Below are 128,678 nucleotides of genomic sequence, written 5' to 3'. Positions count from 1 at the left end.
CTATGGTCATTATAGTACAGTAATCATGGGACAGTGCTTACCACAGCCATGCAGTGATTGTTCTCCTGCCTGCCCATTGCTATCTTGCCCACCCTACTGCCCACACCTTGCTTGTGCCCATGTCATAACAATCTCACTATGGCACCATCAGCTCAATGCCGCTTTACCCAGGTCTCACTCATCTCAGCCACATGGGGGACCATCTCACAATGACACCCTCACCACAGACCACAGCTTGCTTGGTTCCAGACTGTATGCTGAACGTTCTGGCACAGATGCACAGAGTGGAACTGTCAGAGACCAGATCGAGATGAAGGAGTCGTCTCCATGGCGGAGGGCTTCGGCCTCAGCGACTCAAGCCAGGAGCACTGTGCCAAGTTACATGTCCATGCCCTAATTTACTTACTGGCAATGAGAACTAAAGAGGGATCAACTCTAGTCGATTTTATCACTGAAGTGTAACCTATGTACAAGTTAAGTATATATAGTTACAGCAAGGGTGGGCCCATGAATGGTGGGGCCAAGCGGAGCGGAGCTAATGGAGTTAAACATTAGCCGATTGAATATTACCGACAAGTCAGGTTATGGGGTTAGCAGAATGGGAGGCGATAATCCAGAAACAGAAAGGAGGGATAGGCCTGAAGGTGGACTTGCAGGGCAAGCAAGTGAATTGCCCAGCGGAGGTGGGAGTGCACTAGCAGACGTCGGAGCTGTCCGGAAGCCTTCAGGGCTCCATACTTAGGGAGGCATAGGTAATATATTGAAAAGAGGGGGTGGTGACCATCGAGGGAAGTGGAGGTGATTGTGGAATATGGGAGCTCCAAGGTTAGTGAAGAAGGAGTGGAGGTAGTCTGGAAGGATCGGAGGTAGTGGAAGTTGATGGCCATGGATGGATATGACAGTATCCCCTTCTTAGGCCTGAAACCTTGAAGGCCCAGAATTAGTAAGGTGAGGGGAGCTGTACTTACAGAAAAAAAATGAAAATGGAAGTGAGGAGTGGAGAGGAAGGAGAGATGGGAGAGGAGTCAAGGTTCCTAAGGGGCTTCGGGACCAGGCTTGTCTGGGTACCAAGAGTGGAACGCTTCGACGAGGTTGGAGGCATGATCGAGTTCGCTGGCAAGGAGCCATTGTGTCTCCTTGTCAGTCCCTTCATAGCCTAGCCACTTGACCAGGTAGAGCAACTTGTTGCATCTATGTCGGTTGATCTTGGAGTCGAGTATCTCCTCAATCTTGAACTCCATTTTGCCTTCAATTTCTATGGGAGGCAGAGGCTGGTGGTGGTTCGGAATGATGGTCAGGACGGAGGGTTCAATCTGCGAGACATGGAATACTGGGTGAATGGCTCGCATGTTTTCCAGCAGGTGGAGGGTGAGGGAGTGGGTTCCAATGCGGGCAATGATCTTGAATGGGCCAAGGTTTTTCTCGGAGAGCTTCTTGGAAGGTTGGGTGGAATGGAAATACTTGGCCTTTACATAGACTGAAGTTCCTACCTCAAAAGCTGGGGCAGGACTCCGATGGGAGTCTGCTGGGCCCTGGTAACAGATCTGAGCAAGGTGCGTTTCCTCACGAGGAAGTGATGGAGGGAGTTGAGATCTACCGAGTACTCTTGAGCACATACTGATGTTAGGTCTCGCTCCAGGTGAACAGTGATGTTCGGATGGTAGCCTTTGTTGGTGAAGAATGGGGAGACACCCATGGTGGCATTCAGAGTGTTGTTGTATGCGAACTCCATGAGAGGTAGGAGTTTGGACCAATTGTCCTGCTGGTAGTTACTATAGATATGCAGGTACTGCTCGAGCGTCTGGTTCATCTGTTTGGTCTGTCTGTCTCCTTCCGGATGATAACCAGAGGTGAAATGGAGGCGGATGTCGAGGGCCTTACCAAGTGAATGGAAAAATGAGAAACAAACTCCGGACCCCTGTCGGAGGTGATGTGGGAAGGAACTCTGTGCTTGGAGAACACATGGAGGAGGAAGAGCTTGGCCAGTTCTGGAGAGGTGATGGTATCGTGGGTAGGAATGAAAATGCACTGCTTGGACAGGCAGTCCACAACAACCAAGATGGAAGTGAATCTGGAAGAGGAGGGTAGCTGTTCGATGAAATCCATGGAGATGGAGTTCCAAGGATGTTCAGGGATGGGGGGTTGTTTGAGTAAGCTGTAAGGCTTGTGACAGGGGACTTTGGCATGGGCACAAGAAGTACAGGAGGAGACGTAGCTCTTGACGAAGTTACAGATGCCCAGCCAGGTATACTCACGACGGACTAGATCCAGAGTCCGGTTTTGACCAAAATGTCCAGAGAGCTGGTGGTCGTGTTTGTCTTGCAAAATGCGGAGACAAAGATCATTGGAATCCGGAACGTAGATGCGGTTGTCCAGCCTTAACAGGCCTTCGGCATCAATGGACCAGCAGGAATTGGGGAGGTTGGGGGAAGCGAGATGAGAAGAGATTGTGGTATCGGAGGAGAGGGAGGCTAGAATGTCTCGATGGAGAGCCACTGTGTTGACGAGTATGGCTGCTTGGATTACTGTGGCAGCTAGGAATGTGGCTCATAAGGATGCAGTGAGCTGCTCTGAAGTGAAGACCAGTTGGAAGTTCTGCGGATTGACGCGAGCATAGTCCATATCCCCTTCTTTGGGATAGACATCCCAGCGTCTAGTCAATGCATCTGGTTTCACTCCGAGTCTTCCAGGATGGAATCGGACAGTCATGAGGAACTGGGAGAGGAACTCTGACCAGTGGGCTTGCCGCTGGGTCAAGAGTTTGGTGGTGGAGAAATACTCAAGGTTCTTGTGGTTGGTGACAACATTGATTGGAGTTCCTGAACCTTCAAGGTAGTGACGCCACAATCAGAATGCATCGTGAACAGTGAGCAGTTCCTTATCATGGGTGTCATAATTGAGCTCCGGCGCTGAGAGTGTTCTAGAGTGGAAAGTGACAGGGCAAATCTCTCCATCATCGCAACGGATGGACAGGATTCCAGAGATCACGTAATCGGAGGCGTTGGTTTCTACAATGAGGGGGGCATTGGGTACCCAATGCGTCAGGATGGGAGCAGAAGTGAAGGCTTCTTTCAAGGTGTTGAAAGCAGAGTGACAGTTGTCAGAGAATAACCAGGGGGGCTCCTTTACATGTAAGGCGTGTCAAGGGGACCACAATGTCAGAGTATTGGTGGATGAAATGCCAATAGAAGTTAGCGAAGCCAAGGAAGGACTGGACATCCTTGACTTTATGGGGCTCAGGCCAATCTTGGATGGATTTAACCTTCTTGATGGACATGGTGAGTCCGGAGGGAGAAAGGCAGTATCTGAGATATTCTGTAGTGTCCGTATGAAATTCGCATTTCTTTGGATTGGCGTATAGGCCATGTTTGCGGAGTCTCCTAAGAACTTCTCAGACATGCTCCTGATGTGAAGCCATGTCTTCTGAGTAGGTAAGGATGTCGTCTAGGTAGACTAGCACAGAAACATCCAAGAGGTTGGCAAAGATCATGTTGACGAATCGCTGGAAGGCCGCAGGTGCATTTGTGAGACCAAATGGCATGACAAGCCACTTGTAGGAACCATAGCGCATGTGGAAGGAAGTCTTCCATTCGTTGCCTGCTGCAATGCGAACCAGGTGGTAAGCATGCCGGAGGTCGAGTCTGGTATAGACTGTGGCACAGCTAGGTGCATCAAGGAGGTCTGAAATGCAGGGAAGTGGGTAGCGATCTTTTTTGGTGATCTTGTCCAGCCCTTGGAAGTCGACGCAAAGATGGAGGGATCCATCTTTTTTGCGGATGAAGAGGACCGGTGCTGCATGAGCGGAAGTAGTGGGACAAATGAACCTGGAGGCTAGGTGTTCATCTAAGAACGCCCAGAGAGCCTCGAGTTCCAAAGTAGAGAGGGAGTACATAGTACCCAAGGGTGGTGAAGTGCCTTCCTCAAGGTCGATCTTCAGGTCGTGCTCACGGTGTGGTGCTAGCATTGAGGCTTTGCTCTTACTGAACACATCTGTGAACTCGTGGTACTCCTTCAGAACGGCCGAGAGGTCAACGGAATCAGTGTGGGATGAGGCAGCCCTCAAGCGGCTGTCCTCGGAAGGGATGGTTAGGCTGAAGGATACTGATCCTTCAAGCTGACAAGCCTTCGCAAATGCGGAATGGCTGACGAACTCAATAGATGGTAATGGAGGAATGGGAGCCTGGGGCTGAGGTGCTGGCAGAATATCAGATGGTTGGATGTCAGACGACAGCAATGGTGCTGGAGATGACGGGGGAGAGCTTGGAGTAACTGTCTTGGTAGGTTCAGAAGTTTGGAACATAATACTGCTTGAGACCCAGTCAATCAACGGATTGTAGTGGGTAAGCCAGTTGTGTCCTAGGACTAGGGAACATGATCCATCCAGCGATGTGACAAAGAAAGTCGTGGGGGTGATGTTTCCGGAAGCAAAGCGGAGGGGAATATCAACGGCATGGGTTATGATTGAGTTAGTGCTACCGTCGAAAGGGCATAGTTGTAGAGGTTTAATCTGATATGTCTTCAGGGCCAACTTCTTCACGAATGTGTTGTTGATGAAGCAGTCTGAAGACCCAGAGTCTATGAGTGCAGGGACGTTCTCATAGGTGCGGAAGAGTTTATTGTTTGTCCTAACATCGGACAGAGAAGAAGAAGAAACAGGAGAAGAGAGAGAAGAGAAATGGAGAGAGGTGGAACGATCTATGGAAGTAGTCGGAGGGGGAGGAGGAGAGAGTGGTACATCAGCAACACTATCTACAACAGGTAAAACATCAACCAAAGGGTCAACATTGAGAGGAGAAAATAGACCATTGGAAAGAGAAAAAGAAACGGGAATATGGAGGGAGGATATGTTAGAACTGGGCGAGGGTGGACGATTCCAGAGGGGAACTGGAGACTTAGCAAGGAGGGACCTTGGCCTCGGCAACTCAAGCGGAGCGCTGTGCCATTGCTGTTTGTCCATTTGGTCCTTAATTTCATAGGAGGCAAGCAGGAAGTCTCTAGGGGGCATTTCAGGTCGATTTTAGACTAAGGCCTAAAACGAGTATGTACAAGCACCGATATATATAATGGAGAGGGCGAAAGCACAGGGAAACAAAGGGGGTCCGAATCAGAATGAAGGCATCTGAACGGGAACAAAGGGATGACAGAAGCGGAGCGGTACCGATGGTCATAGGGCAGAACCTGTGGTACATCCGAAAGGGGTAAGGAGGGAGAAGCCCAGAGGGGCAGGAGGATGAGGGGAAGTGGGGATGATGACTAACTGGCTAGAATGGGAAGAAGCAGCAGTCCAAATAGGGATGAGGGGAAAACGTGAAAGATACATTACAAGTGGCGAAAGTGCCGAAGATGATCCATGGAGCTCGGAGGTTGCGGAGCTTATGGAGGTTACGGAGGCAGGGTTGAAAGTCCGAGGAATATTGGCAATGGTGTTTACGAAGTATGAGGTCACCAATGCAATGGACTAAAGCCGAGGTGGAGTCAAAGTCTGAGGTAGGAACTATGATGGAGTCTCGGAGCAAAGGTACGAGCGGTGTCCAAGTATGAGGTATGGGAAGCAGTGGAAGGTCGTAACTTGGCAGACGGTCAGCGGAAGAGGGCCAGAGGGAAGAGAGGGGAAAGAGGAAAGAGGAAAGGAGTGGAGGAGAGGAAAGGTGCCAGGTCCGAAGGTGAGTATCGGAGCGGATGGGCGAAGGGTAGGAGAATGACGGAAGGGTGGAGGTGTTGTGAGGAGGAAGTGGAGGAGTGGGAGGAGTAGGAGGAGGGTGGTGAGAGGAGTGGTGTTCGGTCCAAGGTGAGTATCGGAGCGGACGGAGATAGGACAGGAGAAGGACGGAGGAGTGGAGGTGGCATGAGGGTGAGGGGTGGTGTGGTGTCAGGACCGAAGGTGGATATCGGAACGGACAGCGGTAGGGTAGGACTCCGGAGGTGGTGAAGGAGGAGGTCTGGGAGTCGGGTATGCACAGATATGACAGGATAAGTCAGAGATGGAAGACACGTTTAAGTGTACTTCTTTGAGTGCACGGAGGGAAGAATCGCAACCCCCAGTCCATGCAGAGTCCATGGGGGTGTGGACTAATTTTTTGCCTCTGCGGAAGTGGATCCTTGCTCCTCAGTCTGGGCCATACGGGCCTTAGACACACGAGAAGAAGACTTAGGACAGTCCTTGACCATGTGGCCAGACTGACCACAGAACATGCAAAGTTTCTCGTTGAGACAATGCTTACACTCTTGTGGCATGAGCTTGCCATTGTCTCCGAGTTTTGATGAGAGATCCAGCTTAGCGGAGCTGGCCTCAGACTTTTTGTTGTCCTTCAGAGGCTTGCTACTGGAAGTGGAGTTGAACGAGGAGGAGGAAGGAACAGGGTCAGAGCGAGAAGTGGCAGTGGACTTGTCGAAGATGTTGGAGGAGGGTTTTGCATGACATGTCACTTCGGATTTATGCTCCCAATAGCGTGCATCGAAGGTTTGTGACAAGGTGCGAAGTTCCGAAAGAGTAGAAGGTTTACCTACTCTGACAATATCATCCTTGATACGTTCCGGCAATCCGTTATAGAAAAAACGACGGAGCGTGGCTTTTCTGTACCCATGAAGTTGAGAAGCATGTCGATTGAACTTGATGACGTACTTATTGATGTGGTGCCTGTCCTTCATATCCAGGGTCATTAGTTGGACTTCGGTGTTGCCCACAGGATCGTGAGGACCGAAGTTCGTTTGAAGTTTGTTGACGAACTCTTGATAGTTATTCATCCATTGCAGACAAAGTGTAGAATTTTGATCGAATAATAGATCCGGCTTGAACCAATCAAGGGCCATTCCCTTGAGGTAGGACTGCACGAAGATGACCTTGGCATGGTTGCTAGCAAAAGCAAGGGGGCAGTCCTGGAAATTCAGTTCGCATTGGACCAGAAATACTCGGAGTTCTCGGGGATCTTTTCCGTCAAACTGTTCGGGCTCACGGACCTTGGTCTGGAGAGCAGAGGATGGTGGAGGAGGTGGATGTCCGGTGTGACGAGCGAAACTGGCGATGGCTTGGGCTAGCTGTGTAATAGCCACATTGGGGATGGGTTTGGCATCGTTGGCGGTTGGGACAGTGGGGATGGGAGGATCAGCAGGAGGAGGGTTGACGAAATCGGGGACCTCGGAACCAAGTCCAAAGAAGTGAACTGGGTCTATGGGCTGTTCCGTGGTGTCTCCAAAGTCAGAATCTGCAACTGGTGATCGATTTCTAATGGGATGCATGATCAGAGTCGACAGGAGAGGGGTTTCTAAATTAGAGAAGCTGCAAAACTCAACTGGGTTTCTCGCCAGATGACTAGGACCAGGCTGCAAGGGTTTGGGGGACAGTGAGGCAGAGTTGGGAACTAATGTGCATAGTTGGGAACGAGTGCGAGGGGCTTTGTGTTACAGGTATGGGTTCTGGGGAACCCAACCTGAGCTGTTCTGCTCACGGACGGAGGTGGCTGCATAGCCATTGAGGGGAGAGCAGGAGATCCGAGGCTAGGTGGGTTAACGGTAACTTGGCACTCTGAGGAGCGTACCGGCAGCGGGTGTGGTGGTCTGCTAACAGTGACTTGGCGCTCCGAGGAGCGTACCGGCAGTGAGTGTAATGGGGGCTCCTTGAGGGGCCACCTAACAGTCAGCTAGCGGTGACTTGGCGCTCATGTGAGCGTACCAGTAAGGTGGGTAGTTGGCACTCCTTGAGGGAGTAGCCCAGTGGTCAACTATCGGTTACTTGGCGCTCAGGGGAGCGTACCGGTAGCGGGATTTGTTGGGACAGGCAGGTTGGTTGACCAGCGCACGGTAGTGAGTGACCGTGGGAATTTGGGCCCGCGGGTACGTGGCCAGGCATCCTGGGGCTGCCTGAGTCACTTCTCCCTCCCAAGAAGGGAGGAAGGGTTGTAGGACCCAGTAGGGTACTACAGGAAGGGTAGGAATGGGAGCTCAACCACCCAGTGGGGGGGTGGGAGCAGGAAGGGTGAGGTCCGATGTCTGAGCACTCACCGGGCTGTTGAGGCTTTCTCACAGATTGAATATCGATGTAGACATTGATATGGACCAAGTCAGATGTTACAGAGTGTTAGAGCTGGGCGGAAACAGACGACTCCGGAGTGGAATCGGAGACTTAGCGTGGAGGGACCTTGGCCTCAGCGACTCAAGCGGAGCGCTGTGCCATTGCTGTTTGTCCATTTGGTCCTTAATTTCACAGTAGGTGAGCAGGAAGTCTCTTGGGGGCATTTCAGGTCGATTTCGGACTAAACCAAAACGAGTATGTACAAGCGCTGATATATATAATGGAAGGGGCAAAAGCACAAGGAGAACAAAGGGTAACCGAATCGGAACGAAGACGTCCGAACGGGAACAAAGGGTAGAAGAAGCGGAGCGGTACCGAAGGTCATAAGGCAGGACCTGTGATACATCTGAAAGGAGGTAGGGAGGGCGAGGCCCAGAGGGGCAGGAGGATGAGGGGAAGTGGGGATGATGACTAACTGGCTAGAATAGAAAGAAGCAGTAGTCCAAATAGGGGTGAGGGGAAAACGCGAGAAATACATTACAAGCGGCGAGAGGGCCGAAGGTGATCCGTGAAGCTCGGGGGTTGCGGAGCTTACGGAGGTTACGGAGGCAGGGTTGAAAGTCCGAGGGATATTGGCAATGGTGTTTACGTAGTATGAGGTCACCAATGCAATGGACTAAGACCGAGGTGGAATCAAAGTCCGAGGTAGGGACTATGACGGAGGCTCGGAGTAAGGTACGAGCGGTGTCCGAGTGCAAAGTACGGAACAGCGGTGGAAGGTCGTAACTTGGCGGAAGGGTGGCGGAGGAGTAGCAGAGGGAGGAGAGAGGGGAAAGGTAAGGGAGAAGGAGTGGCAGAAAGAAGAGTAGTCAGGTCCAAAGGTGAGTATCGGAGCGGACGGAGATAGGGGAGGAGAGGTAAGGAGGAGGTGTGTTGTGAAGGGGGAGCGGAGTAGTAGGAGGGTGGCGAGAGGGGCGGTGTTCGGTCCGAGATGAGTATCGGAGCAGACGGAGATAGGGTCGGAGAGGTAAGGAGGAGGTGTGTTGCCAGGACCGAGGGTGAGTATCGGAACGGCAGCAGTAGGTTATGACTCCGGAGGTGAAGAGGGTGGAGGTCCGGAAGTCGGGTCGGGGTCGGGTATGTACGGATATGACACAGAGGAGGCTTACAGTGGTGGCACAATGGTGTGGCAGTTACAATCGCGGTACAAGGTTTTGTGGGTTATCTATTAGATGAAGAAAGACATTTTTCGGCATCTGCCTTACACATCATATGACTTCTAACTATCTAATAAAGTCACAATGGTCAAGGGAAGTCCCTTGAAACTCAACGAATTCCCCAGCCAGCACCAAAACCCAGTGGGAAAGCTTGGCATGGGGTTTGACAGTGAAATAAAGGTGAAGGGACCAAAGGCTTGATTGTTCATAGTCACGGACCATAAGATTCTAGGTCCATTCCTATAACACTTTGGGTGCCATACAAGACATGTACTAGTCAGGGAGTGATAAAATACTGTCAGAGACCAGATCGAGATGAAGGAGTCGTCTCCATGGCAGAGGGCTTTGGCCTCAGCGACTCAAGCCAGGAGCGCTGTGCCAAGTTACATGTCCATGCCCTAATTTACTTACTGGCAACGAGAACTAAAGAGGGATCAACTCTAGTTGATTTTATCACTGAAGTGTAACCTATGTACAAGTTAAGTATATAGTTACAGCAAGGGCAGGCCCATGAATGGTGGGGCCAAGCAGAGTGGAGCTAATGGAGTTAAACATTAGCCGATTGAATATTACCGACAAGTCAGGTTACGGGGTTAGTGGAATGGCAGGTGATAACCCAGACATGGAAAGGAGGGATAGGCCCGAAGGTGGACTTGCAGGGAAAGCAAGTGAATTGCCCAGTGGAGGCGGGAGTGCGCTAGCGGACATCGGAGCTGTCTGGAAGCCTTTGGGGCTCCATACTTAGGGAGGTGTAGGTAATATATTGAAAAGAGGGGTGGTGACCATCGAGGGAAGTGGAGATGATTGCGGAATACGGGAGCTCTGAGGTTAGTGAAGAAGGAGCAGAGGTAGTCCGGAAGGATCGGAGGTAGTGGAAGACAATGGCCATGGATGGATATGACAGGAACAATCTCAGCTGTAGTATGGTCTGAAACCTAATATGCCAACAGGAACATCTGTGCACTTATAAAGGGTCTCTGACTGTAAGGTTGGTTGAGGGTCTGACCTGAGTGTTGACCCTTGCTATCCTCAAGCTGTCTGGAATCTAGGCAGTATAGAGCTTTGATTTAGACAGGGGAGGGGAAGAGTGAAAACCTGTTTCACCCTCCCCACATTTTATATACATTGTTTACATCAAGGAATAAAAAGTAATAATCAATGAATAAAGATAGTGTGCACAGCACACATCACCACCCTGAAATCCATCCCTTCCTCACATCCTCCCCCACTAGACTTTTGGGAGTTTGAAAATAAACCATGAAGGAAGGATGGTGTTAGAACTTGCGGATTCGGACGACTCCGGAGTGGAATCGGAGACTTAGCATGGAAGGACCTTGGCCTCAGTGACTCAGGTGGAGCGCTGTGCCATTGCTGGTTGTCCTGGGGGTCCCTAATTTCGGATCTAGCAGAGGGAAAGTCTCTTGGGGGAATTCAAGTCGATTTCGGGCTGAGGTTACAAGTTACTAGGTACATTGTATATAAGGAGGGGTCCGGAATCAAAAGGAACAAGGGTAGGACAAAGGGAGATGGAAAGAGGAACAACACTGAGGGTCAAGTGTTTGACTTAATGGTGTTTCCCAAAGGAGGAATGAAGGGCCAAGGCCCAAGGAGGAAGGAAGGAGGATGGGAGTTGGGAATGGCTAGCTGACTGAATAGAAGGAAGCAGCAGCCCAAATAGGAATGAGGGAGAATAGCGGAATTGAAATGGACAATGCAATAGTTGCAAGGTCCGGAGTAAGTCCGGAAAGTCCAAACTCGGAAGTTAAACTCCGGAATATTGGCAAACGTAATTAAATGGAATGAGCTAACCAATACAATGGGTATAAGCAGAGGTGGGGTCAAAGTCCGAGGTCGGAGCTAAGACCGGAGGTTCTGGAGACAGAGATGCAAACGGGATTCCGGAGCGGAGGTCCGGAGTCGGGAACATAGGTGTTGCATGCTCATCTGGAAGGTGTCGAGGATGAGGTCGGACCCGGAATGTTCCGGAGTCGGACCGAAGGTGGTGTTGGAGCCGGAGGTGGGATAACCTCTTGGAAGTCGGCAAGGAGGAGGTGGCAGAAGGGAAGCAGGACTCTGGAAGTCAGGTTCAGAGTTCCGGGAGCGCGGAACGGAGGTCGGGATTGTATGGATATGACAGTATCCCCTTCTTAGGCCTGAACCCTTGAAGGCCTTAGAATTGGGGGCTGAATATTCCGACTACAATAGCGACAGAGGGAGTGGGAGAACACAGGAGTGAGATGAAGGCTGCCAGGTGTTAGCAAGCTTTCGTCAATCAACTCAGAGAGGTTGGGGAGTGTGTTCAACCAACGAGAGATGGAGGAGAAGAGAGGTCCGGAAGGGTCCGGAGGCCGGTGGAGTCAAAGTCTGGAAGAACTTGACAAGGAACTGAAGGTGATGTTGAAGACTCGGAGAAGCGGAGTCGGATCCGGACATGGAGGAGACTCAATCGGAAGTAGGAATGGGGTTAGAGCAAGAGGGTAAGCTCAGAGAAGGAAGGGAAGCGGAGCCAAGTGGATGCGATTCATCCCTTGTCTAAGAAAGAAAACTTCAACCTTCCTAACCATAACTTCCTAAGAGTGGCAAGTCCGGAGGTCGTGGCAGAAAATCCGGAGCAAGGTCTGTTCCAAGACCAAGCTTTGGTGGGTTGGGAGGTCCTCAAGGAATGGAGGAACCCAGGGGTGACACAAGGAGGCCGGACGGGCGACTCACAAAGTGTGTTGGAGGGACCAAAGGTCCATGTGATGATACGAGGACCGAAGTTGGCTCCGAAGTATCCGAAGGAACGGAGTGAAGGAGTCCCCAATTGCGACAACAATCTCAAGGATGGGGTTGTGCTGCGCATGGTACAACTCAGTCACAGAAAGGAATGGTGGTGTGAGACGAGGTCCGTGGAGTTCCAAAGAACATGCGGGACTGGAGCTCGCTCAGAAGAAGGAGGGGAGGTGAGAGAACAAACTCGGGATCCCTTTCGGAGTTGACATGGGGAGGAACTCAAGATTGACAATACAAGGGGTGGAGTTCCACAGGCGTATAGGGATCAGAGTTGTTCAGGGGGCAAGCCGAAGGCTTGAGAAGGAGTACCTTGGCATGGTATGGAAGGTCCGGAGCAGAAACTCGGGGTACCAGCCAGGTAAGGTTTGTCGAAGGTGGGAGAGTGTGTATCATAAGATACAGAATCGGGGGTAGTCGATGTCAGGAGGAAGAGTATGGTTGCCCACCTGAATGGGTCTTATGCATCGATGGAGTCACGATTGTCGGAAATGGTGAAGGTCCGAGGGTGTGCGAGGCACAGGATGACGAAAAGGAAGTTGGGTATGATGTTGGGGTGCAGTGTTTTCGGCATCAGAGGTAGAGCTAGCTCAGGGAACTTGAGCAGCTAAGGTTGTCTGTAGGGACGATGCGAAAATACTCCTGGTGGAGACCGATGTATAGCGCTGAGGTAGATAGAAGCGGAGTCCATATCCCCTTCTTAGGATTAGACGTCCCAGCATCTAATTGACACAACAGGCTAAAGTCGGATCATCCAGAAGCGGGAGCGGAACATCATAGGGAAGGTGGAAGAGAGGAGTGTGGAGTAACCGGAGGGTTCCGGAATACTTCCAAGGAGATGTGGAAGGGCAAAGATCGTGCTAACGATCGTCCAGAGAAACTCTCGGAGGTGAGCCCGAAGGCAGAGAGAGTAGGTGGAGTAGAGATGTGTGCATACCATGTGCAAAGGTTAGATATTAACCGGTAGCAAGCTTTGGCGAAGCATACAAGGTTACCAATGGGGTAGGAGTCTTCCTCAGGGTAAGAGGTAGACAGAGAAAGAGTATCAACCATCGGAGCAAAGTCCGGAGGCGACAAGGAAAGGCAAGGGTGAAAGGACAGGAAGTGTTCTCATACCTAGACAACGTTTTACTCAGGTCCATTACTCAATGGAGTCTCAGGGTGAGCAGACATTAGCCAGATACTTGAGCACAAACTTATCCAATGGGGAGACGTGGAAACGTCAACAGATGGGATCCTAACTCAAGGAGAGAGGATGGAGGGAACGGGTCAACCAGCGGAACTAGGTCCGGAGGTGACAGAAAGAGTATGGGGAAGTTGCAGTAGGGTGTCCGGTGTTTCGGAAATACTGCTCATGATCTAGGCTCAACGGAGCACATAGGTGAGACAGTTATCCTAGTGGTGGAACACTGACCGAAGGCAACGAGGTGAGGTAGAGTCGGAGTTGGAGTGTGAGGTGGTCAAACTGGGGTGTCCGAAGTGTCCAGACGTAAGGTACTGCGGTACCAGTCACTCAACGGAGCAAGAGGTAGAGTACCAGTGTGTCCTAGACAATAGACAAGGTCCATTCGACAAAGGTGATGTAAGAACATCTTTGGGATTGATGAGGGAAGTGTGTGTCAACCAGCGGTGTGAGGTCCGAAGTTGTGGGTTCGGAGGTCCAGACAAGGTAAGCTCAACACTATCACTCAACGGAGCGCATAGGAGAGACAAGTTATGTCATGAGACATCAGAACCACAAGCCAAGTCAGCCAGGGTGGTGTAGAAACGTCATCGGAAGAGAGGAGGACGTAGTATCGACCAACGGGATGAGGTCCGAAGGAAGATGGGGCCAGATGGGATGGAAGCGGAGCATGGCTCGCTATCCTGGAGTAGAGTGCTTCAGCATTACTAATGGAATGCCAGGCAGTGGGGAGTGCAACGGGGAATCAGGTGGAAGCATCTACCATAGGACAAGGAGTCCAAGTGGAGACTGAGGGGTGATCACGGAAAGGCAGACTGGGTTGTTCCAAAGCACAGACTAGGTAACTGCTCTTAAACCCCTCGATCAACGGATCGAAATTGGGCGAGTCAGTAGGTGTCCCAGGACTTTAAGGGACAAGGACCATCTACGAACGACGAAGGTTCATCCAGGTTGATTCAGACCGAAGCGAAGCGGATGGGGTGAGTCGAAGGCCTGGGTACTGGTGTGCCAGCAGTGCCTAATCGACAGTTGGGTGATGACCAGCGAGGAGCCAGTGCATCGGAAGGTGATGGGTGTCAAGGACCGAAGGGTCCAAGACAGAAGAGGTGAAGTCCGGAAGGACCGAGAATTCTAGAAATAGACAGAAGACATATTAAAGGAGGAACAGAACGTTAGAACCAAAATGGAAATAACAAAGCAGAGGAAACAGATCTAAATATGAGTCAGAGAGTCGGAGTTATGGGTACAGAAGGCAGGAATTGATGATATGTGACAAGGAGGAAAGTGATAGTGGAGGAACGAGATGTTTTGTTTGGTTTTATACTTAGAGACGAGAAATATAGACCATTAAACAAAACAGAAAAGGGAACCAAAGAGAGGAACAAGAGAAAGAGAGAGCAGACTATTTGTGTGTCTCCGAAGAGACTTCCAGTTTGATTTCCGGAGTCGCAGACCTTGGTTGCTCAAGCCGAAGGTGCGGGAGAACAAGGACTTGAAGTAAATCAACAGCCGAAGGGGCCGGACTTAACTGCAGATCCAATTGGAGGTGTTACCGAAGGATGGGCCTCGATAATCAGGGATAGGGGTGTATCAGAGGTAGGTGGAGTTGAAGTCGGAGGTGCGAAAGATTGCAGGAGATGGTAGTAAGGGAGTTGGGTATGTTGCATCCATCAGGGGGTGTGGTCCGGAGGGTAACTCCAGGAACCGAGGGTAAGGAGAGTGGAATAGGTCAATGTGTGATGACCTAAGAGGGGTCCGAGTGCATCTCAGATGCCTCAGGGTGAAGAAGTGTGGAAGCGGAAGGTGAGGTTGGAGGTTCCGGGTAGGTGCAATCATCAGTTGGCAGATGTAGACATGGGTCAGATCGCCGATGGAAGTGATGGACTGCAAGGGAACCTAGGATGGGTGGATGGAGGGTGCTTCCAGGGACCTAAAGGGGGAAGGAGGACGCTGCAAGTGCCACCTAGAAGGAAAAGAGTAGTGGTGCCTAGTCAACCCACTTCCAGGACTTCGGAAGGGGTGCCCAAAGTGGCTGGGAGGTGCTGGTGGCTTACCCGAAGCCAGAGCAGAGGGTGCAGTCGACTGCGGAAGGTGGAATCGCAGTCGGATGCCAGGTGCTAGAAGTCAGAGCTGGACAACAGCAACGTGGAGTCCGAAATACTGTTAGAACTTGCGGATTCGGACGACTCCGGAGTGGAATCGGAGACTTAGCATGGAAGGACCTTGGCCTCAGCGACTCAGGTGGAGTGCTGTGCCATTGCTGGTTGTCCTGGGGGTCCCTAATTTCGGATCTAGCAGAGGGAAAGTCTCTTGGGGGAATTCAAGTCGATTTCGGACTGAGGTTACAAGTTACTAGGTACATTGTATATAAGGAGGGGTCCGGAATCAAAAGGAACAAGGGTAGGACAAAAGGAGACAAAGGGAGATGGAAAGAGGAACAACACCGAGGGTCAAGTGTTTGACTCAATGGTGTTTCCCAAAGGAGGAATGAAGGGCCAAGGCCCAAGGAGGAAGGAAGGAGGATGGGAGTCGGGAATGGCTAGCTGACTGAATAGAAGGAAGCAGCAGCCCAAATAGGAATGAGGGAGAATAGCGGAATTGAAATGGACAATGCAATAGTTGCAAGGTCCAGAGTAAGTCCGGAAAGTCCGAACTCGGAAGTTAAACTCCGGAATATTGGCAAACGTAATTAAATGGAATGAGCTAACCAATACAATGGGTATAAGCGGAGGTGGGGTCAAAGTCCGAGGTCAGAGCTAAGACCGGAGGTTCTGGAGACAGAGATGCAAACGGGATTCCAGAGCGGAGGTCTGGAGTCGGGAACATAGGTGTTGCATGCTCGTCTGGAAGGTGTCGAGGATGAGGTTGGACCCGGAATGTTCTGGAGTCGGACCGAAGGTGGTGTTGGAGCCGGAGGTGGGATAACCTCTTGGAAGTCGGCAAGGAGGAGGTGGCAGAAGGGAAGCAGGACTCTGGAAGTCAGGTTCGGAGTTCCGGGAGCCCGGAACGGAGGTTGGGATTGTATGGATATGACAAATGGTAGACCAGGAGTTAAGGGACAGGAGAGCTATGGAGGGTCCTTGGTCTGACATTGATGGACATTCCTGATTGGCCTTCGAGGTCATGTATCCAGGGTGGCAAGAATTGGGAATGAAATACATGGCTGCATTGCCTTGCCAGTGACTGCAGCATATGTAAGAATAGGGAATGGGATATGTTTAGGAGAATTAAAACATAATTTATTTGATGGAAAATGAGGAGTCAGAATAGGGAGAGGATGTCAGGGCACACCCACTCACCCGGCTCTACCTGGCTCCACCCGGTGCCCCTTCCCCTCTTCCCTCCTTCTCTTCTCTTCTTTCTTTTCTTTCTTTCTTCCCTTTCCTTTATTTCATTCTTCCCATCACTCTCTTCCTGTTTATTCCTTCTATTTACATGGACCACTTTCCCTTGTATCATTGTACTGTTAACCTGTCTGGCCCAGACACCCCAGACAGCTTCCTGCTGTGCCCAGCACATGCACCTGCAGCGGATGCTCTTGGGACCCCCCGCAGGGACACCTGGATGGCTGCAGCTGTCTCCGAGGATGACGTGGCACCCATCATGTGACCCAAGCCACATGTACATAAATGTACCTGAAGTGGGAACTGAAGAAGTAACCTTCTTCTCACCTTTTCTGTCATATCCATCCATGGCCATCATCTTCCACTACCTCTGATCCTTCCAGACTACCTCCGCTCCTTCTTCACTAACCTCAGAGCTCCCATATTCTGCAATCACCTCCACCTCCCTCAATGGTCACCACCCCCTCTTTTCAATATATTACCTATGCCTCCCTAAGTACAGAGCCCCGAAGGCTTCTGGACAGCTCCGACGTCCGCTAGTGCACTCCCACCTCTGCTGGGCAATTCACTTGCTTTCCCTGCAAGTCCACCTTCAGGCCTATCCCTCCTTTCCGTTTCTGGGTTATCGCCTGCCATTCCACTAACCCCATAACCCAACTTGTCAGTACTATTCAATCGGCTAATGTTTAACTCCATTAGCTCCGCTCCTGCCATTCACGGGCCTGCCCTTGCTGTAACTATATATATACTTAACTTGTACATAGGTTACACCTCAGTGATAAAATCGACTAGAGTTGATCCCCCTTTAGTTCTCGTTGCCAGTAAGTAAATTAGGGCATGGACGTGTAACTTGGCACAGTGCTCCTGGTCTGAGTCACTGAGGCCGAAGCCCTCCGCCACGGAGACAACTCCTTCATCTCGATCCAGTCTCTAACATTTTCCACTTCAGGTAAGTAGTGTAGTTTTCCCCTTTAATAACAATTCACCTTTTCCACTTCAGTCTAAGTGGCCAGGGACAGCTGTCCCACATCAGGCCCACCAGTATGCATGCCCGATCCACCCCCTGCAAGGTCCTCAGTGCCATGCGCTACACCCAGACCACCTCAACCCTGGATGTGTCCCTGACAGAGGAATGGGAGTGGGAGTGGTGGAGGTGGAAGAGGGAGAAGTTAGCTGCTGATCAGATCAGCGCTTCTTCTGGCCTCGATGACAATGACAACATTTGGACATCACCAACACATCAGAAGATGGTGTTAGAATGGGGTGAGGGCTGACAATTCCGGAGTGGAACCAGAGACTTAGCAAGGAGGGACCTTGGCCTCAGCAACTCAAGGGGAGCGCTGTGCCATTGCTGTTTGTCCATTTGGTCCTCAATTTCAGAAGCAATGAGTGAGAAGTCTCTAGGGGGCATTTCTAGTCAATTTTAGACTGAGGGTCTAATCGAGTATGTACAAGTGCCTGTATATAATGGGGGGATGAAAGCACAAGGAAATCAAAGGGGGTCCGAATTGGAACAAAGGCATCTGAATGGAGACAAAGGGAGTTATGGCAGTGGAGCAGTACTGAAGGTCATGAGTTAGACTCTATGGTACATTCGAAAGGAGGTAGGGAGGGTGAAGCCCAGAGGGGCAGGAGGATGAGGTGAAGTGGGGTTGATGACTAACTGGCTAAATGGAAGGAAGCAGTAGTCCAAATAGGGATGAGGGGAAAGTGCGAAAGATACAGTACAAGTGGTGAAAGTGCTGAGAATGTTCTGTGAAGCTTGGAGGCAGCGGAGCTTATGGAGGTTACGGAGATGGAGTTGGAAGTCCAAGGAATATTGGCAATGGAGTTTATGTGAAATGAGGTCACCAATGCAGTGGACTTAAGCCAAGGTGAAGTCAAAGTCCGAGGTCAGAACCATGACAGGACCTTGGAGCAAAGGTATGAGCAGTAGGGCTCCTAGCAGATCGGATGATCTGTGGATATCCACAACCACATCCAGAAATTCACGGATCCGGTTTTGGATTTTCAGAGGAAAATATCTGTGGTTTTTAATCAGATTTGCAGATTATCCACAGTTTTATCACATGATTTATTGCTTGCAGATATGCAGGAGATCTGAGGCAAATAGGGGTGAAATTCCCCATATTCTTACCCTATTGTGGCTTTTGAGAGGATAATATCCGTGGTTTCTAGTCCGCAGATAGGTGGATTATCTGTGGATTAAATATATCCCACTTTCCTAGATACCCCTCCTATGTTTCCATATTTTCTCCCAATTTTTTCAAGTCCTATCTAACCACCCAGGCCCATTATTTCCAAATTTGGCATCTGACACCCATCTTTTGTGCCATTTTCCCCATATCTCTGTCAGTTCTCCACCAATATAGACATATTTGGTGTTGTTAGAAAGCTCTCATCAGGGCCGTTCTAACGAAATATAATTTTGAAATGTATTATCTATAATCCGTGGTTGATCCGCATATCCACAGATTTCTAACTGCTGGATACAGTTTTTGTTTCAAACCTCTAAAAATCCGCAGATTCTGATCCAGATCCAGACCGATCTGATCCACTAGGAGCCCTAACGAGCAGTGTCTGAGTATGGGGTATGGGACTGTGGTGGAAGGTCATAACTTGGCAGAGGTTGGTGGAAGAGGGTCAGAGGGAGGGGAGTGATGAGAGGAGCGAGGAGAGGAGTGAGGTCCAGTTTGAAGGAGAGTAGGGGTGGTGTAGGACTCCGGAGGTGGTAGAGTGGAGGGTCTGGAAGTTGGATCAAGATTGGGTTTGTATGGATATGACAGATGGCATGGACATGCTGAAGGAGCAGAGCTGGATCACCTTATGTAACCAGTTTCCTATGTCCAATAACGATATTAGAGTTTGTGCTGATTTGCATACTGACCATGTTTTGGTTGCCAAATATATAATTGTTCACTGTCTAAACACCCCCCAACGATCTCACCTGATGTATAGATCATCTATGGATAAAATTTTATATTGACTTTACTATAATTTCTAGTCAATATTACACCTAGATATACCACTTTTCAGTAGGATGTGATTTTCCTGATAATTTACTGAAGAAAAACTACTAATAAAATAATTCCGTAATAAATGTTACTCAATACAGGAGTGACCAAACTGCTCTTTCTATTGCTTAGAGTGCATGCTAGTTATCTAGCAGGTTCAGGATTGCTCACTTTTCTCCTGTGGTGTGATAACCAAATATTTCTGAGAGATTATTCAATTAAGAAGTCCCTCCACCAAATTCTCACTAATTCTCACTATGACACTTTTGTTCAGCTGTGTCTAACTGACCTTAACTCGTGCTTAGAGTGATGTGTTAGTTTTATATTAGCTAACAACTAATATTTGCTTTTATCTTTTGGAGCAAACGAACCAACCACTGGTGAGGAGAATTAAACTTATATTTCTACCTGAGGTTTGAGAAGGGGCAGAAGCAGCAGCCTTTTATGCTTTTCAGAGGCCTCTCTACTCCCATGCCTTGCACTAGTTACATGTGCTACATTTGTATTATAGATAGTTCTAGAATGATATAGGGGCTTGGGCTGTGTAAGCTTAATAATGGACTTAGGACATGACTCAGCAATAAGTAATTCGGTTCTTTGTCTTTTGGGCCGATCTTAGCAGGGTCTTTCAGTGCTAAAGCTATGCTGTACACTGCCTTAATTACAAATGGTTATCTTTAGAAATGACTTGGCTATAAAGGATTCTAGACTGTTCTCTAATTCACCCCTTTTTGTGAAGCCACATCATTACTAATGTTCTAGAGCTTTTCCAATTAATTAGCTGATCTGCAGACTTCTGAATCACTTTATGCTTATAATCCAAGATCCAGATCATCAATCATTCCTTTGTTCCAATTTATTTGAGCTTAAAATCAAAAAGTTTTGATGAATCATGGGAAAATATACAAGATCTGGTTTTTTAGCATTTTCTCCTCTTCTGATGCGATCAAAAACTGTCCATCTGCACCAGGGGATACTCTGCCATATGGTATTCGGTCTGCCAGGCTTCCGGGCATCAATATATTTCCCTTGAGTCACATTACTTTTTGTAAGAATTAGCAAACAAATATATATGAATTATAAGGTGTTTCGCTGTTTGAGCGATATCTCTGTTAGTTTTGAAGCTTTTAGAATGAAACAAAACCGTGGATAAAGTTTAGAAACAGTCCTTTCAGATGGTAAAAAGATTACAGTCAAAAGTCTACTGGTTCCCGAGATATTCACATTTCTTTCCCAATGTTCCTTCTTATTCTGCCATCTATGTGCTATTTTCTTGTTGTAGGGATATATTCTTTGAATATTATATTTTCCTACACCTATGCCAGGTTCTAGGCATGCTTGTAGTAGCTTAAATCTCATGCTACATGGGTGTGGATAATTATAATGATATTCTAATGTCTGTCCAGTCTCATAAAGATCATGAGATCTGTTAAACATTTGAACTTGTCACCTGATTGTTGACTATTCTGATACATCATTGTTTTATTCTTCGAATATTATTTCTCCTACAGCACAATGGTGATGCATCAGTTAATGCTGGCACCAATGCATTGGATGGTGTTGATGACATGTGCATCGACTTGGGAGGAAGTGGAAGTTGGTGTGAATGATGAGACACAGCTGGCGATGCATCAGCATCAGCGCATGCAGCAGTGCAGCTCGAATCAGAGTTGGAGGCCACACAATCAACATGGTGTTGATGTGCTGAAGGCATCTCCATATTAAAATAACTTGACCAACACACAACTCAGTGGAAACCTCATCTTGCACCGTTCCGACATGGTGAATGGAGTGCGAGGTCACATAGTGGGAATATGGGCGATGTCTGTATGTGGGTTCGTTGTTATAGTGACCTTCACCTCAATTGCTGATTCCACCACACTTTGGAGTCCGCCTTGACGTCTGATTAAATAACAACATACTGGGTCAACGCGGTTATTGACCGCCTCTCCGCCCTTTCCAAACTTTACACAAGCCATCCATCCTCATGATTCTTCAACGAACGCTTAGCCGACCTCCTTCACCCGATACGCACTCTTCTCAGTTTTCCCTCTACTTATGTATGACGAGCGCACTCTTCCAAACGCTCTCCACCACTACTCTCAAATCCACCCCTTCGAAACTACACTTCTGTAAGTTTCACCCTCTTCATGTGAGTTAAAATATGTACATATTGCTTCCTCACTTTTCAGAATCGCGTCCTCCCTTGTGTACTAGTATGTCTTTGATGTCTGCGACTCAGCCGAAGGTGCCCTTCTCATTCTCTTGCGTTGCGTCAATGCTTCCATTCCCTACGGGTACCATATCATCCTTGTACCATATTATCCCCTCTCTTTCTCTGATTGTTGAGAGATTTTTTCGGGTCTCAAATCGATGCTGTGCAGGTTGCAGTGCGAGGCACGCCATCTAAAATCTTTGTGACGGTTTCTAATTGAAGACACTGGGTCGATAGCGAATCATGACGGCCGAATGAGATTTGGGAAGGCGAACGATGCGCGGTAGCGATTACATCAAGATTTCATCTGTATCAACATGATCGGATGATATTTGACGCAGTACGATATAGACTCGCCCCCAGGAGGTGTTGAATAGGCAAGCCGTGCTGCGACCTTCCTGCCCCCACCAAGCAAGGTAACTTGTCTAGGTCAGCCTCAGAAATAGTAATCGTGGGATTATCATATTGTCTATGGTGTGCTACAAAGTCCAAAGAATGCATGGATAGGATAGGGGAATTAAGTCCTGTGTATCATGGAAGTGTCATGAAGAGAGAATATTGTCAATAGAGATGTTCAAGAATTCTTTCTTGCTGCTCAAGTCAGCATTGGGGAATTGGCCAGCAACCGCTTCTCTAGCAGATCTAAGGCGAGCAAGGGTTAATTCCATATTATCAACTTATTACGTGAGACGCACTTCTTGGTGACAGCCATTAGATCCTGCGTGCTCAGGTAAGTTCTTAACACAGCAAGTAACTCTTCGTCAGAGGGGTTCATGCTCTGACTGGGTCCGTTGGGGAATGGGTTCGGATTCATTAAACTCGTAAGGGTCATGGATGTTGGTCGAGGGCCCCCAGGCGCGTTCACATCCGACCCTCCCCCCTGATTGCCCGAAAACATGTTCAGGTTTGTCATAACGCTGTTGCGCGGAGCTATCGGTGGCATGCCATACATGCTACCTGTGTAGCTGGGCATACCCATGCTCATGCTCATCCCTGTCTGCTGGGGTAATTGCACAGGAGCCTGGAAACCGACGGGTCCTCCATATTCGGAACCCACTTGAGACCCACCAAAACCTCCGAAACTGCCAGAGCCGATGGGTGGCATATTGAGCCGCGGTGGACCGCCCACTTGAGACATCGCACGAACGCTTTGGACATTACTGCGATTGGGGTTGAGAACATTGGTGTTACGATAGTAATCATCAGCAGCCTGAGATGGTGCAAAGCTGAGTGGTGACGCGGAGCGTGGAGGACGATCAGAACGAAGTTGAGAAGCTGCTTGGTTGGATGGACTGCGTGGACGAGGATGTTCAGTCATGTGGGAACGTGTCTCCCACGCCTCGGCTTCGTATTCTGTGAAGCCGGATAAGAAGTTCGTTCAATAGCCGCCTGCGTATACGTACCACTGAATCGCTTCAAGGGGATCATTGAATCGTCGTACGTTTCATCATCATCAATCACGATTTTTTTGTTGTTGCCTTCCCCAACAACAACGCGAGTGTTACCCCAACTGAAATCATCCATGCACCAGAATGAATACAGCGGAAGGAAGAAGCTGTATACCGGATAGCTGTGTTCACACTCAGCAGGCGTAGTCCAGACTGAAGCGAAGATACAACGCACGAGATAATGTAAATGATGAGCCAGCCGACGAGCATGAATTCTCGTTTAAGAATAAATATTACCGCCTGCGGCGGAAGGGAACCGATCAGCGGAGGTTGCCTAAATGAAGACTCGTCAGCTCACTTGAAGTCCATACACGACCCCGATGAGGACGAGAGCAATGATGGGAATTGCGGTCTTCTTAGTGGCCACCTCCACGATGAGGTAAACAAGCTAAAAAGAAATCTAGGTAACAGCAAACAGGAAGGCTAAAATGACTGCATACGTAAACAGCAGTGGCAGGGAGCATCTAAAACAGAAATCAGCGTCATTGGACCCCAAAAACCAGGAGGCATAACTCACTATCGTCCCAATAAGATCCAGAAAGACAAAGAAACGCATAGAGAACAAACAGAAACCGCAGAGTTCGGGAATGAACAACAGTTCAACGAGGTTGTGAATAGTTGAGTTAATCCAACGGCGACGCTGCGAAAGAAGGACGTCCCATCTGTCAGGTGCCACAGTATGTGCGATGGCGTCAGGAGTGAACTTCATTTTGAAAGTCGGAAAGTGCGTCATCATAATCGTAGTGAGATATCGATCCTCTCCGAGAGATAACAGGTTCTTCTTGTGAAGAGTGTCCACGATGTTTTCGGAGTAATCGTCGATGACTCGGTTGGATATAATGAGTGGCCGTCCCTTGTCGGAAGTACGGATTCGGTAAAGACTGAAACAACCTGGAAGACAAGTAACCGAGCCAAACAAACTTTCGAAAGATTTGGAAAGATGATGCGATATATAGTACTCATATACCTATGAAGAAGTAAGTACTGGGACCCTGTCAATGGGAGCCACACAACCTGGATCATGGTCCACCAAGAGCCTTCGGGGTTGTCGAGTTTAGTCTCCCCACAGATCGCGATGATCTGTGTATCGTCCGCAGTACAAGCAACTAGCCGATTAAGTGAATCAGGAGTAACGGTCTGAGTTTGTGTTAGCAAATAATAACGGTGACTCCATGGAGGCACTTACTGTATCCGCATCAACCATGAGGATGTATTCGTAGAAAGCTGGATCAATCCCAATAACGTTGCGCATCTGATGATAAATCTCCAGCTCAAGGGGATTCATCGGAGAATCAAAATGCACTCGATTGAGGTACTGCAATAATAGAATTTGTGAGTCCCGCTTGCCCCGATTCCCAGGCTTTGAGCGCTCAGTCGGTTTGCCAACTTTGATAACAACCATATACCTGTTCAGTAAGAGGTTGATTGAAATGTCAGAAGGTATGTTGCCAGCAGGGACGTCAACGTACGGAACGACATGCCCTTCAAACTCATATAATCCTGAATATACCTTGCCATAATTGAGCTGTCGGGAACCTTCGCCGATCGAGTGGAACAGGAGAGGTTCTGGGTCCAGAGAAGGATCCACTCCTAGTATATCAAGAGCGATCCGCGGGGTCGGCCGGTCGTTCCCGCTACCGATGATATTCCCATCACAGATGAGGAAAATCAACTTCCTCTTGTCATCATATTTGAGAGCAGCTAGCGAATCTATGGTACGGCGAAGCGACTCCTCGCCTTCCGTGTAGCAAGGCACCTGGCAAATAACAAACTTGTCAAGCAGCTCTGGAGTTCGCTTCGGCGACAGCTGCAAAGCAGCGAGGACTGCATGGAATTGGTCAGTGTTGCGGCACCTCGAGAAGGCGAACCAATGAATGGCCTACATTTTGCCCCAATCGTAGCACAAAGCACGCCAGAAGCAACAATTAAAAGGTAATTCTGAACCTTACAACGTGGGGAGTCCCGAAAGTCGACATTGCCGTAATAGAAATTGTTCTTCAAGCATGCGTATGTGGCTGCCTTTACATCATCGGAGTACGACGCCATCAGTCTATTCATAGAGTCCGAGACGTCTTGACCAGGTTGTTGTTTGAATATGCTGCTCAACGATGTATTGAGGAATTTGTATTGGGCGGCATTATTCTGGATCGTGAGGGTATTGAAATAATCAGAGAGGTCAAATATCTCATTATTCCAAATCGACCAGTATCTATCCAAGGCATGAGCAGGAGCAATTGATTGAGCATATTCGAGATGCCTACCTTCCGTCCTTGTTCGCTTGATTCGCGACCTCTCGCCTGGAATACACAAAAGGGCCTTTGTAATACTGTCTCATGGTTGGGAGGAACGTGCTAGTGTACCACTTGGAGTTTGACAAGTCCGTCCCGGTATACAGAGTCTGCGCGCCAGAATAATGAATGGCTTGAGGGACACCAGGTGTAAAGTTTGCCGGAGTCAAAGACAGAACGCCATCAGTGACGAATGCACTGCAGCCTTCGCTAAGAGGGACGGGGAAGTACTGAGTTAATTCCAGTCCTGCCAACGATAGCATGTCCTGTTGCGTGATGGAAACACTAGGATCATTGCTAGAGTGACCGCGCCAGAACTTAGTGATGTCATAAACACTCCCATGCAGAGCAACCCAGAAGTTATTGTCAGCGTCATGTCCGCCAAGTTCAGCCGTATTCCAGACTTTATTCTGTCCAGGACAAAGGAGCATGCCAAAGACGATAATGTAGAAAAGAATAAGACCGCAGAAGGCACCAATCATCATGCATATTGTCAACTTTTCTCTCCATGCCATGCGAACGTCAGGACGCTTCATTCGACCAACTCGGCTGTGAAGTGAATTTAAGTCCGTAAAGCACGGTATAAATATTGCTGAGCCACCTTAAACAAAAATTTGGGATCCAAAAAGTCGACAACCATACCCAACGAACCCACCATCTCCGGGCAGAACTCGTGGGAACCTCAAGAGTTGTTGCTTCCTTCGCTTTAGCTTTGGTATGGCCTATGTTGGAGTCATTTAATGGGGCTGCCTCTGAGCGAGGGGTTCCGATGGCCTTCTCGAATTCAGATCCCCATCCGATACTTGGTTCTGGATCGGCGAATGGCCCGGCACCACGGTCGTTCGTCGTACCATATGGCGTCAGTGCAGGAGAAAATTGAGTGCGAATGAGATTATCTGAGCTACTGTTGCGAGGTAGGGGAGATTTCCAATCATTTGGAACGTCCATGTCGCCAGCAGTACTAATGTCATCGCCATCAATGACGCTTTCTGTCTCCAAGTTCCCGGCTAGGCCACGGGCAAGTTTCCGACGCTCTTTTTCAGCGGCGCGGAGAGGATCCTCTAGCGACTTGAATGCAAGGAAAGAAAGCCAAACAGATTGATGCCCTAAAACGTACTCTGGGCCTTCTACCAGTCCATAGTCATTCAGAACAGCAAGAATCCGGTCGAGGGGGTCCTGTCCAACGGTGTCGCTATATGCATAGCGATCACAGAAAGCGTCAAAGCTGTAGTGCATGGAGTATTCCGTGGATCGGCGGGCGACGATATCGGATACAAGATATGATCGCAGCTGAGACTTCACTCGGCGTTTGTCAAATGAGTTGGGAGAACCTGAGTCATTCGGTCGAAGACAGATGACATTCCAACGGTGGGTTTGCTCAATGGATTGCATTATACCAACCATCACGGCATCAATTTGCATCGTGACTGGATAAATCGTCTGCGGGTCCAAGGAAAGTCCCACTGGCTCAGCAGTGGGAGTTGGTTGGCGTAACGGACGTGACGAAACTTGTGCCTGCACAATGATGTTGGGGTCATTACGGTGAGTCTCGACGGAAAGGGTCGGCCCCGAGAATAGCTTGGAGATGAACGAGTCCGAGGATGATCGAAGGAGGGGAAGGAAAGCAGCATCCAATAAATCCGAATTCCGGTCATAGAAGCCGCCAATATCATAGGTGCAGCTTCCAGAAAAGTGACTAATTGTAAATAGCTCAGCGGAGGAGAATGAACCAACATTGGGCCTCCCGAAAGCAGAATGAACGGAGAACTTTGAATTAAGATCCTTCAAGAGCTCCTCGTCTCGCCTTTCACCACTCTTGACATGGTGCGATGTGGACACCGCCTTTCCAATAATGCCCAATATACCACCCGGCACACTCCCCTTATTCGTGACACTGCCTCGAAGCAACTCAACGCACGCAGAATTATCCATGATGGGAATGGATGGAAGACTGATGCCGTCCGAGACCACGAGGGAATTGAGACCGGTGGTATCATCAAATATAGACTGGGTCACAAAGAATTGGACAATTTCGTTCTGGAAATTCGTGATGAACTCCTCATATTTATTGTGGCCGATGGCCGACAGGAGTGGTCCCGGGCCTCCAATAGATCCAATGGAGCCACGGGATCGGAACCCAGGTTGATCGAAAAGGATGATCTGCCCGAAGGGCGACCGTGCACCGGATAATGGAGGTGCCACACGGTGATTTGCGGTTTCGACGACGAAAGCAAAAAGGATTGCGTACAAATCTTGTACCAACCGGTCCCGTTGAGCAGCAGCAGGATCAGCGGTAAGAACAACCATTTGAACTTCTTTCCGTATGTACGTGGTTTTGTTGGTCAGAACCTCCTGCAATTCCTCCGCTTCGACACCAAGGAGGTGGCAAACTTTATCCAGGATAAGGGGGTTCGATACACGGGCAGGTTCATAATTAACCTCCTTCGTGTTATAATCGATGAATTGGAGATTCCCCAGCAGGAGCGCGACAACTAGAAGAGAGAAAATCGAGGATATGTGCTTTGGTTTAAAGCCCAGAGCCTTCATGCTGGCACGCAAATCCCCCATGTTGACGGCATCATCGCTGAAAGGCCCGCTGGGGAGGCGATAGCAACCCGAGGAAGACAGAAGTGCGTAATCCGAGGGATCCTCCAGTCCCCAGGCGTCCCTTTCATCCGGTGTGGCACCAGCGAGAAGCTGATAAAAGACATGGAACGTGCGTTCGTCATTGGACAATCGAAGAAGACGGCTTTTGTCTGGTGCGAAAGCGAGGACTTGGGCAGCCTCGATACGACCCTTGTCATTATAGTGAAATTCTGTGTAGCGCGTATACCGAGTTGCAGAAGGGTTAATGGAAGTCTTAGCATGCCCAAACGATTCTAAAACAGTTTCCAGAGCACGAATTTGTTCTGCCAGGCGAGCGTCCTTCTTTGAATGAGTCGACAATCGCAATAACTGCGCGGAGAGCAGGCGTGAATTGTGGGATTTACCAGAGGCGGTGATTCCGCTAGGAAGCGTATGAGAAACACTGTATAATAATATAGGCGAATACTCACCAGAAAATAACGCTCTGTGACTCCCGTCGTCGTCGCATTGTGAGGTATACGCGAACAGCCAATTCGTAAACATGGGGTTGTAAAACCGGGGCACTTTCGTCTGGTGCGACATCAGTGTAGAGCTGTTGGTATTGCTTCTTGCTCGCATCATTAACGTTCTCCAAGACCTTAAAGGGATTGATGGAAAGAAGGGTTGAGTCCCGAATCCAAGTCCACGGCATCTCTCGCCGAAAACGGGCCTGGAGAACGTCAACAACTGCATCCTCGGATGGATACACACGGTTGGAAGTCCCCGTCACGAGCTGTGTCAGATCTATGATTCCAGTGGGGTCGGTCGTGGACATTTTTGAACGGTACAAACGAGGGCGACGTTTACGTTGCCAGCCACTTGTTTACGTTCTCCGCGGGCACGTGCTCAGGCGTTCAGTGACATCACATGCACCGTGTCCCCAACTCAATTCCAACGCAAGAGCGCGCCCACTTCTTCAATGGTGTTCCGGTACAATGCTGGATTCCTGCGTCCGCCGCGCCCCAAGAACATCCGTTCCCATTTTTTTCGGCCCGCATCTACTCCATCTACCCTCCCGAGTCGCCTACAAACATCTGTTCGAGTGTTTGCATTTGTCGCCTCGGGAATTGTTCTCACTGCATACTACTTTGATTCACGCTCAATTATTCACCGCCATGTGTTTCCCCCACTTCTCAGGGCTTCACTAGACGCGGAGAAATGCCACAGACTTGCTGTCAAAGCACTCGCGGGTGGCTTCGTCCCAACAGATGATCTGCCTGACGATTCAATACTTGAGACAGAAATTTGGGGTCACAGGCTCCCGAGTCCTGTGAGCTTGGCCGCAGGATTCGATAAAGATGCTGAAGCGATTAAAGGTGAGCTTGATCTCAGGTCCATGTAGGGAACCCATCCCGAGCGTCTATTAGGGCTATTCGGTTTGGGTTTTAGCTGGGTCGAGATAGGAAGTGTAACACCGAAAGCTCAGTCCCCGAACCCAGCGCCTCGCGTGTTTCGTCTCGAAGAGGACTCCGCTATCATCAATCGCTACGGCTTTCCCTCAGTCGGTGCCGCGCTTGTCGCCTCCCGAATTCGGTCATTTCTTTCTCTACGCCATGATCTGTACTCATCCAGAATTCTCGCCATCAATCTCGGAAAAAACAAAACGAGTGCTCCTGACTCCGTGGATGATTACACTGTTGGTGTTCGGACCCTTGGTCCCTTCGCGGACGTACTTGTTATCAACGTCTCCTCGCCCAACACACCTGGTCTGCGCGGATTGCAATCCCCCGGTCTACTTATTGAACTTCTCAATGCCGTGATTAATGAACGTGATCAGCTACCCAGACGTCAAGTCGGTATGAATGGCACCAAATGGGAACGCCCCAAGCTTGTAGTCAAGATTGCCCCTGATTTGTCCGCAAACGATATTGAAGGGATCGCAGAAGCTGTACGACAGAGCGGGATCGATGGTGTGATCGTAAGCAATACAACTGTTCAGCGACCCTCATCATTACTCTCAGGTTAGCATTCCAAAGTGGCTCCAGTCTAGACTCAAACCCATCCCTACCAGCGCCGTCTAAGGAGGCAGGCGGTCTCTCTGGCCCACCCCTAATGCCCCTATCGCTTGCAGCTCTTCGAACTCTGCGGACACTTCTCCCAGGCTCAGTCCCTATCTTCGGATGCGGGGGTATATCGACCGCTGCTGATGCCATAACCTTCGCCGAATCAGGTGCCACCGCCATCCAACTCTGGACCTCCTTCGCCTACGAGGGAGCTGGCACACCAAGACGATTGAAGGACGAGTTGACATCTGAATTGAAAAAACGTGGCCTCACCTGGATGGACGTCGTACGCACAGGTCAGAGGAAGGCGGGATCTGCATTAAAGCAGCCCGTAGAAGACATCCCCCTTGAAGAGAGAGAGGCTGTATTCAAGGAGGAATCTGATACACTAATGACAGAGGCCTTCCGGCTCCAAGAGCTACTTCAGCAGGTTAACTCGGCGCTGGTGACGGACACCGCGCGGATCCCGAAGGATGGCCAGGGACTTAGAGCATTGGAGAATCGCGAAATAGCAAGGGCAGTGGAGAGCGACGCTGAGTCCACGACTGCGGTGCTATCAGCGAACATAACCGCAGATGAGTCCCTCACACCAAAGGAGGGCGAAGAGGTGAAAATGATGGCCAACTCAACTTCAGATGTTGTAAGAGGTCGGTTCTGAAAAGCATATGATACACTAGAAAGGTTGCTTCGCAACCATGACCTTGCTTGCACATGACATGGCGCTACTTTGCAACTAGTCGCAGCATCGCACTCTAGTACTGACTTTAAGCAATCATGTCTTTCACAGTCGTGTTCACACGCATAGCAAAATATAATGAGTTGAACCAGCGTTTCAGGGGACATTTGATCGATCTTGCACCCCCTACCAACAGGACTGACGCCATTCAACGCTTATGTTGCGTTATCTCGGAGCTCTGGACATGACACGGTACGACTTCTGCGAGAAGTATTCAGACAACCAGGAGAAAAAAACGTAGGACCCGCTGCGGGAATTTTGTTGAATTGCCAAATGAGTCATGTGATCACACCTGATTGCCATTTTGAACAATCACATGACTTTCATGATATTCATCCAAGTCGGGCGCGCCGTTTTTTTTTGCAGCTTGCTTACAGCTCAACACAATAAGCTCGGGTTTGAAACTAGCCAGTGAAAGTGTTTCGCAGGCGAGCTTCAACTTCAAGTACCATAACACCGTGTCAGACGCGTGCAACAATGACTGTTCAGACAATCAAGCAACTACTAATCGGGAAAATTCGTATTCATTTGCGTTAGCGTTCAAGAGACAAAAATTGTAATATAAGGATGCGATATAGTGGTGGCGGCGCTCACGATGAGAAGAGGTAAGGCGGGGCAGTGTACGATATGTGATAAAGAACGCGAACCATCGACACGATGAGAAGACTGATAGGAAGCCATCAAACAACAACAGCAAAAGAACTTAATTCTAAGCTTCCTCTGTTGGTGCCTCAGCTGCTTGCTCGTGGCCAGCCTCAGCCTTGTCGCCCGACTCCTGCATATCCGAAGTCCAGAGAGTAAGGTTATCACGCAACAATTGCATGATAAGCGTCGAATCCTTGTAGCTCTCTTCCGAGAGGGTGTCAAGCTCAGCAATGGCATCATCGAACGCCTGCTTCGCAAGGTGGCATGCACGGTCGGGTGAGTTTAAGATTTCGTAGTAGAAGACAGAGAAATTGAGGGCAAGTCCAAGGCGAATGGGGTGGGTCGGAGGGAGTTCAGTGACAGCAACGTCTGAAGCAGCCTTGTAGGCTTCCAACGACTTATCTGCCGAATCCTTGCGCTTGTCGCCAGTGGCGAACTCAGCCAGGTATCTGTGATAGTCACCCATCCTGTCGAGCCGAAAATATGTCAGAGAATGACTAAAGTTAGACATGGAGTTCGTGAAACTTACATCTTGTGGTAGAAGACCTTAGATTCACCAGAGGCAGCAGAAGGAATGAGGTGCTTGTCGAGGACGTCAAGGATATCCTCACAAATCTTGGCAAGCTCGGACTCAATTTTCTCTCTATAGCCCCGAATCATGGTGACCTGAGCCTCGTTGCCCTTGGATTCCTCTTTCTGCTCGATGGAGGAGACAATGCGCCATGAGGCGCGACGGGCACCAATGACGTTCTTGTAGGCAACCGAGAGTAAGTTACGCTCTTCGACTGTAAGCTCCTGGTCGGACGAAGCGACGCGCTTCATGTTCTCCACCATTTCTTCATTCACGCCATGAGCAACTGCACATAATTCAAATATTCAACAACCACCTTCGTAACGCTCAGCCTGTTCAGCAAGCTTTGCAAGGTAAACAGAGTCTTCACGAGACTCGGCCATCTATGTTGTACGTCAGGAAATGACACGAATAATCCAGCGAGCGAGTGCGATCTCACTTTGATAATCTAGAAATATGCACGCGATTATCATCAGGAATGACTTGGCCATATACGGGGCTTCGAAGCGACATCACTTACAGATCGTTGAAGAGGAATGAAGGGGGACACGAAGGATTTGGTAGCGTCAAGGTTTATATGCTCCTTGGCTGGGCAAAGGGTTACTTACCCTAAACCCTCTGCCACTCGGAGTTAGCGGGCTCAACCGCTAATCACCGGTGGTTAGGGGGTATCTCCGTTAATTCCCCATCCTCAGCATCGTCGTATTCGAAAACAATCCCACGACAATACCCCAGACATTACAGAACCCGAGGATCGCTGACACCCGAAGATACCAATCAGACACCATACCACAATGCTTAGATTATCCCCTCATGTACGCTACGGTGTCAAGACGGGATAGCCGCACTGCCACGTCATCACGAGGCCGCGGGGTAATAAGAGAGATTTATCATCATTCGAAAACCACCGGAACTGCGCCAGACATTCTATGCTGTTTCTTAACCCCCTTTAGGGTCATTGATGGTACCAAATTAGAATCGATCAAGCTGCAGGCTGTCTGAAATTATATAAAGGGTCATCGCACCCCTGCTACCCCACCATCCACCCACTAAGGGTAGACCGACTGTTTGCCAGCGGTCGTGTCACGTGTGTTCAGACACAGGAGGTACTGCAACAAAGAAAAAACAATGTCGATGAGGGCATTTTTCAGAATGAAGGGCCGGAGCGAGCCAGAACGACTCAAAATAAATACCAGCGGACGCGCAACCAGAAAGCTATTGGAGGTCCACCAGAGAAAAGAAAGCTATTCGACGGGAGCATGATATAGGCGAAAGTGTAGAGTGGGAAGAAGAGCATCGACTTGATGGAAACCATGATGAATGGTAGCAAACCTACCCAGCGAAAGCTACGGGCGGTTCCACCAAAAAAAAAGAAACCATAATGAATACGTACGATAACGATTTTTGCGGGGTATCGACTCAGAGCGGAATCCTCTGAACTTACCAAGGATGGAACAGTGTGTACGTAGAGTGTTCATATGCAACAAAGGAGGAGCGACGAAAATTAACTATGGAAAGCAAATGATGACAAAGAAAGCGAGTAAAAGCTTGGATGGATTCCCAACAGCTGAAAAGAAAGCGAGATGATTCTGCTGACCAATATTGAAAATTCGGTGCAGAAACTGAACCAGTCGATGTAACCATCATCTGCGCCTTGAATAAATGAAGGTACATCAAAAATTCTCCACCAAACTCATTGTTCAGGGAAACGAGAGGGAGATGCACAACTGCTTAGCGACGTCCTGAACGAGTACCAGGTTGCATCGGTCGATCGGATTGCTCTTCCAGAACCCGTTGTGGATCAAGGGAGATGTCATCATTAGAGTGAAGGGCAGAGGACCCGGGGCCATACCATACACCCATGTTCGACCCGGAGAACCCTGGCCCAATTTCAAAGGGATCGTGGAACGATTGCTGTCGCTGACGGTATCCTACCGCATCCCGGGATTGGGGAACATCATATTGATCCCGCAAGACGTGCTGCTGTGATTGAGCAACGCCTATCCCCACGTCCGGCAACACACCACCCGCGAACCCTGGAGCATTCATCTCAAACTCTGACACGTCGTTGTACACTCTTCTAGCACTAGGAGCAGGTATGGGAGGATGGTGTTCTGAGGAAATATACTCACCCCCCATTCGCGAGCGACTCGCTCCCAACTGGCCATCGAATATCCGAGACAGTTCGTCATGCCTGTCCACAAGATACGCCGCATCGTTCATGCCCCCCGGGTGCTGCTGCAAGAATGATGAGCTATGCTGCGCCATTGCCTCCGGGGAGACACGCGTCAGCATCTGTTCCAAATCCATTCCCTCGGCCGTTCTCATGCTTCGAAGGGGCGCAGAATTTGGGAACACTCTACCCATTCCTCTCATCGAACTAGAGTGAGGCGACGGAGTCCGTCGATGCTGGCCCGCACCTTGGTGTACTGACATCCCTGCAGGAATAGACATTGGAGACAAGAAACGGCTACCCGAATCGTGGGGGAGACAGGCAATACTGATATCGATTCCTCGCCCACTAGGGGTCCTGGATGACGATTGATTAGACGAAAGACGAAGAGGGATCTCCCTAGGATTACTAAACGAGGAAAGCTCCGTGGATACAGTAAGAGGGCGGGCGAAGGAAGTAGATGAGCGGTTGGTAGACTGAGGCGGCGCGCGTCTCTGACGAGATGGTTCTATTACAGTAGGGACAATTATCGGGGTCCCCGCCACGCTGGGAACCCGTCTAACGTGCTCATCTGAAGACAGCGGCAATCTGGAAGAACTTGCGTTTGGGCCCAGACTCAACTTCTCTGCGCTGTCAGCAAGTGCAGCGGCTTGTTTGACAGCTTTAGCCTGGCTTCTACCCCAACTCAACCGAATCGGTCTTCCACCGAGCTGAACACCTTGCATCTTCTGGATCGCCTGAGTAGCATCCGCCTTGCGTACATACTGAACAAAGCCGCATGCCTTCCCTGGAGGAACCTTGACCTATTGGTCATGTTACAGTTTGTGACCAAGCGATGGGGCCAGGCATCCAGGATAGAACTCACATAGTGAATCTCCCCGAAGACTCCAAAACACGAAAGGAGCTCCTCTTCCGTCACAGCGGAGGACAACCCACCAACAAAGACGGTCGTATTCCACTCAACCGAATTACCATCATCATTACCATCATCATCCATAAAGCTACCCGCATCACTCAAGGCAGGAGCGACTGAAAAGCCTGTAATGTCACTCGCACTATCTCTAAGTGGCGACGTATTCGCTGCGCTGGACAACGGTGATGCCCTATCGATTGGCATCCCTAAGTGACTCGTAGATATCTCTAAGGTCCGCGTTGGTGCTTGCGAAGTAGAAGTTGCAGACCGGACCTCATGTAGGCGCTCGTACGCCAGTGTCGAAACGGGAGCAGGGGAAGAACGCGGCGGGGAAGAAGAATGAGATGTGCTCGTTGAGCCCCTTGGGGCCAGGTTGTGCGGCCCGACTCCAACGCCGAACGCCTGCCGAAGCTGAGGGAGGGAAGAAAACATGCTGGCAATCTCTCCATCTTCCTCAGATGTGAATTGGTCATCGGCAACGAGGTGATCCAGAAGTCCACCCTTGGCAAGAGTCACGATCTGTCTCAGCAACGGCTTAGGCACATCATCTATCGTTGTTATTGGCCTGACACCACTTCCCGCACTGCTGCGGTGGGACAAGGCGCTTAAAGGCCTCGACCCTCCGGCGCCCGGACTTAAACTGTTGGATACCCCGGACCGATGCCCTCGTCCCTGAGCCTGACCAGCTGAACTCCCAGTGTTGCGATAATTTGGGGGACTCAAGCTTGCGTTCGAACCAGGATACAGAGGCGATGATGGGGAAAAAGAGGTGATAGGGGAGGGCTGCGGTGGCCCGCGACCGGAGGAACGCTGAGGAGAAGGCGGAATTGGGGGAAAGGAGGTGGAAAGTCGCGACGTCGGTCGGGAGTTACTCTCGGATGGTGGACCTTCACGCCAAGATGTGTCTATTGGGGGAAGGGGACGCGGTGGGGATGCCCGACTGGTAGTGGCAGACGCGATTGGCGGCTTCGATCTTGATGGTGCACTTGCTATACGCACTGGTATGGTAGCGACAAAATGGAAGGTGACGAAGGAGGCGGAGGAAAACGGTCAGTTCCCACGCTCGAATCTGGGGGGAGGAAAAGGAACACAATACGGAGGACCGCAATGAAAGGCGCCCTTGGGGCATATGGCTGGCATGTGAGGACGAGACAAATATCAGTCGACCTACTTGGCCTGCCGCAGCAGTAAACACCCTGCATCTCGACTAAAGCGCGCACCATCTCATCCCGGTTTGAAAACCTCACAAACCCATACCCCTTGCTCCCATTGGTCTCTGGTTCGGACATGACCTTTGCGCTGCTACAGCTCAAGAATGGCTTAATCAGTCGTCTTGGTTCATCTTCTGATTGAGGGGGGACCCCGATGGATGGGTTACGAAAGACATCGACAAGATCTTCCGCAGTCACGTCCAGAGCGAGATCACCCACGAAGATACTGTGCTCTGCATCACCGTGACCCCTACCGCCGCCGCCGGGCCGTCGATGGGCGCCCCCAGAAGAAGCACTAGCTGTTCCACTGGTCGTACGTGTAACATCCCTACGCGGGGAGAGGTCTCTTACAGGCGCCAACGTGCGGGGAGGGGCAGTGCCTTGGCCAGAAGAAGAGGCAGGTCTCTGCATCAGTATGCGAGCAAAGAGTATTTGAAGGGGAAAGGGGGGATGCAGGCGAAATATTGTGACCAAGTAAAGTAAGATGGCACGAGGGCAGTCACAAACGACCATCGATCAGGATTCGGATTGGCGGGTTATTGAAATTGAGCCATGCCCACCTTTTGAACCGGCCCTCGCGGAGATTTCGACCCCAAACCAATGGAATAATTTGCAAGAGGAACCTGTCCTGCTACCAACACCCCCTGCTCGTCCCCACGACCGCCACGGTCGGGAGCACTTATAATCAATACTGCACCTTCATTGCCTCTGCCGTTATCTTTGGCTTGACTTAATTCAGGATCGTTGTGGGTGGGCCAATCGCGAGAAACCGTATTGTTATCCGAATCTATATTCAAACCCGCGACCAAACTTTTATCAATGCTCCAGAGTCTAGAGAACGAAAGGGACGGAGTGTGCTCGAAAGGAGGAGCAGTGGCACGAAGGCACGAAGGCCCTGAAGAGACGTATCACCATATCAAAAAGACCGGAAATACGGACCTTGTCGATTCGAATAATCATGGATTCCCCACGTTCGGTGCATATCCGCGTCACGATGCGCGTCAATGGTTTGGGTGCCTCCTGAAGCACTCACTGACGGTCGATGATATGGTTCCAGTGTAGGCGCATCGCTGGGGAAGTACTGTCCTGCTAAAAGCGACGGAGGTCCTCCTTGCACAGGCGTGCGTAATTGTAACCTCAGTCCTTCAGTGAGATCGTCGTCTTTAGATGGAGTCGCCGCAGAAGAATGTTGATACATGAGATGCGATAGATTTAAGTGTATATAGCGTTTTTTTAGCTGATAAGAAAGGAAACGAAAGAAAGCAGCTGGATCAGAGTTGGAGGATAGCGATGATCTGTTTGATGTAGGCAAAAAGTGAGCTGATAGCAACAGTCAGAGCGATGTGAAGATATGATTTGTACTAGGATCTCATAGCCCTTGATTCGGGCGATATGGAAAGGAAAGAGAGCGATAGAGCGGGAATAAACAAAGTATGTGGTGGACGTGGAAGGTGGCGGAGGAAGCAGAATGATTGTGTGTGCTTGTGGTCGAGGGGAAGATTTCCCACAGTCCATGGCCAAATTCCTTTGATTTCAAATTCATTCAGTCATTTGTCATTCGATCGGCCGAGTATTAATTTGCGATCTAATTCAGCTTGAGATCGTAAATGTATGCATGTTCGTGAAAAGGGGACGACGTCCAAGATTCATCATGCTTACGGGGTGAGCCAGAATACTTTCAAAATTGCAGAGTGAGCTGCTCAATCGCTAACACGCCCGTATTTGCGTAACAATGAGCCATACTTTTGGGGCACTGGTTCATCCCGGTCCCGCTCATCGGAGATCGATATGAGCCCAGAACCGCAGATACGCCTACCACAAGTTACATAAAACATCATATGCCCTTCCCTTTGAATACAATCGGTAAACAGTTCAGATAATTGAGGCCAACTGCTGCACATCATGCTGTCTCGCAAAGAATCGCGTCTGGCCTGAGCTGAAGGCAAACGCCAGCGCAGCAACTATACAGTCACAGTCGATCACTACGGCACACACCAATCTACTTAGGCTCCGCCGCGTCCGCTTTCTCAACGGTAAATCTTCATCTTCGCCTTCATCTCCATCCCCTTTTGCAATTTCTTGCTCCCCTCCCACCTTTCTCTTGCTCCCCTTCCCAGCACTGATAGCGATGCTTTTCCAAGCACTACTTCCCGGGTCCTCCCACCCCCCCATGTTCCTCATCTTCACGATAGCCTCATACGCTTCCAGACTGACAGCCTGCACACTGAGTCGGCCCCGCTTTAGAAGAGTCATGTCTCGGATAGCTCTCACATCTTCAGCCGTCAGGCACTCGGGTATGCGGAACTGTGCGTGAAAAGTGGCAGATGCTTCATCTGCGTTCTCCTCGCCATGGTCACCAACTGGATGCATCGCCCTTCCACCGCAGAGCCGTGAACCGCTTGCGCAGGACTGGAATCCCTACCGGTCCTTCTACCCAACCCCTCAGCTAACAATCCGGCAATAGCTATTCCCCTGAGTGACCATAATGGAACAAAATTTGGTAATCGCCTGACGAACTTCACGTCCACCATGTACCATTTCGGTTTCCCTTTGGTCGAACGCTGAGCACCGCCGGTGAGTCAATAGGGGAAGAAGGTCAACGACTTTCCTAGTTAGGCGACAAAGAAACAGAAATCATTTTGAAAAATGATAAGTCTTGGGGTCGAAATGGATAAACTCGGCCCATTGCCAACCGGCTTCATGCGATAGTGGCTGCTGACCCCGCGGATCAAGTGTCCGTGGAGGGCTACGCCAGAAGGAAACTTGTTTGACTCACCTTGTCGTAGCAGTGATGTTTCCTAGGAAAGCGAACGCATTGCACAAGTCACGAGATAAGATCGGAATAATATTCGTCAAGTCGTCGTGAGAATCCACAATTCTGGAAATAAAAATACCGCTGCGCTCGAACCGACTGACTCATTGGTTGGGGCAGAGAGAATTGTGAATCCACTACGAGAGCAAACGACCCATGCTCAACAAGACACAGTGGGAATTGGAGTTGCGTAAAAAACCATTTAAAAGATGGTAAAATACTATCATTTTTACTACGATTTGAATAATATTTTACCATCAAATCCATGGTCCTTTACCAGGATTCCATTACCACGCTTTTGAGGGTAAATGACCTATATTTTCTTCGTTTTTGACCACGATAATGATGGTAAACGGTCAATTTACCATGGTGCAGTTGGTAATTTACCTGCTCCGACTTGGTCATTTACGACATTTTTGATTGGTAAAAAACACAGCTATTTGTGGTCATTTCCGACCATTTTCGTGGTAATATACAGTGAAATCGAGACTACTTCTATCAGGTCGAATTACGAGAGACATGAATGAGAAAAAGAACCGATGGGGATTGATTTGAACAGCGAGCTAGAAATAAAGTACGACCCGAGCTTTGACTCGATCAAGCATGGTCCACGTAACCTAATGAAAATGCAAGAAGTCATGAGTCTGAGAGTAAGATGACAGAGGAACAAGCTTATGAGTAGCAGATGCAAAGCTCAACTCTTGCATGCAACACCGTGACATACAGTACAGGGCCTTGGCCTGAGATGGGCCAGGTTCATTGATTCGGGCTTTCTTCTGTCGTGGGGCTGTCATAATGGTGACCACGTTCCACCACAAGTGTGGCCTTTGGGCAATGCCATAATGGAGGCTGGGAAACTCTTGTTTGCCGTTGGATAATGAATTTCTAGGAAAAGCTATTATATCTCATTCATCAATGAGTTAGAGACACATAAAATTGCGAAAATTCATGTGAAAATGCGCAAAGACGCGTAAAGATGCGTTGAAACATGCCCAGGTAGGAGGCCTTCATAGGATCGCTGTTGGTGGAGCAGTACACTGAGTGTCCATGACCTTGCAGATTTATGAGTACTTGCCTCGGAAGGATGTTTGGGGGGAGGTTGGCTAGTTGCGGAGGGAAGAGAAGGTTGAATTGGGAGAAAATGAGCAGATCTAGGTGACACGCAGGTAGAGTGAACGATGTGTGAAGTAGTACGGAAATTGCCGAGAACAACATCGCCCGATCTCAGTCTAAGCACCACGCAGGACTCCAGCCTCTATGACTTCGTAACAATAACAGTATCTGCCCATTGCCCCTACCATGGAGGACATGTCTGGGAGGGGTTCTTGCTGTGGCCTCCCAGACTGCATCATCAGGCGCCATCTTCAGCTTGCTGACCTCAGTGCGATCGATGCACTTAGAGTTTTTCCAGAGAGGGAGACAACTGGATCTGATGCCCATGAAAGCCCAGAGAACGGTTCACTCGGTTTTTCCTATGATTTACAACACCCCTTGCACACGATGAGACAGCCAGCGGCCCCGACCCAGTTGACTCGCTTAGAAGCAGTGTTGTACAGACCTGGTCACAAACGGTCACAAAGACCGAAGTCCGTGAGTCTGACTAGATGGTCACAAGTCTCTCCCACGGTCAGTGTAAGTCGGACTTTTCATCGGGGGATCCCGATATTCAGACCCGTCCGCAACCTTTCTTCATAGGATATGTTTTGTTTGTTATGGATTAGATGCTGTAATGACTATTTGCTAGCACACAAGAGATGCTGAGCATGATTCTACTACAGCTTGAGTTACACAACTGTGACTTTGCTGCCTGATTTGCCATGTTTCATGTTAGGATTTTTGAAAACTTCACACAATCCCACACAATCCCACCCCCCATCCTCCTCTAGTTCACCATGGGCATTTCTAGTCCTATGTGGGAATACTTCCACCAACTTGAAAGGCTTTATGGAAATAATAAAAGTCACTGCGTTGCCAAGTGCAAGGGATGCGTGGCTTGGCATACAAGGACACTGGAGGCAAAGGATTCCGAGGGCATCTCAACTGGAAGCATTACACAACGACGCTGTTGTGGGGACAACTCCGTGTACCGCAAAAAGTCGGGTTCTGCGGAATTTGGTCACTAACACACAGTACATATCCGCTGACGCTCCCGATACTCATTCTATCACTATCCAACACTCCATACACTCACTCCATATTTTTCCTTATTTTCCCCATCATTCCCGACAACCCCAAGCAAAATTCCCATGCCCAACCACGCCGCCAATTTCACCCCCTCTCCACATCTCAAGAACCACTGCACCAATTGGGACGAATAAGGGCTCGTTGGAAAGCTGGAGACGAGGAGGTTGCTGACGGGAGGATAGGCGGGTGTTGTGGCGAACCGTTGCGGAGTTAATCTTCACAATTCCCATTTCGGACCCGTTGTCGCATTTTCCCCATTCATTCATATTTCTTTTATTGTTTCTTTGTTCCCAATTGGACATTCTTTATTTACGGTTGCCTAACGGCCCGTTTACATTCCCCCAGCCCATTCATTTCATTTCCAACTCATATAAAATAGATAACAGCTTGTACATAACAAGTTAGTATTGAATAGACCCGTGAAGGGACAAGCAGAAGTTGCATCCAAGTGGCAAAGACGCCATCCACGACCCTAACGCCCCCTCTGAGCTAGTTGCTCACGTCTAAGACCCCTCACATCATAATACTCAGCCTTGACGTCCAAGAGAGACGTAGGTGAGTGTTTGTTTGAGGTTTTTGCAGACTCAGTAGCACCCACGGACCAAAACCTGGCCCAACGAACCACACCCGCGCACACTACCACCCTCCCCCTTCTCTCTGTCTTGAGTCTAGGCAATAGACCCGTTACAACGCTCAGCGGATGAACTACATGAAGCTGGTATGCATATATCTCATTAATTTGGTTTGAGAAATATTCATCAAATGGCAAACATAAGCTCTTGCACTCGCATCCGATATTCAAGGAACAGTAGAAAAGCTGGCTCATCATCTTGTGAAATGCACACACACTTCCGTAGAGGGGTGTGCTGAAGGACAAGCGTGGTTAGACCAGCGTTCAACAAGTCCGATGCCTCATGTCCATATAACACCTGTCAACAACCCGTCATCAACTCATAGCCAAGCATCTTCCTCTGCAATGCTGCTTGTCCCTCCAGCTCATATTCCCCGCTGTCGAAGCACCTCACCCACAACTCCCACACTGTTAAATGAAGAACAAGTAGCACTTGAAGAACAATTACTTCGTGCTATTGTGTCTGCAGGATGGTCCTTCCTTTGTGTTGAGGATCCAGAGGTTGTCAAATTATTTTCAATGTTGAACTCAGCCTTCAGAATTCCAAATCGGAACAAACTTTCGGGATGGATTCTAACCACAGAATTTGATCAACGACAAGAGGAGTTGACTCGGTTGATGAAGGGTGCATATGCTACTGGGCAATGTGATGGGTGGAAGGATACTTTGCGGAACCACCTAGTTGCATTTATGATCTCATCAAGAGGGATGGTAGGTTACTAGCGGAACTAGACTTCGCTGTCATATTCATCAATCAATCATTCAAAGGTGCAGGTGACAAATGTGTATGATAACACAGGGGAACGCAAGACAGCTGAGAACCTACTTACACGCATCAAGAAAGAAAAGGATTATATCGAAGACACTTTAGGTCTGAGGCTCATTGGATGGGTATCAGACGCATTGGGAGAATCCAGGGCCGCACGTCTCAGATTATTGGATCTTTTTCCATGGCTCATAGTAACAGATTGCTATGCCCATCAGGTATGTTCCTCTGATTGAAATCGCTCCCCACAGTAATCCATTTCTCATAGATGCAGCTAATTCTGGGTGATTATATTAAGCATAATGGTGAAATGTCATTGCGATTGGCACAGGCTAATGAGATAATCAATTGGTTCAATAACCATTGTCTGGCACTTCATTTGCTATATAGAGAGCAGCGCACTATCCGCGATACTGCACATCAAGCAAAAGCCCTCATTCGGCCTGTAATCACGCGATGGACATCACATGTATTGGCCATACAATGTCTTCTTCTCCTAGAGGCTTCCTTTCGAACTATAGTGTTGAAAAGCCGGAGTGAACTTGAGTCTTCTGCTGGTACTAGGCGTGATGTGGTGAATAAAGCCTGCCAAATCATCTCCATTATTGAAGATAATTGTTTTTGGAATGACTTAAAACAGTGAGCGCGCTAATACAATATTGCCAGCAATAATTCCACTTAGAATCTTAATTTCTAGGATAAAGAGCCATTTAGAGCCCCTTGCTGTTGCCGTTGAAGGAGAGAACAAAGGAAGGTCAGTTGGGAGGTTCAAACAAGACCACCACCAAGCTGTTCCCTGGTTCTTTAGTTAGGATGGGGAAGTGTACTAGTATTATTTATTGTAAATATAGTACCAATCCGAGTGTTTTGGCTAATTCTATTTTTATGGGTTAGTTTTAAAGTTCCTGGGAATTGACTTACAGATAAACCGAGCCCTGCGGTGAAGGAGCAGAGCTGGATCACCTTATGTAACCAGTTTCCTACGTCCAATAACGATATTAGAGTTTGTGCTGATTTGCGTACTGACCGTGTTTTGGTTGCCAAATATATGATTGTTTACTGTCTAAACAACAATAAACATCCCCCAACGATCTCACCTGACGTATAGATCGTCTACGGATAAAATTTTATATTGACTTTACTATGATTTCTAGTCAATATTACACCTAGATATACCACTTTTCAGTAGGACGTGATTTTCCTGATAATTTACTGAAGGGAAACTACTAATAAAATAATTCCGCAATAAATGTTACTCAATACAGGAGTGACCAAACTGCTCTTTCTATCGCTTAGAGTGCGTGCTAGTTATCTAGCAGGTTCAGGATCGCTCACTTTTCTCCTGTGGTGTGATAACCAAGTATTGCTGAGAGATTATTCAATTAAGAAGTCCCTCCACCAAATTCTCACTAATTCTCACTATGACACTTTTGTTCAGCTGTGTCTAACTGACCCTAACTCACGCTTAGAGTGACGTGTTAGTTTTATATTAGCTAACAACTAATATTTGCTTTTATCTTTTGGAGCAAATGAACCAACCACTGGTGAGGAGAATTAAACTTTTATTTCTACCTGAGGTTTGAGAGGGGGCAGAAGCGGCGGCCTTTTATGCTTTTCAGAGGCCTCTCTACTCCCACGCCTTGCACTAGTTACATGTGCTACATTTGTATTATAGATAGTTCTAGAATGATATAGGGGCTTGGGCTGTGTAAGCTTAATAATGGACTTAGGACATGACTCAGCAATAAGTAATTCATTTCTTTGTCTTTTGGGCCGATCTTCGCGGGATCTTGTAGCGCTGAAGCTATACTCTACACCGCCTTAATTACGAACGGTTATCTTTAGAAATGACTCAGCTATAAAGGAACTTTCTAGACTGTTCTCTAATTGACCCCTTTTTTGTGAAGCCACATCATTACTAATGTTCTAGAGCCTTCCCAATTAATTAACCGATCCGCAGACTTCTGAATCACTTCATGCTTATGATCCGAGATCCAGATCATCAATCATTCCTTTGTTCCGATTTATTTGAGCTTAAAATCAAAAAGTTTTGATGAATCATGGGATAATATACAAGATCCGGTTTTTTAGCATTTTCTCCTCTTCTGATGCGATCAAAAACTGTCCGCCCGCGCCGGGGAATACTCTATCATATGGTATTCGGTCCGCCAGACTTCCGGGCGCCAATATATTTCCCTTGAGTCACATTACTTTTTGTAAGAATTAGCAAATAAATATATATGAATTATAAGGTGTTTCGCCGTTTGAGCGATATCTCCGTCAGTGTTGAAGCTTTTAGAATGAAACAAAACCGTGGATAAAGTTAAGAAACAGTCCTTTCAGATGGTAAAAAGATTACAGTCAAAAGTTTACTGGTTCCCGAGATATTCACATTTCTTTCCCAATGTTCCTTCTTATTCTGCCATCTATGTGCTATTTTCTTGTTGTAGGGTTATATTCTTTGAATATTACACCTATGCCAAGTTCTAGGCATGATTGTAGTAGATTAAATCTCATACTACATGGGTGTAGATAATTTATAATGATCTAATGTCTGTCCAGTCTCATAAAGATCATGAGATCTGTTAAACGTCTGAACTTGTCACCTGTTCGTTGACTATTCTGATAGATCATTGTTTTATTCTTTGAATATTATTTCTCCTACAGCGGAGCTGTTTCTTTATTGAAATTTCTTAATTTGTCTAGGTGTAATTCTGAGTAGCATTGTTTAATTTGGATTTAAACTTGAATTTAATCTTCTACTTGGTGAAGTTTCAAAGATTCTATTCAGTTAATGAATTTGGATTGTGTCTGGAGTGTCCCTTGGGTTTGTTTTATTTTTGTCTTATTTTATTGCTTGTTTTAACAGTAGCAAGATAACTGTTTTGTGTTTACACTTTGAAATCTGGAGTGTTAACCAGCTCTCCTGTTGAAATATCTACTTAATATTTCTCTCCTTAATTGCTGCCTTTTACTACAGTGGCAATCTTAACTGTATATCACTTTTTCGCACTGGAGTGACAACCAGAAATGCTTGAGAAAAATAATACTCTATTTTCTTACTTCTCTGAGGGGGGGCGAAAAGTCGCAGAAAGGATCTCCCTTTTATACTCCTTGGGTCACCTTCCTTTTTCACGCTCTACCTTCTATTTACAGGATTTATTTACTGTATTTTTCTCAAACTGAATAAAAAATGAAATTTTCACACTATAGTTCTACTGCGCTTTTGCTGTGCTGAACTGCGGTTCTACTGCGGTCAGACTGCGCCTAGAATCCTTATTGTCCTCCCTCGCCTAAGCTATTTTAATGGCTAATTAGAACTTGGCTGCACTGCATTTGCCGCAGTTACCTATTTCAAATTCCCTATATATACCATTAAATTTGCTATGACTCGATGATTCTGAATTCAAACTTCGCATTACTATGCGTATGGCTGTGCTGAGACCTTCAGCTGATTTATTCCATTTTTATTTAGTGACATTTAGTTAAAATGAGACTGAAATGGTAAATGAGTGAATTATTCAGGTTTAAAACTGAAAGAAAAAGTTGCTAGTAGTCAAGAATTACTCAAACGAATGTGTTATAGCTCTCCACCTCATTAGAATATCGTTCCCTAAAATTCCCGCCATGATCCGTCGTAGTTTAGTGGTTTTCATGAATTTCGTTCATATTCCCTGATTCCCCTTTGTATTATCACATCCTAATCCTCCATATGTATTGTTCGTTGTTATAGTAGGTCGTCCTTGAAGATATCATATTTTTATGTATTTTATTTAGGACTCTGGACCTCTTGAAGCTGTTTTCCCGCACGTTTTTCAGGTTTCTAACTTCATGTCCCTATATCTCATTCATTTCTGGATGTTTTCTCACGTTCTTGGTATCATAAATTTTCATTTATTCCCACCTTTCCAATGGTACTAAGGTTGTGTCCTATTTCCTGGTATTCGTTGAGTTAGCAAAAGTTCGCACGCACATTCGGTAATCACATGCGTCATTCCCATAGTCGTTCGTTATGCGGGCGCCATTTCCGTTTAATTGTTTGGGATTTATGATATGCACGGGTTTTTATTTCTTTCATATGGGCTTCTGTGATTTATTTCAGATTTTTCCCTCATGATCTAAGGTTGTTTTGCACTTTCCGTGCTTTGTTTTGACCGGGCTCTTCCTTATTTGGATGGAAATTGGTCTTCACGATCTGCCGAAGTGCGGATCTCAGTTCTGACGGCCGGTTCCCTGCGCATCGCCACCCTCACGTGTCATTACACATGATGCGGATTTCTATATTCCCGTCATGGGTATAACTTCACAACGGCTGGACCGTTTGGGCTGAAAATTTGCATAACTATAGTTCCCCATTTTTAACAATTTCCGTGTAAATTTCGTTGTATGTTTTAATTATGGATCCTACGCAAACATCGTCTTTTCCCTGAGCTCGGACTTTTGATGTCACTATTCCCATTATTGGATATCTCATTAACGCATGATCCTTTTATTATGAAAATTTGGGAGGATTAAGATTAGATTCCTTCCTTTCTAATGGCCTATCAAGCTTGTCTTGGTCGTTACTGGTTAATTTTCGCGCTTGCCTTTTAGATATTGTCCTCGTTTTGCAGGAGTTTTAGTCATATCTCCGTCGTTTATGGGTAGTTTCCCCTGTAATTACTCTCATTGGGTCCGTTTGGGGGACATCTACATTTCCTATTATAAACACGACTTTGAATTTTGCATTAGTTCCTGAGGAATCCTTGTTCTGTGGTACTTCCATCCTTGGCTACGTGTGTGGATGTGGGAAAGTAGTTTCCGTGGAGGTTCTCTGATTGTTTTTATAGTCAAATCTTGGTCGATTGTCCTAATTCTTGTTTTAATATTTGCTATAAATTCCCCCGGGAATTCCGTCTCGTTGATAGTAAGCTTGAAGTATTTTTGCTATTTTTCTTTCTTTCGATTTATCACGTATAGTCATAATAATTCGTAAAAATTCGTGTCCTTCTGTTTTCTTATATCTACTTGTCATATGAGGTTTTGTGATTTATCTGGCATATTTCCATAATGGGTTTCCATAGTGTGACTGTTATTTCTCCTACAGCGCTTCAAACCCAAACCAGCTCTGTATGATTTCCGCCATCCAGCGGCTTGATCCCACTTGTATATTAGATAGTATCATGTGTAATCTTGTTATCTTCTCAACATCGGAAAGCCTCAAGGTCCCAATGACCTGCATTGAAGGAGATCAGAGTAATATCCCGATCGCGTTGCTGGAGGTGGGAGATTTTCATTCTCAAAATGGCAATCTATTCCCAACCTCACTCCGTGACACTGTACCGTTCAGTCATCAAATGACAATTGTATTGAATGACAAAAACATATTACCATAATGTTGAGAATCTATTGATTGACAAAGACATATTACCCAATAATGTCATGTGACAGTCTGTTTTTGGCCTTTTGAATACACCCTTGTCCCTGAGAGTGTGGGAGAAAGTTGACCTCTATTCAGTAGACCAAGTCGGATCCTTGACTAAGCCTGGTTGGACATCCTTCCACAAATAATGGAGTGCTGGGTGAAAGTTCGCATTGGCAATGGGGGCCATCTTATTCGAGGGGCCATTGTGCAGATGAGCAGTTGGCAGAGTTTCTGCAATGCCTCTTTTGTCCGTGTGAGTGATCGCAATTCTGGTTTACATAACCCAATATGTTATTTGATAGTATGAGTTGATTGCTGACGCGAATGCACACCACCCACAAGCCAAAGAAGATTTTGTTCGTACTGTCTACTATGGGCAGCTCGAGTATATCCTTCACTGCACCATCCCATCAAACGTCATATCCAAAAATACCGAGCCCGAAACCATTCTTTTTGGCGTCATTACCACTTGTGATACCCAGGGACACGATGCTACACTAGAGCTGACCTATTTTAGAAGTTTGACGTCATACATTGAAATCGTGAACTTGGCTGCAATCTGCACAGTGGTGGGTCGCATCCAAATTGGCACCACGAATCCTCAATGGGCAATTGTTGACTGGAGCGGTTCCTGGGCCCACACCGCCTTCATGGATGACTCACTGACTGTAGACGCTCTCCAACAAGATGAACTCTGACAAAAATCCATTGTGTATGCTTAGGATACCTAGTTACGAATCAAATTTACATCTAGCTTCTGAATTGCGACTTTGTCTGGTCTACCATGAGATAAAAATCCGGCTCTGTTCCGCCTCCAGCAAACAGTGGAACCGGTCTGTAAAAGATCAGGATAAGAATCCTATTCCACTGAGCCTGAAGGTAGCAGTCCACGAAGTTACATAATGTCTTGTTTCCAATAATCGCACAATGGTCAGGACTTTTCGCAAAATCATGACCTATCACGTTACAATAGGGGGTTTCACGGTAGGCAAGATTGGTCTAAACAGGTGTCTAAACTGAAATCCTAAACTGACCCACGATTGATCAAAACTCGTCAGTTTTGCCAGTTTAGCTGTTGAGGCTCACATGCCCCAAATGGTCTAAACTGACCCAAGATTCAACTTAAGACTGGCCTCTAGATTCGGATATATTTGTAAACTCCGCCAGCACGCTACACTACTGTACAGTTCCTTTTCCAATACAGTTATCTATCCCCAGTTCCCGTCCTACCATTTGTCCATCAGACCCAGCCACAGATATGCCACCAAGGGACTGTGTTGGAGGAGCAAGCCATGACAATGTACCAGTATGCACTTCATGCTCATATCTTTAGTAGATATCATACCCCTTTCTACCTTTGTCTTAATGCTACAGTGTTTCACGCATAGTTGTGCATACCATATCCTTTCACGTTCCATTTTCCATTACTTATGTCTGATGTCTTGTTATTAGTTCAACTGCTTATATCGCTGTACAGTTACACATTATAATCATTTTTCCTGTTATCCAAGTGTCCCCACTGAGTGCTACATAATGACAGGCTGTAAGTGTAAGCATAAGGATCCCCTACCTGAGGACCAAAACATCGTACAATCGGGGGGCACTATGCCACTGTTGCCATACATAATGATCAAAGTGAAAAAGCGAAACACAAAGGACAACATAAAGTTAGTTGTGGGCAATCCCTTGTGTGGCATAGACACACCGTGTCAGCAATTGAGTGCCTAGTGGGCCTTCGGTCCCTAACCACCAGTGGGACTGCAGATCCTAACAGGATGATGGGTTCACCAATTCCCATATTTGATGTTGCTGTTGATACCGGACATGAAGACAGCCAGCAGACGAGCACTAAGGAGGGATCACCTGATTTATCAATGGACATAAGGAATGCGACAGGAATTGAGTTTAGACTTCAGTTTAGACCCCTTCACTGTGAACGCTTTTGGTTTGGTCTAAACTGCGACTAAAGTCCGCATCAAAACTCGGACCAATCTTATCCAATCTAGACTCAGTCTGGTCGTTCAGTTTAGACCAATCTGGCCTACCGTGAAACCCCCTAATATTATGGAATCGCTTCTCTCAGTGTACCAATCTTCATCTTCCAAACGAACACGACCCGTTGCTCGCCGATGAACCGCTGACCCGACATGCCGCCTCTGTGGAACGCAGCCCTTACTCACAAAACCGGGCGTGCATCTCCGTGCCTCCCCTGATCACCTTCGTGTATTGGTTGTCAATCTACACCCACGGCTTGACGTGTGGACAGTTAATGCATGGAATCCGTGAGTGACCTTCTGCGTATTCTAGTTATTGCATGCACAGCCTGTCGCATGCGCCTTCTTCACTGTGGGAAGTAAAGCCCCGTAAAAAACTACTTTTTGTCTGGTTTTTCACCATTTACCACAGTTTTCGTGGTATTTTTATCATGGTAAATTACAATATACGTTCGCAAAGTTAAATACCAGACTCCTCAATTCGTAAATTACCACTCAATTCATGGTATTCGAGCTGCGACATATTATACAGAGTTCAGGTGTGCGGATAATGGGAAGTGGCAATGTTCGAGTAGTCATCATTGTCAACGCTAAAAATTGGCCTCACGAGTTCGCAACTGTGATCAATGATGGCCCAACGACAAGAATTCGTGCCACAAAGAAAGTGGCCACAGCTGACTGATGAGACCGATGTGAGTGCGATAATTTGAGTGGTGTCGGAGAGCTTGGTGAAAGAGGTTGTGTTACAAAAATGGGGCTGGGGGCGCCCATTTTCGTCCGTTCTTGGTGCAGGAAAGTGGAAAGTGGAGGTGGGGTGATTCATTAGGCTTTACAGGTAGTTTCACAGATGTTGTAACATGAGGTTTAACAGATGTTAGCACAGCGGGTTTTTTGGTAATTGTTGATTCCTTAAACTCTATTACTATATAAATCACATGATACAGAACCCATAAGAGTCTAAAATGGGAAATTCCCATTTCCATAACAGGTTGCGTCCATATAAGCGCTGCTGTCCGAAACAAGGGCAAGAAGATGCCGCATGGGCATGCTTGTTCCAAAGAGTCCTGGGAACGACACATTTGAGTATTTCATGAAGCTCGCTGTAACAAACCCTTCTCACAAGCGGGATTTCGCAATGTACTTGGGGATTTGAGTCCACCGCGACTTTGTACCAGCAGTGAAGGTCAGCTCAATAGTGGAAGTTACAAAATTTTAGGCGCTCCTACCCAGACAAAGGATGAGCCCCTGTACTTGGTTCGCCGTTCTTGGGCCCACAGGGTGGAGAACTTGTCGCCTCCCCCAACAGTCCATGACTTTCCCCAGTGAGGCATAATTTCCGGAAAAGGCTTGATGATATGTTGATGGGGCTTGTTGTACAATAGATCGCAATCTTATGACACTGAGATCGTTGGGAATATGTTTCTTGTTGTGAGGAGCCCCGAGTACGGAAGCCGGCACATAAAGATGTAGTAAAATTTCGATGTGCTTCTAAGCAGTGTTGCACAAGACCAAGTCAGACTCGTGGTCACGGGGACTCTGAGTCAGATTGGGTCCGGACTGGGTGTCTCGGTCCGTCAGGTCTGAACTAACGGACTTATAACAGACTAACGGATTTAGCTACAAGTGCTTAACGTGTCACCGCAAACATTCCACCCTGCCACTGTCTCTAAGCTCCCATCTAGGTCTAAGTTCCTCTCTTGTGTTAAGAGGTCTTCCATCTCTGTTTCTAGCACTAAGTTCCGCTCACCCTGGATCCAGTAAAGGTCCCACATTGAATCTCACGTCAAGTTGAAAATATCTCGTACCCTTTTCCCCTGCAAACTTACACCCTAACGGCAGGCTGTAAATAGATACTTTGGGAGGAATGGAAAATATAACTTGGGGGGATCTTGATGGTAGACTCCGCGCAAAATTCATTTCAGATTGTTCTGCATTGTAGTCACTGGTGAGGTCTTGAAGAAGATTGGCACGGAAAGGATGGTAGCCATGGTTTATGTCATCAGGAATGCAGGAGGGATGTCCATGCTCGGGCTCCAAACAGCCCCCAGAGGGGTCATGGTCGCTAGCGGAAGGAGCAAGTCCGAATGAACGACGGATTCTCTTCCTATGTGAACCATCAACTGCATGTTGGCGGTTGAGGTCTAGTTTGATAGATGAGATTTTCACCATCTTCTCAACAGATAGTCGATTGCGTGCAGGGTTCTTTGTGTCCCCAGTGATAGAGAAGAAGTGCTCCGAATCAGCTGAATTACAAACAAATGAGAAGATGAGAATAGCGAGTCGTGCCAGTGGGTTGTCATTGTAGGCACATTTCCATGCCATGATTGGATTGGAATCCTAGCAAACACATGCAGAACAATAACATTGATCAGCTTGGGTAGGATGTGAAAGAGGATTTGACATACCGGTATGCGGATGCGAAGATTAGTCAGACTCCAATCCCCACCCTGGTACCCAAATGCGTCATAGCTATCTGTCAGGTAGGCAATAGCGCGCTGACCCAATGTATTTGGAGGAGTGGTGGTTTCAAACACACGACAATATAGACGCTCAATCATTGTCACCAGGATCCCTGTAGAAACTAGCAGGGTGAAGAGGGAAGTTTTGATGAACGGGTTAAGGGTGACTGCGACTATAAAAAAATCATGATCCACTTTACTCCAGCGGGCCTCAAGGCTGGAGAGAATAGCATCAACAGGAGAGTGTCCATTAAGAGATAATATGTCAGCAAAGGACATATCGGTGTAGTGCTTGTAGAGTCGACCAAAGATGAGTGCAACTTGGTCTGCCCTAGTATTGGAACCTTGGCAAACATTCACGGTGTAGGAGAAATAACGGTCACACTATGGAAACCCATTATGGAAATATGCCAGATAAATCACAAAACCTCATACGACAAGTAGATATAAGAAAACTGAAGGACACGAATTTTTACGAATTTTTACGAATTATTATGACTATATGCGATAAATCGAAAGAAAGAAAAATAGCAAAAATACTTCAAGCTTACCATCAACGAGACGGAATTCCCGGGGGAATTTATAGCAAATATAAAAACAAGAATTAGGACAATCGACCAAGATTTGACTATAAAAACAATCAGAGAACCTCCACGGAAACTACTTTCCCATGTCTGCACACGTAGCCAAGGATGGAAGTACCACGGAACAAGGATTCCTCAGGAACTAATGCAAAATTCAAAGTCGTGTTTATAATAGGAAATGTAGATGTCCCCCAAACGGACCCAATGAGAGTAATTACAGGGGAAACTACCCATAAACGACGGAGATATGACTAAAACTCCTGCAAAACGAGGACAATATCTAAAAGGCAAGCGCGAAAATTAACCAGTAACGACCGAGACAAGCTTGATGGGCCATTGAAAAGGAAGGAATCTAATCTTAATCCTCCCAAATTTTCATAATAAAAGGATCATGCGTTAATGAGATATCCAATAATGGGAATAGCGACATCAAAAGTCCGAGCTCAGGGAAAAGACGATGTTTGCGTAGGATCCATAATTAAAACATACAACGAAATTTACACGGAAATTATTAAAAATGGGGAACTATAGTTATGCAAATTTTCAGCCCAAACGGTCCAGCCGTTGTGAAGTTATACCCATGATGGGAATATAGAAATCTGCATCATGTGTAATGACATGTGAGGGTGGCGATGTGCAGGGAACTGGCCATCGGAACTGAGATCCGCACTTCGGCAGATCGTGAAGACCAATTTCCGTCCAAATAAGGAAGAGCCCGGTCAAAACAAAGCACGGAAAGTGCAAAACAACCTTAGATCATGAGGGAAAAATCTGAAATAAATCACAGAAGCCCATATGAAAGAAATAAAAACCCGTGCATATCATAAATCCCAAACAATTAAACGGAAATGGCGCCCGCATAACGAACGACTATGGGAATGACGCATGTGATTACCGAATGTGCGCGCGAACTTTTGCTAACTCAACGAATACCAGGAAATAGGACACAACCTCAGTACCATTGGAAAGGTGGGAATAAATGAAAATTTATGATACCAAGAACGTGAGAAAACATCCAGAAATGAATGAGATATAGGGACATGAAGTTAGAAACCTGAAAAACGTGCGGGAAAACAGCTTCAAGAGGTCCAGAGTCCTAAATAAAATACATAAAAATATGATATCTTCAAGGACGACCTACTATAACAACGAACAATACATATGGAGGATTAAGATGTGATAATACAAAGGGGAATCAGGGAATATGAACGAAATTCACGAAAACCACTAAACTACGACGGACCATGGCAGGAATTTTAGGGAACGATATTCTAATGAGGCGGAGAGCTATAACACATTTGTTTGAGTAATTCTTGACTACTAGCAACTTTTTCTTTCAGTTTTAAACCTGAATAATTCACTCATTTACCATTTCAGTCTCATTTTAACTAAATGTCACTAAATAAAAATGGAATAAATCAGCTGAAGGTCTCAGCACAGCCGTATGCATAGTAATGCGAAGTTTGAATTCAGAATCATCGAGTCATAGCAAATTTAATGGTATATATAGGGAATTTGAAATAGGTAACTGCGGCAAATGCAGTGCAGCCAAGTTCTAATTAGCCATTAAAATAGCTTAGGTGAGGGAGGACAATAAGGATTCTAGGCGCAGTCTGACCGCAGTAGAACCGCAGTTCAGCACAGCAAAAGTGCAGTAGAACTATAGCGTGAAAATTTCATTTTGAGAAAAATACACTGTAAATAAATCCTGTAAATAGAAGGTAGAGCGTGAAAAAGGAAGGCGACCCAAGGAGTATAAAAGGGAGATCCTTTCTGCGACTTTTCGCCCCCCTCAGAGAAGTAAGAAAATAGAGTATTATTTTTCTCAAGCATTTCTGGTTGTCACTCCAGTGCGAAAAAGTGATATACAGTTAAGATTGCCACTGTAGTAAAAGGCAGCAATTAAGGAGAGAAATATTAAGTAGATGTTTCAACAGGAGAGCTGGTTAACACTCCAGATTTCAAAGTGTAAACACAAAACAGTTATCTTGCTACTGTTAAAACAAGCAATAAAATAAGACAAAAATAAAAAAAACCCAAGGGACACTCCAGACACAATCCAAATTCATTAACTGAATATAATCTTTGAAACTTCACCAAGTAGAAGATTAAATTCAAGTTTAAATCCAAATTAAACAACGCTACTCAGAATTACACCTAGACAAATTAAGAAATTTCAATAAAGAAACAGCTCTGCAGGGCTCGGTTTATCTGTAAGTCAATTCCCAGGAACTTTAAAACTAACCCATAAAAATAGAATTAGCCAAAACACTCGGATTGGTACTATATTTACAATAAATAATACTAGTACACTTCCCCATCCTAACTAAAGAACCAGGGAACAGCTTGGTGGTGGTCTCGTTTGAACCTCCCAACTGACCTTCCTTCATTCTCTCCTTCAGCGCCCCGCAAATGGCAGGTCACAAACTCACTTAGGTTATATGGGGGAACACACGTATTTTTGACATCAAGAACTGGAAGTGGAAAGACAATGCTAATGTTTGCTTCTGTGCTTGCATGCAAAGTTATGAATGGTCGCCACATGGCAATCGTAATTTATCCTACTTGTTCACTGATGGATGACCAAGTATGTAAGCTAGATATACTTGTCCCTGAGCAGAGGCACTCACTTTGCTGTTGTGTGATTAGGAAGTCAAAGTGCAATCTAAAGGGTTGCAATACATCAGGAATCAATTGCTGCCGCTCTACATGAGGACCCACCCAGAAACCTCTGGGCCGAAGTTCTATCCGGCCGGTTTCACATTGTTGCCTGTGCACCAGAAAGGATCGGCACTGCGGATTTTAAATGGATGGTTAACTCACATCTGTTCATGTGTCAGGGGACGGCTCCCGGGTCCCCATGACCCTCCCCTATGGTCCACAGCCTGTAGTGTAACCAGCTGTCAGGGCACATACCCTGACTTAGCCCGGACCCGGACCCGCATCCGGACCTGCTCCACTTCCCGCGCGCGCTTCCCGTGCCACATGATCCGTGCGCCGCATGCTCCGGTCCCCGGATCCTACCTCCATGTGACTTCTGGGTATCCCCGGAAGTTTTCGCCATATTGGGGCCACTGTGGGAAAGTGAGAAGTTAACCTTCTTCTCACTTTCTTACCCACAGTAGGCAAGTGTAGCCTACTTTCTATTTATCTATACACTTTCTTACCCACAGTAGCATTGTGCCCTGAGATGGGCTGTTACAGGTCAGGCTCTGGGTTATAGAGAGAGGGGTCATGGGGACCCGGGTTTGTCCCCTGACACCAGCCCTGTCCAGGGCACAACTCTACTGTGGGTAAGAAGATGAGAAGGAAGCTAACTTCTCATCTTCCCACAGTGGCCCCAATATCAGCAAAACTTCCGGGGATACCTGGAAGTCACATGAAGGGGTAGGAACCAGGCCCGGAGCATGCAGCGCACAGAGCATGCGCGCGTGTGGGAAGTGCAGTGGGTGGAAGCGGGTCCGGGTCCAGGCTAGTCAGGGTGTGTGCCCTGACATCACCCTCCCTCTAAGCCACTTTGCCCCGAAGTGGCCCTAGTCCCCAGGTACCCATCCCTCATGTGGTTAGAACAAAGAATGAAAACATAATAAAGCGGAGGCAGGAGCGGGAGTGGGGAATGATGTGATGGTGGAGGTGTAAAACTATTCTAAGTTAAAAAAAAAAGGCAGCGAAAAATAAGAGTTAAGTTAAAAAATTAAAGTGGTCGTCCATCGCCGCATATGTGGCGCTCCCCTAAGACTTGCCCGAAAAAAATTCGGTCCCTCAGCACCCTCCATTGTCTGCTCGCAACTCGGTGACCTCCAGCCTGCATCCCTCATCATCCCATGATGCCCCAATGGCTGCAGTCGTGTCGTCCCCGTGATCGCGTCCGGCCTTGGGGCTGCGCCCGCTTCGGGTATGTGTCAGGGGACGACTCCCGGGTCCCCATGACCCTCCCCTATGGCCCACAGCCTCAGGTCTGGCCAGCCCTATCTGTCAGGGGACGACTCCCGGGTCCCCATGACCCTCCCCTATGGTCCACAGTCCCAGGTGTAACCAGCCCTGTCCAGGGCACAACCTACTGTGGGTCAGAGATGTTCATAAATGAAAGGGTGTCAGGGACGCGTCCGGGGTAGAGGAGGCCCGGGTGAGACGCCCAACACTAGGAGCCTCGCGGGGTGTGGAGCAGGCGTGCGTACTGGCGGGCCCGGCTCAGGAGGCAGTCCCTGGCCACTTAGACTGAAGTGGAAAAGGGTGTTATTATTATTAGAAGGGAATACTATGTTACTTACCTGAAGTGGAAAAGGGTGAGAAGAAGGCTACTTCTTTGGTTCCCACTTCAGGTATGTTTATATACATGCGGCTTAGGTCACATGACGGGTGCCACGTCATCCTCGCATACAGCTGTAGTCACCCGGGTGTCCCCGTGGGGGATCCCGAGGGCGTCCGCTGTGAACGCGTGAGCTGGACATAGCAGGGGTTGCCCGAGGTGCCCGGGCTGGGCGTGTCGTGAGCGCGCTGCAGGTGGGTCAATGGTACATTGATACAAGGAAAGGTCGTCCGTGTAGAATAAAGAGAAAATAAAGAGAAGGTGAGATAAGTAAAGAGAGAGTGGAATGGAGAAAGAAAGAAAGAAGAAGGGGGGAGGAGGTAGGGGAAGACTGGGTGGCGGGGTACCGGGTGAAGTGGGGCCGGGTGGGGCCGGGTCAGGCAGGTGTGCCCTGACAAAGGGCAAGTATATACAACTTGCCTACTGTGGGTCAGAGATGAGAAGGAAGTTAACTTCTCATCTTCCCACAGTGGCCACAATACATCGAAAACTTCCGGAGATATCCGGAAGTCACATGAGACCCGAGACCCGAGGTCCGGGCCATCCGGCCGCACTGAGCATCCGGCACAGGGCGCGCGCGGGGAGTGCAACAGCCGGGTGCAGTCACGGGTGCAGGTGCGAGTGCGGGTGTGGATGCGGTATGGGCTAGGTCAGGGTGTATGCCCTGACAACAACCCTCCCTCTATGCCGCATGCCTAAGCAGCCATAGCAGGGATCCTGGGCACCCTCACCAGCGGCATCCATTCCCTCTCGTGCTCGTCCTCCGTTGTGAATCCAACAAGGCGCTTGCGTGCGCGCATGACTATCAGTCGCAAGTGAAAGTGGGGGTGGGTGGTCTCATCCAGGTTATCTTGGGCGTCTGTGGTTACGAGGCTGGCAGCGGGTGGGTGACCCCGTTTCCGGAGTGCTTTTCGGCCAGTTCGTTGGCAGCAGTCAGGTGGCTTTGTCTCCCTAGCGTGTTCAGCGAGGTGTCTGGGTAGTGGTGGGATAATGTGGGGAACCGGGTTGGTGGTCTCTAGCGGGTCATCATTCTTGCATCTGCGGTTACGAGGCTGGCAGCGGGTGGGTGACCCCGTTTCCAGAGTGCCTTTCAGCCGGTATTTCGGCAGCAGTTGGGCGGCTATGTCTCCTTAGCGCATTCAGCGAGGTGTCCAGGTAGCAGTGGGAATGACCCTCAACTCAACCCCACAGATTGGTGTGCAATCTGCAGGACAGTGTTGCAAGGGGCCGGGATAGCGGGGTGTGGCTGTGTCGCGAGTAGTGAACGTGTAATGGTCTGGGGGAAGTGATGATGTGGCACGGCTGCCACTCGAAAATCGCGTGCGCGGCCCATGCCCAGCTCCGACTCAGTCCAGGCTCTTGCGGCCCATGCAGGACATCCTAGGTGGGCAGGGGCGATTGTTGAAGCTTCCTTCTGCTGTCAGGGGACGGCTCCCGGGTCCCCATGACCCTCCCCTATGGTCCACAGCCTGTAGTGTAACCAGCCCTGTCCAGGGCACAACTCTACTGTGGGTAAGAAGATGAGAAGGAAGCTAACTTCTCATCTTCCCACAGTGGCCCCAATATCAGCAAAACTTCCGGGGATTCCCGGAAGTCACATGAAGGGGTAGGAACCGGGCCTGGAGCATGCGGCACGCGGAGCGTGCGCGCATGTGGGAAGCGCAGCGGGTGGAAGCGGGTCCGGGTCCGGGCTAGTCAGGGTGTGTGCCCTGACATCATGGAGAAATTAGGGTTTTGTGTTATTGATGAGGTGCATCTTGTCATACCTTGGTCACAGTCCTTCCGAGAGTCATACAGCACTGTTGTCACTCTGATCCCTCGTTCCATCCTACGTGACATTCCTTGCAATGTCAGGCTCCATGAACCAATTGATCGTAAGGACCTAGTCTATAGCACTTGTACCTTGAAGTATTCGATTACAGGCAGCGACTTCCCAGATCTGGCATGGCTCAACCCAGATAACCTCACAACTGCACAATCCATCACACCTACACTAATAGCAGTGGCAATGGTGGCTATTGCAAACGCATTAGTCAAGTGGCTACGAAAGAAACTCAAGGAAGTACTTACAAATGGAGAGAATTTAGTTTTTCCATTCCATTCAATTATACCCCAAGAGGATCGTCTGACAACGCTCCAGGAGCTCAAGGCTGGGACAGTACAAATAGTGGTGGCAACAACAGCAGCCCAGGTTGGATTAGACATGGCGATACGGAATGTCGTGATCTTGGATCTTCCCCATGACTTCGAGGCCATGACTCAATGGAATGGTCGTGCAGGTTGGGATGGACAGGGTTGCCATGCAATCATATACACGCCAGATGCGATCCGAATTGAAAATGTTTTTGACCTTGATGGTGACCCTGCAGGGGGACGAAAGAAGACCACGAATAGAGCTTTAAAACTCCGAAGTGACTTTCGAGACAGTTGCCCACCTGGTTTTGTTGACTACTTCAATGCTCCCTGCCTTCGCAAAGTCATAGGCGAATACTATGGGGAGCCATATGAGAAACCCAAACTGTGTTGTGAAGGACCAGGATGTTATCCTGGTCCAAACATGGAACCCTTACAAGCAGCAGAGCGATATGTTGAAAATCTAGTGCGCACCTGACAGTTGAATTCAGCCCACCTTCCACAGGACAAGGGGAACTTACCGAAGTATAATGCTGCGATGTTGCAAGTTGGGATTGAGAGCCTTCGAGTCTGGCAAGAGAAGATATGGATGGAGAGGGGAAGGGTTGGGGGCCTTACCAATTTGGACGCACCCTCATCGACTGTCTCGAACCATTCAATCGAGCTCCTTGCAGCAGGAATGCATCAGGGATATTCTGAAGAACGGATGAAGGCTTTAGCAGAGTCATGGGGGAGTCACAACGGACTTAGCGTTAGGGAACAGGAGCTATTGGTTGAGGTGATTAGGCAGTGTAATGGAGGTTGGGTGCAGGAATCCCGGAGTGTGGGAGGCAAGAGGAAAGAAAGAGCCACAAAAGAAAGAGCCACGGAGGCAGTGGCAGCACGGAGGCCGGGCGGTGGCAGCCTGGGAGGTGAGGATGAGGTCACCTCAGCATCAATACTTGGGCCAACATGGGGTGAAGGCAAACGGAAGGTAGTACTTACGAAGAAAGCAGCCAATGTGAACGACGATAACTAGCTGATGAATGATCATTGACGGCATCACCGTTTTGCTTTTCTTGGCAAGTGTCATATCCATACAATCCCGACCTCTGCTCTGGGCTCCCGGAACTCCGAACCAGACTTCCGGAGTCCTACTACCCTTCCGTCACCTTCTCCTTGCCGACTCCCAAGAGGTTATCCCACCTCCGGCTCTGACACACCCTTCGGTCTGACTCCGGAACATTCCGGGTCCGACCCCAACCTTGACACCTTCCAGACGAGTATGCAACACCTATGCTCCTGACTCCGGACCTCTGCTCCGGAATCCGTTTGCATCTCTGTCTCCAGAACCTCCAGTCTTAGCTCCGACCTCGGACTTTGACCCCACCTCCGCTTATACCCATTGTATTGGTTAGCTCATTCCATTTAATTACGTTTGCCAATATTCCGGAGTTTAACTTCCGAGTTCGGACTTTCCGGACTTATGTCAGACCTTGCAACTATTGCATTGCTCCATTCAGTTCCGCTATTCTCCCTCATTCCTATTTGGGCTACTGCTTCCTTTCTATTCAGTCAGCTAGCCATTCCCCACTCCCAACCTCCTTCCTTCCTCCTTGGGCCTTGGCCCTTCACTCTGCCTTTGGGAAACACCATTGAGTCAAACCCTTGACCCTCAGTGTTGTTCCTCTTTCCAGCTCCCTTTGTCTCCTTTCAGAGTACCCTCGCTCCTTTTGATTCCGGACCCCTCCTTATATACAATGTACATAGTAACTTGTAACCTCAGTCCGAAATCGACCTGAATTCCCCCCAAGAGACTTTCCCTCTGCTAGATCCGAAATTAGGGACCCCTAGGACAACCAGCAATGGCACAGCGCTCCGCATGAGTTGCTGAGGCCAAGGTCCTTCCACACTAAGTCTCTGATTCCACTCCGGAGTTGTCCGAATCCGCACGTTCTAACAGCAAGACCTCCACCATTCTCTAGCAGAGCAAGAGAAGCATCCTTGTCTTCAGCTGCTGTTATTTCATTAGACTTTGGCGTTGATGGTCAATGTGAGGTCACAATGTTCATATCGCCAAACACTGACCTTGCACTTAGCTCCCTGCTGAGTTGGTTTGCCCTCAAGTTTCTTGTCAAACCTTCGGGAATGTCAGGAATACATCATGGATTCACCTGAAAACGTGCGAGTCCACTTACTTCCCCATACTCGCTGTACTCTTCTTAGCATGGACAAGTGTTTTCTCAATCTGCATCTTTCGTTGTTGTTAGAACTGGGCGAGGGCGGACGATTCTGGAGGGGAACCGGAGACTTAGCAAGGAGGGACCTTGGCCTCAGCGACTCAAGCGGAGCGCTGTGCCATTGCTGTTTGTCCATTTGGTCCTTAATTTCATAGGAGGTGAGCAGGAAGTCTCTAGGGGACATTTCAGGTCGATTTTAGACTAAGGACTAAAACGAGTATGTACAAGCGCCGATATATATAATGGAGAAGGCAAAAGCACAGGGAAACAAAGGGGGTCTGAATCGGAATGAAGGCGTCTGAACGGGAACAAAGGGGTGACAGAAGCAGGGTGGTACCGAAGGTCATAGGGCAGAACCTGTGGTACGTCCAAAAGGAGGTAAGGAGGGCGAAGCCCAGAGGGGCAGGAGGATGAGGGGAAGTGGGGATGATGACTAACTGGCTAGAATGGGAAGAAGCAGCAGTCCAAATAGGGATGAGGGGAAAACGCGAGAGATACATTACAAGCGGCGAAAGAGCTGAAGATGATCCGTGGAGCTCGGAGGTTACGGAGGTTATGGAGGTTACAGAGGCGGGGTTGAAAGTCTGAGGAATATTGGCAATGGTGTTTACATAGTATGAGGTCACCAATGCAATGGACTAAGGCCAAGGTGGAGTCAAAGTCCGAGGTAGGGGCTATGACAGAGGCTTGGAGCAAAGGTACAAGCGGTGTCCGAGTATGAAGTATGGGACAGCGGTGGAAGGTTGTAACTTGGTGGGAGGTTTGCAGAAGAGGGCCAGAGGGAAGAGAGAGGAAAGAGGAAGGAGGAAAGGTGTCAGGTCCGAAGGTGAGTATCAGAGTGGACGGGAGAAGAGTAGGAGGATGACGGAAGGGTGGAGGTGTTGTGGGGAGGAAGCGGAGGAGTTGTAGGAGGGTGGCGAGAGGGGTGGTGTTCGGTCCGAGGTGAATATCGGAGCGGATGGAGATAGGACAGGAGAAGGACAGAGGTGTGGAGGTGGCATGAGGGGTGAGAGGAGGTGTGGTGTCAGGTGTGGTGTCAGGACTGAAGGTGAATATCAGAACGGGCAGCGGTAGGGTAGGACTCCGGAGGTGGTGAGGAAGGGGGTCCGGGAGTCGGGTCAGGATCGGGTATGCACAGATATGACAGTTGTGCTCGCTCCACCCTAGCGATGTTCACCAGGTGTTGTCGTTCATTCTTTTGGACACATCTGCGGACTGTTTGGTGGGAAGGGAGAAAAGAGACTCAAATACAGCCCGAGCTCCTTCACGTGCGAGTTCACTGAGATATGCCTTGCAATCAGCGCTATGACCACCATAAGCTGAATCCCATGTGGTTTAATAAAATTTGCGATACACGCACTGTGTCAGAGACCAGGTCGAGATGAAGGAGTGTCTCCGTGATGGAGGGCTTCAGCCTCAGCGACTTATGCCAGGAGCGCTGTGCCTAGTAAACACGTCCGTGCCCTAACTTACTAACTGGCCACCAGAACTGAAGAGGGTAAACTCTAGTCGATTTTATTACTGGAGTGTAACCTATGTACAAGTTAAGTATATATAGTTACAGTGAGGGCAGGTCCGCAAATGGCGGAGCTGAGCTAACGGGGTTAGACATTAGCCGATTGAATATTACCAATGAGTCGGGTTACGGGGTTAGCGGAAAGGCAGGCGATAACCCAGAAACAGAAAGGAGGGATAGGCCCGAAGGTGGGCTTTGCAGGGCAAGCGAGTGTATTGTCCAGCGGAGGCGGGAGTGTGCTAGCAGATGTCCGAGCTGTCCGGAAGCCTTCGGGGCTCCATACTTAGGGAGGCGTAGGTAATAAATTGAAAGGAGGGGGTGGTGACCATCAAGGGGTACCGAGGGAGTTGCGGAATACAGGAGCTCCGAGGTTAGTGAGGAAGGAGCGGGGGTAGACCAGAGGGATCGGAGGGATCGGAAGTCGATGGCTGGGGATGGATATGACAGTATCCCCTTCTTAGGCCTGAACCCTTGAAGGCCCAGAATTAGTAAGGTGAGGGGAGCTGTACTTACAGAAAAGAAAAAATGAAAACGGAAATGAGGAGTGGAGAGGAAGGAGAGATGAGAGAGGAGTTGGGGTTCCTAAGGGGCTTCAGGTCCAGGCTTATCTGGGTACCGAGAGTGGAACGCTTCGATGAGGTCGGAGGCATGATCGAGTTCCCCAGCAAGGAGCCATTGTGTCTCCTCGTCGGTCCCTTCATAACCTAGCCACTTGACCAGGTAGAGCAACTTGTTGTGTCTACGTCGGTCGATCTTGGAGTCGAGTATCTCCTCGATCTCGTACTCCATTTCACCTTCGATTTCTATGGGAGGCGGAGGTGGCTGGTGGCGGTTCGGAATGGTGTTCGGGACGGAGGGTTCGATCTGCGAGACATGGAAAACCGGGTGAATGGCTCGCATGTTTTCCGGCAGGTGGAGGGTGAGGGAGTGAGTTCCAACGTGGGCAATGATCTCAAATGGGCCGAGGTTCTTCTCGGAGAGCTTTTTGGAAGGTTGGGTGGAGCGGAAATACTTGGCCTTTACGTAGACCGAGGTTCCTACTTTGAAAGCTGGGGCAGGACTCCGGCAGGAGTCTGCAGGGCCCTGATAACGGATCTGAGCAAGATGCATTTCCTCGTGAAGGAAGTGATGGAGGGAGTCGAGATCTACGGAGTACTCTTGGGCACGTACTGATGTCAGGTCTCGCTCCGGGTGAACAGTGATGTTCGGATGGTAGCCTTTGTTGGCGAAGAACAGGGAAACGCCTGTGGTGGCATTCGGAGCGTTGTTGTATGCGAACTCCGCGAGAGGCAGGAGTTCGGACCAATTGTCCTGCTGGTAGTTACTGTAGATACGCAGGTACTGCTCAAGCGTCTGGTTCATCTGTTCGGTCTGACCGTCTCCTTCTGGATGATAACCGGAGGTGAAGTGGAGGCGGATGTCGAGGGCCTTACCAAGTGAACGGAAAAAATGAGAGACAAACTCCGGACCCCTGTCGGAGGTGACGTGGGAAGGAACTCCATGCTTGGAGAACACATGGAGGAGGAAGAGCTTGGCCAGTTCCAGAGAAGTGATGGTATCGTGAGCAGGAATGAAAATGCACTGTTTAGACAGGTGGTCCACGACCACCAAGATGGAAGTGAATCCGGAAGAGGAGGGTAGCTGTTTGATGAAATCCATGGAGATGGAGTTCCAAGGATGTTTGGGGATGGGGAGTTGTTTGAGCAAGCTGTAAGGCTTATGATGGGGGACTTTGGCTCAGGCACAAGAAGTGCAGGAGGACACATAACTCTTGACAAAGTTACGGATGCTCGGCCAGGTGTACTCACGATGTACTAGATCCAGAGTCCGGTTTTGACCGAAGTGTCCGGAAAGTTGGTGGTCATGTTTGTCTTGCAAAACACGGAGATGGAGATCGTTGGAATCCGGAACGTAAATGCGGTTGTCCAGCCTTAACAGGCCTTCGGCATCAACGGACCAGCGGGAATTGGGGAGGTTGGGGGAAGCGAGATGAGAAGAGATTGTGGTATCGGAGGAGAGGGAGGCTAGAATGTCTCGATGGAGAGCCTCTGTGTCAACGAGTACGGCTGCTTGGATTACTGTGGCAGCTAGGAACGTGGCTCGTAAGGATGCAGTGAGCTGCTCCGAAGTGAAGACCAGTCGGAAGTTCTGCAGGTTGATGCGAGCGTAGTCCATATCCCCTTCTTTGGGATAGACGTCCCAGCGTCTAGTCAATGCATCTGGTTTTACTCCGAGTCTTCCGGGACGGAATCGGACAGTCATGTGGAACTGGGACAGGAACTCTGACCAGCGAGCTTGCCACCGGGTCAAGAGTTTGGTGGTGGAAAAATACTCGAGGTTCTTGTGGTCGGTAACGACATCGATTGGAGTTCCTGAACCTTCAAGGTAGTGACGCCACAATCGGAATGCATCATGGATGGTGAGCAGTTCCTTATCATGGGTGTTGTAGTTGAGCTCCGGCGCCGAGAGTGTTCTAGAGCGGAAAGCGACAGGGCAAATCTCTCTGTCATCACAACGGATGGACAGGATTCCGGAGATTGCATAGTCGGAGGCGTCGGTTTCTACAATGAGGGGGGCGTTGGGTAGCCAATGTGTGAGGATAGGAGCAGAAGTGAAGGCTTCTTTCAAGGTGTTGAAAGCAGAGCGACAATCGTCAGAGAATAACCAGGGGGCTCCTTTACGCATGAGGCACATCAAGGGGACCACAATGTCGGAGTATTGGTGGATGAAATGCCGATAGAAGTTAGCGAAGCCAAGGAAGGATTGGACATCCTTGACTTTATGGGGCTCGGGCCAATATTGGATGGCTTTGACCTTCTCGATGGACATGGTGAGTCCGGAGGGAGAGAGGCAGTATCCGAGATATTCCGTAGTGTCCGTATGAAACTCGCATTTCTTTGGATTGGCACATAGGCCGTGTTTGCGGAGTCTCCTAAGAACTTCTCAGACATGCTCCTGATGTGAAGCCATGTCTTCCAAGTAGGTAAGGATGTCGTCTAGGTAGACTACCACAGAAACGTCCAAGAGGTCGGCAAAGATCGTGTTGACAAATCGCTGGAAGGCCGTGGGTGCATTTGTGAGACCGAATGGCATGACAAGCCACTCATAGGAACCATAGCGCGTGCAGAAGGAGGTCTTCCATTCGTTGCCTGCTGCAATGCGAACCAGGTGGTAAGCATGCCGGAGGTCGAGTCTGGTGTAGACCGTGGCACGGCTAGGTGCGTCAAGGAGGTCGGAGATGTGGGGGAGTGGGTAGCGATCCTTTTTGGTGATCTTGTTCAGCCCTCGGAAGTCAACGCAAAGACGGAGGGATCCGTCCTTCTTGCGGACGAAGAGGACCGGTGCCACGTGAGTGGAAGTGGCGGGACAAATGAACCCAGAGGCCAGGTGTTCATCTAGGAATGCCCGGAGGGCCTCGAGTTCCGAAGTAGAGAGAGAGTGCATAGTACCCAAGGGTGGTGAAGTGCCTTCCTCAAGGTCGATCTTCAGGTCGTACTCACGGTGCAGTGCCAGCGTCGAGGCTTTGCTCTTACTGAACACATCCGCAAACTCGTGATACTCCTTTGGAATGGCCGAGAGGTCGATGGAATCGGTGTGGGATGAGGCAGCCCTCAAGTGGCTTTCCTCGGAAGGGATGGTTAGGCTGAAGGATACCGATCCTTCAAGTCGACAAGCCTTCACGAATGCGGAATGGCTGACGAACTCGATAGATGGTAATGGAGGAGTGGGAGCCTGTGACTGAGGTGCTGGTGAAACATCAGATGGTTGGATGTCGGACGACGGCAATAGTACCGGAGACGATGGGGGAGAGCTCGGGGTAACTGTCTTGGTAGGTTCGGAAGTTCAGAACGTAATACTGCTTGATACCCAGTCAATCAACAGATTGTAGTGGGTAAGCCAGTTGTGTCCTAGGACTAAGGAACAAGATCCATCCAGCGATGTGACAAAGAAAGTTGTGGGGGTGATGTTTCCGGAAGCGAAGCGGAGGGGAATATCAACGGCACAGGTTATGATTGAGTTGGTGCTACCATCAAATAGGCATAGTTGTAGGGGTTTAATCTGGTATGTCTTCAAGGCCAACTTCTTTATGAATGTGTCATCGATGAAGCAGTCCGAAGACCCAGAGTCCATGAGTGTGGGTACGTTCTCATAGGAGCGAAAAAGTTTATTTTGTGTCCTAATATTGGACGGAGGAGAAGGGACAGGAGAAGAGAAAGAAGAGAAACGGAGAGAGGTGGAACGATCTATGGAAGTAGTCGGAGGGGGAGGAGGAGAGAGTGGTACATCAGCAACACTATCTACAACGGGTAGAACATTAACCGAAGGGTCAACATTGAGAGGGGAAAATAGACCATTTGAAAGAGAAAAAGAAATGGGAATATGGAGGGAGGATAAGTCGGAGATGGAAGACGCGTTTAAATGCACTTCTTTGAGCGCACGGAAGGAAGGATCGCAACCCCCGGTCCGTGTGGAGTCCACGGGGGTGCGGACTAATTTTTTGCTTCTGCGGAAGCGGATCCTTGCTCCTCAGTCTGGGCCAAACGGGCCTTAGACGTGCGAGAAGAAGACTTGGGGCAATCCTTGACCATATGGCCAGACTGACCGCAGAACATACAAAGTTTCTCGTCGAGATGACGCTTACGCTCTTGTAGCGTGAGCTTGCCATTGTCTCCGAGTTTAGACGAAAGGTCCGGTTTAGCGGAGCTGGCCTCGGACTTCTTGTTGTCCTTTGGAGGCTTGCTACTGGAAGCGGAGTTGAAAGAGGAGGAGGAAGGGATGGGGTCGGGATGAGAAGCGGCGTTGGACTTGTCGAAAACGTTAGAGGAGGAAGGTTTCGCGTGACGTGTAACTTCAGATTTACGCTCCCAATAGCGTGCATCGAGAGTTTGTGACAAGGTGCGAAGTTCCGAAAGAGTAGAAGGTTTACCTACTCTGGCAATATCGTCCTTGATACGTTCCAGCAATCCATTATAAAAAAAATGACGAAGTGCGGCTTCTCCGTAACCATGAAGTTGAGAGGCATGTCGGTTGAACTCGATGACGTATTTATTGATGTGGTGCCCGTCCTTCATGTCCAGGGTCATTAGTTGAACTTCGGCATCGCCCACAGGATCGTGAGGACCGAAGTTGGTTTGAAGTTCGTTGACGAACTCTTGGTAGTTATTCATCCATTGCGGATGAAGAGTAGAATTTTGGTCGAATAATAGATCCGGCTCGAACCAATCGAGGGCCATTCCCTTGAGGTAGGACTGCGCAAAGATGACCTTAGTGCAGTTGCTAGCAAAAGCGAGGGGACGGTCCTGGAAATTGAGTTCGCATTGGACCAGAAATACTTGGAGTTCTCGGGGATCTTTCCTGTCAAACTGTTCCAGCTCACGGACCTTGGTCTGGAGAGCAGAGGATGGTGGAGGTGGTGGAAGACCGGTGTGACGAGCCAAGCTGGCAATGGCTTGGGCTAATTGTGCAATAGCCACGTTGGGGATGGGTTCGGCATCGTCAGTGGTTGGGACAGTGGGGATGGGAGGATCAGCAGGAGGAGGGACGACGAGTCGGGGACCTCGGAACCGAGTCCAAAGAAGTGGACATGGTCTATGGGTTGTTCCGTGGTGTCTCTGAAGTCGGAATCTGCAACTGGTGATCGATTCCTAACGGGGCGCATGATCGGGGTCGATGGGAGAGGGGTTTCAAGATTAGAAAAGCTTCGAAACTCAACTGGGTCTCTCGCCAATCGACTAGGACCAGGCTGTGAGGGTTCTGGGGACGGTGAGGCAGAGTTGGGAACTAATGTGTGTAGTTGCGAACGAGTGCGAGGGGCTTTTGGTGCCATACAAGACGTGTACTAGTCAGGGAGTAATAAAATACTGCCAGAGACCAGGTTGAGACGAAGGAGTGTCTCCGTGATGGAGGGCTTCGGCCTCAGCGACTTATGCCAGGAGCGCTGTGCCTAGTAAACATGTCCGTGCCCTAACTTACTAACTGGCCACCAGAACTGAAGAGGGTAAACTCTAGTCGATTTTATTACTGGAGTGTAACCTATGTACAAGTTAAGTATATATAGTTACAGCGAGGGCGGGTCCGCAAATGGCAGAGCCGAGCCGAGCGGAGCTAACAGGGTTAGACATTAGCTGATTGTGTCATATCCCGGAATCCCGACCCCGCGCACTCCCACCACATCACACCTTCCTAACAACTTCACCATCCCCTACACCATGCCTCCCCACTCCTCGAGTCACCTTCCCTCCTGACTGTCTCAGCTCCGGTCTGGTGGCGGCACACCGAACCTTGGCCACTCCCATCCCGGAAGCTCGGTCCCGAGTCGGAACATTCAGAGACTCCGGATTTGCTCCGATATCCCGACGGACCTCCGACATCCCGTGACATACCCTTAAAACATTCCTCCACCCATTTCATTTATTTGAGTCACCTAATATCCTTCGGATATGCAACTCCACTTTCGGAGCTACCCGCATCCTTCAGTGATCTCACTCACATTATCACTTATTAGTCACCTTCCATTCTTAGCACGACTACCTTCTTCCTACCATTCAGTCGGCTAACCCCCCCTTACCCATTTCTCGTTCCCATTCATTTTCCGGCCTCCAACTCCGCCCTCCTTGGTCCGACACCTCGGTTCCCCGTTTAAGATATCGTTCGGGACCTTTCGGTACCTCTCGGTATCATTCGGCACCTTTCGTTGTTGCCCCATTGTCATTCGGACTTTGACTAAGTCCTTTCCATTCCTTCTTATAAATATCCATAGATTAGAACCTGTAGTTCCTCAGTTCTAATCTCGACTAATATGCTACCCAAAGTCCCTCTGAGTGAATCCCGTTCCGTTCTACAAGATACCTCAGACATAAGAAATACAAGGACTAACTGAGACGTAACGGAGGCACAGCGCTCCCTCCGAGTCGCTGAGGCCGTGTCCTTCTTAGAGCCTCTTGTACCATCCAGCAGAACCAGGCTCCCTGAGAAGCTTCGGTCCACTACCGGAGCTCTTGGACCCCCCTCTAGTTGAGCCCCGCCTGCATTCGGACTCACGCATTCCCCACTACGATCCGGGTTTTTGACAGATTGAATATTACCAACGAGTTGGGTTACGGGGTTAGCGGAAAGGCAGGCGATAACCCAGAAACAGAAAGGAGGGATAGGCCCGAAGGTGGGCTTTGCAGGGCAAGCGAGTGTATTGTCCAGCAGAGGCAGGAGTGCGCTAGCGGACGTCCGAGTTGTCCGGAAGCCTTTGGGGCTCCATACTTAGGGAGGCATAGGTAATAAATTGAAAGGAGGGGGTGGTGACCATCGAGGGGTACCGAGGGAGTTGCGGAATATGGGAGCTCCGAGGTTAGTGAGGAAGGAGCGGGGGTAGACCGGAGGGATCGGAGGGATCGGAAGTCGATGGCCAGGGATGGATATGACACACTGGTATGCTTCGGCATCCACTGGATTGGGATCGGTCACAGACAGCAGACTGGGATCCACCTGAACAGATGATTCTTTCTCCAACTCCATCCTAACGGAACCAATGAGATAACAACTATGACCCACACGTTATCGAATGGTCTGAAATTAACAGTATATTGCAAGTGTGAGCTGATGATGAATGAACTTACTATGTGAACATTGACAGCCCTTACAGCATATCGCGAGTGTGAGACGATGATCAATGAACCTGTGACACCAGAAGTCTTGTAAAAGAAGAGTGCGCAAGAATCATCACAATGACTTAAGTGTGTGAGAATCATCAACGACCTTAACAGCATATCATGTGTGAGCCTCCGACAGAAACAAGAGCGATTGTCGATGGCCTATCTTCAGGAGAGCCTCTTAGACCCCAGTCAGCTAACCACATCAGGCGCTGGGGCAGCCTCTGGACCATGGCAAGGTGGGCTCTCATCTGTCAGGATCCGGACCCCAGCTGGGAGTGGCCAGAGGGCAAGGCCGGGTGTGGAAGCTGGGGTACTCTCCCCAGCTGCTAACTCCTCAAAGTCGCTGAGGGGACTAGCCTCAGCCTTCACAGGGAATGAGCTGTTATTCATTGAAAAGCGGGTAAGTACACTTGCCTTCACAGGGAATGAGCTGAGAAGAAGGGTAAGCTTCTCAGCCCCCTGTGAGGCCGACACAAAAGGACCCCAGGAACTATACAGTTCCCGCTTGCTGCCGACTTTCCATAACGGGTGTGACCCGTGGGAAAGTTCTGGGTGAGCTGCTTGCCCAGAATGTTCCCACGGTTGTGGCTGTACATTTCTGGGCGAGTCGCTCACCCAGAACGTTCCCACGGGTTCGCACACATGTGTCATTATGTGAAACAGTGGGGGGAAGGATAGGGGGAATGGGGAAATGTGGGGAGAGGGTGGTTAGGGAAAGGGTGAGGGTGTCTGAGGGTGAGTGGGGTCAAGGGCTGTGCCCTGACATCATCCCAGAGGAAATACTGGTCCGTAGACCAGTAACGTGAAAGTGGTTAGTAATAAGCCCAAATGAATAACAAGTACAAGTACTTACCGTCGTGAGTAATCAATATTTGATGTCAAGAGCAATGATCCATATGCTGAAAAGATGCAGTCAGTACTTACCATTGCAAGTAATAAATACTTGACATCAGGAGCAATGATCCATAAACTAACCAGCAATGGCACAGCGCTCCGCCTGAGTCGCTGAGGCCAAGGTCCTTCCACGCTAAGTCTCCGATTCCACTCCGGAGTCGTCCGAATCCGCACGTTCTAACAGACAACCCTGCATGGACGGTTACATTCCGACACCAGGGTCTTCATTCTTTGTTAAAGTCCTGACTCAAATACCTTGCTACCATGTCTGACAAAGACTATGTCAAAGAGAACATTCAACATGCTCTATGCTTCAGGTCATGGCTTCAGGTCACCACTTGATGACCGTGACAATCCTTCTCCCAAAAGAATCCGCGTTGTACATGATGGCTATTCAGGATCAGTTGCTCCATTTCCATTCTCAGTCCGTTCAGAGGTGCCTTACCGTGGTTGTGCTGCACCGGTATCGGCCTCTCCACTTGAAATCAATCTCAATGACCGTGGGGTGAACACACATCGGTATTCCCAGAGTGTGGCTGTAGAAGGCAAAAAAATTTTGGCTTGCGCTTCTTGTAGGTCAACGGAGAAGAAAATCTCGTTGCTTGAGACAGCTCACATTAAGATGATAAATGCCCTACGGGGCCGAGGTGGTCCTTACTGTCATGTGCCGCCAAGGATTCACTCTGGGCCAATTTTTATCAATGATATTTGATGATAAAAATCAACCGTACCTCACACCAAGTTCAAAACAAAGCTTGGCTTTGTTCCTGCAGGGTCACACGTCTATTGGGACCCAGCCTGCAAACGTTGTTCAGCTGATGTTTGATCATCCCTATGGGCAAGAAAAGCCTAAGGACCCACCAATGTTTCAACTGCTGAAGGAGAGAACGAAGGAAGGTCAGTTGGGAGGTTCAAACGAGACCACCACCAAGCTGTTCCCTGGTTCTTTAGTTAGGATGGGGAAGTGTACTAGTATTATTTGTTGTAAATATAGTACCAATCTGAGTGTTTTGGCTAATTCTATTTTTATGGGTTAGTCTAAAGTTTCTGGGAATTGACTTACAGATAAACTGAGCCCTGCGGAGCTGTTCCTTTTATTGAATTTTCTTAATTTGTCTAGGTGTAATTCTGTGTAGCGTTGTTTAATTTGGAATTTAACTTGAATTAAATCTTCTACTTGGTGAAGTTTCAAAGATTCTACTCAGTTAATGGATTTGGATTGTGTCTGGAGTGTCCCTTGAGTTTGTTTTATTTTTGTCTTATTTTATTGCTTGTTTTAACAGTAGCAAAATAACTGTTTTGTGTTTACACTTTGAAATCTGGAGTGTTAACCAGCTCTCCTGTTGAAATATCTACTTAATATTTCTCTCCTTAATTGCTGCCTTTTACTACAGTGGCAATCTTAACTGTATATCACTTTTTTGCACTGGAGTGACAACCAGAAATGCTTGAGAAAAATAATACTCTATTTTCTTACTTCTCTGAGGGGGGCGAAAAGTCGCAGAAAGGGTCTCCCTTTTATACTCCTTGGGTCGCCTTCCTTTTTCACACTCTACCTCGTATTTACAGGATTTATTTACAGTGTATTTTTCTCAAACTGAATAAAAAATGAAAATTTCATGCTATAGTTCTACTGCGCTTTACTGCACTGAACTGCGGCTCTACTGCGGTCAGACTGCGCCTAGAATCCTTATTGTCCTTCCTCGCCTAAGCTATTTAATGGTTAATTAAAACTTGACTGCGCTGCATTTGTCGCAGTTTCCTATTTCAAATTCCTCATATTTACCACTAAATTTGCTATGACTCGGTGATTCTGTAGTTAAAATGAGACTTGAAATGGTAAATGAGTGAATTGTTCAGGTTTAAAACCGAAAGAAAAAGTTGCTAGTAATCAAGAATTACTCAAACGAATGTATTATAGCTCTCCACTTCATTAGAATATCGTTCCCTAAAATTCCTGCCATGGTCCGTCGTAGTTTAGTGGTTTTCGTGGATTTCGTTCATCTTCCCTGATTCCCCCTTGTATTATCACATCCTAATGCTCCATATGTATTGTTCGTTGTTATATTAGGTCGTCCTCGAAGATATCATATTTTTATGTATTTTATTTAGGGCTCTGGACCTCTTGAAGCTGTCTTCCCGCGCGTTATCAGGTTTCTAACTTCATGTCCTTGTATCTCATTCATTTCTGGATGGTTTCTCACGTTCTTGGTATCATAAATTTTCATTTATTCCCACCTTTCCAATGGTACTAAAGTTGTGTTCTATTTCCTGGTATTCGTCGAGTTAGCAAAAGTTCGTGCGCACATTCGGTAATCACGTGTGTCATTCCCATAGTCGTTCATATGCAGGCGCTGTTTCTGTTTAATTGTTCAGGATTTATGATATGCGTGGGTGTTTATATCTTTCATATGGGCTTCTGTGATTTATTTCAGATTTTTCCCTCATGATCTAAGGTTGTTTTGCACTTTCCGTGCTTTGTTTTGACCGGGCTCTTCCTTATTTGGACGGAAATTGGTCTTCGCGATCTGCCGAAGTGCGGATCTCGGTTCCGATGGCCGGTGCCCTTCGCATTGCCACCCTCACATGTCATTAAACATGATGCGGATTTCTATATTCCCGTCATTGGTATAACTTTACAACGGCTGGACCGTTTGGGCTGAAAATTTGCATAACGATAATTTCTTATTTTTCATAATTTCCGTGTAAATTTCGTTGTATATTTTAATTATGGATCCTTCGTAAACATCGTTTTTTCCCTGAGCTCGGACTTTTGATGTCGCTATTCCTGTTATTGGATATCTCGTTAATGCGTGATCCTTTTATTATGAAAATTTGGGTGGATTAAGATTAGATCCCTTCCTTTCTAATGGGCCATCAAGCTCGTCTCGGTCGTTACTGGCTATTCTTCGCGCTTGCTTTTTAAGCGTTGTCCTTGTTTTGCAAGAGTTTTAGTCATATCTCCGTCATTTATGGATAGTTTTCCCTGTAATTACTTTCATTGGGTCCATTTGGGGGACATCTACATTTCCTATTATAAACACGACTTTGAATTTTGCATTAGTTCCTGAGGAATCCTTGTTCCGTGGTACTTCCATCCTTGGCTACGTGTGCGGACGTGGGAAAGTAGTTTCCGTTGAGGCTCTCTGATTGTTTCTATAGTCAAATCTTGGTCGATTGTCCTAATTCTTTCTTTAATATTTGGTATAAATTTCCCCGAGAATTCCGTCTTGTTGATGCTAAGCTTGAAGTATTTTTGCTAATTTTCTTTCTTTCAATTTATCGCATATAGTCATAATAATTCGTAAAAATTCGTAAAAATTCATTAAAATTCAGGTCCTTCTATTTTCTCATATCTACTTGTCGTATGGGGTTTTGTGATTTATCTGGCATATTTCCATAATGGGTTTCCATAGTGTGACCGTTATTTCTCCTACACTGCTCCCCTTCTATGCACAGCCTCTGCCACTCCTTACATCTCTGCCAACAGAAAGCTTGCCTCAACTAGGGGAGATCGCAAATGACTCTGTGCACACTGGATTTGACAAGCGGAGTGTTTGGCAGGGGGTAACGGCACAGAGTAGCCTCCGACAATATTTTGTCCAGCAGGTACTAGAAGAAGTCAATAGAGAGATGAAGTGCCTTACCGAGCACACTTCACTTCGTGCTGGAGATTCAGCTGGGCTTACATGGTCGAAGGTCGCACAATTCTCGTTCACGGAAACCCAAGACCTCATACAATGCACGGCCCCTGTAACATGGTCAGTAATGACAATGGCTGCAATTGGGAAGGTGAATGGACAGCGCCTCAAATCTCTCTATCGAGAAGCGCAATGTGGAATGAGCGGACATGGCTCAAATAATATGCGAGACCCGTGGCTAGTGAGAAGATTATACATTAACTTGATTCGGTCAACATACTTACTCACTTTGCTAGGGCTGCATGGTATCACTGCTGATAATGTTGTACTTCCGCTGTGTCAAGGCAAATATTATGCAAAGTTTCTTCGGAAAAATCTTATTTACAACAAGTGCTCACCGATTGGTCCACACCATACTCAGCCATATGGGTCTGGCTACTGCATACTCCACCACTGTGTGGGGCCTGCACAGTCTGGGTGCTGACAAAAAAATCATATTGAAGGGACTGGGTCGTGCTCTAATAGATGGGCAAATATGACTTCACCTGGTGTACGACAATATTAACCAATATCATAGGGTCTGGAGACCCAGCCTGAATGCAAGAAGCTCCCTGGAGAGCAGGATGGCTGCTACTATTGTGGTGGAGCGAGGTGCAGACCCTGACGTATTCGATGGTCAGGGTTATTACCACAGGCAGTTGGCAGCCGACAAGGAGGAGCTTACGTTCGAGAAGCTCAAGCAAGACCTTGATGCCGGTCATCTAGAGGGCGTTTCCATCGCCAATATTCTTCGGATCTTGGTCGAATACTTGCCTGCACTGGGGAAGTTCAAGAAGGATGTCGACAACCTGCAGCGCGTCAAGTACGCAAAGTGCCACGTGCAGGCTACCAAGATGGAGTATCACCCGCTTGAGTGCACAGGCTTCAATGAGGCTTATACCCAGGGGAATAGGGATGTGGTGCTGGATGCTTTCATGCGGCAGTTGGGAATCAGCTGCCAAGAATTGGAGTCTAGGCAGTTCCCAGTCTCAGGTGATCAATCAACCATCGCACGACTCCACACCCTCCTTGAACAAACATCAACTTGTCGCTCATGGTCCATGTCCCATAAATGGATCTTCCCAGTGGTTGAGCTCTGTCACATGAAGTGGGCATTTCTTAAGGGTGTCTATAAAGCCCATTGGGCTACAAAAACTGGTAAAGGTGACCTTGGCCTCTGCTTCACAGCAGAGCCCTTGGCCACAAGATCAACACTGAAAAGGTCGACTTTTATCCTTGTTTCCGTCTGGCTGAGGTTGTTCTAATGACCATGACACTTCACTATGCAAGGTGCATCTTCCTTTTTTCATCTCTGTCAATTCAATCTGCAGCCTTACACGTTCTTAGGTGTATCCTGTGCGGCCACTCTTCTGCACAGCTCCTTGTGTCATCTGGCCAGGCTGACCGACTTCACCTCCTTGAGGAGCCCCGAGTATATTGCAAACATGGCTTCCCTCTTTATCAGTGCTCATTCAGCTCTCTCGTCTCACTCGCACAGAAAATCTATTCCACTTATGGGACAACAGAGGCTGTGACCTTTGCATGCCTACATGATATACAAGCTGCCACCAATTTTTTCGATTCTTCTATGCCCCAGGGCTTTTCAAATCCCCTGGCCTTTGCGCCTTCGTCTGTGGCATCCAACCCCAACCTCGATGATGGTCTTGCTTTTACTAATGATGACAGTGATACCGAGGAAGATCAAAATCCAAGCAGCAGTATCACTTGGTCAAGTGCAAGTGACCCATCTCATAACATGGGAGATGTTGAGTCAGCCACACAACAGGTGTCATCTAACGGGGATGACAAAGGTGACACCCTGCTTTATAATAACATACTTCTTTACTGTGATCTCCTTCTTCTATACAAGTTTAACTCAAGCATCCATGATGGTGATGCCAGCCGAACGTTTGAGGTGATCAAGGTAAGCAAATTGAATTTATAATCATTACTTTACATCTGACACTTCGTATCAACAGTGGCTCCGTCAAACTACGGCAATGAGCTATTGCACCAGGCATGCGACTTCTGGTGGCATTTGTCACCAGAGGCTTGTTTGACGATTCTGACTTGCTATCTCATTAACCCGTCTGGCCATCCTGGCCATTTTCACAAACGTGATCTGCTGCAGGAGCATCTGAACTTTTGGCTCAAGTGCGTTTTCAATGGCTGCAAGAACGCTTTTGATTCTACATTCCTTTGTGAGGCTGTATTGCTGAACATTGTTGATATGAAGGATCTTTTGCAGAGTTTCATGGGTATGCTTGGGATTGCCCAAGTCAATCCAGGTCGCACACAGGCTGACATTGAGGCTGATATCAATCACCTCGGGATAAGTTCCCTGCAGTACTCTCAACACCTATACATTCCCGAGTGTTCGCAAACTACAGTCTCACTAGATGGCTTTGAATGCGGAGAAGAGAAACTTCGGACCAAGGTCATCTCAAATTTCAATCAAAAACTCTAAGATGGTACCGCTGTTGGTTCTATAGGCCTGCTAAACCCCTTGCTTGCACATACTAATCGCATCTTTTTTGTCCTGGGGGTCCCTAATTTCGGATCTAGCAGAGGGGAAGTCTCTTGGGGGAATTCAAGTCGATTTCAGACTGAGGTTACAAGTTACTAGGTACATTGTATATAAGGAGGGGTCCGGAATCAAAAGGAACAAGGGTAGGACGAAAGGAGACAAAGGGAGATGGAAAGAGGAACAACACCGAGGGTCAAGTGTTTGACTCAATGGTGTTTCCCAAAGGAGGAATGAAGGGCCAAGGCCCAAGGAGGAAGGAAGGAGGATGGGAGTCGGGAATGGCTAGCTGACTGAATAGAAGGAAGCAGCAGCCCAAATAGGAATGAGGGAGAATAGCGGAAATGGACAATGCAATAGTTGCAAGGTCCGGAGTAAGTCCGGAAAGTCCGAACTCGGAAGTTAAACTCCGTCCGAGGTCGGAGCTAAGACCGGAGGTTCCGGAGACGGAGACGCGAACGGGATTCCGGAGCGGAGGTCCGGAGTCGGGAGCATAGGTTTTGCGTACTCGTCTGGAAGGTGTCGAGGTTGGGGTCGGACCCGGAATGTTCCGGAGTCAGACCGAAGGTGGTGTCCGAGCCAGAGGTGGGATAACCTCTTGGGAGTCGGCAAGGAGAAGGTGACGGAGGGGAAGTAGGGCTCCGGAAGTCGGAGTTCGGAGTTCCGGGAGCCCGGAGCGGAGGTCGGGATTGTATGGATATGACATTGTCGGCGTGCAGGCATCAGGTTGTAGTCGGTGATCAGGGTTGGTGTCAGGGACCGACCCAGGGTCGAGAGTGTCCGGGTGTCAGGGCACGCCCGCCTGACCCGGCCCCACCTAACCCGGTGCCCCACCATCCACTCCTCCCAACCTCCCCCCTCTTCCCCTTTTTCTCCCTTCCCTTTCTCCTTCTCCTTCTTTTCTATTCTCTCTCCTCTTTATTCCTTTCTTATCACACGGACGACTTCCTTTGTATCAATGTACCATTGACCCAGCTGCAGCGTAATGCGCCCGAACCCGGACACACCGGACGACCCCCCGCACACCGGACGCTCCTAGGACCTCTTACGGAGGTACCCAGACGGGGGTGGCTGTGTGCTCGGATGACGTGGCGCTTCCCACGTGGCCTTCAACCACATGTATATAAACATAGCCTAAGTGGGAACTGAGAAGCAACCTTCTTCTCACATTTCCCACTTTAGGCAAGTAGCTTACACCTCCCTTGATAATGACAATAACACATTTCCCACTTTAGTCTTAGTGGCCAGGGACCCTTGTCTGCTTCGGGCCCGTTGCTACGCGCGCCCGCGTCATACCTACCGGACCCTCAGCCTTGGGCGATACACCCGGGCGCTCTCGACCCCGGGTCGGTCCCTGACACCGGGTATATCGCCTGGGGCTGAGGGCCCGGTAGGGTGTAGCATGGGCATGCATGTCAGGGCACACCTGCCTGACCCGGCTCCACCTGCCTTCACCCGGTACCCCACTCACCTCCACCGCTCACCCTTCACCATTGTTTCTCACTTCTTGTTCTTTTTTTTGTCCTTCTGTTCTTTTACTCTCTTGCTCTTTCTTCTATCTTTATCTACATGGACGACATTTCCCCTTATCTATGTATTATCGACCTGCCCACGATGCGTGCACGACACACCCAGCCCCGGACGACCCAGACAGCCTCATGGTGCAACCCAGCACACACCCTCAGGATCCCCCACAGGGACACCTGGATGACTGCAGCTGTATGCAGGATGATGTGGCAAACCTCATGTGACCCAAGCCGCATGTACATAAAAGTCCCGAAGAAGTAACCTTCTTCTCACAGTTCCCACTTCAGGTAAGTAGCATAGCTTCCTTTTTAATAACAACTCACAGTTCCCACTTCAGTCTGAGTGGCCAGGGATCATCGTCCCGGATCGGGCCCATCACTATGCATGCCTGCTCTACACCTCGCAACGGCCTCAGTGCCAGGTGTTACACCTGGGCCCCCTCAACCCCGGACGCATCCCTGACAGTGCATAACAACGGGCCCAAGGCAGACAAGGGTCCCTGGCCACTTAGGCTAAAGTGGGAAGTTGTCAGGGCACACACCCTGACTAGCCCGGACCCGGACCCGCATCCGGACCCGCTTCCACCCGCTGCACTTCCCGCATGCGTGCACGCTCCACGTGCCGCATGCTCCGGGCCCGGTTCCTACCCCTTCATGTGACTTCCGGGTATCCCCAGAAGTTTTGCTGATATTGTGGCCACTGTGGGAAGATGAGAAGTTAGCTTCCTTCTCATCTCCTTACCCACAGTAGGCAAGTGTATTCTACATTGCCTTTATCTATTCATCTTCTTACCCACAGTAGTAGGATTGTGCCCTGGATAGGGCTGGCCAGACCAGAGGCTGTGGACCATAGGGGAGGGTCATGGGGACCCGGGAGTCGTCCCCTGACAGAAGTGTGAGAAGAAGGTTACTTCTCAGTTCCCACTTAGGCTGTGTTTATGTACATGCGGTTGGAGGTCACGTGGGGAGCGCCACGTCATCTGCGTGCACAGCTGTGTCTGCCCAGGTATCTCCGTAAGAGATCTCAGGAGCGTTCGGTGTGTAGGGCATCACCCGGTGTGTCCGGGTCCGGGCATGTTGTGCAGCCTGGTTAATGGTACATCGAGCAAGGAAGTCATCCATGTAGTAGAAAAGGAAAGAAGGAGAAAGAAAGGAAAGAAGAAGGAAGAAGAAGGAAAGGAAGAAGGAGAGAAGGGAGGAGGGAGGATGGGGGCACCAGGTGAGGGTAGCAGGATCGGGTGGGGTCGGACCGAGTGGAGTGGGGTCAGGCGGGTGTGCCCTGACAGTTGGACATTCTGGCAAAAAAGTGTTGAGTTGAATTTGTCACCATAATTACCTGTACAATCCCAAACAAGGTGTGGTGGTCATCATAATTACCAAACAACCCAAATCGGGAGTACCAGGTCATCATAATTACATGTACAGTCCAAACAAAGAGTGCTAGGTCATCATAATTACATGTAAAGTCCAAAAAAGGAGTGGGGGTCATCACAATTACGTGTCCAATACAAAAAAAATGAATGCGATCATCAACTCTATTGGTTATGTAATGCTCCCTTGCCCTAAGCGGTGTTTCTATCCCTGACCTCTATTCAGTAGGCCAAGTCGGATCCCAGCCTCTACTTTAGTAGAGGCTGGGAACCTGCCTAAACCAGGCTCTGATCAAGCCACCAAAAGATGTTGTCAAATGTTTTTGCAATCTTCTTTCGAATTGTCATGTCAGGAGTATGGTTGTGTTTGATGGGGTTGCGTAAAAAATGTTGTAAGACAGCAATGGTTGGTTTGACACTTTAGTGCAAGGATACCCAATGTTATAGGAATGGAGTCTCTCACGACCATGTCGACTGAATGTCAACCACAGCGGGTCCCCCTTGTGTACATCCTCCCATCTCTTTCTTACATTCTCCCTGTTCCCCCCTTCTTACACACTCACTCCACGCTAAGCTTTCCCTTATTGGGTTTTGGTGCTGGCTGGATTATTTATTCCATTTCGCGAGACTTCTCACGATCATTCATATTCAATAGTTAGCGTCACGTTCATGTATGGCTACAGCCAAGAAAGATGGAACTTAACAAATAACACACTCCCACCTTCTGTGCAACAACTGTAAACCTCCTTGTGTCAACACTGTAATGTCTGTGTAAGGTTGTATATGTCTTGGTCACCATCTATATGGGTCATCCCTACCGAGGTTGACAACTCTAGCCATGCATCGTCAAGTTTGCATGTGACTCAACTCAGGTATGCATGAACATCTTCTGTTATGATTCATGTTGCTTGCCCAGATACCGGGCTCTCGTCTGTCTCACCACATGGTGAGAATCTGGTTAACTCTATGGACGGATTAGCATTTGATACAAGCCTGTTCTGTTAGATCGGGTGGATTTGGATGACTCTGGAATGGAATTGGAGACTTAGCATGGAAGGACCTTGGCCTCAGCAACTCATGCAGAGCGCTGTGCCATTGCTGGTTGTCCTAGGGGTCCCTAATTTCGGATCTAGCAGAGGGGAAGTCTCTTGGGGGGAAATCAAGTCAATTTCAGACTGAGGTTACAAGTTACTATGTACATTGTATATAAGGAGGGGTCTGGAATCAAAAGGAGCAAGGGCACTCCAAAAGGAGACAAAGGGAGTGTCAGAGTACAGCCCGGTTAAGTCCGGACTGCTTATACACAACTGATGACACACCTGCCCCATACCCGCACAGCCTGATCATCATCCCCGGACTGGCACAGACATTTGTTATATTTCCTTCTGTAGAGCGGCCCCGCTTTGCCAGGTATACTGACTTTATCATTCCCTGGGTAGCGAGTGAGGAAGATAACTTTCTTCTCTCACTTCCCCTCGCTGCTCAGCTGGAATCCCTATCGCAATCCACTTTGCCAGGTTCCCCCATTGAGACTGATCCTGTCCCCCTCGGCCTCAGCTCCAGCAAAGGCTCGGGATCCCTTGACTTAGAGTCTGAGCAGCTCAGTACCCTGACAATATCCATACAACTCCGGACCTCCACTCCTGATTCTGGACCTCCATCTCCTCCTCCAGAACTCCACATCCTCCACTGCCTCCTCCCCCTGTTGGTTGTTGAGAGCCCACTCTACCTCTGGCTCCAACACAACATCCAACACTCCCTCCAGTCTGACTCTGGTTTACTCCAGGTCCGATCCCAACCTTGTACCTTCCAGACCAGAGCTTGTGATGCTCCACACCTCCAGCTCCAGACTCCTGTACTGGAACCCCATCGCACCTCTACCTCCAGAACTCCAGTCACATCTCCACCCCTGGACTTTGACCTCCTCCTCCATCTTATCTCCTTGTATTCCTTATTGCATTTCATTTATTACATCTAGCCAATATTCTGGACTTTGACTTCCAACTCCGGACCTCTGGAACTTACTCCGGACCCTGCAGTCTCTACTGTTCATTTAATCCTTTTGTTGCTTCTTCCTTATTTAGACAGCTGCTTCCTTTCCATATTAGTCAGCTGTCATTCCACACAACCCATTCCACTCCTTCCCCTCTTGGCCCTCCCCTTTTGGGAAGCACCATAGAGTTCCAACCCTTGACCCTTGGGGTTGTTCCCTCATCCAGTCCCCCTTTGTCTCCTTCTAGTTCCTTTGGGTTATCTGACTCCACTCCTGTATTATTATATATACACTCTGTACTTAGTTTCCTGTACCCCTAGTCTGGAATTGACAACTAGAGTTGACAACTAGAGAACCAGAATCGACTGGATTGTGTCCCCCCAAGAGACTCCCCCTTGCCAACCAGAAATTAAGGACCACCTTAGACAACAAGCAGCAGCACAGCACCCCACTTGAGTCGCTGAGGCCCAGGTCCCTCCTTACTGAGTCCCTTCTCTGCTTCTGGACAATTGCATGCTCTTATAACAATATTGTCCTGTGATTCCTGTTATGCCTGATAATCAGAATATCTCCACAACCACTGAGCCGATTAGGGCGAAATTCAACACTGAGTCTTTAGGCATTTTTCTGGATTTAATGACCCCAAGATCGTCCTCTTCCGTCAACTTTTGACCTTGTTCCCATGGTCACGGTCAAGTGCACGGGCTTTGCACATGAGGACATCTCAGCTTGAATTTCTCCACCAATTCTCAACCAATTCCTTCGCGGAAAAGCTCTTTCGGTTCATATGAAAACCCCCTCTCTTCTTTTTTTTTTTTTTTTTACTCCCTCCTATAATTCCTTTTCCCTAATAATGTACAAGGGTGGGAGCCCAGTTTTGATATATTTACTGCATAAGGTTCTGTCATATCCATACAATCCCGACCTCTGCTCCGGGCTCCCGGAACTCCAAACCTGACTTCCGGAGCCCTACTTCCCTTCCATCACCTTCTCCTTGCCGACTCCCAAGAGGTTATCCCACCTCCGGCTCCAACACCACCTTTGGTCCGACTCCGGAACATTCCGGGTCCGACCCCAACCTCGACACCTTCCAGATGAGTATGCAACACCTATGCTCCCGACTCCGGACCTCCGCTCCGGAATCCCGTTTGCATCTCTGTCTCCGGAACCTCTGGTCTTAGCTCCGACCTCGGACTTTGACCCCACCTCCGCTTATACCCATTGTATTGGTTAGCTCATTCCATTTAATTACCTTTGCCAATATTCCGGAGTTTAACTTCCGAGTTCGGACTTTCCGGACTTACTCCGGACCTTGCAACTATTGCATTGTCCATTTCAATTCCGCTATTCTCCCTCATTCCTATTTGGGCTGCTGCTTCCTTCTATTCAGTCAGCTAGCCATTCCTGACTCCCATCCTCCTTCCTTCCTCCTTGGGCCTTGGCCCTTCATTCCTCCTTTGGGAAACACCATTGAGTCAAACACTTGACCCTCGGTGTTGTTCCTCTTTCCATCTCCCTTTGTCTCCTTTCGTCCTACCCTTGTTCCTTTTGATTCCGGACCCCTCCTTATATACAATGTACCTAGTAACTTGTAACCTCAGTCCGAAATCAACTTGAATGCCCCCAAGAGACTTTCCCTCTGCTAGATCCGAAATTAGGGACCCCCAGGACAACCAGCAATGGCACAGCGCTCCGCCTGAGTCGCTGAGGCCAAGGTCCTTCCATGCTAAGTCTCCGATTCCACTCCGGAGTCGTCCGAATCCGCCCAGTTTTAACAGGTTCCATGAAATTGAGCACACCTGTTATGCACTCCTACACTGTCTAAATTCCACTAGGTAATTGCTAAGAAACAGAGGAAAACTGCATCCTTGGCCAGAAAAGGCATGAAAACCACTAGCCTACCCCCTAAGGTGGCCATCTCCCTGCATGCCATCTATGTGCTCGCCAACCAATCCTCAACATGAAAGTGAAGCTGGCTGCTCTACCATCCCTCACCACAGTTGCCATGTTGGTGCTGCTAGACTCCGGCATGACCGGGAACTTTGTGAGCCCAGACTTCATCCAGAAACACAGGCTCAAGATGACCCCCCTTCCCCAACCCATCCTGGTGTGCAACATAGACAGGACACTCAACAAGAATGGGGCCATCACTGAAGAGCTAGAGGCCCTGTTGACATTTGGCCAACACTCAGAGCGGGCCCACTTCACTGTGGCGAACCTAGGGTAGCAATCCCTCATCATTGGGCATTCGTGGTTGTTACACCACAACCCAGAGGTTGACTGGGCATGGCAGAAAGTCATCATGTCCCGCTGCCCCTCCTCTTGCCAGTCACTGCAGGTGGAGGTCAGGCAAGCCCTTGAAGTAGAACCCAGCAAGAGAATCTTCGCTGCCATAATCCCACCAGTGTGGGGACATGACCTAAGGGCAACAACAACACCATCTCAATGCCTGGCAGAGGAAGCCCAGGATGCACAGGTGAAACTGCTAACACCAGAGGAGCTGATACCCGAGCACTACAGGGACTTCCAAGATGTGTTCTCGAAAGAAGCCTTTGACATCCTACCCCCTCAGAAGCCCTGGGATCATGCCATCGACCTAACTCCTGATGCCAAGCTCCCCAGAGGCAAGACCTTCCCCCTATCCCGACCAGAACAGAAGGAACTAGATGAGTTCCCACATGAGAACCTGCAGAACAGATGCATATGTCCATCAAAGTCGCTGATGGGTGCCCCCATGTTCTTTGTCAAGAAGAAGGACAGGTCCCTGCGCCTAGTCCAAGACTATTGAAAGCTCAACAAAATAATGGTCACGAACTCATTGTCAGGGACGGCTCGAGGAAGGCGGAGGTAGCGGCATAGTGCTCGGCACTAGCGGCCCAGACAGCGGTGGGGCGGTGAGACCGTATAGTGGGCAGCCCTCACTCGGGCTTACATCCCTGTGTGGCTTCTTGAAAGGTTGCTTACTTATTTGGGGATGGTAACGTTCCGTTCCCCCGTTCGCCTCAGGCCTCAGTTAGTCCATCTAAATATAAGCTTAAATGTGCTGTATATTCAATGGGGTAGAGGTAAAAGGCTACCGGGCCTTTACAACTACTCCGAGGTATATATATGTAAATTACATATCTTGGCACAAATAAATAAAGAAATAACCACATCACTATAATGGGAATTATAGCGATGCAACATAATATAAATATCACTATAATCAGAATTATAGTGAAGTAAGGTTAATCCCTTACACTTCTTAGGCTGAAGCGGGAAATGTATTGTTATTAGAGTGGGAAGCTAGACTAAACTAGGGTACTTGCCTGAAGTGGGAAATGAGAAGAAGGTTACTTCTTCAGTCCTGCTTCGGCTTAGTTTATATACATGTGGGAATGGGTCACGTGGAGGTGCCATGTCATCCCCGGATGAAGCCAGGTTACCGTGGGTGGCTCCACAGTCGATCCCAAGTGTTAGAGGGGAAATACAAGTAGGGATGCACAGCGTGTCTGGCGTCACAGTGCCCCTCCGGGGTGCTCAGCATTGGACGCGTCCGTGCTACAAGTGTAGGAAGGAAAGAGAGGTTGTCTGTATAAAGATAGAAAAGAGAAGGAGGAAAGAAGAGAGAATGAGACGATGAGGCGAAAAGGAGAAGGAGGCGGCAGTGGCAGCGGCAGTGTGCCCTGACACTCATACCCCCTCCCACTCATTTCTGACATCCTCATGTGCCTTCGAAATGCAAAGTATTTCTTGGTGCTGGATCTGCACTGGGGGTTCAACAACGTGCAGATCAAGGATGGTGATGAGTGGAAGGCAGTGTTTGTGACTAACTGGGGCCTGTTTGAACCCATGGTGATGTTCTTCGGGCTGTGCAACTCCCCTGCAACTTTCCAAACCATGATGAACAACATCCTCCAGGACTTCATTGACTGAGAAGTCATTATCTGCTATATGGATGACATCTTGATTTTTATGTCCACTCTGGAGGAACATGTTAGAATGGGGTGAGTGTGGACGATTCTGGAGTGGAACCAGAGACTTAGCAAGGAGGGACCTTGGCCTCAGCAACTCAAGGGGAGTGCTGTGCCATTGCTGTTTGTCCATTTGGTCCTTAAAGCTAGAAGGAAGTCTCTAGGGGGCATTTCTGGTCGATTTTAGACTGAGGGTCTAATCGAGTATGTACAAGCACCTACATATAATGGGGAGATGAAAGCACAAGGAATCAAAGGGATTTATGGAAATGGAGTGGTACTGAGGGTCATGGGTTAGACTCTATGGTACATCCAAAAGGAGGTAAGGAGTGTTGGAGGAACCGTGTGCTATGGGAGGCCGGACGAGTTTTCGTACAGCCACATTCCCACATCCGAGTGAGGAACTCACCCGGACAGCCACATTCCCGTGGTAGTGTGACTACTTAGTCACAACACCTCTTTTATATTAATTCAGACTAACCCGTGCCAGGCCACGGATATATTCATTCATTTGAATTCATTTCCTTTTCCCTCAGTTCTTCATGCATATTAGCTGAGACTGAGGTTAGTTACATTCCTTTATTACTATTTCCTTTACTATTGTAACTTACAATATGTACATTACCTTTAGCTTCCCGCTTATAGGTAATATATCAGTTCTTCATGCATATTAGCTGAGACTGAGCTTCCCGCTTATAGTCCAGCTCCGAGATCACAAGTGTCGCTCATCAACAAGGAGGGCAAAGCCCAGTGGGGCAGGAGGATGAGGTGAAGTGGGGTTGATGACTGACTGGCTAAATGTAAGGAAGCAGTAGTCCAAATAGGGATGAGGGAGAAGTGCAGAATCTATACTACAAGTGGTGAAAGTGCCGAGAACAGTCCATGAAGCTCAGAGGTGATGGAGCTTATGGAGCTTATGGAGCTTATGGAGATGGAGTTGGAAGTCCAAGGAATATTGGCGATGGGGTTTACGTGAAATGAGGTCACCAATACAGTGGACTTAATCCAGGGTGGAGTCAAAGTCCGAGGTCGGGACCATGATGGAGTCTTGGAGTAAAGGTACAAGTGGTGTCCAAGTATGGGGCATGGGATGGCAGCGGAAGGTCGTAACTTGGTGGAGGTTGGCAGAAGAGGGATGGGAGGTGAGAGGAGTGAGGAGAGGAGTGATGTCAGGTCTGAAGGTGGATATTGGAGTAGATGGGGATAGAGGAGTGAGGAGAGGAGTGATGTCAGGTCCAAAGGTGGATATCGGAGCAGATGGGGATAGAGTAGGACTCCAGAGGTGGTGGGGTGGAGGGTCCAGAAGTCAAATCAGGATTGGGTATGTACAGATATGACAGAACACCAGAAGGTTGTGTGGGAAGTGCTAGAAACACTATGGAAAAGGAAGCTCTTCCTCAAACCAGAGAAGTGCAAATTCGAGCAGCACCGCATCGAGTACCTTGGACTCATCATCTCTGAAGGCAGCCTTGCCATGGACCCAGTGAAGGTCCAAGGAGTCCTTGACTGGCCAAGTGAAAGAAGTACAGTCCTTCTTGGGCTTCATGAACTTCTATCGCCACTTCATCAAGGACTTCTCCAAGACAGCGTGCCTACTCCACATGCTGACCTGCAAAGTGAAAGCCTGGGCATGGGGGGAGAATGAGGAACATGCCTTCAGCGCTCTTAAGAAAGCCATCACCTCTTCCCCCATCCTCACTTTCCTGCTGATTCTGGCCACTACAAACTCGAGTGCGATGCCTCTAACTTCGCCACCAGTGCTGTCCTATCCCAGTTCCAAGCTGACAGCAAGTTCCACCCCATAGCCTTCATGTCCAAGAGCTTCACTGAAGTAGAACACAACTATGAAATCTATGATAAGGAGATGCTTGTGATAGTCCGAGCACTGGAAGAGTGGTGCCATTTCATAGAAGGAGCAGAAGAAAAGGTCGACATCTGCACCAACCACTGCAACCTGGGATACTTCTGCACCATGCAGTGGCTGAATCACTGCCAAGCATGGTGGTCACTTTTCCTCTCCCGCTTCCACTTCACCCTCATCCACTGGCCAGGGAAGCTCATGGGGAAACCAGATGCCCTTTCCTGCCATGCTGACCACCCAAGAGGGAAAGATGACAACAAGAGCCTGACTGTAAGGCCTGTTGGGGTGCCGGCCTTGGTGACTCCTCAATCCTCAGGCTGTCAGAAGCTAGACTGTATGGAGCTAGTATTCAACAAGGGGGGAGGAGAAGAGCAAAGCTCCTTTTCCTGACCCCAGATGCTATATATGTACATACAGGTGTTTTACATTGTTTAGTCCGAAGTTTATTATAGAATAATGAATCAAAGGAATGTGCACAAGTGTGCATCATCCATTCCTTATACTGACCCTCCTACAGCCGGAGTGGTTTGAAGCCCATGTGACTGAAGCCATCATGGTAGAGGGAGAAGAGATGACCATCCTGGAAAGAATATGCATGGAAAGGACCACAACAAGAAAGTGGTGAAAGTGGTGAAGGAAGTAGGGGATGGGACACTCAGATCAGATGAATGGAGCAGAGACAGGGAGCTGGTCCTCTACTGGGGGACGGTGTACATCCCAAAAGACCCACAACTCCACCATGACCTGGTGTGGCTACACCATGATGTGTGGGTGATGGAAGACCCTGGAGCTCGTCTCCCACAACTACTGGTGGCCCCAGATGGCAGAGTACCTAGGCTGCTATGTAGCAGGGTGCAATGCCTGCAACTGGGTCAAATTGTTCCCCTTGTGGAAGGTGGGGAAACTCATGCCAAACAAGATCCCCATGCACTGCTGGCAGGTAATCTCTGTCAGAGACCAGATCCAGGATGAAGAAGACATCCCCATGGCAGAGGGCTTCGGCCTCAGCGACTAGACCAGGAGCACTGTGCCAAGTAACATGTCCATTGTAACGGGGATTTGCTGGTGTACCATAAACAAGCCAAATCCTGCGATTCTACCACCTTTAGCCAATGTTCTCTCCTGCATATTTCTTATTTTTCCTGATTTTTCTGATTCCATTTCAAGTCACTAGAGCCCGATGTTTCCTTTTCTTATTGTTCTTTCCTTATTTGTCATTTTCGGACTCTTCTGTCACGACCGACAAATCCCGGGGCTCCGTCAGCGGCGAACCAATGCCGATAGGCGAATCCGCCGACCCGAAACCCATCCTAACCAGCCCCCAACCCCATGTCTGGCCCCCTGCCTTACTGCGTGAGACTTGGCCAATAATCAGAACCTAGACCCTGCCGGTATTCTGACCTTACCTCCAGTTCCTGAGCCCTTGGCGCTCCCAGCATTCAGTCATGCCTGCCTTGTCTCCATCCGAACCACACTCATCGCTTCCCACTATGTGGTCACAGCCATGCCCCGCTTCCGTGCATTCCACACCCTCTGCCCATCTCTGCACCTTCTGGCCACTTCTGGTTGCCCTTGACACCTCTGGTCAGGTCAACACTCCCACTCCCTCTGTACCTCTGTTGGCCCTCATGCTGTCCTTGTGTGACAGTGCTGGCAGATCAACCTCTGTTCGCGGACTTGTGTTGGCACCGCACCGACCCCGCTTATTTGCGGACTTGTATCGGCGCCGCGCACTGACCTCCGCTCTTCCTCTGGCCATTTGTCACTTGGCAGCTTATCATTCATTCCTTGCTGAGTGCCATTTATTGTTTGCTTCCCTGCCAATATCGGCATTTGATCCCCTCTTTATTGGCACTAGGTTATTGATCTCATTCAGTTATTCATCAATAACCCTTGCCACTTATTGTTTATTGATCTGTTCCTCGTTTCCAGTTCCCGGGCTCTTGTCCTTATTTAGTTTGACAATCCCCGCTTATCTCCGTGCCGGACCACACCGGACTGACCGGCCTTTCTATATTCCCTCTTGCCTATTTATATACCTTGTAAATACTTTTGGGGACCTCAGTCTGAAATCAACTAGAGTACCCCCCCTGTCTGTTCTGAGTCCCTCCTTCTGCAAAGGGGGCTTCCCCCCTCTGAGTCCGTGCTCGTGGAGTCCGCGCTCCTCCTACAGGTCCGCTCCGCCCGCAAGTCTTGTTTGAAGTCCGCCGTAAGTGTCAGTTTGTAAATACGGGATCTCCCCCAAACATCAAGCTCAGGGCACAGTGCTCCACCTGAGTCACTGAGACCGCGATCCCACTCTGCTAACCTTGAACAGTGCTTCCGGACGCGCTGCATATTTCCGCCCGCATATCCGCACACACGCTCCAACAGACCTCTGCCACAGTCTCCGACCCCAACTCAGACAGAACCCAATCCACCTTCTGACATATTTCAGACTCCGACAATAATCCAGACTCTGACATCTTCCATGATACCATGACCAGCTGTATAGTTAGCTAGACAGTGAGGAGTAGCGGAATCCACTCCCAGTCAATGAACCTGTGCATGCGACCACTCCAACCCTCCCCCTCTCTTCTGTCTCGAGTCTAGTGGTGATAGACCCATTACACCATGCCCTAATTTACTGACTGGCAAGGAAACTAGAAGAGGGGGAAACTCTAATCAATTTTATCACTAAGGTGTAACCTATCTACAAGTTATGTATATATAGTTACAAGGGAGTCAAGAAGGCAGGGCCCGTAATGGCAAGGGCTGGGCAGAGTGGAGCTAACGGAGTTACAGGTTAGCTGACTGAATATTACTGACAAGTCAGGTTACAGGGTTAGCGGGGTGATGGGCTATAACCCAGAAGTGGAAAGGAGGGATTGGCCCAAAGGTAGACTTTGCAGGGAAGGCAACTGAGTTGCCTGGTGGAAGTGGGGATGCACTTGCAGACATCGGAGCTGTCTGGAGACCTTCAGGGTTCCGTACTTAGGGAGGCATAGGTAATGAGGGGGTGGTGACCATCGGGGGAGTCAGAGGGGGTTGCAGAAAATGGAGGCTCCAAGGTTAGTGACAAAGGAGCAGAGGCAATCCAGAAGGACTGGAGGTGACGGAAGGTGATGGCTGTGGATGGATATGACAATCTCTGCAGATATGATTGGAGAGCTCCCTGAGTCGAGAGGGTACAATGCCATCCTGGTTGTCGTAGATCACCTTTCCAAGTGCATCCATGCAGTCCCCACAGTCACAACAGTAGACTCGGTGGGAATTGCCCAACTTTTCCTTGAGCACGTCTGGAAGCATCATGGCCTCCCCAAGGAAATTCTCAGTGACAGAGGGAGCACCTTCATCTCTCAGTTTTCCAAAGAGCTAGCAGCTCTGCTAGCGGTTAAGCTGACCCTATCGGTGCCTTACCACCTGCAGATGGATGGACGGATGGAGCAGGTGAACCAGGAGATAGAAGCTTACATTCGTCAACCACTGCCAGGATGACTGGGCAGATTGGCTCCCACTAGCAGAGTTCTCCCATAACAACCACATCCACACATCTACCCACCGCACCCCCTTCAAGCTTGACACTGGTCAGCACCCCAGGATGGGGACAGAACCCACACACATGTCAGAAGTCGAAGCCGCAGACGCATTCACCTTGAGGATGATGAAAATGCAAGAGGAGGCGAAGGTGGCGCTGGAGCATGCAGCGGAGGAGATGGTCCACTACTATGACCAGAATCGAGAAGTAGCACCTGAGTACAAGGAAGGTGATCAGGTCTGGCTCAGTACCCAGAACTGCACCACAGACCATCCAACCAAGAAGCTAGACCACAAATGGATGGGCCCCTCTAAAATTCTCAAGGTTGTATCCCCTGCTGTGGTCAAGCTCCAACTCACAGCACAGCAAAAAGGAGTCCACCCAGTGGTGTCAGTAATGAATGTCCAGCCCTACTGCACAGACATGATTGCCGAACGACCTGCCGACCCCCAGCCAGGCCCCGAAATCATAGATGGGAGAGAAGAGTACAAAGTCGAGAAGGTCCTTGACTCCTGCTGGTGCCACAGAAAGCTCTGGTACTTGGTGAAGTTCATGGGCTGGCCAAACCAAGAATGAATGGCTCCCCCTCGACAACCTGGCCAATGGCACAACTAAATCGAAGAGTTGTATGAAGCGCACCCCCGGGAGAGAACAAGAGAACCCCCTAGCCACTTTGAGGCAAAGCAGCTTAAGGGGGGGGTGATGTCAGGGCATGCCATGCACTGTAGGTGGGATAATCACCCACACACAGACTCGGCTCGGATACCCACTTCCACAACTATAAAACCACTTTCATTTGCACAACAACACAGCACGAATTTGGTATCTAGAAATAGTGCTAATTCTTGCGATTCTGACGATACCAAAAACATCCTAATTGGTGGAGATTTGACAGAGATCTGTGTTGGAGAAGTTAGGCATGGCAGGTCACGAGCATGTGCAGGCATGGGAATCTCAAGCAGCAACCCAGAATTCCAGCCTCACTTGTTCCCACAGCATCTAATAAATTGGTAAAAATGCTTATCGGCTGTGTGAGAGTTATCTCCGGCTTTATTTTTAATTTCGGCTCTTAATTCCATAAATCTGTTGAGAAATCGCTTATTTTCATATATTTTCATATTTTGCCATCATTTCAGTTATTGATTGATATTCTTTTATTGTTACTGTTACCCTTTTCATTATTTCGCCTAATAGGGTATGCAGGTGCCATACGGCACCAATATTTACCATCTATTATTTCTAAAAATAATTATTTCTTATAATCCTGTACATACCGGATTTTGGAAAAAAAGTTCTCCCCTCCCCCAAATTCTCTAAGGTGCTAGGACATGCTAGAGTTGGAGTGAGTGTGTGGAATTCCAACAGTAGGAATAAGGGCAGTGGTCTAGCTCACAACAAGTGAGTAGTGGACACTGAGCCCGGACCTTGCAGAAATCCTGGAGAACCCACCACAGAGTTAAGGATTGAGCATAGCGAAGTTAAGAAGAGAGAAAGTAGGAGTTTTGGGAGTTTGGCCCCCATGAGCTTAGTTGGCATAGAGAGCCACAAGCCCTCTTTCAGTGCTGCACCATGCCACACCCCTCCTCTTCTTCTCCTTTTCTCCTTTCTCCTTTTGTAAGGCCAGTGTCATATCTATCCACAGCCATCATCTTCCACTACCTCTGATCCTTCCAGATTACCTCCGCTCCTTCTTCACTAACCTCGGAGCCCCCGTATTCTGCAATCACCTCTGACTCCCTCGATGGTCACCACCCCTTCTTTTCAATATATTACCTATGCCTCCCTAAGTACAGAGCCCTGAAGGCTTCCGGACAGCTCTGACGTCCACTAGTGCACTCCTGCCCCCGCTGGGCAATTCACTTGCTTGCCCTGCAAGTCTACCTTCGGGCCTATCCCTCCTTTCCATTTCTGGGTTATTGCCTGCCATTCCACTAACTCCGTAACCTGACTTGTCAGTAATATTCAGTCGGCTAATGTTTAACTCCGTTAGCTCCACTCCACTCGGTCCTGCCATTCACGGGACCGCCTCACTGTAACTATATATACTTAACTTGTAGATAGGTTACACTCCAGTGATAAAATCGACTAGAGTTGATCCCCCTTTTTAGTTCTCGTTGCCAGTAAGTAAATTAGGGCACGGATGTGTAACTAGGCACAGCACTCCTGGTCTGAGTCACTGAGGCCAAAGCCCTCTGCCACAGAGACAACTCCTTCATCTTGCTTCTGGTCTCTAACAGCCAGTTGGGGTGCCGGCCTTGGTGACTCCTCAATCCTCAGGCTGTCAATAATCTAGACTGTATGGAGCTAGTATTTTGACAGGGGGGGAAGAGAAGAGCAAAGCTCCTTTTCCCAACCCTGGACACTATATATGTATATACAGTTGTTTTACCTTGTTTATTATGAAGAATATTAAAGCATAAAGAATAGAGGAAATGCATGCAAAGTGTGCATCATCCAATCCCTGTCCATCCCTTACACCTTTCTTCCTTTCTTTCCTTCTTTCTCTTCTTCTCCTCTATCCTTATAAGGATGACCTTCCCTTCTCTCCTGCACCTGTAGCACAGATGCATCTGACACCAAGCACCCTGCATGGGTACTGTAACACCGGATGCACTGTGTATTATTACTTGTACTTCCCCTCTTTGACACTCGGGATTGGCCACAGAGCCACCTGCGACGATCTGGCCTTGTCTGGGGCTGACATGGCACCTCCATGTGACCTGTTTTCACATGTATATAAACTAAGCCGAAGCAGGACCAAAGAAGCAGCCTTCTTCTCACTCCCACTTCAGGCAAGTAGTCCACCTTAGTTTAGCTTTCCATTTTAATAACAATACACTCCTGCTTCAGTCTAAGAAGCCACATAGGGACATAAGCCTGAGTAAGGGCTGTCCACCATACAGTCTCACCAGTTGGGGCTGCTAGCACCGAGTGCTATGCCACTACCTCTGCCTCTCTGTCAGGGAATGCACATGCTCGTGCAGGTTGCTCCGATAACCTAGTTGTGATTAAAGCCAGGGGAAAGGAAGGTCCCCATCTTAGAGTCAGCTATATACATGTAGAGTCCAGCAATAAGGAAACCAAACAGATTGCCGATAGAATCACATGATCATAGAATGTTCCAGAACAATGCCAGAGATGATCCAGGGGCCAGGGCTTAGGTAAGCTGTCATATCCATCCCCAGCCATCGACTTCCACTCCCTCCGATCCCTCCGGTCTACCTCCGCTCCTTCTTCACTAACCTCGGAGCTCCCATATTCCACACTCACCTCAGTATCCCTCGATGGTCACCACCCCCTCCTTTCAATTTATTACCTATGCCTCCCTAAGTACGAAGCCCCAAAGGCTTCCAGACAGCTCCGATGTCCGCTAGCGCACTCCCACCTCCACTGAGCAATACATTCACTTGCCCTGCAAGCCCACCTTCAGGCCTATCCCTCCTTTCCATTTCTGGGTTATTGCCTACCATTCTGCTAACCCCGTAACCCAGTTTGTCGGTAATATTCAATCGGCTAATGTTTAACCCTGTTAGCTCCACTCCGCTCAGCTCCGCCATTTGCGGGCCCGCCCTCATTGTAACTATATATACTTAACTTGTACATAGGTTACACCTCAGTAATAAAATCGACTAGAGTTTACCCCCTTTCAGTTCTGGTTGCCAGTTAGTAAGTTAGGGCATGGATGTGTTACTTGGCACAGTGCTCCTGGCATAAGTCACTGAGGCTGAAGCCCTCCGCCATGGAGACACTCTTTCGTCTCAACCTGGTCTCTGACATAAGCGGAGTAGACAGGAATTGCTGGCATACTTCCCACATGCATATGCACAGCCGGCATAGGGTCCAGGGTCATTCCTGATCCCTGACATCACCTCCTCCTTTAGGGTTATTGCCCCAATAACCCACTTGGCTATGAAATCCTCAACGGGCATGCCCTCAGCGGTGTAACGGGTCAATTGCCTTGACTTGTGACAGAGAGAAGGGGGAGGGTGGTAGTGTGTGCAGGTGTGGTTTGTGGAGCCGGGTTTTGGTCCTGGGCGCTACTGAGTCTGCAAAAACCTCAAACAAACACTCACCTACATCTCTCTTGGATGTCAAGGCTGAGTATTATGATGAGAGGGGTCTTAGACGTGAGCAACTAGCTCAGAGGGGGCGTTAGGGTTGTGGATGGCATCTTTGCCACTTGGATGTAACTTCTGCTTTCTCTTTCATGGGTCTATTCAGTACTCACTTGTTATGTACAAGCTGTTATCTAGTTTATATATGTTTGAAATGGAATGAATGGCATGGGGGAATGTAAACGGGCCGTTAGGCAACTGTAAATGATGAATATCCAATTGGGAACAAAGAAACAATAAAAGAAAAATGAATGAATGGGGAATATATGATAACGGGTCCGAAATGGGAATTGTCTGCAACACTTCGCCACAGCGCCCGCCTATCCTCCCGTCAGCAACCTCCTCGTCTCCAGCTTTCCAACGAGCCCTCATTCATCCCAATTGATGCAGTACTTCTTGAGGTGTGGGAATTTGGCTTGGGGCTGTCGGGAATGATGGGGAAAATAAGGAAAAATATGGAGTGGAGTGTTGGATAGTGATAGAATGAGTATCGGGAGCGTCAGTGGATATGTAGTGCGTGTTGGTGACCAAATTCCGCAGAATCTGACTTTTTGCGGTACACGGAGTTGTCCCCACAACAGCGGTGGCAGCAGGGATAGAGTCAGACGCTCAGCGATAGCCAGGCTAGGGTCAGAGTGGGTATCCTCACGGAGTGGCACATGGTGGCAGATAGGTAGAACTGCAGCCAGACTGATGTTGACGGACAGCAGGGGGTAGAGTCTGCTACAACGAGCCAGCGGTGGCCAGCGTTAGCGGCAGTAGGGAGCGTTGGGCAAATGTCTGCAGCAGTGGCCGATGGTTGTCCTCGGTAGGGTGGTGTGGAATGCCAATCAGTGGGTGGATACTGCTATTCACACAGGCAGGGGGAATAGGGAGTGTTGAGCACTTAACCCTCAGGCGCTAGAGGTAGGGAGGGAGAGATCGCCAGTTTCAGGTGGATATAGGAGTGCTAAAGGCACTATTTGTAGAGAGAGGAGCCCTGTGTAGAAGTAAAGCCTGGGCAGCGGCTGTAGGGAGGAGCAGGGTAGAAGGTAGGGTGGCAGGCTGGGTGCTAGAGTAGTGCAGGTGACCCTTTAGGCAGCTTTAATCATCTGTCAGGGAATGCACGTGCTCATGCAGGTTGCTGTTAGAGACCAGAAGCGAGACGAAGGAGTTGTCTCTGTGGTGGAGGGCTTTGGCCTCAGTGACTCAGACCAGGAGCGCTGTGCCAAGTTACACGTCCATGCCCTAATTTACTTACTGGCAATGAGAACTAAAAAGGGGGATCAACTCTAGTCGATTTTATCACTGGAGTGTAACCTATCTACAAGTTAAGTATATATAGTTACAGCAAGGCAGTCCCATGAATGGCAGGACCAAGCGGAGTGGAGGTAACAGAGTTAAACATTAGCGACTGAATATTACTGATGAGTCGGGTTACAGAGTTAGTGGAATGGCAGGCAATAACCCAGAAATGGAAAGGAGGGATAGACCCAAAGGTAGACTTGCAGGGCAAGCAAGTGAATTGCCCAGTGGGGGCGGGAGTGCGCTGTAGGAGAAATAATATTCAAAGAATAAAACAATGATCTATCAGAATAGTCAACAAACAGGTGACAAGTTCAGATGTTTAACAGATCTCATGATCTTTATGAGACTGGACAGACATTAGAAGATCATTATAAATTATCTACACCCATGTAGCATGAGATTTAATCTACTACAAGCATGCCTAGAACCTGGCATAGGTGTAATATTCAAAGAATATATCCCTACAACAAGAAAATAGCACATAGATGGCAGATGTCATATCCATGCATACCCGACCCCTACCCGACTTCTGGACCTCCACCCTCTTCACCTCCGGAGTCTGTCAGGGGACAGACCCCGGGTCCCCATGACCCCTCTCTACAGTCCACAGTCTAGCCTGTAAACACAGCCCATCTCAGGGCATAACTACTGTGGGTAAGAAAGTGTATAGATAAATGAAGAGTAGGCTACACTTGCCTACTGTGGGTAAGAAAGTGAGAAGAAGGTTAACTTCTCACTTTCCCACAGTGGCCCCAATATGGCGAAAACTTCCGGGGATACCCGGAAGTCACATGAGGTGGGATCCGGGGTCGGATCATGCGGCGCGCGGAGTGTGCGGCGCAGGAAGTGCGCGGGAAGTGGAGCGGGTCCGGACGCGGGTCCGGGTCCGGGCTAAGTCAGGGTATGTGCCCTGACAGAGTCATACCCTACCGCTGCCGTTCCGATACTCACCTCTGGTCCTGGCAACACACCTCCTTCTACCCTCCTGTCACCCTCCTATGCTTCCCCCGTCCGCTCCGATACTCACCTTTGGACCTGACAACTCTCCTTTCCACCACTCCTCCTCCCTTACCTTTCCCCTCTCTCCTCCCTCTGTTACTCCTCCGCCACCCTCCCACCAAGTTACGACCTTCCACTGCTGTCCCGTACTTCGTACTCGGACACCTCTCGTACCTTTGCTCCGAGCCTCCGTCATAGTCCCTACCTCGGACTTTGACTCCACCTCGGTCTTAGTCCATTGCATTGGTGACCTCATACTACGTAAACACCATTGCCAATATCCCTCGGACTTTCAACCCCGCCTCCGTAACCTCCATAACCTCCGCAACCCCAAGCTTCGTGGATCGCCTTCGGCACTTTCGCCGCTTGTAATGTATCTCTCACCTTTACCCCCATCCCTATTTGGACTACTGCTTCTTCCCATTCTAGCCAGTTAGTCATCATCCCCACTTCTCCTCATCCTCCTGCCCCTCTGGGCCTCGCCCTCCCTACCTCCTTTCGGACGTATCACAGGTCCTACCTTATGACCTTCGGTACCGCTCCACTTCTTCTACCCTTTGTTCCCGTTCGGACGTCTTCGTTCCGATTCGGTACCCTTTGTTCTCCTTGTGCTTTTGCCCCTCCATTATATATATCGGCGCTTGTACATACTCGTTTTGGTTCAGTCCGAAATCGACCTGAAATGCCCCCTAGAGACTTCCTGCTCACCTACTGTGAAATTAAGGACCAAATGGACAAACAGCAATGGCACAGCGCTCCGCTTGAGTCGCTGAGGCCAAGGTCCCTCCACGCTAAGTCTCCGATTCCACTCCGGAGTCGTCTGTTTCCGCCCGGTTCTAACAGCAGAATAAGAAGGAACATTGGAAAAGAAATGTGAATATCTCGGGAACTAGTAAACTTTTGACTGTAATATTTTTACCATCTGAAAGGACTGTTTCTAAACTTTATCCACGGTTTTGTTTCATTCTAAAAGCTTCAAAAATGACGGAGATATCGCTCAAACGGCGAAACACCTTATAATTCATATATATTTATTTGCTAATTCTTATAAAAAGTAATGTGACTCAAGGGAAATATATTGGCGCCCGGAAGTCTGGCGGACCGAATACCATATGACAGAGTATTTCCCGACGCGGGCGGACAGTTTTTGATCGCATCAGAAGAGGAGAAAATGCTAAAAAACTGGATCTTGTATATTTTCCCATGATTCATCAAAACTTTTTGATTTTAAGCTCAAATAAATCGGAACAAAGGAATGATTGATGATCTGGATCTCGAATCATAAGCATGAAGTGATTCAGAAGTCCGCGGATCAGTTAATTAATTGGGAAAGCTCTAGAACATTAGTAATAATGCAGCTTCACAAAAAGGGGTGAATTAGAGAACAGTCTAGAAAGTTCCTTTATAGCCGAATCATTTCTAAAGATAACCGTTCGTAATTAGGGCGGTGTAGAGCATAGCTTTAGCGCTACAAGACCCCGCTGAGATCGGCCCAAAAGACAAAGAACTGAATTACTTATTGCTGAGTCATGTCCTAAGTCCATTATTAAGCTTACACAGCCCAAGCCCCTATATCATTCTAGAACTATCTATAATACAAATGTAGCACATGTAACTAGTGCGAGGCGTGGGAGTAGAGAGGCCTCTGAAAAGCATAAAAGGCCGCCGCTTCTGCCCCCTCTCAAACCTCAGGTAGAAATAAAAGTTTAATTCTCCTCACCAGTGGTTGGTTCATTTGCTCCAAAAGATAAAAGCAAATATTAGTTGTTAGCTAATATAAAACTAACACGTCACTCTAAGCGTGAGTTAGGGTCAGTTAGACACAGCTGAACAAAAGTGTCATAGTGAGAATTAGTGAGAATTTGGTGGAGGGACTTCTTAATTGAATAATCTCTCAGCAATACTTGGTTATCACACCACAGGAGAAAAGTGAGCGATCCTGAACCTGCTAGATAACTAGCACGCACTCTAAGCGATAGAAAGAGCAGTTTGGTCACTCCTGTATTGAGTAACATTTATTGCGGAATTATTTTACTAGTAGTTTTCCTTCAGTAAATTATCAGGAAAATCATGTCCTACTGAAAAGTGGGATATCTAGGTGTAATATTGACTAGAAATCATAGTAAATTTTATCCATAGACGATCTATACGTCAGGTGAGATCATTGGGGGGTGTTTATTGTTGTTTAGACAGTGAACAATTATATATTTGGCAACCAAAACATGGTCAGTACGCAAATCAGCACAAACTCTAATATCGTTATTGGACATAGGAAACTGGTTACATAAGGTGATCCAGCTCTGCTCCTTCAGCGCTAGCAGACATCGGAGCTGTCTGGAAGCCTTCAGGGCTCCGTACTTAGGGAGGCATAGGTAATATATTGAAAAGAGGGGTGGTGACCATCGAGGGAGTCGGAGGTGATTGCGGAATATGGGGGCTCCAAGGTTAGTGAAGAAGGAGCAGAGGTAATCTGGAAGGGTTGGAGGTAGTGGAAGACGATGGCCATGGATGGATATGACAGTTGCTCTGATAACCTAGTTGTGATTAAAGCCAGGGGAAAGGAAGGTCCCCATCTTAGAGTCAGCTATATACATGTAGAGTCTGGCAATAAGGAAACCAAACAGATTGCCGATAGAATCACATGATCATAGAATGTTCCAGAACAATGCCGGAGATCATCCGGGCCACTGGGGCTTAGGTAAGCAGAGTAGATGGGAATTGCCAGCATACTTCCCATGTGCATATGCACAGCCAGCATAGGGTCCAGGGTCATTCCTGATCCCTGACACTCTCTCAAGCCATCCCTGACATTTACCCACCCAGGATGTTGCATCATGCTCAATACCTGCCCCTCTGATGGAAAATAGATCACTGGGGTCAGATGGGAAGGCAGAGCCAAGAGGACAGAGCTCCAAAAGCCTGCCAGTGTATTCCCCAAACCCTGCTATGGCATCAAATCCTGACCAGCATGAGGCAGAGTCGCAGTGGAAGTTGGTGTCGGCATTGAATTGGATGGCCTGGCCTAGAAAGTGACACTTGATGTGGACCAAGTATCCATCTCTATCATGCTATTTGATTCCAGACTTCTTGGCTATGTTGTGCAAGGTTGGGGGCAAGCTGTTCCATGTTGTCATATCCCGGATCTTCCGCCTTTCTCCACCCTATCCCTACATGACTCCTATGACCTCCACCAGCCCTCCCAATCTCTCTCTGTTGCCTCCGGTTGATGCCAATGGCCCTAGGACTACCTCCTCCTTCAACTCTCTCCCACTCTGCCTCCCATCTATGTCCACATCACCTCCGGACCTCCACCACCATACCTCCACCTCCTCGGACCCCTTGTTCAAAGGAGATGTGCCTGCTTGTTGTCATATCTGTGCATACCTGTCAGGGCTCGGTCCTCGATCAGGGACAGCCTGACCTCAGGCCTAGGTGTGTGTGGTGTTCCAGGTGGTTGGGCGCTAGACCCTGTCCTCAGCTCCTCAAACTCACTGAAGGGACTAAGCGGGGATTGAGTTGTCATGTATTACAGAGGGTAACTACAACTTGCCTAAGCAGGGATTGAGTTGAGAAGAAGGGTAAGTTTCCCTATTCCCTGCTTGGCTACTATAAAAGGGAAGTGTACTGTACAGTTCATAACGTGACTCCGGGTAGAAGCCGAGCATGTTCCCGCGACTCGGAAAAGGTGTCACATGGGTTAAGGCAAGTTGCTCGCCTTGACCCATGTGATTTTTCCCGCGGGCTCACATGCGGGCTGAAGTTGTGAGAGATATGTAGGGATGGGGAGGTCAGGGAAGTGGGGGAAGTCTGGGAAGGTGGTTCTGGGGTGTGGTTGGGTGCCCTGACAGCGGGGTCAGGGGCCGATCCCTGACAATACCCGATCCCGACCTGACTCCCGGACCTCCATCTTCACCACCTCCAGAATCCTACCCTACTGCTGTCCGTTCTGATATTCACCTTTGGTCCAGACACCACACCTGACACCACACCTCCTCTCACCCCTCATGCCACCCCCACTCCTCCGTCCTTCTCCTGCCCTATCTCCATCCACTCCGATACTCACCTCGGACCAAACACCACTCCTCTCACCACCCTCCTCCTACTCCTCCTCCCACTCCTCCTCTTCCTCCTCACAACACCTCCACCCTTCCATCACTCTCCTACCCTTCTCCCATCTGCTCCGATACTCACCTTCGAACCTGACACCTTTCCTCTCCTCCACTCCTCTCCCCTTTCCTCTCTCCTCTCTCTTCCCTCTGGCCCTCTTCCACCAACCTTCCACCAAGTTATGACCTTCCGCTGCTGTCCTGTACCTGTCAGGGCACACACCCTGACTAGCCCGGACCCGGACCCGTGTCCGGACCCGGACCTGGACCTGCATGTGCGCCTCCGCCCTGCACGCTCTGCGCGCCGCATGCTCCGGGCCCGGTTCCTACCCTTCATGTGACTTCCGGGTATCCCCGGAAGTTTTCGCCATATTGGGGCCACTGTGGGAAAGTGAGAAGTTAACCTTCTTCTCACTTTCTTACCCACAGTAGACTTATTGCCCTGGACAGGGCTGTTCATAGGTTAGGCTGTGGGCCATAGAGGGGTCATGGGGACCTGGGGTCCGTCCCCTGACAGTACCTCGTACTCGGACACTGCTCATACCTTCACTCCGAGACTCCGTCATAGTTCCTACCTCGGACTTTCAACCCTGCCTCCATAAGCTCCATAAGCTCCATAACCCCCGAGCTCCATGGATCACCTTCAGCACTTTCGCCACTTGTAATGTATCTTTCACGTTTTCCCCTCACCCTTATTTGGACTGCTGCTTCTTCCCATTCTAGTCAGTTAGTCATCATCCCCACTTCACCTCACCCTCCTGCCCCTCTGGGCTTCGCCCTCCTTACCCCCTTTCGGATGTACCACAGGTTCTGCCCTATGACCTTCAGTACCGCTCCGCTTCTGTCATCCCTTTGTTCCCATTTGGACGCCTTCATTCCGATTCGGACCCCCTTTGTTTCCCTTGTGCTTTTGCCCTCTCCATTATATATATCGGCGCTTGTACATACTCATTTTAGGCCTTTAGTCTAAAATTGACCTGAAATGCCCCCTAGAGACTTCCTGCTCGCTGCCTATGAAATTAAGGACCAAATTGTCAGGGACCGACCCGGGTCGAGAGCATCCAGGTATATCGCCTGGGGCTGAGGGCCCGGTAGGGTGTAGCGTGGGCATGTGTAACAATGGGCCCGAAGCAGACAAGGGTCCCTGGCCACTTAGGCTAAAGTGGGAAGTGTGTTATTATTATTAGCAGGGGAATGTAAGCTACTTGCCTAAAGTGGGAAGTGTGAGAAGAAGGTTACTTCTCAGTTCCCACTTAGGCTGTGTTTATGTACATGCGGTTGGAGGTCACATGGGGAGCGCCACGTCATCTACATGCACAGCCGTGTCTGCCTGGGTATCTCCGTAAGAGATCTCAGGAGCGTCCGGTGTGTAGGGCGTCACCTGGTGTGTCCAGGTCCAGGCATGTTGTGCAGCCTGGTTAATGGTACATCGAGCAAGGAAGTCGTCCATGTAGTAGAAAAGGAAAGAAGAAGGGAAAGGAAGAAGGAGAAAAGGGAGGAGGGAGGATGGGGCACTGGGTGAGGGTAGTGGGATCGGGTGGGGTCGGACCAGGTGGAGTGGGGTCAGGCGGGTGTGCCCTGACACAAATGGACAAACAGCAATGGCACAGCGCTCTGCTTGAATCGCTGAGGCCAAGGTCCCTCCTTGCTAAGTCTCCAGTTCCCCTCTGGAATCGTCCACCCTCGCCCAGTTCTAACACTTGTTGATGAATCTCAACTTGCCTATCCACCCTCCTTCCTACCTCCAGTCTCCGCACCTCCAGTACCTCCCCATTCCTATTTTACCTCCGGTCTTGATAATCTTTATTGTTTTATCATTTGATATTTTCTACAACCCCAATCTTCCGGACTACAACTTCCGGGCTCCGGACCTTTCCGGACGCCTTTTCTCTGTAGTTCCCTGCTTGTCCATAGCCGTTTCCAGACCTTGCCATTCAGTTGGCTTTTAATTCTCTCACTCCACAAACCTCAGACGTAATTTGGGCTTTTCACCTATTCCTTATTTGTCTTGTGGATTCTTTTCTATTTACTTCTGCTTCCCTTGGTAACCTTTGTTTACCTTCAGATCTAATTTGTTTCCACTATATGTACACACATACCTGTCAGGGGACGACTCCCGGGTCCCCATGACCCTCCCCTATGGTCCACAGTCTCTGGTCTGGCCAGCCCTATCCAGGGCACAATCCTACTGTGGGTAAGGAGATGAGAAGGAAGCTAACTTCTCATCTTCCCACAGTGGCCACAATATCAGCAAAACTTCCGGGGATACCCGGAAGTCACATGAGGGGGTAGGAACCAGGCCCGGAGCATGCGGCACATGGAGTGTGCATGCATGCGGGAAGCGCGGCAGGTGGAAGCGGGTCCGGACGCGGATCCGGGTCCGGGCTAGTCAGGGTGTGTGCCCTGACAATACCCCTCTAGTAAATAGTTCCCCCCAGTTACAATATAAACAGTCTTGAGCCCTCCAAAACCTCCTCCAGGATGTCTATCACATCCCACTTGTCTGCTGCTCCAAAGAACTGAGTAACAGGCACTCCTAGAGACTCCTTGGTATAAAACCCAAAAGAATCGCATGACGAACAATTGACCCTTGCTAACACCTCCTTTGTTAAGTAGTGAGGGGGGGCTTCCGGCCCCCTTCTGCTGGCAGCCTTGGTTCCTCTGTCACCAGCTCCCCTGACAAATTGGGGACAACGAGAATGTACTGGGTGCAGCGCTCCATTCCGTGTTGCTGAAGCCAAGTCCCTTCAACACCCCGTCACTGTCAGAGATCTGGAATGCTGTCAGAGACTGGATTATTGTCGGAGTCGGAAATTGTGGCAGAGGTCTGTTGGAGTGCACACGCATGGATATGCGGGCCGAAATATGTGGCGTGTCCGGAAGCGCTGTTCAAGGTTAGCAGAGTGGGATCGCGGCCTCAGCGACTCAGGTGGAGTGCTGTGCCCTGAGCTTGACGTTTGGGGGAGATCCCATATTTACAGACTGACACTCACAGCGGACTTCAAACAAGACTTGCGGGCGGAGCGGACCTGTAGGAGGAGCATGGACTCCACGAGCACGGACTCAGAGGGGGGGAAGCCCCCTTTGCAGAAGGAGAGACTCAGACCAGACAGGGGGGGTACTCTAGTTGATTTCAGACTGAGGTCCCCAAAAGTATTTACAGGATATAAATAGGCAGGAGGGAAACACACCCTGCCTTATTGCATGAGACTTGGCCAACAATCAGAACCTAGACCCTGCTGGCATTCTGACCTTACCTCCAGTTCCTGAGCCCTTGGCGCTCCCGGCATTCAGTCCCTCCAGTTCCTATGCCTGCCTTGTCTCCATCTGAATCACACTCATTGCTTCCTGCTATGTGGTAACAGCCATGCACCGCTTTCCGCACCCTCTGCCCACTTCTAGTTGCCCTTGACACCTCTGGTCAGGTCAACACTCCCACTCCCTCTTGTCAGGGCAATAGCCCCGAACCCTGAGCCACATGTAATTAGATACATATAGTCACATGGGCAAGCGGGAACCTCTGGGTAACTGCTTACACACTACCGTAAAATACACACATTTGTATCACTTATGGCTCTGTGTGCTGAGCTACCCCAGAGACCTCACACTTTTTTAAGTGTATGAGGTGTGTTTTACAACACAACCCACAAAAAACTATCCACTCTTAACATCTGACTCGGTAGCGCCTATGGCACCTAAACACACCCGCAAGGGCAAGGTCGCATCTGCAGCGACGCTAAAAAGAAACGAGCGGTTTATTAAGAAACTGCAATCTCCCATCATGGGAGATTCAAACCAAAAGCTGTCATCAGACGACGACGAGGATCAACACGATCCGGCAGTAGCAACCACCTCAGGGCTGGCCCCTGAAGATTTTAGAAACTTATGTGGAGTAAGTGCGGGGCCTAATACCCCTAGAACTCCACGACATACCGATCTAACCCAGGCTGGGGAAGATCCCTCACCTCCTCACAAGGTGATTGACTTGCGCGATAAACGCGTAAGCGCCGAACGATCAGCCCAAAAAGCTGATCGGATAGAATCGCAGGAAACTCCAGGGCCCAACTATCCCCTGGAGTCCCCCTCATGTCCCCAAGTCAAGCCCCAAAGGCAGACAAAGGGAAACAAAGGGAAGAGCCCCGATGTCGGCTATCCGAAAAACTACTGGACTTGTTCCAGGTTCCGTCCGAATGGAGGACGGAAAGCGAAGACCAACTTCTTCTCAGGCTGAAAGCCCAAGAAGGCACGAAGATATGCCCTGAGAGCAGGATCTCCCAGAGCACGGAAGCTCCAAAAGAACTTCCGCTGTTTACACTCCCACATGCCATGCCAGACAAGGCAAGGTCGCCAACCTCGGAGGAGGTCTCCGAGATAATGAAGAGGAGGCGAACTGAAATGAGGGAGTTCGCTGAGGAAGCCTTACGGAAAAACCAGCAAACAGACCCCTCTATGAAAGGGAAGCACCCTCCGCAACGGCCTCACCTAAACAAAGCAAGCGTGGAGTGTTCACTCCAAGAACCCCTTCTGGAACCCCCAGAAGCGGTAATGTCAACTGGGGAGAGTCACTGCTCGCCCAACCAAACTTCCTCCTGGAAAACCAGGAATCATGCATAATAAACACGATAAACTTGATCCAAAAAAAGATCGAGGAAACGAACCACAATAGTATGGCTTGTCTAGAGATAACTCTAGAAAGAATGGCCAATGCAATAGACGTGTTGACTGAAAAAATCAGCGAACAGACGGACTTGCTGAAGGAAATAAACTTCTCACAAAAGAGTGAGGAAACAAATAAACACCCCTGGACCACGGTCCAGGACATAAATAGAACTCGTGAAAAATTCACGAAAAGAACCACCAGTGAAAGCACACTGGAGTATCATCAGCGACTCGACAGAGACGCTAAGGAGACCCTTCTCCCAAGGATAGGAGAAGACGATGCCGAAAGAAGGCATCATTCAGAGATTAGGAGGAGAATTGGCACGTACCAAAGGTTTGGCCAAACGTCCACTTACGATGGACCTCTCGAACAGAGAGGTAACTCAAACACACTCTCTCAAAACAATGAGAGAATCCAAATACAACTTCAGGCAAATTCACCTGAAACCAAAGAAACGCTGCAAGGAAGATTTCCCCCAGCAAAAACCCCCCCAAAGGAGAGATCTCCATTGGATAGCGACCCTGCGAAGGCAGGGGAGCAAGAGGAGTACCTAGAGAAATGGTACGAAAAGGCCATAAGAATGGCCAAAGTGAGAATACTCACTCCTTACCCAGAAGGAGTGAAGCCTGAAGCCCTGGCCAGCATTCCCTGACAAGAAATGGTCAGGGGAGAACGACATGGAATCGTTCTGGCAGTGGTTCACAGAACTACTAGGATTCCTCGCTTCGCGAGGATGCAAAGATTCCCAATTCGACGAAGTCCATCTGGACTGCTTGATTCGTGGATTAGGGGGGCCCGCGTTCGACCTTGGAATAAGACTCCAAGACGAAACTCTCCTCAGAGGAGACGAGGGCATGTTCCTCGAAGTTCTCAACATATTGATGAGAACTTTCATTAAAGCCTCTGCTGCGTTGAACGCGACAAAGAAGTACCGCAACGTCAAATACGAAGCGGAAAAAGGCCTAAAACAGTTCTACCTAGAACTGTCCAAAGCAGCATCCCAGATGGTGACGCTGCCAGACCAGGCGTCCTTTAACGCCAGGTTCCTAAACTACATTCCCCTTGAATGGAAGAGGGAAATGATTGCTCATGATAGAATCAGAGCAGACTTCTCCTCAAACGAGGAGATGTTGAAAGAAATATCTCATGTAGACGAGATAATCGATGGGCTGAAAATGTCTTCAGCCTACAAATCAGGATACTATACCCGAACAACTACCATGGCAACCACGAGCCGCGGTAGAGCCCTCCCATCAGGAAAGAAGGCTGAAGAGCTGAAACCCAGATGGAAAGAGAATACATCCTCGAAAAACTCGAGGAAAACTGACCAAAAGTCAGTTCCAATTTGCGGCAAATGCGGCAAAATAGGGCAAACGAAAGATTGCCCAAGACACAATGCAACGAGCGATGAAAAACCAAGGTGCATAGCCGCCATGGAGATTGCGATCACAACGGAAGAAGAGTCAAAAGACTCATCAGATGAGAAACCAGAGAACAACTCTGGTAACTCCGAAGCATCAAGCTTCAAAGTAGAGGACCCATACGAAGGACCTCAATACTCACCCAACTCAGAGGGTGAGGAAGTCAATGTTGGGACCATAAGGATGGGCCCAATGTCAGTCGTTGATCACGACGACATAAATTACAAAATCAAACTGGCTGTAGCACGCCAGTTAGAAAACACAGCAGATGAAAAAGTCGCTGAAGCCTTGGTGGAAGCACCAAGAAAAGACGCCTTGGGGAAATACACCAAAGTACCCAAGGAAAACAAGGACAAAGGGAAGAAGGACCAAAAGTCCATCGAAACCCAGTCCCCCTTGTTTGATGCGAAATTCCACATCTCAAAAGATGCGGGAAAATACCCCACAAACAGACCGCTCTCAACAAAGAGAACGCTGATGGCTCACATAAAAATAGCAGGCATAAAAGCCTACGCGCTATTCGATAGTGGAGCCGAAACGGACGCTTTATCGCTGGACTTTGTCCGCGTGGTCCACATCCCAATTCTCCAATTGGAGAACCCAGTCGTCCTTCAAATGGGGACGAAAGGAACAAGATCACAGATCCTGTTCAGAACAAACGTGGACGTTGTAGGAGAAATAACGGCCACACTATGGAAACCCATTATGGAAATATGCCAGATAAATCACAAAACCTCATACGACAAGTAGATATGAGAACATAGAAGGACCTGAATTTTAACGAATTTTACGAATTTTTACGAATTATTATGACTATACACGATAAATCGAAAAAAAGAAAAATAACAAAAATACTTCAAGCTTACCATCAACGAGACGGAATTCTCGGGGGAATTTATAGCAAATATTAAACCAAGAATTAGGACAATCGACCAAGATTTGACTATAAAAATAATCAGAGAACCTCCACGGAAACTACTTTCCCACGTCCGCACACGTAGCAAGGATGGAAGTACCACGGAACAAAGATTCCTCAGGAACTAATGCAAAAGTCAAAGTCGTGTTTATAATAGGAAATGTAGATGTCACCCAAACGGAACCAATGAGAGTAATTACAGGGGAAACTACCCATAAACGACGGAGATATGACTAAAACTCCTGCAAAACGAGGACAATGTCTAAAAAGCAATCGCGAAGATTAACTAGTAACGACCGAGACAAGCTTGATAGCCCATTAGAAAGGAAGGGATCTACTCTTAATCCTCCCAAATTTCCATAATAAAAGGATCATGCGTTAATGAGAAATCCAATAACGGGAATAGCGACATCAAAAGTCCGAGCTCAGGGACAAGACGATGATTGCGTAGGATCCATAATTAAAACATACAACGAAATTTACACGGAAATTATGAAAAATAGGAAACTATAGTTATGCAAATTCTCAGCCCAAACGGTCCAGCCGTTGTGAAGTTATACCCATGACGGGAATATAGGAATCCGCATCATGTGTAATGACACGTGAGGGTGGCGATGCGCAGGGAACCGGCCGTCGGAACCAAGATCCGCACTTCGGCAGATCGCGAAGACCAATTTCCGTCCAAATAAGGAAGAGCCCGGTCAAAACAAAGCACGAAAAGTGCAAAACAACCTTAGATCATGAGGGAAAAATCTGAAATAAATCACAGAAGCCCATATGAAAGAAATAAACACCCGCGCATATCATAAATCCCGAACAACTAAACGAAAACGGCTCCCGCATACGAACAACTATGGGAACGACGCACGTGATTACCGAATGTGCGTGCGAAACTTTGCTAACTCAACGAATACAGGGAAATAGGACACAACCTTAGTACCATTGGAAAGGTGGGAATAAATGAAAATTTATGATACCAAGAACGTGAGAAAACATTCAGAAATGAATGAGATACAAGGACATGAAGTTAGAAACCTGAAAACACGCGGGAAGACAGCTTCAAGAGGTCTAGAGCCCTAAATAAAATACATAAAAATATGATATCTTCGAGGAAGACCTACTATAACAACGAACAATACATGTGGAGGATTAGGATGTGATAATACAAAGGGGAATCAGGGAATATGAACGAAATTCACGAAAACCACTAAACTACGACGGACCATGGCGGGAATTTTAGGGAACGATGTTCTAATGAAGTAGAGAGCTATAACACATTCGTTTGAGTAATTCTTGATTACTAGCAACTTTTTCTTTCAGTTTTAAACCTGAATAATTCACTCATTTATCATTTCAGTCTCATTTTAACTAAATGTCACTAAATAAAATTGGAATAAATCAGCTGAAGGTCTCAGCACAGTCGCACGCATAGTAATGCGAGGTTTGAATTCAGTATGACCGAGTCATAGCGAACTTAATGGGAAATATGGGGAATTTGAAATAGGGAACTGCGGCAAATGCGGCGCAGACAAATTCTAATTAACCATTAAAATAGCTTAGGCGAGGAAGGACAATAAGGATTCCAGGCGCAGTCTGACCGCAGTAGAGCCGCAGTTCAGCGCAGCAAAGCGCAGTGGAACTATAGCGTGAAAATTTCACTTTTTATTCAGTTTGAGAAAAATACACTGTAAATAAATCCTGTAAATAGAAGGTAGAGCGTGAAAAAGGAAGGCAACCCAAGGAGTATAAAAGGGAGACCCTTTCTGCGACTTTTCGCCCCCCTTAGAGAAGTAAGAAAATAGAGTATTATTTTTCTCAAGCATTTCTGGTTGTCACTCCAGTGCGAAAAAGTGATATACAGTTAAGATTGCCACTGTAGTAAAAGGCAGCAATTAAGGAGAGAAATATTAAGTAGATATTTCAACAGGAGAGCTGGTTAACACTCCAGATTTCAAAGTGTAAACACAAAACAGTTATTTTGCTACTGTTAAAACAAGCGATAAAATAAAGACAAAAATAAAACGAACTCAAGGGACACTCCAGACACCATCCAAATTCATTAACTGAATAGAATCTTTGAAACTTCACCAAGTAGAAGATTAAATTCAAGTTTAAATCCAAATTAAACAACGCTACACAGAATTACACCTAGACAAATTAATAAATTTCAATAAAGAAACAGCTCCGCAGGGCTCGGTTTATCTGTAAGTCAATTCCCAGGAACTTTAAAACTAACCCATAAAAATAGAATTAGCCAAAACACTCGGATTGGTACTTTATTTACAATAAATAACACTAGTACACTTCCCCATCCTAACTAAAGAACCAGGGAACAGCTTGGTGGTGGTCTCGTTTGAACCTCCCAACTGACCTTCCTTCGTTCTCTCCTTCAACGTTGAGATTAACGGCCACGTAGAAAAACACTACTTCGATGTAATTAACATCAATAGATATGACGCCATATTCGGTGCCCCCTGGTTAAACAAAAACCAGGTAAGCTTAGACTTCCGGTCCCACAAAGTGAGAACAGTGAACAAGGGCAACATAGACACCCTTGGAGTAAGCGAAGATCATGTGACAAGATCACACAGATGGAAAACTCGAGCAAGAGCTCGAGAACAACCAAAAAAGAAGCCCCCCTGACAGGGAGGCAGGATTGAAACACACCTCAGGGTAATCAAAAGAAAGTACCCTGAAGGTTGGCCCAATCCTAGTCCGGAAGGACTAGAACTTCCAGACGTACCACATCTGGAAGGTCTCTCCATGAACAACCCCGAGTTTGAAATACTCAGGGAGTGGTGGAGAGAGAAATTCGAAACTGTAATGGCGCCAGTGCCATTAGAAATGCCTCCCTTGAGGGAGGTGAACCATCGAATCCCGTTGAAGGATCCGAACAAGAAATTTCGGGAAAACACCCCGAGATGTCCTGCAGCACTGCAGGAAGCACTAGCGACCAAAATAGATCGCTATGTAAAAGCAGGATGGTGGTATCCCGCGAACAGCGAGCGAGCATGCCCGCTACTGTGTATCTGCAAAGCAGATGGATCTTTGCACACGGTAATAGATGCAAGGAATCGTAACTCAAACACGATCCTCGATGTCACACCAATGCCAGACATGCGATTGATCCAAGAATCAGTTGCCAGAGCAACATACTGATCCAAGATCGATATGTCGGACGCGTACGAACAAATATGTGTGGATCCAGACGACGTCCATAGAACGACATTCTCTATGCCCCACGGGACGTACAACTCGAACACGATGCAGCAAGGAGACTGCAATGCTCCCTGCACCTTCCAGCGCGCACTGACCTGGGAACTACGAGGAGAAGTAGGCAGATGCCTACACGTCTGGTTCGACGATATATTCACCAGCACAAGCTTGGTGGAGAACCACAATAAAGCATTATTGTGGTTGTTCACTCACCTAAAGGGGGCGAAATTCTACATAAGCCGGAAAAAATTCCAGCCATTTGCCCCAATCCTAGACGTTCTAGGAAGCCGCATGGACGAACAGGGCATCCACGCTCAAGCGGATAAAATGGAAAAAATCCGCAACTGGCGAGAGCCAGTAGACCACACAGGTGTCCTAAGATTCCTGGGAATGGTAGAATATCTATCGATATTCATGCCAAACGTCAGTGGCTACACAGGACCACTGCAAACAATCTGCTCAAACAAGCAGACATTCAGGTGGACACCACTCCACCAGAAATGCTTTGACGAGATTAAACGTCTAGCATGCAGGGCTCCGATCCTGAAGCCCGTCCAGTGGAATCCACCGGAAAGCCTCTCAGAAGAAGAGAGGACCAAACTCCACATCTGGGTCATAACAGATGCATGCCCAGCGGGCATGGGTGCATTAATTGGACAAGGCGAAAAGTGGCAGACTTGCCGCCTGGCCACATTCATGTCCAAAAAGTTCACCAACACACAACGTAGGTACTTCGCCTACGAGCTCGAGGCACTGGGTGTCCTCGAAGCACTCATGAGATGGCAAGACGATCTCATGGGAGGCTGTGAATTCACAGTAATCACGGACCACAAAGCTTTGGAATATTTCAAAGCGAAAAACCACAACTCAGGTAGACACCTGAGATGGCAAGCCTTCTTCGCAAGCTTCAATTGCGAAATAAAATATGTGGAAGGCCACAAGAACAAAGTGGCAGATGCACTCTCATGGTACTACAACTCATCAACAGACGAGGATCTGCATTTCAATGACTATGTGTCGGTGGACATCCATCTGGACAAAATGCAGAAGATACTATCCCCAACAGAATTGAGGAATACAAAAAACTGCTACTAAGCAGTACCCTGAGTAAAAACTCAGAGAGAAAGAGACTCGCAGCAATACGCATGAGAAATACCCTAGAGGAAGCTCTAGGGGGGAGCGCCCAAAATCTGGAAGAAATCATAATTCCAGAAGAGAACCTTCGAAAACAATTCAAAGAGAAAGACCTCATTGAGGCAATAAAATCTGGATACTCGCAAAGCCAGATCCACCGGGAAATCCTAGAGAACCCGGGGAACTTCAAAAACTTCTCCGTAAAAGATGGGCTGATAACCCAACTTGGAGAAGGAGGAACGACCCAAATAGTAGTCCCAAAAGGGAACTACGAAAGGAAGTCCATTCGAGGAATAATATCCATGAAACACTTGGACACCTAGGATCCAAGAAAACAGTGGAAAACTTCCGTCAACACTTCTGGTGGAAGTCAATGAGGAAGGATACCCACAAGTTCTGCAGGTCTTGCGGAACTTGTCAAACAACAAAGAAAAGCACCAGGAGAAATCCCGGACTGCTTCACCCACTCCCGACCCCGGAAACACCATGGTCATCAATAGCTATGGACTTCACAGGTCCATTCCCAACAAGCTTGGGATATGATTACCTGTCAGGGCATGGGAAAACGTTACCGTGACTCGCCGGCGGCGACCGTTAAGGTCCGCTGCTCCGGCGTAATAGCCCGTTAAGGGCGGGGATGACAATCGCAGTGAAACAGGGTTTCGGCTTCAACAACTCGTTCGTGAGCGTTGCGCCTCGTACTTGACACGGCCCCGATATTTCAGAGGGCAGAGGATGCGACTGAGTCAGACAGAGAGTGCAGGGGGTAACCCTAGTTGATTTTCGAACTAAAGTGCAAGGTAGTATACAACTGGTATTTAAGTGTAACGGAATGAATAGAAAGAAGTCGCCAGATCTCACAGAGATTGCGGGCAGGCTTAAGAAGGGACGAAAACAAACAAAGAGTGTGGGAGAAGGACGGCTGTGCACGGCCGTCAAGAAAAACAAGCGTGATGAGGAATGACTCATAGGCCCGTGACAGGCTGTGGAACAGGTAGCAGTGACGGGGAAGGGTGACGGGCTTGTTCAGGTGGCATCGGGTGGGTAGCTGAGTTGACAGGGTCGAAGCGGAGGAGGGAGAAGGTGTGGGGAGTGATCACCTGACCGTGGGAATTGCCGGGTCGTGACATTACCTCTGGGTAATCATTTGTAGGTTGACATCCAACATCCACCTAATTCCAATAAAGACAACAACAAACGCACTAGAACTAGCATTCGTATTTCTTCATGAAGTTGTAAGACTCCATGGTCTACCACACTCGATCATATCAGATCGAGACTCGAAATTCATGTCAAAATTTTGGCGCGAACTACACTGAATACTCGGTGTGCAGTTGAAATTCACAACTGCATTCCACCCGCGAGGCGACGGCCAAGTGGAAAGAATGATACAAAAAGTAGTACAAATACTATGTGCGATGGTTAGACCAGATCAACACGACTGGGCAGCGAAACTGTCGATGGCGGAATTCGCGATCAATGCGAGCTCGAACACATCGACAGGATTTGCCCCGTTCGAATTAATCTATGGCCATATGCCAAAGATGTGCCTAACAGCACCACTCTCGGACTACCCGGGAGTAAACGACTTCGCCCAAAAAGCGAAGGAAAACCTCATGACAGCACATGATGCGATAATACACAGTCATGCTGCTCAAACAATCCAGGCGAATAAGAAAAGACGCCCGGACCCACCTTTGAGAAAAGGCGAGCTTGCAACCTTATCCACGGATAAGCTGAACCTACCCAAAGGAAGGGCAGAAAAACTAAAGCCCTTATACATAGGGCCTTACGAAATTCTGGAAACATTTCCAGAGAGGTCAAACTACATCCTCAGTTGCCACCACAACTTGAACAACGCGGAATCCACCCAAGATTCCATGTATCCCGGCTCGTACCTCACAAGCCGAATGACCAAGAGATCTTCCAAATAGGGAAGTAAACACATTCTACAATTTTGGGGAAGACCCCGATCACGAAGCAGTAGTTCGTGAAATCTTAAACCATGTGTGGGTTCACAATGAACTCTGGTTTAAGGTCAAATGGGAGCTAGGGGACACCACATGGGAACCCCTAGGAAATTGCAATGACCTCGTCCACCTGGACGAGTACCTCACTTTACAAAATGTAAGGGAACCAGAAAAACTCCCTATCAAAGAAGACAGGGAACTCTCGGCATCACTATGCCCCCAAAAATGGAGGCGGAGGAAGTAAAGCCGAGGGACGATGGCCCACAGCCAAGAGCGTGGGAAAGTTCTGGGCAAGTAACTTGCCCGGACAGCCACACCATGTACTAGAGATCACATGGGCCAGGCGAGTAACTCGCCTAGACCACATGAACCACAGGCTCACGTGTAAAAGAACACACAACTGCGGTGAATCCCACGCATGCAAGAATGAAAACCCCTCCCACCACCACGAGAAACATAACGACAAAATGTCGTTCTCTGGGGGAGGCAACCCTCAGTTCGATCCAAACAAGCCACTGGACATTGAAATACGACAACCTGGGGAGCAAGGCTCCCCAGAACAACAACAACACCAGGCGCAGATAAGCGCTGTAGGCAGGATAATTGCCCATGCGCAGAGCCGGCTTGGATACCCGATTTCACGACCATAAAACCACTTCCATTCACACAACAACTCGATACGGATTCGGTATCTAAAAATAGTCCTAATTCGTACGATTCTGACGATACCAAGAACGTCCCAATCGGAGGAGATTTGACAGAGTTCCATGTTGGGCAAGTTAGGCACGGGCATGTGCGGGCATGGGAATCTCAAGCGGCAACCCAGAATTCCAGCCTCACTCGTTCCCACGGCATCTAATAAATTGGTAAAAATGCTTATTGGCTGCGTGAGAGTTATCTGCGGCTTCATTTCCAATTTTGGCCTTTAATTCCGTAAATCCGTTGAGATATCGCTTAATTTCTTATATTTTCATATTTTTGCATCATTTCAGTTATTGATCAATATTCTTTTATTGATACTGTTACCCTTTTTTTATTATTTCGCCTAATACGGTATGCAGGTGCCATATGGTACCAATATTCCCCATCAATTATTTCTAAAAATAATTATTTCTTATAATCCTGTACATACCGGATTTTTGAAAAGAAGTTCTCCCCTCCCCCAAAATTCTCTAAGGTGCTAGGACGCGCTGGAGTGGGTGTGAATGTGTGGAATCCAACAGTAGGAATAAGGGCAACAATCTAGCCTGCAACGAGTGGGTAGTGGATTTGTTGAGCCCGGACCTTGCGGAAATCCTGGAGAACTCACCACGGAGTTAAGGATCAAGAGCATAGCAAAGTCTAGTCAAGAAGTTGGAGTTTTGGAGAGTTTGGCCCCATGAGCTTAGTCGCCATAGAGAGCCGCTAGCCCTCTTGCAGCGCCATGGACTACACGACGCACGCAGCACAAATGAGTGCCGCGAACCAACTTCCGATCCCTCCGGTCTACTTCCGCTCCTTCTCCACTAACCTCAGAGCTCCCGTATTCCGCAACCCCCTCGGTACCCCTCGATGGTCACCACCCCCTCCTTTCAGTTTATTACCTATGCCTCCCTAAGTACAGAGCCCCGAAGGCTTCCGGACAGCTCCAACGTCCGCTAGCGCACTCCCGCCTCCGCTGGACAATACACTCGCTTGCCCTGCAAAGCCCACCTTCAGGCCTATCCCTCCTTTCCGTTTCTGGGTTATCGCCTGCCTTTCCGCTAACCCCATAACCCGACTCGTCAGTAATATTCAATCGGCTAATCTCTAAACCCCATTAGCTCGGCTCCGCCAATTGCGGACCCACCCTTGCTGTAACTATATATACTTAACTTGTACATAGGTTACACTCCAGTAATAAAATCGACTAGAGTTTACCCTCTTCAGTTCTGGTTGCCAGTTAGTAAGTTAGGGCATGGACATGTTTACTTGGCACAGCGCTCCTGGCATAAGTCGCTGAGGCCGAAGCCCTCCATCACGGAGACACTCCCTCGTCTCGACCTGGTCTCTGACAGCTGTAGGAGAAATAACGGTCACACTATGGAAACCCATTATGGAAATATGCCAGATAAATCACAAAACCCCATACGACAAGTAGATATGAGAAAATAGAAGGACCTGAATTTTAATGAATTTTTACGAATTTTTACGAATTATTATGACTATACACGATAAATTGAAAGAAAGAGAATTAGCAAAAATACTTCAAGCTTAGCATCAACAAGACGGAATTCTCGGGGAAATTTATACCAAATATTAAAGAAAGAATTAGGACAATCGACCAAGATTTGACTATAGAAACAATCAGAGAACCTCCACGGAAACTACTTTCCCACATCTGACGTAGCCAAGGATGGAAGTACCATGGAACAAGGATTCCTCAGGAACTAATGCAGAATTCAAAGTCGTATTTATAATAGGAAATGAAGATGTCCCCCAAACGGACCCAATGAAAGTAATTACAGGGAAAACTGCCCATAAACGACGGAGATATGACTAAAACTCCTGCAAAACGCGGACAACATTTAAAAAGCAAGCGCGAAGACTAACCAGTAACGACCGAGACGAGCTTGATGGCCAATTAGAAAGGAAGGGATCTAATCTTAATCCACCCAAATTTTCATAATAAAAGGATCATGCATTAATGAGATATCCAATAACGGGAATAGCGATATCCAAAGTCTGAGCTCAGGGAAACGACAATGTTTGCATAGGATCCATAATTACAACATACAACGAAATTTACACGGAAATTATGAAAAATAGGGAAATATAGTTATGCAAATTTTCAGCCCAAATGGTCCAGTCATTGTGAAGTTATACCCATGATGGGAATATAGAAATCCACATCATGTTTAATGACACGTGAGGGTGGCAATGCGAAGGGAACCGGCTGTCAGAACCAAGATCTGCACTTCGGCAGATCACGAAGACCAATTTCCATCCAAATAAGGAAGAGCCTGGTCAAAACAAAGCATGGAAAGTGCAAAACAACCTTAGTGTCAGGGCACACACCCTGACTAGCCCGGACCCGGACCCGCGTCCGGACCCACTTCCACCCGCTGCGCTTCCCGCATGCGTGCACGCTCTGCACGCCGCATGCTCCGGGCCCGGTTCCTACCCCTTCATGTGACTTCCGGGTATCCCCGGAAGTTTTGCTGATATTGTGGCCACTGTGGGAAGATGAGAAGTTAGCTTCCTTCTCATCTCCTTACCAGTAGGCAAGTGTATTCTACATTGCCTTTATCTATTCATCTCCTTACCCACAGTAGAGTTGTGCCCTGAACAGGGCTGGTTACACCACAGGCTGTGGACCATAGGGGAGGGTCATGGGGGCCCAGGAGTCGTCCGTCCCCTGACACTTAGATCATGAGGGAAAAATCTGAGATAAATCACAGAAGCCCATATGAAAGATATAAACACCCACACATATCATAAATCCTGAACAATTAAACAGAAACAGCGCCCGCACATGAACAACTATGGGAACGACACACATGATTACCAAATGTGTGTGCGAACTTTTGCTAACTCGACGAATACCAGGAAATAGAACACAACTTTAGTACCATTGGAAGGGTGGGAATAAATGAAAATTTATGATACCAAGAACGTGAGAAACCATCCAGAAATGAATGAGATACAAGGACATGAAGTTAGAAACCTGAAAACGTGGGGGAAAACAGCTTCAAGAGGTCCAGAGCCCTAAATAAAATACATAAAAATATGATATCTTCGAGGACGACCTACTATAACAACGAACAACACATATGGAGGATTAGGATGTGATAATACAAAGGGGAATCAAGGAAGATGAACAAAATCCACGAAAACCACTAAACTATGACGGACCATGGCAGGAATTTTAGGGGACGATATTCTAATGAAGTGGAGAGCTATAATACATTTGTTTGAGTAATTCTTGACTACTAGCAACTTTTTCTTTTGGTTTTAAACCTGAATAATTCACTCATTTACCATTTCAAGTCTCATTTTAACTAAATGTCACTGAATAAAAATGGAATAAATCAGCTGAAGGTCTCAGTGCAGCCGCACGCATAGTAATGCGAAGTTTGAATTCAGAATCACCGAGTCATAGCGAATTTAATGGTAAATATGAGGAATTTGAAATAGGAAACTGCAACAAATGCAGTGCAGTCAAGTTCTAATTAACCATTAAAATAGCTTAGGTGAGGAAGGACAATAAGGATTCTAGGCGCAGTCTGACTGCAGTAGAGCCGCAGTTCAGCGCAGCTGAGCGCAGTAGAACTATAGTGTGAAATTTTCATTTTTTATTCAGTTTGAGAAAAATACACTGTAAATAAATCCTGTAAATACGAGGTAGTGTCAGGGCCCGGCCTCGGACTCGGAGGCTCCCTGACCTCATCCCCCATTCCTCACACTATGCGGGGTATGAGATGAGAAGAAGAGTAAAGGTCTCATCTCCCCGCATGGTTGCTATATAAAGGAATGGGTCACATGCCCACAACTATACAGCTCCTAGAGTTGTGTAGTGTGACCCGGAGGGAACATCCAGGTGGCAGTGCCCAGTAAGCATGGGAACGTTCTGGGCGAGTTGCTCGCCCAGAACTGTGGCTGTGACCCGTGGGAACATTCTGGGCGAGCTGCTCACTCAGAAAGTTCCCACGCTATCCCGTGCGTGCGCGTGTACACAACACACAAAGGCAACAACAAGGCAACAGTCAAAGAATAAAAGGGGGCAAAGTAGGTGGGGAGTCTGGGGCACCCTAAGGCAGGGTGCTGAACCCTGACAGGTAGAGCGTGAAAAAGGAAGGCGACCCAAGGAGTATAAAAGGGAGACCCTTTCTGCGACTTTTCGCCCCCCTCAGAGAAGTAAGAAAATAGAGTATTATTTTTCTCAAGCATTTCTGGTTGTCACTCCAGTGCGAAAAAGTGATATACAGTTAAGATTGCCACTGTAGTAAAAGGCAGCAATTAAGGAGAGAAATATTAAGTAGATATTTCAACAGGAGAGCTGGTTAACACTCCAGATTTCAAAGTGTAAACACAAAACAGTTATTTTGCTACTGTTAAAACAAGCAATAAAATAAGACAAAAATAAAACAAACTCAAGGGACACTCCAGACACAATCCAAATCCATTAACTAAGTAGAATCTTTGAAACTTCACCAAGTAGAAGATTTAATTCAAGTTAAATTCCAAATTAAACAACGTTACACAGAATTACACCTAGACAAATTAAGAAATTTCAATAAAGGAACAGCTCCACAGGGCTTGGTTTATCTGTAAGTCAATTCCCAGAAACTTTAGACTAACCCATAAAAATATAATTAGCCAAAACACTCGGATTGGTACTATATTTACAACAAATAATACTAGTACACTTCCCCATCCTAACTAAAGAACCAGGGAACAGCGTGGTGGTGGTCTCGTTTGAACCTCCCAACTGACCTTCCTTCGTTCTCTCCTTCACCGCATACCCCCAGCCTCCTCAGAGGGGCTTCCAACCATACGCGGTGCAAACTGCACCGATGGCGCAACAAGTGCCATTCCAGGGGCAGCATTTGCTGCTGCAGCCCCAGGCATACTCCCCAGGGAACTTCCCTGGCCAGATCAACCCCTGGATTGGCCAATTCGGCCCAGGTCCAACAACACCCCAGCCAAATGCAGGCTGGGAATCAGCCATCGCATCAGCGGTAGCTGCTCAGACAGGTCAGCTCTGCAAGGAGCTGAAAGAGATGAAGTCCCTCGTAGGAGGGAGACGAGGGAGCGACAGCGGCTCCTCATCCAGACCGTCCAAACGGGCACGGTCTGATAACTCGAGGGTGTCAGAAGATGCCTGCGACCATTGCGCCCACTGGAGGCGTGAATACAACAGAGCACAAAGAGACGCCGAGGGCATCTTCGACTCTCTGAAAGACACAGAGAGAGAGGTCGATCTCCAAAAAAGGGAGATCGAATTACTGAAACGCAAGCTCAGAGAGGCACGTGCACTGGCAGACCTCACTGCCAAACCCATCATGACAGGGGCCTCCCAGGTCAGGGGGAGGGGATATGGTGCCGGGGCACCGACTACCCCGTGGGCAGGCGACCCTGTCCGGGTTGCATAAGGGCCTGCCCTCAGAAGGGCAAACCCATGTCGAGGGGAAGAGGGAGAGCGGTAGGCAACCGACGGCAGACCCTAAAACGGGGACCACTGCCAGAGGCGGCGGGCCGCTGAGTACCTCAGCACCCTATGGGCAAGCTACCCTGCAGGGAAGTGTCCACATGCTATACGAGACCACCGAACTCAACAAGTTCGGCAAAGTCGAAGCTCCAGTCAATGTAACAATCGACCCCAACTTCCCCATGAGGAGAATAGTGGGGTCAGAAGCGGCGCTGTAGGCGGGATAATCGCCCACGCGCAGAGCCGGCTCGGATACCCGCTTCCACGATTAGAAAACCACTTCTATTCATGCGACGACTCAGTACAGATTTGGTATCTAAAAATAGTGCTAATTCGTACGATTCTGACGATATCAAGAACGTCCCAATCGGTGGAGAATTGACGGAGTTCAATGTTGGGCAAGTTAGGCACAGCAGGTCACGGGCATGTGCGGGCGTGGGAATCTCAAGCGGCAACCCAGAATTCCAGCCTCACTCGTTCCCACGGTGTCTAATAAATTGGTAAAAATGCTCATTGGCTGCATAATAGTTCTATTCAGTCACATTTCCAATTTCGGCCCTTAATTCCGTAAATCCGTTGAGATATCGCTTATTTTCTTTTATTTTCATATTTTGCCATCATTTCAGTTATTGATTGATATTCTTTTATTATTACTGTTACCCTTTTTTATTATTTCGCCTAATAAGGTATCCAGGTGCCATATGGTACCAATATTTCTCATCAATTATTCTAAAAATAATTGTTCCTTATATCCTGTACATACCGGATTTTGGAATAGAAGTTCTCCCCTCCCCCAAAAATTCTCTAGGACGCACTAGAGTTGGAGTGAGTGTGTGGAATCCAACAGTAGGAATAAGGGCAACTGTCTAGCCCACAACGAGTGGGTAGTAGATTAGTTGAGCCCGGACCTTGCGGAATCCCGGAGAACCCACCACGGAGTTTTAGGATCGAGCATAGCGAAGTCAAGAGAGAAAGTAGAGTTTAGGGAGAGTTGTCCCCCACGAGCTGTGTCGGCATAGAGAGCCGCGAGCCCTCTTTCAGCGCACAACGCCACATATGCTTGGTGGACAAGCGTGAGTGGGAAAGAATTCGTACATTGGTACGAACAGGCCAAAGCCGCCTTCAAAAGCGGCAAGGTACACAGAACCCTTCGCAAAAAAGCGAAGGAAACCGAGAAATACTTCTTGGGACTCCCGAGTATTGCAAGACTCGTGGAGGAGTATAATTCCCTGGAGAACAAGGGAAAAATCTCCTGGGAAAGTCTAGGCAAAGCCGCCTATCTAAAGTCCCAGTTCAACCCACTCAGGACTCCTGAGGAACGTGCCGCAAAAACTGCGGAGTGGGAAGCGAAAGCTTCCAAATACCGGGAAAGAGATGCAAGTCTCTGCACTGGACAACCAGCCCAACGACCACCCTTCCCCATGGGAAGAACGGTAGACCTACCGTACTCCACACCTGAGCCAAGTAGCTCAGGAACACAACAACCCGCTCCCACCCAGGGAGCACCTACTTCGTTGAGCCCACAGCCCGACAATGTAGCCCAGGCTATGTCATCACATCCGACGCAGCAATTGGATGTCCAGATGAACAACCCAGAGGAAAACCCTCCTCCAGGGCAATGACTCCACCCTTGAGAAAAGGGAAAGTGACATGGTAATACGCCATCGAGGTGCCCGTGAAAACACCTTCCCCCAACTCGAGGCCCCGCACACAATACTGTATGCGAGGAACCACAAGTAACAATTGCGGAAATCTCTACTCCGTCAAAAGACCCACATCCACCACCACTCATGTGTAAACACCACTTACACACGAACCCTCACAGAACAAGTGAGGAACACCAAAGACATACAACCTTTGGGTCAAGATTCATTTCCGACAAACTCCACTACTTTTCTCCCTGTGATACCCATGTATCACCATTCACTTCAAAGTAATGGCCCACACTCACTTATTCCCTAAACCCTTTTTCTCTCCTTCACCGACATGTACAAAAATCGCCCACTTTAAAGTGGCAACAACAAAACACTCATTGATAATTTCAAACTCAATGTAAATCAATTATTAAAAACTTTGTTTTCTTCACCATCAACCTTGTATGCGTTGCAAATGCAATGCAAGGGGGGAGAATGTCAGGGCAATAGCCCCGAACCCCGAGCCACATGTAATTAGATACATATAGTCATGTGGGTAAGCGGGAACCTCCGGGTAACTGCTTACACACTACCGTAAAATACACACATTTGTATCACTTACAGCTCTGTGTGCTGAGCTACCCCAGAGACCTCACACCTCTGTACCTCTGTGTCAGAGACGGGATTACTTGTCAGAGGCTGGGATATTGTCGGAGTCGGAGATTGTGGCAGAGGTCTGTTGGAGCGCGCGCACGGATATGCGGGCGGAAATATGCGACGCGTCCGGAAGCGCTGTCCAAGGTTAGCAGAGTGGGATCGCGGCCTCAGCGACTCAGGTGGAGCGCTGTGCCCTGAGCTTGACGTTTGGGGGAGATCCCGTATTTACAAACTGACACTTACAGCGGACTTCAAACAAGACTTGCAGGCGGAGCGGACCTATAGGAGGAGCGCGGACTCCGCGAGCACGGACTCAGAGGGGGGGAAGCCCCCTTTGCAGAAGGAGGGACTCAGACCAGACAGGGGGGGTACTCTAGTTGATTTCAGACTGAGGTCCCCAAAAGTATTTACAAGGTATATAAATAGGCAAGAGGGAATATAGAAAGGCCGGTCAGTCCGGCGTGGTCCGGCGCGGAGATAAGCGGGGATTGTCAAACTAAATAAGGACAAGAGCCCGGGAACTGGAAAGGAGGAACAGATCACTAAACAATAAGTGGCAAGGGTTATTGATGAATAACTGAATGAGATCAATAACCTAGTGCCAATAAAGAGGGGATCAAATGCCGATATTGGCAGGAAAGCAAACAATAAATGGCACTCGGCAAGGAATGAATGATAAGCTGCCAAGTGACAAATGGCCAGAGGAAAAGCGGAGGTCAGTGCGCAGCGCCGATACAAGTCCGCAAATAAGCGGGGTCGGTGCGGTGCTGACACAAGTCCGCGAACAGAAGTTGATCTGCCAGCACTGTCACACAAGGACAGCATGAAGGCCAACAGAGGTACAGAGGGGAGTGGGAGTGTTGACCTGACCAGAGGTGTCAAGGGCAACCAGAAGTGGCCAGAAGGTGCAGAGATGGGCAGAGGGTGCGGAGTGGGCAGAGGGTGCGGAGTGGACGGAAGCGGGGCATGGCTGTGACCACATAGCGGGAAGCGATGAGTGTGGTTCAGATGGAGACAAGGCAGGCGTGACTGAATGCTGGGAGCGCCAAGGGCTCAGGAACTGGAGGTAAGGTCGGAATACCGGCAGGGTCTAGGTTCTGATTCTTGGCCAAGTCTCACGCAGTAAGGCAGGGGGCCAGACATGGGGTTGGGGGCTGGTTAGGATGGGTTTTGGGTCGGCGGATTCGCCTATCGGCATTGGTTCGCCGCTGACGGAGCCCCGGGATTTGTCGGTCATGACACTCTGTTGGCCTTCATGCTGTCCTTGTGTGACAGTACTGACAGATCAACCTCTGTTCACAGACTTGTGTCGGCACTGCACCAACCCCACTTATTTGTGGACTTGTATCAGCACTGCGTGCTGACCTCCACTTTTGTCCTCTGGCCATTTTTGTCACTCAGCAGCATACCATCCATTCCTTGCCAAGTGCCTATATTGTTCATCTATTCATTTGCTTAACTTGCCAATATTGGCTGTTGATCCATGTGCTGATGCACTTCTTATTACCTGTCAATATTGGCACTTGATCCGCTTTTGCTTTAGTTCATTGCCTCCCATTTTCCGGGCTCTTGTCCTTCATTCAGTTTGACAATCCCTGCTTATTTCCGTGCCAGACCCTGTCAGACTGACCGGCCCTTCTGTGTTTCTGTCAGGGATTGGCCCCTGACCCCACTGTCAGGGCACCCAACCACACCCCAGAACCACCCTCCCAGACTTCCCCCTCTTCCCTGACCTCCCCATCCCTACATATCTCTCACAACTTCAGCCCGCATGTGAGCCCGCAGGAAAAATCACGTGGGTCAAGGCAAGCAACTCGCCTTAACCCATGTGACACCTTTTCCGAGTCGCGGGAACATGCTCGGCTTCTACCCAGAGTCACGTTACAAACTGTACAGTACACTTCCCTTTTATAGTAGCCAAGCAGGGAATAGGGAAACTTACCCTTCTTCTCAACTCAGTCCCCACTTAGGCAAGTTGTAGTTACCCTCTGTAATACATGACAACTCAGTCCCCGCTTAGTCCCTTCAGTGAGTTTGAGGAGCTGAGGACAGGGTCTAGTGCCCAGGCACCCAGAACACCGCACACACCTAGGGCTGAGGTCAGGCTGTCCCCGATCAAGGACCGAGCCCTGACAGCAGAAGAAGGGTTCAACCTACTTCTATCCCCCCTGATGTCGCTGGAAGATCAGATAGCGGAGCTGACCTGCCAGCTCCAAGATCTCCAGGCCCGACTGGCCACCCAGACCAGACCCACGGCCCCAGCCCCGGTCCCTACACCCACTCCGGCTCGTAGGCCACCCAAAGTAGCCACCCCTACCCCCTTCTCTGGGTCACAAGATGACCTAGACCGCTTCAAGGCAGAGTGCGGACTCTACATGAGCATGTGCCATGCCGAGTTTCCAGACAAACACAGCCAAGTCCTGTTTGTCCTGTCATACATGAAAGGAGGGACTGCTGGACCATGGGCCACCCAACGCATCAACACCCTCCTTGCCCCAGGAGCCCCAGCCATTTCCTTTGATGACTTTGCAGAGGAACTCGACTCTATGTTTGCAGACCCAAACCGACAAGCCACAGCCCATCAAAAGCTTGCCTCACTCCGACAAGGGAATGAGTCGGTAGACAAACTGATCCAGCAGTTTGAGCTGCATGGCCCAGTGTCACAAATGGGAGATGTTGCTCTGGTGGACTGATTCGAGCACGCCCTTCACCCACGCCTTCGCGAAAGCATCTATTGCCTCCGGCCCATGCCCACGACATGGGCAGAATGGAAGCGTGAAGCCTCCCTCCTCAACAATCAGTGGCGACGATTCCAAGCCACCCAAGCCCAAGCCTGCCCCCCGGCTGTCAAGCCATCCCCATTCCACTCCCGACCTCCTCCTGGGCCCGTTCCCCCTCCCGCTGCATCCACACCCTCAGCCCCAGCCCCGAAAGTCGGCCCCCAACCCATGGACCTGGACCGCATCCACCCCCCCAGGACCGAGCAGAGGTGCATCGGACCCCGCTATAACTGCAATCGGCTAGGGCACATAGCCCGAGACTGCCTGAGGCCGAGACCCTATCAGGCCCGGGCCACGTTACAAGGGGAGGCCCCTAGGGAGATGACCCGCCTGGCCCCGGAAGACCTCCGGGCGATCGCAGACCTGCTAAAGGACCACCCCCTCACCCAGGGGCCGGACCGTGCAGAGGAGGAAGCGGGAGAGGAGAGACCTGCTGAGGATTCTTCGGGAAGACGACCGGTGAGGGATGTGCCCCGGTCGTCCCCCAGCATCACTGTACCCGCATGTAGATACCATGGCAATTCCAGGACTACAGTGCAACCTAAATTACACCGAGTGATCGCTAAGAAAAAAAGAGCCACACCCACAAAACCCCGCAGAGAGAACCCACAATGCACCTCGGCTGAGGTTGCTGTTCCCCCACCCGCAATCTACGTACTATCCAAACGCCCTCCCCGGTCCCTCAACCTTCTGGTGAAACTGACTGCAACCACCTCTCTCGCCTCAGTGACCACCTCCACCCTCCTGGACTCAGGGGCCACAGGGATGTTTGTCAGTCGTGAATTCGTCCGGAAGCATGGCCTGGAGACTACCCCCCTACCCCAACCAATCCCGGTCCACAATGTGGATGGCACCCCAAATGAGAATGGATCCATCACGGAGGAGGTGGAGGCACTCCTCACATTTGGTCAACACACGGAGCGAGCTCGCTTTGCAGTGACCAACTTGGGGTGCCAGTCAGTCATTATTGGTCACTCGTGGTTGACACACCACAACCCAGAAGTGGACTGGGCCCGACAAAAGGTCATCATGTCCCGCTGCCCACCTGCCTACCAAAGGCTCAGGGTGGTGCCAATAGCTCCGAAGGAGCCTGACCTCACAGTAGAACCTGGGGATGGACTGTATGCAGCCGTGATTCCCCAGGATGGGGACATGACCTGAGAGCGACCACCACCCCATCGCAGCGGATGGCCCAAAGAGCGCAGGACCCCACCCCAGGGGAAAAGCCTCTCGAGGAGATGGTGCCCAAGTGCTACCGAGACTTCAGGGACATCTT

At 48.7% G+C, this 128,678-nt stretch overlaps 10 protein-coding genes across 10 annotated transcripts; 5 read left to right on the top strand and 5 right to left on the bottom strand.

Moving 5' to 3' along the window:
* Positions 1 to 21,956: 21,956 nt before the first annotated feature.
* On the bottom strand, positions 21,957 to 28,957 carry EI90DRAFT_3157335 (chitin synthase). The gene is made up of 14 exons (XM_039066105.1): positions 28,543 to 28,957; positions 26,088 to 28,493; positions 25,460 to 26,035; positions 25,082 to 25,407; positions 24,668 to 25,022; positions 24,385 to 24,604; positions 24,213 to 24,335; positions 23,716 to 24,165; positions 23,639 to 23,662; positions 23,497 to 23,586; positions 23,374 to 23,438; positions 23,154 to 23,320; positions 22,446 to 23,103; positions 21,957 to 22,392 (listed from the first exon to the last, which is right to left on the bottom strand). The coding sequence occupies exons 1-14, from the start codon at positions 28,884 to 28,886 to the stop codon at positions 22,293 to 22,295; spliced, it is 5,904 nt and encodes a 1,967-aa protein (XP_038911701.1). The 5' UTR covers positions 28,887 to 28,957; the 3' UTR covers positions 21,957 to 22,292.
* Positions 28,958 to 28,968: 11 nt separating this feature from the next.
* Positions 28,969 to 30,946, top strand: EI90DRAFT_3075233 (uncharacterized protein). The gene is made up of 3 exons (XM_039061560.1): positions 28,969 to 29,427; positions 29,479 to 30,072; positions 30,123 to 30,946. Exons 1-3 carry the CDS (start codon positions 29,031 to 29,033, stop codon positions 30,770 to 30,772), a joined length of 1,641 nt encoding a protein of 546 aa, XP_038911700.1. The 5' UTR covers positions 28,969 to 29,030; the 3' UTR covers positions 30,773 to 30,946.
* Positions 30,947 to 31,386: 440 nt separating this feature from the next.
* Positions 31,387 to 32,449, bottom strand: EI90DRAFT_3075232 (14-3-3 protein; the record flags this gene model as incomplete). Its single annotated transcript, XM_039061559.1, has 3 exons — positions 31,387 to 31,962; positions 32,025 to 32,331; positions 32,383 to 32,449. 3 exons carry the CDS (start codon positions 32,447 to 32,449, stop codon positions 31,560 to 31,562), a joined length of 777 nt encoding a protein of 258 aa, XP_038911699.1. The 3' UTR covers positions 31,387 to 31,559.
* Positions 32,450 to 34,923: 2,474 nt separating this feature from the next.
* Positions 34,924 to 35,310, bottom strand: EI90DRAFT_3075230 (uncharacterized protein; the record flags this gene model as incomplete). The annotated part of the gene is made up of 1 exon (XM_039061558.1): positions 34,924 to 35,310. The coding sequence occupies exon 1, from the start codon at positions 35,234 to 35,236 to the stop codon at positions 34,925 to 34,927; it is 312 nt and encodes a 103-aa protein (XP_038911698.1). The 5' UTR covers positions 35,237 to 35,310.
* Positions 35,311 to 36,042: 732 nt separating this feature from the next.
* EI90DRAFT_3075229 (uncharacterized protein) lies at positions 36,043 to 36,850 on the bottom strand. The gene has a single exon (XM_039061557.1). It carries the CDS (start codon positions 36,772 to 36,774, stop codon positions 36,142 to 36,144), a length of 633 nt encoding a protein of 210 aa, XP_038911697.1. The 5' UTR covers positions 36,775 to 36,850; the 3' UTR covers positions 36,043 to 36,141.
* A 1,312-nt stretch (positions 36,851 to 38,162) lies between these two features.
* EI90DRAFT_3075226 (uncharacterized protein) lies at positions 38,163 to 38,783 on the bottom strand (the record flags this gene model as incomplete). Its single annotated transcript, XM_039061556.1, has 2 exons — positions 38,505 to 38,783; positions 38,163 to 38,396 (listed from the first exon to the last, which is right to left on the bottom strand). A coding segment is annotated over exon 1 (176 nt), but the record flags the coding sequence as incomplete, so codon positions are not given.
* A 793-nt stretch (positions 38,784 to 39,576) lies between these two features.
* EI90DRAFT_3075222 (uncharacterized protein) lies at positions 39,577 to 40,366 on the top strand. The gene is made up of 3 exons (XM_039061555.1): positions 39,577 to 39,792; positions 39,900 to 40,193; positions 40,251 to 40,366. Exons 1-2 carry the CDS (start codon positions 39,779 to 39,781, stop codon positions 40,051 to 40,053), a joined length of 168 nt encoding a protein of 55 aa, XP_038911695.1. The 5' UTR covers positions 39,577 to 39,778; the 3' UTR covers positions 40,054 to 40,193; positions 40,251 to 40,366.
* Positions 40,367 to 48,305: 7,939 nt separating this feature from the next.
* On the top strand, positions 48,306 to 48,858 carry EI90DRAFT_3019534 (uncharacterized protein; the record flags this gene model as incomplete). Its single annotated transcript, XM_039057374.1, has 2 exons — positions 48,306 to 48,413; positions 48,463 to 48,858. The coding sequence occupies 2 exons, from the start codon at positions 48,306 to 48,308 to the stop codon at positions 48,856 to 48,858; spliced, it is 504 nt and encodes a 167-aa protein (XP_038911694.1).
* A 10,365-nt stretch (positions 48,859 to 59,223) lies between these two features.
* Positions 59,224 to 61,036, top strand: EI90DRAFT_3129812 (P-loop containing nucleoside triphosphate hydrolase protein; the record flags this gene model as incomplete). The annotated part of the gene is made up of 4 exons (XM_039064246.1): positions 59,224 to 60,105; positions 60,145 to 60,639; positions 60,706 to 60,901; positions 60,969 to 61,036. 4 exons carry the CDS (start codon positions 59,224 to 59,226, stop codon positions 61,034 to 61,036), a joined length of 1,641 nt encoding a protein of 546 aa, XP_038911693.1.
* A 15,142-nt stretch (positions 61,037 to 76,178) lies between these two features.
* On the top strand, positions 76,179 to 77,654 carry EI90DRAFT_3019531 (uncharacterized protein; the record flags this gene model as incomplete). The annotated part of the gene is made up of 5 exons (XM_039057373.1): positions 76,179 to 76,587; positions 76,681 to 76,816; positions 76,942 to 77,026; positions 77,093 to 77,518; positions 77,574 to 77,654. 5 exons carry the CDS (start codon positions 76,179 to 76,181, stop codon positions 77,652 to 77,654), a joined length of 1,137 nt encoding a protein of 378 aa, XP_038911692.1.
* Between the last annotated feature and the right edge of the window lie 51,024 nt (positions 77,655 to 128,678).

This window comes from Cantharellus anzutake (assembly GCF_015039405.1).
Source record: "Cantharellus anzutake strain C23 chromosome Unknown EI90scaffold_60, whole genome shotgun sequence".
NCBI classification, from domain to species: Eukaryota; Fungi; Basidiomycota; class Agaricomycetes; order Cantharellales; family Hydnaceae; genus Cantharellus; species Cantharellus anzutake.
This window is presented reverse-complemented; position numbering and strand designations above follow the sequence as displayed.

Coding starts and splice junctions, on each gene's coding strand:
- EI90DRAFT_3157335 (XM_039066105.1), bottom strand. CDS start 28,886: ATGTCCACGACCGACCCCACTGGAATCATAGATCTGACACAGCTCGTG. Junction 24,605..24,667: donor TTTGAAGGGCATGTCGTTCC/GTACGTTGACGT, acceptor CTTACTGAACAG/GTATATGGTTGTTATCAAAG. Junction 22,393..22,445: donor CTAATGGCTGTCACCAAGAA/GTGCGTCTCACG, acceptor TGCTCGCCTTAG/ATCTGCTAGAGAAGCGGTTG.
- EI90DRAFT_3075229 (XM_039061557.1), bottom strand. CDS start 36,774: ATGCAGAGACCTGCCTCTTCTTCTGGCCAAGGCACTGCCCCTCCCCGC.
- EI90DRAFT_3075233 (XM_039061560.1), top strand. CDS start 29,031: ATGGTGTTCCGGTACAATGCTGGATTCCTGCGTCCGCCGCGCCCCAAG. Junction 29,428..29,478: donor AGATGCTGAAGCGATTAAAG/GTGAGCTTGATC, acceptor AGCGTCTATTAG/GGCTATTCGGTTTGGGTTTT. Junction 30,073..30,122: donor ACCCTCATCATTACTCTCAG/GTTAGCATTCCA, acceptor CATCCCTACCAG/CGCCGTCTAAGGAGGCAGGC.